General features: G+C 36.5%; 2 protein-coding genes across 5 annotated transcripts; both read right to left on the bottom strand.

Moving 5' to 3' along the window:
• Positions 1–24,181: 24,181 nt before the first annotated feature.
• Positions 24,182–101,643, bottom strand: TfIIB (transcription factor IIB). The gene is made up of 7 exons (XM_071692641.1): positions 101,515–101,643; positions 92,261–92,371; positions 88,932–89,118; positions 84,423–84,536; positions 80,809–80,910; positions 40,170–40,424; positions 24,182–26,101 (listed from the first exon to the last, which is right to left on the bottom strand). The coding sequence occupies exons 1-7, from the start codon at positions 101,523–101,525 to the stop codon at positions 25,940–25,942; spliced, it is 942 nt and encodes a 313-aa protein (XP_071548742.1). The 5' UTR covers positions 101,526–101,643; the 3' UTR covers positions 24,182–25,939.
• A 10,474-nt stretch (positions 101,644–112,117) lies between these two features.
• Stt3A (catalytic subunit 3A of the oligosaccharyltransferase complex) lies at positions 112,118–138,966 on the bottom strand. Of its 4 annotated transcripts, none has more exons than XM_071692271.1 (13): positions 138,889–138,966; positions 135,347–135,459; positions 133,888–134,055; positions 133,538–133,698; positions 133,111–133,201; positions 129,973–130,079; positions 127,950–128,141; positions 126,623–127,015; positions 125,754–125,915; positions 125,287–125,475; positions 124,153–124,372; positions 116,662–116,850; positions 112,118–113,178 (listed from the first exon to the last, which is right to left on the bottom strand). In XM_071692271.1, exons 2-13 carry the CDS (start codon positions 135,453–135,455, stop codon positions 113,033–113,035), a joined length of 2,127 nt encoding a protein of 708 aa, XP_071548372.1. In that variant the 5' UTR covers positions 135,456–135,459; positions 138,889–138,966; the 3' UTR covers positions 112,118–113,032. The 4 variants fall into 4 exon arrangements, with proteins under 4 accessions (XP_071548372.1, XP_071548624.1, XP_071548448.1 ...); XM_071692523.1 differs by having other exon boundaries at positions 138,878–138,938; XM_071692347.1 differs by lacking the exon at positions 138,889–138,966 and adding an exon at positions 138,598–138,737.
• Positions 138,967–144,179: the final 5,213 nt, after the last annotated feature.

Below are 144,179 nucleotides of genomic sequence, written 5' to 3'. Positions count from 1 at the left end.
CTAATACATTCAACAAACCTTCAAAATACTCACTCCATCTCCTCACATCACCCCTACTTGTGATTACATTCCCATTAGCTCCCTTCACCGATATTCCTGTTTGTTCTCTTTTCTTATGCACTTTATTTACCTCCTTCCAAAACATCTTTTTATGCTCCCTAAGATTTAATTCTACTCTCTCACCCCAACTCTCATTTGCCCTCTTTTTTACCTCTTGCACCTTTCTCTTGACCTCCTGCCTTTCTTTTATACATCTCCCAGTCATTTGCACTATTTCCTGGCAAAAATTGTCCAAATGCCTCTCTCTTCTCTTTCACTAACAATCTTACTTCTTCATCCCACCACTTACTACCCTTTCTAATCTGCCCAACTCCCACACTTCTTATGCCACAAGCATCTTTTGCACAAGCCATCACTGCTTCCCTAAATACATCCCATTCCTCCCCCAATCCCCTTATGTCCTTTGCTGTCACCTTTTCCCATTCTGCATTCAGTCTCTCCTGGTACTTCCTCACACAAGTCTCCTTCCCAAGTTCACTCTCACCCCTCTCTTCACCCTAACATTCTCTCTTCTTTTCTGAAAACCTCTACAAATCTTCACTTTCGGCTCCACAAGATTTATTTTATATTTATTTATTTTGCTTTGTCGCTGTCTCCCGTGTTAGCGAGGTAGCGCAAGGAAACAGACGAAAGAATGGCCCAACCCACCAACATACACATATATACATACATACACGTCCACACATGCAAATATACATACCTATACATCTCAACGTATACATACATATACACACACAGACGTATACATATATACACATTTACATAATTTTTTAACTTTCTAACAGGGGAAACAAGAAGGAGTCACGCGGGGAGCGCTCATCCTCCTCGAAGGCTCAGAATGGGGTGTCTAAATGTGTGTGGATGTAACCAAGATGAGAAAAAAGGAGAGATAGGTAGTATGTTTGAGGAAAGGAACCTGGATATTTTTTTCTCTTAGTAAAATGAAGCTCAAGGGTAAAGGGGAAGAGTGGTTTGGGAATGTCTTGTGAGTAAAGCTAGGGGTTAGTGAGAAGACAAGAGCAAGGGAAGGAGCAGCACTACTCCTGAAACAGTAGTGGTGGGAGTATGTGATAGAGTGTAAGAAAGTAAACTCTAGATTGGTATGGGTAAAACTGAAAGTTGATGGAGAGAGATGGGTGATTATTGGTGCATATGCACCTGGGCATGAGAAGAGAGATCCTGAGAGGCAAGTGTTTTGGAAGCAGCTGAATGAGTGTGTTAGTGGCTTTGATCCACGAGACCAGGTTATAGTGATGGGTGATTTGAATGAAAAGGTGAGTAATGTGGCAGTTGAGGGAATAATTGATATACATGGGGTGTTCAGTGTTGTAAATGGAAATGATGAAGAGCTTGTAGATTTATGTGCTGAAAAAGAACTGGTGATTGGGAATACCTGGTTTAAAAAGAGAGATATACATAAGTATACATATGTAAGTAGGAGAGATGGCCAGAGAGCATTATTGGATTACGTGTTAATTGACAGGCATGCAAATGAGAGACTTTTGGATGTTAATGTGCTGAGAGGTGCAACTGGAGGGATGTCTGATCATTATCTTGTGGAGGCGAAGGTGAAGATTTGTAGAGGTTTTCAGAAAAGAAGAGAGATTGTTGGGGTGAAGAGAGTGGTGAGAGTAAGTGAGCTTGGGAAGGAGACTTGTGTGAGGAAGTACCAGGAGAGACTGAGTACAGAATGGAAAAAGGTGAGAACAAAGGACGTAAGGGGAGTGGGGGAGAAATGGGATGTATTTAGGGAAGCAGTGATGGGTTGCGCAAAAGAAGCTTGTGGCATGAGAAGCGTGGGAGGTGGGCAGATTAGAAAGGGTAGTGAGTGGTGGGGAGAAGAAGTAAGATTATTAGTGAACGAGAAGAGAGAGGTCTTTGGACGATTTTTGCAGGGAAATAATGCAAATGAGTGGGAGATGTATAAAAGAAAGAGGCAGGAGGTCAAGAGAAAGGTGCAAGAGGTTAAAAAGAGGGCAAATGAGAGTTGGGGTGAGAGAGTATCATTAAAATTTAGAGAGAATAAAAAGATGTTTTGGAAGGAGGTAAATAAAGTGCGTAAGACAAGGGAACAAATGGGAACTTCAGTGAAGGGGGCTAATGGAGACGTGATAACAAGTAGTGGTGATGTGAGGATATGGAGTGAGTATTTTGAAGGTTTGTTGAATGTGTTTGATGATAGAGTGGCAGATATAGGGTGTTTTGGTCGAGGTGGTATGCAAAGTGAGAGGGTTAGGGAAAATGATTTGGTAAACAGAGAAGAGTTAGTAAAAGCTTGGCGGAAGATGACAGCTGGCAAGGCAGCAGGTTTGGATGGTATTGCAGTGGAATTTATTAAAAAAGGGGGTGACTGTATTGTTGACTGGTTGGTAAGGTTATTAAATGTATGTATGATTCATGGTGAGGTGCCTGAGGATTGGCAGAATGCTTACATCGTGCCATTGTACAAAGGCAAAGGGGATAAGAGTGAGTGCTCAAATTACAGAGGTAGTTTGTTGAGTATTCCTGGGAAATTATGTGGAAGGGTATTGATTTTGAGAGGGTGCAGGCATGTACAGAGCATCAGATTGGGGAAGAGCAGTGTGGTTTCATAAGTGGTAGAGGATGTGTGGATCAGGTGTTTGCTTTGAAGAATGTATGTGAGAAATACTTAGAAAAGCAAATGGATTTGTATGTAGCATTTATGGATCTGGAGAAGGCATGTGATAGAGTTGATAGAGATGCTCTGTGGAAGGTATTAAGGATATATGGCGTGGGAGGCAAGTTGTTAGCAGTGAAAAGTTTTTATCGAGGATGTGAGGCATGTGTATGTGTGGGAAGAGAGGAAAGTGATTGGTTCTCAGTGAATATAGGTTTGTGGCAGGGGTGTGTGATGTCTCCATGGTTGTTTAATTTGTTTATGGATGGGGTTGTTAGGGAGATGAATACAAGAGTTTTGGAAAGATGGGCAAGTATGCAGTCTGTTGTGGATGAGAGAGCTTGGGAAGTGAATCAGTTGTTGTTCGCTGATGATACAGTGCTGGTGGCTGATTCGGGTGAGAAACTGCAGAAGCTGGTGACTGAGTTTGGTAAAGTGTGTGAAAGAAGAAAGTTGAGAGTAAATGTGAATAAGAGTAAGGTTATTAGGTACAGTAGGGTTGAGGGTCAAGTAAATTGGGAGGTAAGTCTGAATAGAGAAAAACTGGAGGAAGTGAAGTGTTTTAGATATCTGGGAGTGGCTTTGGCAGCGGAGGGAACCATGGAAGCGGAAGTGAATCATAGGGTGGGGGAGGGGGCAAAAATTCTGGGAGCCTTGAAGAATGTGTGGAAGTTGAGAACATTATCTCAGAAAGCAAAAATGGGTATGTTTGAAGGAATAGTGGTTCCAACAATGTTGTATGGTTGCAACGCGTGGGCTATGGATAGAGTTGCACACAGGAGGGTAAATGTGCTGGAAATGAGATGTTTGAGGACAATATGTGGTGTGAGGTGGTTTGATCGAGTAAGCAATAATAGGGTAAGAGAGATGTGTGGTAATAAAAAGAGTGTGCTTGAGGGAGAAGAAGAGGGTGTTTTAAAATGGTTTGGTCACATGGAGAGAATGAGTGAGGAAAGATTGACCAAGAGGATATATGTGTCAAAGGTGGAGGGAACAAGGAGAAGTGGGAGACCAAATTGGAGGTGGAAAGATGGAGTGAAAAAGATTTTGAGTGATTGGGACCTAAACATGCAGGAGGGTGAAAGGCGTGCAAGGTATAGAGTGAATTGGAACAATGTGCTATACCGGGATGACGTGCTGTCAATGGATTGAACCAGGGCATGTGAAGCGTCTGGGGTAAACCATGGAAAGTTCTGAAGGGCCTGGATGTGGAAAGGGAGCTGTGGTTTCAGTGCATTATTACATGACAGCTAGATAGTGAGTGTGAACGAATGGGGCCTTTGTTGTCTTTTCCTAGTGCTACCCCGCACACATGAGGGGGGAGGGTGTTGTTATTCTATGTGTTGCGGGGTGCCAATGGGGATGAATAAAGGCAGACAGTATGAATTATGTACATGGGTATATATGTATATGTCTTAATGGGTATATATATGTATACATTGAGATGTATAGGTATGTATATTTGCGTGTGTGGACGTGTATTTATATACATGTGTATGTGGGTGGGTTGGGCCATTCCTTCGTCTGTTTCCTTGCGCTACCTCACTAACGCGGGAGATAGCGAAAAAGCATAACATAATTCATACTGTCTGCCTTTATTCATACCCATCGCCACCCCGCCACACATGAAATAACAACCCCCTCCCCCCTAATGTGCGCGAGGTAGCGCTAAGAAAAGACAACAAAGGCCACATTCGTTCACACTCAGTCTCTAGCTGTCATGTAATAATGCACCGAAACCACAGCTCCCTTTCCACATCCAGGCCCCACAGAACTTTCCATGGTTTACCCTAGACACATCACCTGCCCTGGTTCAATCCATTGAAAGCACGTCGACCCCAGTTTACCACATCGTTCCAATTCACTCTGTTCCTTGCACGCCTTTCACCCTCACTCTCACTCTGTCTTTCCACCTCCAATTTGGTATCCCACTTCTCCTCGTTCCCTCCACCTCTGACACATGTATCCTCTTGGTCAATCTTTCCGCACTCATTTTCTCCATGTGACCAAACCATTTCAAAACACCCTCTTCTGCTCTCTCAACCACACACTTTTTATTACCACTTATCTCTCTTACCCTATTATTACTAACTCGATCAAACCACCTCACACCACATATTGTACTCAAACATCTCATTTCCAGCACATCCACACTCCTCTGCACAACTCTATCTATAGCCCACGCTTCGCAACCATACAACATCGTTGGAACCACTATTCCTTCATGCATACCCATTTTTCCTTTCCGAGATAATGTTCTCGACTTCCACAAATTCTTCAACTCTCCCAGAACTTTCGCCCCCTCCCCCACCCTATGATTCTATCCCGTTTCCATGGTTCCATCCGCTGCCAAATCCACTCCCAGATATCTAAAACACTTCACTTCCTCCAGTTTTTCTCCATTCAAACTTACCTCCCAATTGACTTGTCCCTCAACCCCACTGTACCTAATAACCTTGCATTTATTCACATTTACTCAGCTTTCTTCTTTCACACACTTTACCAAACTCAGTCACCAGATTCTGCAGTTTCTCACACGAATCAGCCACCAGCGCTGTATCATCAGCAAACAACAACTGACTCACTTCCCAAGGTCTCTCATCCACAACAGACTTCATACTTGCCCCTCTTTCCAAAACTCTTCCATTCACCTCCTTAACAACCCCATCCATAAACTAATTAAACAACCACGGAGACATCACACACCCCTGCCGTAAACCTACATTCACTGAGAACCAATCACTTTCCTCTCTTCCTACCCATACACATGCCTTACATCCTTGATAAAGACTTTTCACTGCTTCTAACAGCTTGCCTCCCACACCATATATTCTTAATACCTTCCACAGAGCATCTCTATCAACTCTATCATATGCCTTCTCCAGATCCATAAATGCTACATACAAATCCATTTGCTTTTGTGTTTCTCACATACATTCTTCAAAGCATACACCTGATTCACACATCCTCTACCACTTCTGAAACCACACTGCTCTTCCCCAGTCTGATGCTCTGTACATGCCTTCACCCTCTCAATCAATACCCTCCCATATAATTTACCAGGAATACTCAACAAACCTATAACTCTGTAATTTGAGCACTCACTTCTATCCCCTTTGCCTTTGTATAATGGCACCATGCAAACATTCTGCCAATCCTCAGGCACCTCACCATGAGTCATATATACATTAAATAACCTTACCAACCGGTCAACAATACAGTCACCCCCTTTTTTAATAAATTCCACTGCAATACCATCCAAACCCACTGCCTTGCCGGCTTTCATCTTCTGCAAAGCTTTTACTACCTCTTCTCTGTTTACCAAATCATTCGCCCTAACCCTCTCACTTTCCACACCACCTCGACCAAAACACCCTACATCTGCCACTCTATCATCAAACAAATTTAACAAGCCTTCAAAATACTCTCTCCATCTCCTTCTCACATCACCACTACTTGTTATCACCTCACCATTAGCCCCTTTCACATGATATATATATATATATATTTTTTTTTGCTTTGTCGCTGTCTCCCGCATTTGCAAGGTAGCACAGGGAAACAGACGAAAGAAATGGCCCAACCCACCCCCATACACATGTATATACATACGTCCACACACGCAAATATACACACCTACATAGCTTTCCATGGTTTACCCCAGACGCTTCACATGCCCTGATTCAATCCACTGACAGCACGTCAACCCCAGTATACCACATCGATCCAATTCACTCTATTCCTTGCCCTCCTTTCACCCTCCTGCATGTTCAGGCCCTGATCACACAAAATCTTTTTCACTCCATCTTTCCACCTCCAATTTGGTCTCCCACTTCTCCTCGTTCCCTCCACCTCCAACACATATATCCTCTTGGTCAATCTTTCCTCACTCATTTTCTCCATGTGCCCAAACCATTTCAAAACACCCTCTTCTGCTCTCTCAACCACGCTCTTTTTATTTCCACACATCTCTTTTACCCTTACGTTACTTACTCGATCAAACCACCTCACAGCACACATTGTCCTCAAACATCTCATTTCCAAAACATCCATCCTCCTGCGCACAACTCTGTCCATAGCCCACGCCTCACAACCATACAACATTGTTGGAACCACTATTCCTTCAAATATACCCATTTTTGCTTTCTGAGATAATGTTCTCGACTTCCACACATTCTTCAAGGCTCCCAGGATTTTCGCCCCCTCCCCCACCCTATGATCCACTTCCGCTTCCATGGTTCCATCCGCTGCCAGATCCACTCCCATATATCTAAAACACTTTACTTCCTCCAGTTTTTCTCCATTCAAACTTACCTCCCAATTGACTTGACCCTCAACCCTACTGTACCTAATAACCTTGCTCTTATTCACATTTACTCTTAACTTTCTTCTTTCACACACTTTACCAAACTCAGTCACCAGCTTCTGCAGTTTCTCACATGAATCAGCCACCAGCGCTGTATCATCAGCGAACAACAACTGACTCACTTCCCAAGCTCTCTCATCCACAACAGACTTCATACTTGCCCCTCTTTCCAAAACTCTTGCATTCACCTCCCTAACAACCCCATCCATAAACAAATTAAACAACCATGGAGACATCACACACCCCTGCCGCAAACCTACATTCACTGAGAACCAATCACTTTCCTCTCTTCCTACACGTACACATGCCTTACATCCTCGATAAAAACTTTTCACTGCTTCTAACAACTTGCCTCCCACACCATATATTCTTAATACCTTCCACAGAGCATCTCTATCAACTCTATCACATGCCTTCTCCAGATCCATAAATGCTACATACAAATCCATTTGCTTTTCTAAGTATTTCTCACATACATTCTTCAAAGCAAACACCTGATCCACACATCCTCTACCACTTCTGAAACCACACTGCTCTTCCCCAATCTGATGCTCTGTACATGCCTTCACCCTCTCAATCAATACCCTCCCATATAATTTACCAGGAATACTCAACAAACTTATACCTCTGAAATTTGAGCACTCACTCTTATCCCCTTTGCCTTTATACAATGGCACTATGCACGCATTCCGCCAGTCCTCAGGCACCTCACCATGAGTCATACATACATTAAATAACCTTACCAACCTGTCAATAATACAGTCACCCCCTTTTTTAATAAATTCCACAGCAATACCATCCAAACCTGCTGCCTTGCCGGCTGTCATCTTCCGCAAAGCTTTTACTACCTCTTCTCTGTTTACTAAATCATTTTCCCTAACCCTCTCACTTTGCACACCACCTCGACCAAAACACCCTATATCTGCCACTCTATCATCAAACACATTCAACAAACCTTCAAAATACTCACTCCATCTCCTCACATCACCACTACTTGTTATCACCTCCCCATTTGCGCCCTTCACTGAAGTTCCCATTTGCTCCCTTGTCTTACGCACTTTATTTACCTCCTTCCAGAACATCTTTTTATTCTCCCTAAAATTTAATGATACTCTCTCACCCCAACTCTCATTTGCCCTCTTTTTCACCTCTTGCACCTTTCTCTTGACCTCCTGTCTCATTCTTTTATACATCGCCCACTCAATTGCATTTTTTCCCTGCAAAAATCGTCCAAATGCCTCTCTCTTCTCTTTCACTAATAATCTTACTTCTTCATCCCACCACTCACTACCCTTTCTAATCAATCCAACTCCCACTCTTCTCATGCCACAAGCATCTTTTGTGCACTCCATCACTGATTCCCTAAATACATCCCATTCCTCCCACACTCCCCTGACTTCCATTGTTCTCACCTTTTTCCATTCTGTACTCAGTCTCTCCTTGTACATCCTCACACAAGTCTCCTTCCCAAGCTCACTTACTCTCACCACCCTCTTCACCCCAACATATATATATATGTATATATATATATATATCTTTTTTTTCATACTATTCGCCATTTCCCGCGTTAGCAAGGTAGCATTAAGAACAGAGGACTGGACCTTTGAGGGAACATCCTCACCTGGCCCCCTTCTCTGTTCCTTCTTTTGGAAAATTAAAAAAAAAAAAACTGAGAGGGGAGGATTTCCAGCCCCCCGCTCCCTTCCCTTTTAGTCGCCTTCTACGACACGCAGGGAATACGTGGGAAGTATTCTTTCTCCCCTATCCCCAGGGATATATATATGTATATATATATATATATATATATATATATATATATATATATATATATATATATATATATATATATATATATATATATACGCTACCTCGCTAATGCGGGAAATGGCGAATAGTTTGAAAGAAAAGAAAAGATATATATATATATATATATATATATATATATATATATATATATATATATATATATATATATATATATATATACATATATATATGTATATATATATATATATATATATATATATATATATATATATATATATATATATATATATATATATTTCTTTCTTTTCTTTCAAACTATTCGCCATTTCCCGCATTAGCGAGGTAGCATTAAGAACAGAGAACTGGGCCTTTGAGGGAATATCCTCACCTGGCCCCCTTCTCTGTTCCTTCTTTTGGAAAATTAAAAAAAAAGACAAGAGGAGAGGATTTCCAGCCCCCCGCTCCCTCCCCTTTTAGTCGCCTTCTACGACTCGCAGGGAATACGTGGGAAGTATTCTTTCTCCCCTATCCCCAGGGATGATATATATATATATATATATATATATATATATATATATATATATATATATATATACATATATTTTTTAATATATGGGGTTGTTAGGGAGGTAAATGCAAGAGTTTTGGAAAGAGGGGCAAGTATGAAGTCTATTGGGGATGAGAGAGCTTGGGAAGTGAGTCAGTTGTTGTTCGCTGATGATACAGCGCTGGTGGCTGATTCATGTGAGAAACTGCAGAAGCTGGTGACTGAGTTTGGTAAAGTGTGTGAAAGAAGAAAGTTAAGAGTAAATATGAATAAGAGCAAGGTTATTAGGTACAGTAGGGTTGAGGGTCAAGTCAATTGGGAGGTAAGTTTGAATGGAGAAAAACTGGAGGAAGTAAAGTGTTTTAGATATCTGGGAGTGGATCTGGCAGCGGATGGAACCATGGAAGCGGAAGTGGATCATAGGGTGGGGGAGGGGGCGAAAATTCTGGGAGCCTTGAAGAATGTGTGGAAGTCGAGAACATTATCTCGGAAAGCAAAAATGGGTATGATTGAAGGAATAGTGGTTCCAACAATGTTGTATAGTTGCGAGGCGTGGGCTATGGATAGAGTTGCGCGCAGGAGGATGGATGTGCTTGAAATGAGATGTTTGAGGACAATGTGTGGTGTGAGGTGGTTTGATCGAGTAAGTAACGTAAGGGTAAGACAGATGTGTGGAAATAAAAAGAACGTGGTTGAGAGAGCAGAAGAGGGTGTTTTGAAATGGTTTGGGCACATGGAGAGAATGAGTGAGGAAAGATTGACCAAGAGGATATATGTGTCGGAGGTGGAGGGAACGAGGAGAAGTGGGAGACCAAATTGGAGGTGGAAAGATGGAGTGAAAAAGATTTTGTGTGATCGGGGCCTGAACATGCAGGAGGGTGAAAGGAGGGCAAGGAATAGAGTGAATTGGATCGATGTGGTATACCGGGGTTGACGTGCTGTCATTGGATTGAATCAGGGCATGTGAAGTGTCTGGGGTAAACCATGGAAAGCTGTGTAGGTATGTATATTTGCGTGTGTGGACGTATGTACATACATGTGTATGGGGGTGGGTTGGGCCATTTCTTTCGTCTGTTTCCTTGCACTACCTCGCAAACGCAGGAGACAGCGGCAAAAAAAAAAAAAAATATTATGGGGTGAGAGAGTATCATTAAATTTTAGGGAGAATAAAAAGATGTTCTGGAAGGAGGTATATAAAGTGCGTAAGACAAGGGAGCAAATGGGAACTTCAGTGAAGGGCGCAAATGGGGAGGTGATAACAAGTAGTGGTGATGTGAGAAGGAGATGGAGTGAGTATTTCGAAGGTTCGTTGAATGTGTTTGATGATAGAGTGGCAGATATAGGGTGTTTTGGTCGAGGTGGTGTGCAAAGTGAGAGGGTTAGGGAAAATGATTTGGTAAACAGAGAAGAGGTAGTGAAAGCTTTGCAGAAGATGAAAGCCTTGCCGCAGCAGGTTTGGATGGTATTGCAGTGGAATTTATTAAAAAAGGGGGTGACTGTATTATTGACTGGTTGGTAAGGTTATTTAATGTATGTATGACTCATGGTGAGGTGCCTGAGGATTGGCGGAATGCGTGCATAGTGCCATTGTACAAAGGCAAAGGGGATAAGAGTGAGTGCTCAAATTACAGAGGTATAAGTTTGTTGAGTATTCCTGGTAAATTATATGGGAGGGTATTAATTGAGAGGGTGAAGGCATGTACAGAGCATCAGATTGGGGAAGAGCAGTGTGGTTTCAGAAGTGGTAGAGGATGTGTGGATCAGGTGTTTGCTTTGAAGAATGTATGTGAAAAATACTTAGAAAAGCAAATGGATTTGTATGTAGCATTTATGGATCTGGAGAAGGCATATGATAGAGTTGATAGAGATGCTCTGTGGAAGGTATTAAGAATATATGGTGTGGGAGGCAAGTTGTTAGAAGCAGTGAAAAGTTTTTATCGAGGATGTAAGGCATGTGTGCGTGTAGGAAGAGAGGAAAGTGATTGGTTCTCAGTGAATGTAGGTTTGCGGCAGGGGTGTGTGATGTCTCCATGGTTGTTTAATTTGTTTATGGATGGGGTTGTTAGGGAGGTAAATGCAAGAGTTTTGGAAAGAGGGGCAAGTATGAAGTCTGTTGGGGATGAGAGAGCTTGGGAAGTGAGTCAGTTGTTGTTCGCTGATAACACAGCGCTGGTGGCTGATTCATGTGTGAAACTGCAGAAGCTGGTGACTGAGTTTGGTAAAGTGTGTGGAAGAAGAAAGTTAAGAGTAAATGTGAATAAGAGCAAGGTTATTAGGTACAGTAGGGTTGAGGGTCAAGTCAATTGGGAAGTGAGTTTGAATGGAGAAAAACTGGAAGTGAAGTGTTTTAGATATCTAGGAGTGGATCTGGCAGCGGATGGAACCATGGAAGCGGAAGTGGATCATAGGGTGGGGGAGGGGGCGAAAATTCTGGGGGCCTTGAAGAATGTGTGGAAGTCGAGAACATTATCTCGGAAAGCAAAAATGGGTATGTTTGAAGGAATAGTGGTTCCAACAATGTTGTATGGTTGCGAGGCGTGGGCTATCGATAGAGTTGTGCGCAGGAGGATGGATGTGCTTGAAATGAGATGTTTGAGGACAATGTGTGGTGTGAGGTGGTTTGATCGAGTGAGTAACGTAAGGGTAAGACAGATGTGTGGAAATAAAAAGAACGTGGTTGAGAGAGCAGAAGAGGGTGTTTTGAAATGGTTTGGGCACATGGAGAGAATGAGTGAGGAAAGATTGACCAAGAGGATATATGTGTCGGAGGTGGAGGGAACGAGGAGAAGTGGGAGACCAAATTGGAGGTGGAAAGATGGAGTGAAAAAGATTTTGTGTGATCGGGGCCTGAACATGCAGGAGGGTGAAAGGAGGGCAAGGAATAGAGTGAATTGGATCGATGTGGTATACCGGGGTTGACGTGCTGTCATTGGATTGAATCAGGGCATGTGAAGTGTCTGGGGTAAACCATGGAAAGCTGTGTAGGTATGTATATTTGCGTGTGTGGACGTATGTACATACATGTGTATGGGGGTGGGTTGGGCCATTTCTTTCGTCTGTTTCCTTGCACTACCTCGCAAACGCAGGAGACAGCGGCAAAAAAAAAAAAAAATATATATGGGGTGAGAGAGTATCATTAAATTTTAGGGAGAATAAAAAGATGTTCTGGAAGGAGGTAAATAAAGTGCGTAAGACAAGGGAGCAAATGGGAACTTCAGTGAAGGGCGCAAATGGGGAGGTGATAACAAGTAGTGGTGATGTGAGAAGGAGATGGAGTGAGTATTTCGAAGGTTTGTTGAATGTGTTTGATGATAGAGTGGCAGATATAGGGTGTTTTGGTCGAGGTGGTGTGCAAAGTGAGAGGGTTAGGGAAAATGATTTGGTAAACAGAGAAGAGGTAGTGAAAGCTTTGCGGAAGATGAAAGCCGGCAAGGCAGCAGGTTTGGATGGTATTGCAGTGGAATTTATTAAAAAAGGGGGTGACTGTATTATTGACTGGTTGGTAAGGTTATTTAATGTATGTATGACTCATGGTGAGGTGCCTGAGGATTGGCGGAATGCGTGCATAGTGCCATTGTACAAAGGCAAAGGGGATAAGAGTGAGTGCTCAAATTACAGAGGTATAAGTTTGTTGAGTATTCCTGGTAAATTATATGGGAGGGTATTAATTGAGAGGGTGAAGGCATGTACAGAGCATCAGATTGGGGAAGAGCAGTGTGGTTTCAGAAGTGGTAGAGGATGTGTGGATCAGGTGTTTGCTTTGAAGAATGTATGTGAAAAATACTTAGAAAAGCAAATGGATTTGTATGTAGCATTTATGGATCTGGAGAAGGCATATGATAGAGTTGATAGAGATGCTCTGTGGAAGGTATTAAGAATATATGGTGTGGGAGGAAAGTTGTTAGAAGCAGTGAAAAGTTTTTATCGAGGATGTAAGGCATGTGTACGTGTAGGAAGAGAGGAAAGTGATTGGTTCTCAGTGAATGTAGGTTTGCGGCAGGGGTGTGTGATGTCTCCATGGTTGTTTAATTTGTTTATGGATGGGGTTGTTAGGGAGGTAAATGCAAGAGTTTTGGAAAGAGGGGCAAGTATGAAGTCTGTTGGGGATGAGAGAGCTTGGGAAGTGAGTCAGTTGTTGTTCGCTGATAACACAGCGCTGGTGGCTGATTCATGTGTGAAACTGCAGAAGCTGGTGACTGAGTTTGGTAAAGTGTGTGGAAGAAGAAAGTTAAGAGTAAATGTGAATAAGAGCAAGGTTATTAGGTACAGTAGGGTTGAGGGTCAAGTCAATTGGGAAGTGAGTTTGAATGGAGAAAAACTGGAGGAAGTGAAGTGTTTTAGATATCTAGGAGTGGATCTGGCAGCGGATGGAACCATGGAAGCGGAAGTGGATCATAGGGTGGGGGAGGGGGCGAAAGTTCTGGGGGCCTTGAAGAATGTGTGGAAGTCGAGAACATTATCTCGGAAAGCAAAAATGGGTATGTTTGAAGGAATAGTGGTTCCAACAATGTTGTATGGTTGCGAGGCGTGGGCTATCGATAGAGTTGTGCGCAGGAGGATGGATGTGCTGGAAATGAGATGTTTGAGGACAATGTGTGGTGTGAGGTGGTTTGATCGAGTGAGTAACGTAAGGGTAAGAGAGATGTGTGGAAATAAAAAGAGCGTGGTTGAGAGAGCAGAAGAGGGTGTTTTGAAGTGGTTTGGGCACATGGAGAGGATGAGTGAGGAAAGATTGACCAAGAGGATATATGTGTCGGAGGTGGAGGGAACAAGGAGAAGAGGGAGACCAAATTGGAGGTGGAAAGATGGAGTGAAAAAGATTTTGTGTGATCGGGGCCTGAGCATGCAGGAGGGTGAAAGGAGGGCAAGGAATAGAGTGAATTGGAGCGATGTGGTATACCGGGGCTGACGTGCTGTCAGTGGATTGAATCAAGGCATGTGAAGCGTCTGGGGTAAACCATGGAAAGCTGTGTAGGTATGTATATTTGCGTGTGTGGACGTATGTATATACATGTGTCTGGGGGGGGGTTGGGCCATTTCTTTCGTCTGTTTCCTTGCGCTACCTCGCAAACGCGGGAGACAGCGACAAAGTATAAAAAAAAAAAAAAAAAAAAAAAAATATACACGCTTGCCTTCATCCATTCCTGGTACTACCCTGCCTCACAGGAAATAGCATTGATAACCCCCATTTCACCAAGGTAGCACTAGGAAAACAGACAAAATAGGCCACATTCGTTCACACTCGGTCTCTAGCTGTCATGTGTAATGAACTGAATCCACAGCCCCCTCTCTACATTCAGGCCTTTCCACGGTTTACCTCAGATGCTTCACATACCCTGGTTCAATCCATTGACAGCACATCAAACCATGTACACCACATTGTTCCAAATCACTTTATTCCTTGCATGCCTCTCACCCTCATGTATGTTCAGGCCCTGATCACTCAAAATTTTTTTTCATTCCATCCTTCCATTTCCAGTTCAGTTTCCTGCTTCTCCTTGTTCCTGCCACCTCTGACACATATATCCTTTGTCACTCTTTCCTTACTCACTCTCTCCATATGTCCAAACCATTTCAACACACCTACTTTCTCATCCACACACTTTTTATTTCCACACATATCTCTTACTCTTTCATTACTTAATCAAAGATTTCATTTCCAACACATCCACCCTCCTCCGCACAACCTTATTTATAGGCCATGCCTCACAATCATATAATATTGTTGGAACTACTATTCCTTCAAACATACCAATTTTGCTCTCCAAGATAATGTTCCCAAACACGTTCTTCATTGCTCCCAGAACCTTTGCCCCATGCTGCAACCTGTGACTCACTTCCTCCAATTTTTCTCCACTCAATCTTACCTCCCAGTTAACTTGTCCCTCAAGCCTACTGAACCTAATAACCTTGTTCTTATTCACATTTACTCTCAACTTTCTCCTCTTCTCTATAGGCCATGCCTCGCAGACATATAACATTGTTGGAACTACTGTTCCTTCAAACATACCAATTTTGCTCTCTGAGATAATGTTCTCTACTTAAACACATTCTTCATTGCTCCCAGATCCTTCACCCCTTCCCCAACCCTGTGACTCACTTCCATCAATCTTTCTCCACTCAAACTTTCCACCCAGTTAACTTGTCCCTCAAACCTACTGAACCTAATAACCTTGCTCTTATTCACATTTACTCTCAACTTTCTTGTTTCACAAACTTTACCAAACTCGGTCACCAACTTCTGCAGTTTCTCACCCAAATCAGCCACCAGAACTGTATCATCAGCAAACAACAACTGGCTCACTTCCCAGGCCCTCTCATCCACAACAGACTGCATACTTGCTCATCTGTCCAAAACTCTTGCATTTACCTCCCTAGCCATCTAATCTGTAAACAAATTATACAACCATAGGAACATCACATATCCATGCCGCAAACCGAAATTCACAGGGAACCAATCACTCTCCTCTCTTCCTACTCATACACATGCCTTACATCCTTGATAAAAACTTTTCACTGCTTCTAGCAACTTACCTCCTACAAAGCATCTCTATCAATCCTATCATGTGCCTACTCCAGATCCATAAATGCTATAAACAAATCCATCTGTATTTCTAAGTATTTCTCACATACATTCTTCAAAGCAAACATCTGATCCACACATCCTCTACCACTTCTGGAAGCACACAACTCTTCCCCTATCTGATGCTCTGTACATGCCTTAACCCTCTCAATAAATACCCTCCCATGTAATTTCCCAGAAATACTCAACAAACTTATGCCTCCGTAGCTTGAACACTCACCTTAGTCGCTTTACCTTTGTACAATGGTACTAGGCATGCACTTCTGCCAATCCTCAGGCACTTCTCCATGATCCATACATACACTGATTATCCTTACCAACCAATCAACAACATATATATTTCTACTTTTCCTGGGGAAACAAAAAAAATAATTATATTTCACTTTCCATTTTATTTGAATACAAAATAACAAAATAAATACAGCAGATTTGTAACTCTCAAATTTGACCCATTTATTGTAGATAAAGGGTAAATTTCTCTGTAGTGATGTACAAAGGTGAAGTTTTGTTAAAACATATGTTCCTAAGAATAATAGTAATAAAAAAGCAATATGCATTCAAATAGTAACTCTAGTGAGTGAGACATATGGATTAACATATTCCTCAAAATTTCAGTTAAACAGAGATGATATCATTATAAACCTAACTTTACAAGGGAAAAATTACATCAACGTAAAAATAAAGTGGTTATACAAGACAAGATCTTGCCTGTCACAGAACATAAAAGATTCAAATAGTCTCTTTCAATATTAAGCAAATACTCGTGCTTTGTGAAATTATTTCCATATTGTTTCGCAAATAAAGTCATACTATTAAAAACAATGAAATAATGTTTGCCCTAAAAAACACTAAACACACTACAGAGATCTTTTGAGAAGGATATAGTAAAGGCATACCAAATTAATGTTTGAAATCAAGGAAATACATCAATGTTTTACATTATTATGTGGGGTATAAAAATAAATCTTGAATTCATTTTCACTGCTTTCAAAATGGCACTTCAGGTTTTTCTTCCATAATGGAATGGATCTTACTCGTTGAAATTTTCAGATTTAATCACATTACATAACCCTAAGAATTCTTTTATGGGGTTCCTACAACATTTAAGTATGAGCTAATGTCAGTAGCAGGGAAATGATGGACTCCTGTGGAGTGAAAAGTCCCTTGATGATATTGTACTCCCTTCTGTCCACTAACAATCATTTAAACTCATAAAAGGTGACTTTTCATTCTTGGTTTAACCCCATACAGGTCAAGTCTGGTATCACCTATCTTAAAGTTATTATACCTTCAACAGTAAACTGGCAACTGTCACAAAAACTTGCCATTTCCATTCCATATGAGTTTTAACCCTTTCACTGCAGAAATGGGAAAAAGCCCCCTTCCCTCAGGGGAGACAAAACTTTTAAATAAAAAAAAATATATTTCTCTTAATTTTACTGTGGCAGTGAACAGAGTACTTCTCCCTGATTACGGAAATGTAGAACTTGTTTAAATACCCTTGGTTATACCGCCACTGCAGGGCATCATAGGGAATGATGTCGTCCCCTCAGTGCATTTTTCTAGTTTCTATTAAATCAATGCAATACTGTTTTTGTTAACACTTTCAAGTGCCTGTGTTAGCATACACTAATTAATAGAAATATCTATTCTGCATAAATTAATTAAATTTTGAATGACAAACTCCATGTAAACTCTATTGGAGTTTACTCCCCTGCTGCAGGAGACTGACATCATATTCCTCACCTCCGACGTCTTGAGGCTAGCTAAGCCCTTCATTTTCCTTTCTAAAAGGTGAGGCTTATGGCTTCTGGCAATTGTGTTACCAAGCACAATCTAAAAGGTGCCAGGTTTAAAATGCTAAGATTCGACAAAATTCAAGATCCACAGCAAAATGCAAGTGGACACAAGTCAGAGACTGCAGTGAAAGGGTTAATGGGTATTCATCATTAACTTCCTTTAGTTATTACTATAAAAAAAAGTTATTGCTATGAAATTCACTTCTCATGCATGTGTGCCAAAGCAAGGAGTCAACTGTTCCTACATGCTAAAATAGGGTACCCAGAACAACAATGCATCACTCATTCAATTAATGGTGAATACTATGACAGTTTTCAAGTGAATGTAACTGGAACTATCCCAAACAAATCCTCCTGATCATATGGGTACATAAAACTTTCCTCCCTTTTTTGCCAAAGGGTATAATGGCATATACAGGCAAACTTAAATATCAATCTTAACCTGTTGAAAGAAATGGAGAGCTGACAATCATAAAAGAAAATTGGTGAAGTGGGTATGGGTTAGTTTTCAGTATATATAAAGAAATGTTATCTCAAAATGTATTTTTAAAATAAGGAAAACTAACCAAATTTTAAAAAGAATTCAAGTGATTTCCATGGCACAGAGAGAAAAATGGATATCATAACTGAAACATTACAGAAAAGTTGTGCTAGAATAGTAAAGTTGGTACATAATCTCATTTCAAATATTAGGGCAGACACAATCACTGAATATTATATCAACCGTAATGCATATATAACTTGTGACTATCACTCTTGGACCCTGATTAGAAAACTATTATACATTCCAGATAATGATACCTGTCTTGATATGCAATACTGGAACATGCAATACTTAAAGTGGAGCCCCAACCTTGCTACAGATACTTAACATTCAATTACAAACATGTATTTTAATCCCAAAACTTAGAATAACATAGAATTATTTTGTATCACTGTAAATCAGTTATCAAGTAATATATCAAATCACTTTCTCAACACATGATTACCATATGAAGTTTTAAGTAGTTGTCTTCAGATTCCCACTGACCATGATTCCTCAAACATTTTTCTGTATGTGTATTATGCATAATCAATACTTTACTAACGGCAGAGTAACAATGAGTACCCTGTTCAAATGTTGTTAACAATGTTTATCAGGACCTTCAAAAGAATCTTTTATCATATGACTGTGATTTCTTGCCTACCAGATAAACAACTGTAAACTAAAATAAATATTTCCACTTAAAAAAAGACCACTTAATGTCTGCATCTGCACCTTTGTGTATGCTGTCTTCATGGATGAAATTGTATAATAATTATCAAGCATAAAAATCATGACAGCATTCCTAGACTTTGCTTTGCAAAGGTAAAGCTAATCTTTGGTATCAATATACTATTAAACCAAAAGGCTGCCTTCTTTACAAGTTCCTAATTTTTCAAACTTCTGTCTTCCTCATTTAACTGAAGTTCAATAACTTGTCATTTCCTGCAACTTTGAAGTAGTGCCAAAAACATATAAAGAACATCCTCATTTGCTTGCATCCACTTTCCATCTGTCACGTATAATGCATTGAAACCAGAGCCCTGTATCTACAGACAAGCCCAAAAAAATCTTTCCATGGTTTCACCTGAACAGCATGTCAGCCCATGTATCAAATCACTGATTTTCTCTCTGGCAAATACAGGCCCCAATAACTCAAAGCCACTTTACTCCATTTCCTCCACCTTTCCTTGCTCCTTTTACTTTCAACCCATATATCCTCTAAATCAGTCTCTCTTCACTCATCCTCTCCATGTGTCCAAACAATTTTGGTATACCCTGTTCAGCTCTCAAATGCATGCTCACTATCACACCTCTTCTTACACTCATTCCTAATGCAGTCAACCTTCCTTACATCACAGATAATCCACAGGCATTGCATTTCCGAAACATCCCCTCTCTTCTATTCTTTTGAATTTTCTTGGGACCCATGACTCGCACTGCAAAGCATTATCTGGAATACTATTATCTTTATTTTTTCATTACACTTGATCACCTTGTCCCACGTCAGAGAGGTAAGCACCAAGAAACAACGAAGAAAGACCCATTCACTCACATACATACACACCCATATACACATGTACATATTCACTCACTTGCCTCCATACATTCTGGGCACCACCCCACCCAACAGGAAACACCATCGCCACCCCCTGCATCAGTGAGGTAACATCAGGAAAACAGACAAAAAAGACCACATTCATTCACACAGTGTCAAGCTGTCATGTGTAATGCACCAAAACCACAGCGCTTTATCCACATCCAGGCCCCAGAGACCTATCTATGGTTTACCCAAGACATTGCACAAGCCCTGATTCAGTCCATTGACAGCACATTGACACTGGTATACCACACTTCCAATTCACTATTCCTTGCACACCTCTGCATGTTCAGGCCCCGATTACCCAAAATTTTCACTTCATCCTTCCACCTCCAATTTGGTCTCCCACTTCTCCTTGTTCCATCTACCTCTACATCCTCTATGTCAACTTTTCCTCACTCATTCTCTACATATGCCCAAACCATTTCAATACACCCTCTTCTACTCTCTCAACCACACTCTTTTTATTACCATACACCTCTCTTATCCTTTCATTACTTAATCAAACCACCTCACACCACATACTGTCCTGAAACATTTCATTTCCACCAAATATACCTATCTTTGCCCTCGCAGACAATGACCTGCCTTTCCATGCCCTCCTATGCATGATAACTACATAAAAACAATGAACTAAGAAAATCTAATTCTCAATGTCCATCATCTTCCTAGATGTAAACATTTGTAAAAACAGAAATCTTTCTTCTATCTCCAACTGTACTTCAGAACTGGAAAGATATGGCAGTTATTCTAGATACTTCATTCTCATGAATCCTTCTGTCATCAGTCTATTGAAGAATCAAAATTACAGAGTAAAATGTCTATTTCTATAATATGCTTACTCTATTATGAAAAATCAAGTTATTTTCATATTTCCCCAAATTAATAAGAAATCTTGCTTTCTATACCAGAGTTGCCAATCCATTTAGTCTGTCATTCAGTTTGCTACACACAGCAAAAAAACCTTAACAAGCACAGGCAACAAAATGTCTTGAACCTTAATGTACCATTGGAAGATACAAAGAAGAATAATGTTAGCTTTTACGACAATCATGGTAAACATACATAGACACCTCATCCAGTGAGATTAATATGGCAGAAGCATCATTATATTAGCAACTACACTTGATTTAAGGCTCAGTGAAATAAAAGAAAAAGTAAAAAGAAATTTAATTTTAAAACCATGGTTATTTTCTATCTTAAAACTTTGCTTACAAAAAAAATCACTGTATCACTATAAATTTTACACTATAAGAGGAAATTGTTATGAAGAGTGGAGGATGAGTAGTTACAAGTAAAGGGTGTGTGACGTCACCAAGGCTCTGTAACCTATTTCTGGGTGGGATGGTAAGAAAAGTAAATGTGAGGGTTTTGGAGAGAGAAGTGAGCCAGAAGTCTGTTGGGGTAGGGGGCCTCAGAAGTTAGTCAGATGTTGTTTACAAATGACAAAGCTCTAGAGTTAGACCTTAATGAGAAACTGCAGAAGCTGGTGTCTGACTCTGGGAGTGTGAAATGCGGAAGTTGAGAATTAATGTGATAAAAAGTAAGGTAATGAGGTTTAGCATGGGAGAGAGCAAGAGAGAGAAAGCTTGACAGTGACTTTGTATGGAGTGAACCTGGAGGAAGTGGGTGTTTTATATACCTGGGAGTGAATATGGTGGATAAATCTATGGAACCTGAAGTGAACCAATGGGCGAGTGAGGGGGCAAAAGTCCAAAGTATGTGTGTCAAGAGAGGTAAATGTCTATGAGGGCAAAAAATGGACATACCTGATCTTATGGTAATCATAATGCTGCTGTACGTATGTGAGTTGTGGGGTCTAAATGCAAAAGTTCTGAGGCAGCAGAGCAAGGTACAGTGAAACGGAAGGAGCATTTGGAGAAGATGAGCAAGGAACGACTGACTGAGAAGATGTGTGTTAATAGTGGAGACACAAGTACAAGACGGAGACCAAAGATGACATGGAAGGATGGAGTGAAAGATGCTTTAAGTTATCAAGGCCTAAATATGTAGGAGGACCTAATGCATGTTTGAGTTGAATCTGAGAATATGAAGCAGTCAAGGGAAGTCAGAGAGAGGGCTGCACGGCTTGGCTGTAGTTAAGGGGTCTCTAGTTTTGGTGAATTATGTTTGAAAGCTAGAAAGTGGATGCATTCAAACAAGGACACCCAATACCAATTAAATCCATACTGCACCACCATGACGTGGCATGCATAAAGGTTTAGCGATACTTTACGAGCAAGCAAAAACATTCTACACTAAAGCCAAATCTACTTTATATCAAAAATCTATTACTAAAACGTCAATACAAAGTTAAATCTCTAAAACCATAAAAGCCAAATTTACATCAAAAGTCTACGGCTAAAATCATCACTAAAGCCAAATTCATGGTAACTTTCATATTTGTCATTCTTATTTTTTGTTTATACCCAATAGCTTGTCTCACCTTAATGAGATGGTTAAGATCGTCATTTGCAAACATCCATTCTCTAGCTGCGATGTACATACATAATATACCAAAAACTGAGCCTACCATCCACAGATAAGCCCCGGTAAATATTCCATAGTTTACCTTAACTGCTTCATATGCTCTGGCATAAGAAGCCTCCTGTATACCACAATGATCCCATTTATACTAACCTTTCTATGCCTCTCACTCTCCTGAATGTTCACAGCCTATTGCCCCAGAACCCCAAATCCTCTTTCACTCCATCCTCCATCTTCTTGCTCTCCCTCTTCTCCCTATCTCCACTTATGACAGGTAGATCCAGTTTGTATTGCTACGCTCATCCTCTATTAAGTGTCCCATCATTTCAGCACACCCTGGTCATATCTGTCAATCAATACTGCACTTACTATCATATTTCTCTCTTACACAATGTCAAACCTTACACCATCAAACAGCCTCACACATATTCAGGGCCCAGGAGTCACATACATCCAACATTGCTGAGACTGTTACATTCAAACATACCCATCTTTTCACCTAAATGTTATCAGTGAGGTAAGAAAAAATACTAATGACTACAAACATTCCTTCTTACATACAAGCCTCCTGCAAACAACCAGTTCCTTAATGCTCAAATGAAAAAACAACTCCGACTGATGTGCCTCCATGGAACAGTCGCTCACATCGACTGATGTGCTAAATTTTCCCTATGTTTAAATATCTAGCTAACTTTTCAAGCCATTAAAGCCTACAGAGACCTCTTCCATTCTGAGGAAGGGGCAGGAAAAATTATGCTCTCCTCAGTAACCCCAAAACTACCATTACAAATGCAAAGCTGTTGACCTGCAGGTTGGAGCGAGATGGTAACCTTAAGGAAAACACAAAGATTGTTGGATGTATCAGCTGGTGATATATGTACAGAAAATGACATGAAAACTGTGAAGAAATAAGTGATTTTAACAGGATGGCATGAGGTGGGTAACCTACCTGGAAGGTGTCCTCACTACCCTCATGCTTGTGGAAGATAATATGTAACTATGCCAAATTTCCTCTTTATACAATTCTGGGATGAAAAAGGACACTGATAACAAGTGATAGGTAAAACATTAGAATATTTCCATCTGAAGAAAAAGTCCTCTGGAATCCTTTCCATGTGTCCTCACTTTTAGCAAGAATGGGGTAATAATTCTGAATGTAATCATATTCTCACGATCAGCACTGTGCCTGTGTATGAAATAAGAGCAGTGTAAAACTAAGTTCAAGATTTAGTTAGAAATGAATCCCTCAAGATCCTTCCTACACCTTCCAGCCAATTCCCCTCACTCTAAATTCTAATGCAAAATGTGAAATATATTCAAGTTATTAATCAGCAATACTGTGCCTGTACAAGTAAAAAGATTAGAGAGGGTGAAAAAAAGAGTTCAACAGAAAGAAAGAAACTTCATATCCTTGCCTCTTAAAACAGCTATCAGACTTGTCATCTACACCCTTCACTTAGCAGTGGACTATGCCAAAACAAGGGAATTAATAAACTTTTTGTGTACAGTGATTCCCTTACTTTTGAATTCTAATCTAACATTATATAATGAAAAATTTTGTTTGTCCTTTTCACAAAATATAATGGACTTTCCAACCATGCCCAGGTCTAAAGGGTTAAAGCACTTGAGAAAATATAAAGGACCTATATCTCTATTGCCTTCAGCCTTGTACAAATTAAGATAGTCACGAGTGAAAACTTATGTTTAGTACTGACAAACTTCAATTCTTTTATGATTTTTCATATTTGATCATTGTTTCCCATTAGAGGTAGCACCAGAAACAAGAGAAGGTCCACATTCACTTACATTCATTCTTTAGCTGTCATGCGCAATGCAGTCAAACCACAGCCTCCTATCAATAACCAGGCCTCACAGACTTTTCCATTGTTTCCCCAAACCATTTCACATGCACTGATAAAGTCCTCTGACAGCATGGTGACTCCTGTAAACCACACTCCCCATTCATTCCATCCATTCACACTCCTGCATGTTCTGGCCTCAATCACTCAAAATCTTTTTCACTCTATCCCTCCATCTTCAACTTGATCTCCCTCTTCTCCTTGTCCCCTTAATTTCTCCATTTGTCCAAACTATTTCATTACACCCTCTTTAGCTCTCTCAACCACACTCATTATATTACTACAAAACTCTCTTACACTTTTCTTACTCCACATACTGTCCTCAAATACTTCATTTCCAACATATCCACCCTCCTCTGCACATCCTCAGCTATAGTCCATGCCTCTTATCCATACAACATTGCTGGGATGGCTAAACTTTCAATCATACCCATTTCCACCCTCCCAGACAAAGAACTCTCTTTCCACACATTTGTCAATGCTCCTAGAACCTTCACCTTCTCACAAACCCTATGAATAATTTCTGCTTCCATGGTTCCAAACGCCACCATGTCCACTCCCAGGTATTTAATTCAATTCGCTTCCTCCAAAGTTTTGTCACCTATTTTCTCAGCTACAACACGCAGTGAGTACAGAGGTAGAATTCTTTCTCCCCAGGAACTTCTGGTTATAACAATATTCATAAACATATTCACTAAGGTCTGTGGGGCTTGGGTTGTGGAAAAGGGACTCTGGTTTTGGTGCACTATACATACCAGCTAGAGAGCAGATGTATGTGAATAAGGCCATTTCTTCATCTGTTCCTAGCATTACCTTGCCAACATGGCAAAAGGCGAACAAGTATAAAAAAATATATATTCATTAAACTGTGGTGCTTAACTGTGGATTTTATCTCCAGTTTCAGTACATTATACATGGTATCTAGAGAATGGATGTGTGTCAATGAGATCATTGCTTCTCTCTTCCTGACACTACCTCAATACAGCAAAAAAAAAATCTTACTCAAGATGATTCCAAATCCTACAATGGGGATCATTTTCACATGACTCAGGTAATATATTCAGCTGGCAACGAACATCACTACATGTGAATATTTTTCTCATGACAAATTTTTCCACGACAATAATATAAAAAATCTCTCATGTAAAGTTCTGTAAAAATCTTTTAATATCCACTAAAGTCACCACGCTAACAAGGGCTGCAGAAACATGGGGTATGGTCTACTGACTTCAGCTATACTAATAAACAAGAGAGTATAAGATGAAAATATACACTGAATCAACTAACATTTCATGAATGCTACCTTTTCTCCAATATACTAAAATTATACATACAAAAAGGGTCAGAAAATGTTAGGTTGACGTATTTCATTCAAGCTGTGGTGAAATCGATAGTAAAGTGTTCATTTGCTCAGCCAAAGAAAGGAAAAAATATATATACATATACACATTTACAAGAATTCTTAAGTTAGCCTTAATATCTCCAACTAGGAAACCACATCCAAAGACACTAAGAATTCTACACCTTCATGGCAAACAAATGCCTATAAAAGGTCTTATGAAAAGCCTTCAAATCTGAAATCGCATAAAATAAAATAAAACTTCACACTAATTCACTATATAAAAGGTGGAGCCCACCATATCTGCCACAAATGTTTTATGCACATTCACAGGTAACATTTGATTAACAATTTCAAAAACACCTCTAGGAACCTTATAACTGTGGCAGAAGTTCAATTGGAGTAGAGAACTTAAAATCATCAGGGAAAAGTTCCTTTGCATGAGGGTACATGAGTTTGTAAGACTGTCTGATTGTGACATCTGCTACACCTGCAATATCACCAATTTCCTTTTGAGTCCGCTTATCTTCTGAGGCCTGTTAAAGATGAAAGCATTAAATTAAGTATGGTTACTACATAGAAGCAAATATTATTTTTTTTTTTTTAATTATACTTTGTCGCTGTCTCCCGCGTTTGCGAGGTAGCGCAAGGAAACAGACGAAAGAAATGCCCCCCCCCCCAATACACATGCATATACATACGTCCACACACGCAAATATACATACCTACACAGCTTTCCATGGTTTACCCCAGACGCTTCACATGCCTTGCTTCAATCCACTGACAGCACGTCAACCCCGGTATACCACATCGCTCCAATTCACTCTATTCCTTGTCCTCCTTTCACCCTCCTGCATATTCAGGCCCCGATCACACAAAATCTTTTTCACTCCATCTTTCCACCTCCAATTTGGTCTCCATCTTCTCCTTGTTCCCTCCACCTCCGACACATATATCCTCTTGGTCAATCTTTCCTCACTCATCCTCTCCATGTGCCCAAACCACTTCAAAACACCCTCTTCTGCTCTCTCAACCACGCTCTTTTTATTTCCACACATCTCTCTCACCCTTACATTACTCACTCGATCAAACCACCTCACACCACACATTGTCCTCAAACATCTCATTTCCAGCACATCCATCCTCCTGCGCACAACTCTATCCATAGCCCACGCCTCGCAACCATACAACATTGTTGGAACCACTATTCCTTCAAACATACCCATTTTTGCTTTCCGAGATAATGTTCTCGACTTCCACACATTCTTCAAGGCCCCCAGGATTTTCGCCCCCTCCCCCACCCTATGATCCACTTCCGCTTCCATGGTTCCATCCGCTGCCAGATCCACTCCCAGATATCTAAAACACTTCACTTCCTCCAGTTTTTCTCCATTCAAACTCACCTCCCAATTGACTTGACCCTCAACCCTACTGTACCTAATAACCTTGCTCTTATTCACATTTACTCTTAACTTTCTTCTTCCACACACTTTTCCAAACTCAGTCACCAGCTTCTGCAGTTTCTCACATGAATCAGCCACCAGTGCTGTATCATCAGCGAACAACAACTGACTCACTTCCCAAGCTCTCTCATCCCCAACAGACTTCATACTTGCCCCTCTTTCCAAAACTCTTGCATTTACCTCCCTAACAACCCCATCCATAAACAAATTAAACAACCATGGAGACATCACACACCCCTGCCGCAAACCTACATTCACTGAGAACCAATCACTTTCCTCTCTTCCTACACGTACACATGCCTTACATCCTCGATAAAAACTTTTCACTGCTTCTAACAACTTGCCTCCCACACCATATATTCTTAATACCTTCCACAGAGCATCTCTATCAACTCTATCATATGCCTTCTCCAGATCCATAAATGCTACATACAAATCCTTTTGCTTTTCTAAGTATTTCTCACATACATTCTTCAAAGCAAACACCTGATCCACACATCCTCTACCACTTCTGAAACCACACTGCTCTTCCCCAATCTGATGCTCTGTACATGCCTTCACCCTCTCAATCAATACCCTCCCATATAATTTACCAGGAATACTCAACAAACTTATACCTCTGTAATTCGAGCACTCACTCTTATCCCCTTTGCCTTTGTACAATGGCACTATGCACGCATTCCGCCAATCCTCAGGCACCTCACCATTAGTCATACATACATTAAATAACCTTACCAACCAGTCAACAATACAGTCACCCCCTTTTTTAATAAATTCCACCGCAATACCATCCAAACCTGCTGCCTTGCCGGCTTTCATCTTCCGCAAAGCTTTCACTACCTCTTCTCTGTTTACCAAATCATTTTCCCTAACCCTCTCACTTTGCACACCACCTCGACCAAAACACCCTATATCTGCCACTCTATCATCAAACACATTCAACAAACCTTCAAAATACTCACTCCATCTCCTTCTCACATCACCACTACTTGTTATCACCTCCCCATTTGCGCCCTTCACTGAAGTTCCCATTTGCTCCCTTGTCTTACGCACTTTATTTACCTCCTTCCAGAACATCTTTTTATTCTCCCTAAAATTTAATGATACTCTCTCACCCCAACTCTCATTTGCCCTTTTTTTCACCTCTTGCACCTTTCTCTTGACCTCCTGTCTCTTTCTTTTATACATCTCCCACTCAATTGCATTTTTTCCCTGCAAAAATCGTCCAAAAGCCTCTCTCTTCTCTTTCACTAATACTCTTACTTCTTCATCCCACCACTCACTACCCTTTCTAATCAACCCACCTCCCACTCTTCTCATGCCACAAGCATCTTTTGCGCAATCCATCACTGATTCCCTAAATACATCCCATTCCTCCCCCACTCCCCTTACTTCCATTGTTCTCACCTTTTTCCATTCTGTACTCAGTCTCTCCTGGTACTTCCTCACACAGGTCTCCTTCTCAAGCTCACTTACTCTCACCACCCTCTTCACCCCAACATTCACTCTTCTTTTCTGAAAACCCATACAAATCTTCACCTTAGCCTCCACAAGATAATGATCAGACATCCCTCCAGTTGCACCTCTCAGCACATTAACATCCAAAAGTCTCTCTTTCGCACGCCTGTCAATTAACACGTAATCCAATAACGCTCTCTGGCCATCTCTCCTACTTACATAAGTATACTTATGTATATCTCGCTTTTTAAACCAGGTATTCCCAATCATCAGTCCTTTTTCAGCACATAAATCTACAAGCTCTTCACCATTTCCATTTACAACACTGAACACCCCATGTATACCAATTATTCCCTCAACTGCCACATTACTCACCTTTGCATTCAAATCACCCATCACTATGACCCGGTCTCGTGCATCAAAACCACTAACACACTCATTCAGCTGCTCCTAAAACACTTGCCTCTCTTGATCTTTCTTCTCATGCCCAGGTGCATATGCACCAATAATCACCCACCTCTCTCCATCAACTTTCAGTTTTACCCATATTAATCGAGAATTTACTTTCTTACACTCTATCACATACTCCCACAACTCCTGTTTCAGGAGTATTGCTACTCCTTCCCTTGCTCTTGTCCTCTCACTAACCCCTGACTTTACTCCCCAGACATTCCCAAACCACTCTTCCCCTTTACCCTTGGGCTTCGTTTCACTCAGAGCCAAAACATCCAGGTTCCTTTCCTCAAACATACTACCTATCTCTCCTTTTTTCACATCCTGGTTACATCCACACACATTTAGGCACCCCACTCTGAGCCTTCGAGGAGGATGAGCACTCCCCGCGTGACTCCTTCTTCTGTTTCCCATTTTAGAAAGTTAATACAAATATCATCCAATATGATGGCTTCCTGAAGATATGTCTACCTAAAATTTTTATCTTCACATACATCTTATAAGGATAATTTTTCAAAATGGGTTCCTACCCCTAAACCTGTAAGGAAGCATAAGGTACAGATAACAAATTCTCTGATGTAAATTGGAGATGTAAAAATGTAATTGGTACAAATTCTTGTGTCTGTATCAATTCACAAGATATTTAACAGTTATTTCATTGGGATCTACGACTGCTCTCCAATTATCCTAATACTTTCCAAATTAAATTTTTCCCAATATGCTTATATGTTAACTCTCTGTTAAGTAAGTGTAGACCCAACATTTGTAATATTTTTTCTAAATATTTCACCAGATGGGTAAGTCAAAATACTCCACAGCACACCATAATGGCAAAAAAAATTCTCTGCAATGCTACCTTTAAAACAAAATTTCCAAATGTACTCAGACACAAACCTGTTAAAGTTCATCTTAGGCTAATGCTCACAAAAAAATAATGGCTTTGGTGTCTCACACTTCTGACACCAATATTCCATACATGTCAACATGCTACATGTCTTAAAAGATACAGTATAAGCACTAAGAAGTGTTGGCAAATTGAATATCAGCTTCCTTTCTTCCAGAGCTAGGCAGTAAAATTCTGTTACTTTAAGACTGGATGAAGCTTTATCCATTGTCTCTCATCACACCCTTTCCTTGATTTTGGCACTTATACCAATTACTGGCATATTACCTAGTTCTTATACTGAACATGACATGGGCAAAACATATCCCAATCATGGCCATGTCAAGTGAAAGGAATATCAGAGAGGAAAGAATAAAGAAATTAATCGTCTCCTCATGTCTGCAGACCTGAATCTTAAATGAAGAAAAATTAAAGGATGAGGGCAAGATAAAAGAAGGAAGAGATTTCTACTGCTTCACTGTTCAAGCATAGAAGGATGTATCATAAATCAATCCTTGTGTGGTTGGTGTCCGCACAAAAATTAAAGCAGCAACCAAACACGAATTATGGGTCTAAGCTTTCATCCTTGTATGGAGTACTGATCTCACATCTGAGATGTTTCTAGCTCTACATCCTTATTTGAAAGAGTTGAGGTGAAAGTGGTCCAACTTATAAACTGTCCCAGGCAAACTCCCAGACTTGACCCTCTTGCCCTAAGTAACAAAGTTGGTTCACTTTCCCACTTCTATAGGTATTACTTTAGTTTTTGCTCTTGAGAAATGACTGCTTGTATGTCTCCCACCACTAGCGAGACCATACAATACTCAGCAAACTGCCGCGTCATGATTATTGTGAGGCCATCACCAGCTCAAGGGTAAGCTGCTTTGATTACTGCTTCTTTTCCTACTAGTCGAAGCTTTGGAACTCCTACCTTTCCATGTCTTTCCCATTAACTATGACCTGGCACATTTCAAAAGACATGATTTTCATTTCCTCCAAATTTTGTAAATACTTTCCCTTGCCTCCTCGTTTTTCCTTTCATAACTCTCTCTATATTTCAATTACCGCCCGGCCTTGATGTGGATTTCTGTATATGACTGGAGCCTTCAACATAGAAGTAAAAATCAAATAATAATAACAATAATACTTTTATATTATACTTAATTCTTGTCTCCCATGTTAGAGAGGTAGCACAAGGAAACAGATGAAAGAATGGCCTAACCCACCCACATACACATGTATATACATAAACGCCCACACCCGCATATATACATACTTATACATTTCAACGTATACATACATATACATATACAGACATATATTTACATATTCATACTCACTGCCTTCATCCATTCCCGTCGCCACCCCACCACACATGAAATAGTATCCCCCCTCTCCCTCGCGAGGTAGTGCAAGGAAGAGACAAAAAAAAAAAGGCCACATTCGTTCATACTCAGTCTCTAGCTGTCATGTCTAGTGCACCGAAACCACAGCTCCCTTTCCACTTCCAGGCCCCACAAAACTTTCCATGGTTTACCCCAGATGCTTCACATGCCCTGGTTCAATCCATTAACAGCACGTCGACCCCAGTATACCCCATTGTTCCAATTCACTCTATTCCTTGCACACTCAAAATCTTTTTCACTCCATCCTTCCACCTCCAATTTGGTCTCCCACTTCTTCTTCCCTCTACTTGACACATATATCCTCTTTGTCAATCTTTCCTCACTCATTCTCTCCATGTGACCAAACCATTTCAACACACTCTCCTCTGCTCTCTCTACCACACTCTCTCTACCACACTCTCCATCAACTTTCAGTTTTACCCATATTAATCGAGAATTTACTTTCTTACATTCTATCACATACTTCCACAACTCCTGTTTCAGGAGTACTGCTACTCCTTCCCTTGCTCTTGTCCTCTCACTAACCCCTGACTTTACTCCCAAGACATTCCCAAACCACTCTTCCCCTTTACCCTTGAGCTTCGTTTCACTCAGAGCCAAAACATCCAGGTTCCTTTCCTCAAACATACTACCTATCTCTCCTTTTTTCACATCTTGGTTACATCCACACACATTACCAGGAGAGACTGAGTACAGAATGGAAAAAGGTGAGAACAATGGAAGTAAGGGGAGTGGGGGAGGAATGGGATGTATTTAGGGAATCAGTGATGGATTGCGCAAAAGAGGCTTGTGGCATGAGAAGAGTGGGAGGTGGGTTGATTAGAAAGGGTAGTGAGTGGTGGGATGAAGAAGTAAGAGTATTAGTGAAAGAGAAGAGAGAGGCATTTGGACGATTTTTGCAGGGAAAAAATGAAATTGAGTGAGAGACGTATAAAAGAAAGAGACAGGAGGTCAAGAGAAAGGTGCAAGAGGTGAAAAAAAGGGCAAATGAGAGTTGGGGTGAGAGAGTATCATTAAATTTTAGGGAGAACAAAAAGATGTTCTGGAAGGAGGTAAATAAAGTGCGTAAGACAAGGGAGCAAATGGGAACTTCAGTGAAGGGCGCAAATGGGGAGGTGATAACAAGTAGTGGTGATGTGAGAAGGAGATGGAGTGAGTATTTCGAAGGTTTGTTGAATGTGTTTGATGATAGAGTGGCAGATATAGGGTGTTTTGGTCGAGGTGGTGTGCAAAGTGCGAGGGTTAGGGAAAATGATTTGGTAAACAGAGACGAGGTAGTAAAAGCTTTGCGGAAGATGAAAGCCGGCAAGGCAGCAGGTTTGGATGGTATTGCAGTGGAATTTATTAAAAAAGGGGGTGACTGTATTGTTGACTGGTTGGTAAGGTTATTTAATGTATGTATGACTCATGGTGAGGTGCCTGAGGATTGGCGGAATGCGTGCATAGTGCCATTGTACAAAGGCAAAGGGGATAAGAGTGAGTGCTCAAATTACAGAGGTATAAGTTTGTTGAGTATTCCTGGCAAATTGTATGGGAGGGTATTGATTGAGAGGGTGAAGGCATGTACAGAGCATCAGCTTGGGGAAGAGCAGTGTGGTTTCAGAAGTGGTAGAGGATGTGTGGATCAGGTGTTTGCTTTGAAGAATGTATGTGAGAAATACTTAGAAAAGCAAATGGATTTGTATGTAGCATTTATGGATCTGGAGAAGGCATATGATAGAGTTGATAGAGATGCTCTGTGGAAGGTATTAAGAATATATGTTGTGGGAGGCAAGTTGTTAGAAGCAGTGAAAAGTTTTTATCGAGGATGTAAGGCATGTGTACGTGTAGGAAGAGAGGAAAGTGATTGGTTCTCAGTGAATGTAGGTTTGTGGCAGGGGTGTGTGATGTCTCCATGGTTGTTTAATTTGTTTATGGATGGGGTTGTTAGGGAGGTGAATGCAAGAGTTTTGGAAAGAGGGGCAAGGATGAAGTCTGTTGGGGATGAGAGAGCTTGGGAAGTGAGTCAGTTGTTGTTCGCTGATGATACAGCGCTGGTGGCTGATTCATGTGAGAAACTGCAGAAGCTGGTGACTGAGTTTGGTAAAGTGTGTTAAAGAAGAAAGTTAAGAGTAAATGTGAATAAGAGCAAGGTTATTAGGTACAGTAGGGTTGAGGGTCAAGTCAATTGGGAGGTGAGTTTGAATGGAGAAAAACTGGAGGAAGTGAAGTGTTTTAGATATCTGGGAGTGGATCTGGCAGCGGATGGAAACATGGAAGCGGAATTGGATCATAGGGTGGGGGAGGGGGCGAAAATTCTGGGAGCCTTGAAGAATGTGTGGAAGTCGAGAACATTATCTCGGAAAGCAAAAATGGGTATGTTTGAAGGAATAGTGGTTCCAACAATGTTGTATGGTTGCGAGGCGTGGACTATGGATAGAGTTGTGCGCAGGAGGATGGATGTGCTGGAAATGAGATGTTTGAGGACAATGTGTGGTGTGAGGTGGTTTGATCGAGTAAGTAACGTAAGGGTAAGAGAGATGTGTGGAAATAAAAAGAGCGTGGTTGAGAGAGCAGAAGAGGGTGTTTTGAAATGGTTTGGTCACATGGAGAGGATGAGTGAGGAAAGATTGACCAAGAGGATATATGTGTCGGAGGTGGAGGGAACGAGGAGAAGAGGGAGACCAAATTGGAGGTGGAAAGATGGAGTGAAAAAGATTTTGTGTGATCGGGGCCTGAACATGCAGGAGGGTGAAAGGAGGGCAAGGAATAGAGTGAATTGGAGCGATGTGGTATACCGGGGTTGACGTGCTGTCAGTGGATTGAATCAAGGCATGTGAAGCGTCTGGGGTAAACCATGGAAAGCTGTGTAGGTATGTATATTTGCGTGTGTGGACGTATGTATATACATGTGTATGGGGGTGGGTTGGGCCATTTCTTTCGTCTGTTTCCTTGCGCTACCTCGCAAACGCGGGAGACAGCGACAAAGAAAAAAAAAAAATGAATTATGTACATGTGTATATATGTATATGTCTGTGTGTATATATATGTATACGTTGAGATGTATAGGTATGTATATTTGCGTGTGTGGACGTATATGTATATACATGTGTATGTGGGCGGGTTGGGCCATTCTTTCATCTGTTTCCTTGCGCTACCTCTCTGACGTTGGAGACGGCATCAAAGCAAAATAAATAAATGGAGAGAGATGGGTGATTATTGGTGAAATATTTAGAAAAAATATTACAAATGTTGGGTCTACACTTACTTAACAGAGTTAACATATAAGCATATTGGGAAAAATTTAATTTGGAAAGTATTAGGATAATTGGAGAGCAGTCGTAGATCCCAATGAAATAACTGTTAAATATCTTGTGAATTGATACAGACACAAGAATTTGTACCAATTACATTTTTACATCTCCAATTTACATCAGAGAATTTGTTATCTGTACCTTATGCTTCCTTACAGGTTTAGGGGTAGGAACCCATTTTGAAAAATTATCCTTATAAGATGTATGTGAAGATAAAAATTTTAGGTAGACATATCTTCAGGAAGCCATCATATTGGATGATATTTGTATTAACTTTCTAAAATGGGAAACAGAAGAAGGAGTCACGCGGGGAGTGCTCATCCTCCTCGAAGGCTCAGAGTGGGGTGCCTAAATGTGTGTGGATGTAACCAGGATGTGAAAAAAGGAGAGATAGGTAGTATGTTTGAGGAAAGGAACCTGGATGTTTTGGCTCTGAGTGAAACGAAGCTCAAGGGTAAAGGGGAAGAGTGGTTTGGGAATGTCTGGGGAGTAAAGTCAGGGGTTAGTGAGAGGACAAGAGCAAGGGAAGGAGTAGCAATACTCCTGAAACAGGAGTTGTGGGAGTATGTGATAGAGTGTAAGAAAGTAAATTCTCGATTAATATGGGTAAAACTGAAAGTTGATGGAGAGAGGTGGGTGATTATTGGTGCATATGCACCTGGGCATGAGAAGAAAGATCAAGAGAGGCAAGTGTTTTGGGAGCAGCTGAATGAGTGTGTTAGTGGTTTTGATGCACGAGACCGGGTCATAGTGATGGGTGATTTGAATGCAAAGGTGAGTAATGTGGCAGTTGAGGGAATAATTGGTATACATGGGGTGTTCAGTGTTGTAAATGGAAATGGTGAAGAGCTTGTAGATTTATGTGCTGAAAAAGGACTGATGATTGGGAATACCTGGTTTAAAAAGCGAGATATACATAAGTATACTTATGTAAGTAGGAGAGATGGCCAGAGAGCGTTATTGGATTACGTGTTAATTGACAGGCGCGCGAAAGAGAGACTTTTGGATGTTAATGTGCTGAGAGGTGCAACTGGAGGGATGTCTGATCATTATCTTGTGGAGGCTAAGGTGAAGATTTGTATGGGTTTCCAGAAAAGAAGAGTGAATGTTGGGGTGAAGAGGGTGGTGACATAATTCATAGTCTGCCTTTATTCATTCCCATCGCCACCCAGCCACACATGAAATAACAACCCCCTCCCCCCTCATGTGCATGAGGCAGCGCTAGGAAAAGACAACAAAGGCCACTTTCGTTCACACTCAGTCTCTAGCTGTCATGTAATAATGTACCGAAACCATAGCTCCCTTTCCACATCCAGGCCCCACAGAACTTTCCATGGTTCACCCCAGATGCTTCACATGCCCTGGTTCAATCCATTGACAGCACATCGACCCAGGTATACCACATTGTTCCAATTCACTCTATTCCTTGCACGCCTTTCACCCTCCTGCATGTTCAGGCCCCGATCACTCAAAATCTTTTTCACTCCATCTTTCCATCTCCAATTTGGTCTCCCACTTCTCCTCGTTCCCTCCACCTCTGACACATATATCCTCTTGGTCAATCTTTCCTCACTCATTCTCTCCAAGTGACCAAACCATTTCAAAACACCCTCTTCTGCTCTCTCAACCACACTCTTTTTATTACCACACATCTCTCTTACCCTATTACTACTTACTCGATCAAACCACCTCACACCACACATTATCCTCAAACATCTCATTTCCACCACATCCACCCTCCTCTGCAAAACTCTATCCATAGCCCATGCCTCGCAACCATATAACATTGTTGGAACCTCTATTCCTTCAAACATACCCATTTTTGCTTTCCCAGATAATGTTCTCGACTTCCACATCTTCTTCAACGCTCCCAGAACTTTCGCCCCCTCCCCCACCCTATGATTCACTTCCGCTTCCATGGTTCCATACACTGTCAAATCCACTCCCAGATATCTAAAACACTTCACTTCCTCCAGTTTTTCTCCATTCAAACTTACCTCCCAATCAACTTGTCCCTCAACCCTACTGTACCTAATAACCTTGCTCTTATTCACATTTACTCTCAGCTTTCTTCTTTCACACTTTATCAAACTCAGTCACCAGCTTCTGCAGTTTCTCACACGAATCAGCCACCAGCGCTGCATCATCAGCGAACAACAACTGACTCAACAAGCTCTCTCATCCACAACAGGCTGCATACTTGCCCCTCTTTCCAAAACTCTTGCATTTACCTTCCTAACAACCCCATCCATAAACAAATTAAACAACCATGGAGACATCACATCCCTGCCACAAACCTACATTCACTGAGAACAAATCACTTTCCTCTCTTCCTACACGTACACATGCCTTAAATCCTCGATAAAAACCTTTCAGTGCTTCTAACAACTTGCCTCCCACACCATATATTCTTAAATACCTTCCAAAGAGCATCTCTATCAACTCTATCATATGTCTTCTTCAGATCCATAAATGCTACATACAAATCCATTTGCTTTTCTAAGTATTTCTCACATACATCCTTCAAAGCAAACACCTGACCCACACACGTCTTCTACCAATTCTGAAACCACACTGCTCTTCCCCAATCTGATGCTCTGTACATGCCTTCACCCTCTCAATCAATACCCTCCCATTTAATTTACCAGGAATACTCAACAAACTTATACCTTTGTAATTTGAGCACTCATTTTTATCCCCTTTGCCTTTGTACAATGGCACTATGCAAGCATTCCGCCAATCCTCAGTCACCTCACCATGAGTCATTCTTTTTATTTTTTTTTTTTTTATACTTTGTCGCTGTCTCCCGCGTTTGCGAGGCAGCGCAAGGAAACAGACGAAAGAAATGGCCCAACCCCCCCCCCATACACATGTATATACATACGTCCACACACGCAAATATACATACCTACACAGCTTTCCATGGTTTACCCCAGACGCTTCACATGCCTTGATTCAATCCACTGACAGCACGTCAACCCCGGTATACCACATCGCTCCAATTCACTCTATTCCTTGCCCTCCTTTCACCCTCCTGCATGTTCAGGCCCCGATCACACAAAATCTTTTTCACTCCATCTTTCCACCTCCAATTTGGTCTCCCTCTTCTCCTTGCTCCCTCCACCTCCGACCATGAGTCATACATACATTAAATAACCTTACCACCCAATCAACAATACAGCCACCCCCTTTTTTAGTAAATTCCACAGCAATACCATCCAAACCTGCCGCCTTGCCGGCTTTCATCTTCCGCAAAGCTTTTACTACCTCTTCTCTGTGTACCAAATCATTTTCCCTAACCCTCTCACTTTGCACACCACTTTGACCAAAACACCCTATATCTGCCACTCTATCATCTAACACATTCAACAAACGTTCAAAATATTCACTCCAACTCCTTCTCACATCACCACTACAACACCCTATATCTGCCACTCTATCATCTAACACATTCAACAAACGTTCAAAATATTCACTCTATCTCCTTCTCACATCACCACTACTTGTTATTACCTCCCCTTTAGCCCCTTCACTGAAGTTCCCATTTGTTCCCTTGTCTTATGCACTTTATTTAACTCCTTCCAAAACATCTTTGTATTCTCCCTAAAATTTAATGATACTCTCTCACCCCAACTCTCATTTGCCCTCTTTTTCACCTCTTGCACCTTTCTCTTGACCTCCTGCCTCTTTCTTTTATACATCTCCCACTCATTTGCATTATTTCCCTGCAAAAATCGTCCAAATGCCTCTCTCTTCTCTTTCACTAATAATCTCACTTCTTCATCCCACCACTCACTACCCTTTCTAATCTGCCCACCTCCCACGTTTCTCATGCCACAAGCATCTTTTGCGCAAGCCATCACTGCTTCCCTAAATACATCTCATTCCTCCCCCACTCCCCTTATGTCCTTTGTTCTCACCTTTTGCCATTCTGTACTGTCTCTCCTGGTACTCCCTCACACAAGTCTCCTTCCCAAGCTTACTTACTCTCACCTTTCTTTTCACCCCAACATTCTCTCTTCTTTTCTGAAAACCTCTACAAATCTTTACCTTCGCCTCCACAAGATAATGATCAGACATCCCTCCAGTTGCACCTCTCAGCACATTAACATCCAAAAGTCTCTCTTTCGCGCCCCTATCAATTAACACATAATCCAATAATGCTCTCTGGCCATCTCTCCTACTTACATACGTATACTTATGTATATCTCGCTTTTTTAAACCAGGTATTCCCAATCACCAGTCCTTTTTCAGCACATAAATCTACAAGCTCTTCACCATTTCCATTTACAATACTGAACACCCCATGTACACCAATTATTCCCTCAACTGCCACATTACTCACCTTTGCATTCAAATCACCCATCACTATAACCCAGTCTCGTGCATCAAAACTACTAACACACTCACTCAGCTGCTCCCAAAACACTAGCCTCCCATGATCTTTCTTCTCATGGCTAAGTGCATATGCACCAATAATCACCCATCTCTCTCCATCAACTTTCAGTTTTACCCATATCAATCTAGAGTTTACTTTCTTACACTCTATCACATACTCCCACCACTCCTGTTTCAGGAGTAGTGCTACTCCTTCCCTTGCTCTTGTCCTCTCACTAACCCCTAACTTTACTCCCAAGACATTCCCAAACCACTCTTCCCCTTTACTCTTGAGCTTCATTTTACTCAATGCCAAAACATCCAGATTCCTTTCCTCAAACATACGACCTATCTCTCCTTTTTTCTCATCTTGGTTACATCCACACACACTTAAACACCCCAATCTGAGCCTTCGATAGGATGAGCACTCCCCGCGTGACTCCTTCTGTTTCCCCTTTTAGAAAGTTAAAATACAAGGAGGGGAGGGTTTCCAGACCCCCGCTCCCGTCCCCTTTAGTCGCCTTCTACGACACGTGAGGAATGCATGGGAAGTATTCTTTCTCCCCAATCCTCAGGGATGATAATAATAATAATAATAATAATAATAATAATAATAATAATAATAATAATAATAATGAGTGTGGTTGAAATAGCAGAAGAGGGGGTGTTGAAATAGTTTGGACTTATAGAGAAAAGATTGACAAAGAGGATATATGTGTCAGAAGTGGAGGAAACAAGGAGAATCAGGATACCAAACTGGAGATGGAAGAATAGAGTGAAAAAGATTTTGAGTGACTGGGGCCTGAACAACCAGGAGTGAAAGCCATGCACAGAATTGAGTGAATTGGAATGATGTGGTATACTGGGGTCAACATGCCATCAATGGAATGAATCAAGGCATGTGAAATGTCCAGGTTAAACCATGGAAAGGTCTGTAGGGCCTGGATGTGGATAGGGAGCCGTGGTTTTGGTGTATTACAAGACAGACAGAGAATGACTGCAGGCGTATGCAGCCTCTCTCCTTCATGCTTTTGTGCTGTTTACTGTGAGGCAGGGTGGCATCAGGAATGAATGAAGGCGAACAAGTATGAATGACTTATAAATAGTCTTTCATCAAACTTTTTAAACTCTCTGGCATGACTTATATAAAAAGTGACAACCAGGATGTCAGAGATGTTCGTTTCATATGTCGTATACGTATAATGGAAAAAATCTGCATCTGCAGAGGCACAGTGATTAATATTTCTAAAGATCAATCTTGTGATACATACTTGTGAGGCCATGTATATGGCAGCAGCAGCAACTGAAATTGGCGATCTTCCCGGTACAATATCCAGATCAACAGCTTTTCGAGCTATATGAGTGGCAGCCTTTTGTGCAGAGGTGGGGAGCCCAAGATTTGAGCAGAACCTTGACATGAAGTCCCCTGTGGTAATGAGATCTACCTGTGTTTCTAAAGCTTTTAAGATGAGTTTGAAGCACCGCCCAATTTCTTTCTTACTTATCTTGCTCACAGCACAAATTTCCTGAAAGTTCAAAAAATATCAGTAACTAAATAGTCCAATTTTGATAAACATTTTTCAGTATTACACCCTAAAACCAAGTACAAATAATGTTTCAGAAATAAACACAACCATTGAGCATTTTACATTCTGTACTCTGTTTTTTCCAAACTGCATTCTATGCCTCAGCAAGGTAGCATCAGGAACAAATAAAAAATGGCCTCCTTAGCACATATACCTATCACAAGTAATGTTCCAAAACTAGACCTTATCATCCACAGCAAAACCCCATGCAGTATACCTTGCCCAGTTCACAAGCCCAGGTGCAGACCATTTAAAGCATATATCACTTAAATTGCATAACTCACCCTGATTGACATTCAAGAGTGCAGAAAGAAAAAAAAGCCCTAAGAATACATTAATGCATAAAAATATGTATAATGTCTAACAGTAAAGAAAAAACTAAAAACTACTATATTTTCCTCTATATTAGTGTGACACTTTTCAATGGACCACTTTCAGGCAGCCATGCAAATTTTTTCTGTGTGACCACACATATACATAACCTATACATATAAACAATAACCTCCTGACAACATGATATGAAATGTTAGCATCTGTCTGGGAGCTAAGGATTCAAATTATTAGGCTATGGAGACCTCTAATAGAGAAACAACTATTATATTACTTGTTATTGATGCTGACTGTGAATCATTTACATGCCACCCAGGGTCAAGCCTGCATAGGTTCAAACCCTGGTCACTGCAGCTGGGTCATACTTAACCCAGCTGTTCATCCTATAATACAGACTAATTGACAGGTTGGATACATGGCTTAGGCAAGGGTATGAATGTATACAGTACATGAGAAGGCCTTTATTAGGGCATTCAGTTGCCCATCCACTCATATACACATATACATATATACATATACATATACATATATATACGCTTCTATACTTGAAATAATCATGGAAAATATGTCAAAGTGGTCTTTATCATTGATACATACCCAGTAAATAGGATGCAAAGGTGCACATAATATTTCAAAATTGTCTTCATTTAACATCTTAAATGAATGTCATAAGAGAAACTAAACATATTTTAACAACAGATTTGTATTCAGCATGGAAAATACTTCTTATAATGAGTTTTTAGAGGAAATCTATTTTTCTGAGTAAAATGGCAAAAATTGAATCCTATTTACTTGGTATGTATCAATAATAAAGAGCACTATCATATATTTTCCATGACTATTTCAAGTACAGAAGTGTTTGAATATCTTATCTTTCAATTCTAAAGCAAAAAGTTTTTTGAGCTAAATAATACCCTGAACCTTCAATTTTTGCCATTTTTCTCAGAAAAACAGATTTTCTCTAGAAACTCATTATAAGATGTATTTTTCATGCTGAATACAAATCTGTTCTTAAAATATCGTTTAGTTGCTCTTATGACATCCATTTAAGATGTTAAATGAAGACAAATATGAAATATTATCTGCACCTTTGCATCCTATTTACTGGGTATGTATCAATGATAAAGAGCACTATGATATATTTTCCAGGATTATTTCAAGTACAGAAATGTTTGAATATCTTATCTTTCAATTTTAAAACAAAAAATAGATTTTCTCTAAAAACTCATTATAGGAAGTATTTTTCATGCTGAATACAAACCTGGTGTTAAAATATCGTTTAGTTGCTTTTATGACATTCATTTAAGATGTTATACTTAGACAATTTCATAATATTATCTGCACCTTTGCATCCTATTTACTGGGTATGTATCAATGATAAAGAGCACTATCATATATTTTCCATGACTATTTCAAGTATAAAAGTGTTTCAATAGCTTATCCTTCAATTTTAAAGCAAAAAGTTTTTTGAGCTAAAAAATACATTGAACTATTATATTACCTTCAATTTTTGGCATTTTACTCAGAAAAATTAGATTTTCTCTAAAAACTCATTATAAGTATTTTTCATGCTAAATACAAATCTGTTGTTAAAATATCGATTAGTTGCTTTTATGACATCCATTTAAGATGTTAAACGAAGATAATTTTGAAAATATTATCTGCACCTTTGCATCCTATTTACTAGGTATATATCAATGATAAAGAGCACTATCATATATTTTCCAGGATTATTTCAAGTAAAGAATATTTGAATATCTTATCTTTCAATTTTAAAACAAAAAGTTTTTTGAGCAAAAAATTCCCCGAACTATTACCTTCATTTTTGGCATTTTATTCAGAAAAATAGATTTTCTCTAAAAACTCATTATAGGAAGTATTTTTCATGCTGAATACAAATCTGGTGTTAAAATATCGTTTAGTTGCTTTTATGACATTAATTTAAGATGTTATACTAAGACAATTTCGAAATATTATCTGCAACTTTGCATCCTATTTACTGGTTATGTATCAATGATAAAGAGCACTATCATATATTTTCCAAGACTATTTCAAGAATAGAAGTGTTTGAATATCTTATCTTTCAATTTTAAAGCAAAAAGTTTTATGACCTAAAAAATACCCTTCAATTTTTGGCATTTTACTCAGAAAAATAGATTTTCTCTAAAAACTCATTATAAGAAGTATTTATCATGCTGAATACAAATCTGTTGTTGAAATATCGTTTAGTTGCTTTTATGACATTCATTTAACATGTTAAATGAAGACAATTTCGAAATATTATCTGGATATTTGCATCCTATTTATTGGGTATGTATCAATGATAAAGAGCACTATCATATATTTTCCATGACTATTTCAAGAATAGAAGTGTTTGAATATCTTATCTTTCAATTTTAAAGCAAAAAGTTTTTTGACCTAAAAATACCCTTCAATTTTTGGTAATTTACTCAGAAAAATAGATTATCTCTAAAAACTCATTATAAGAAGTATTTTTCATGCTGAATACAAATCTGTTGTTAAAATATCGTTTAGTTGCTTCTATGACATCCATTTAAGGTGTTAAATGAAGACAAATATGAAATATTATCTGCACCTTTGCATCCTAATTACTGTGTATGTATCAATGATAAAGTGCACTATGATATATTTTCCATGATTATTTCAAGGATAGAAGTGTTTGAATATCTTATCTTTCAATTTAAAAGCAAAAATATTTTATTCAGAAAAATAGATTTTCTCTAAAAACTCATTATAGGAAGTATTTTTCATGCTGAATACAAATCTGGTGTTAAAATATCGTTTAGTTGCTTTTATGACATTCATTTAAGATGTTTTACTAAGACAATTTCGAAATATTATCTGCACCTTTCCATCCTATTTACTGGGTATGTATCAGTGATAAAAAGCACTATCATATATTTACCATGACTATTTCAAGTATAGAAGTATTTGAATATCTTATCCTTCAATTTTAAAGCAAAAAGTTTTTTACTCTGAGTTTTACTCAGAAAAATAAATTTTCTCTAAAAACTCATTATAAGAAGTATTTTTCATGCTGAATGCAAATCTGTTGTTAAAATATCGTTTAGTTGCTTTTATGACATCCATTTAAGATGTTAAATGAAGATAATTTTCAAAATATTATCTGCACCTTTGCATCCTATTTACTAGGTATGTATCAATGATAAAGAGCACTATCATATATTTTCCAGGATTATTTCAAGTATAGAAATGTTTGAATATCTTATCTTTCAATTTTAATACAAAGAGTTTTTTGAGCTAAAAAATACCCTGAACCTTCAATTTTTGGCATTTTATTCAGAAAAATAGATTTTCTCTAAAAACTCATTATAGGAAGTATTTTTCATGCTGAATACAAATCTGGAGTTAAAATATAGTTTAGTTGCTTTTATGACATTCATTTAAGATGTTAAATTAAGACAATTTCGAAATATTATCTGCACCTTTGCATCCTATTTAATGGGTATGTATCAATGATAAAGAGCACTATCATATACTTTCCATGACTATTTCAAGTATAAAAGTGTTTGAATATCTTATCTTTAAATTTTAAAGCAAAAAGTTTTTTGAGCTAAAAAATACCCTGAACTATTACCTTCAATTTTTGGCATTTTACTCAGAAAAATAGATTTTCTCTAAAAACTCATTATAAGAAGTATTTTTCGTGCTGAATACAAATCTGTTGATAAAATATCGTTTAGTTGCTTTTATGACATCCATTTAAGATGTTAAATGAAGACAACTATGAAATATCATCTACACCTTTACATCCTATGTACTGGGTATGTATCAATGATAAACTGTACTATGATATATTTTCCATGATTATTTCAAGTATAGAAATGTTTGAATATCTTATCTTTCAATTTAAAAGCAAAAAGATTTTTGAGCTAAAAAATACCCGGAACTATTACCTTCAATTTTTGGCATTTTATTGAGAAAAATAGATTTTCTCTAAAAACTCATTATAAGAAGTATTTTTCATGCTGAAAACAAATCTTGTCTTAAAATACCGTTTAGTTGCTTTTATGGCATTCATTTAAGATGTTAAATGAAGACAATTTTGAAATATCATGTGCACCTTTGCATCCTATTTACTGGGTATGTATCAATGATAAAGAGCACTATGATATATTTTCCATGACTATTTCAAGTATATATATGTTGAATATCTTATCTTTTAATTTTAAAGCAAAAAGCTTTTTGAGCTAAAAAAATACCCTGAACCTTCAATTTTTGGCGTTTAACTCAGAAAATAGATTCCTTCTAAAAAAAAGTATTTTTCATGCTGAGTACAAACCTGTTGTTAAAACATCGTTTAGTTGCTTTTATGACATCCATTTAAGATGTTAAATGACGACAAATATGAAATACTATCTGCACCTTTGCATCCTATTTACTGGGTATGTATAAATAAAAAGGGCACTATGATATATTTTCCATGATTATTTCAAGTATAGAAGTGTTGGAATATCTTATCTTTTAATTTTAAAACAAAAAGTTTTTGAGCTAAAAAACACCCTGAAATATTACCTTCAAATTTTGGCATTTTCGCTCAAAAAACTTATTACTTTAAAACTGAAAGATAAGATATTCAAAGGCTTCTATACTTGAAATAGTCATGGAAAATATATCATAGTGGTCTTCATCATTGATACATACCCAGTAAATAGGATGCAAAGATGCAGATAATATTTCAAAATTGTCTTCATTTGACATCTTAAATGAATGTCATAAAAGCTACTAGACATATTTTAACAGCAGATTTGTATTCAGCATGTAAAATACTTCTTATAATTCAGGGTATTTATTAGCTCAAAAAACTTTTTGTTTTAAAACTGAAAGATAAGATATTCAAACACTTCTATGCTTGAAATAATCATGGAAAATATATCATAGTCCTCTTTACCACTGAAACATACCCAGTAAATATGATGCAAATGTTCAGATAATATTTCAAAATTATCTTCATTTAACATCTTAAATGAATGTCATAAAAGCAACTAAACGATATTTTAACACCAGATTTGTATTCAGCATGAAAAATACTTCTTATAATGAGTTTTTAAAGGAAATCTATTTTTCTGAATAAAATGCAAAAGAATGCTTTTATGACAATTTTTAGCATTTTACTTAAAAATATAGACTTCAATTTTTGGCATTTTCACTCGAAAAACATTTTGCTTTAAAATTGAAAGATAAGATATTCAAACGCTTCTATACTTGAAATAATCATGGAAAATATGTCAAAGTGGTCTTTATCATTGATACATACCCAGTAAATAGGATGCAAAGGTGCACATAATACTTCAAAATTGTCTTCATTTAACATCTTAAATGAATGTCATAAGAGCAACTAAACATATTTTAACAACAGATTTGTATTCAGCATGGAAAATACTTCTTATAATGAGTTTTTTAGAGGAAATCTATTTTTCTGATTAAAATGCCAAAAATTGAAGGTAATAGTTCAGGGTATTTTTTAACTCAAAAAACTTTTTGTTTTAAAATTGAAAGATAAGATATTCAAACACTTCTATACTTGAAATAATCATGGAAAATATATCATAGTCCTCTTTTTCACTGATACATACCCAGTAAATAGGATGCAAAGGTGCAGATAATATTTCAAAATTGTCTTCATTTAACATCTTAAATGAATATCATAAAAGAAACTGAACGATATTTTAACACCAGATTTGTATTCAGCATGAAAAATACTTCTTATAATGAGTTTTTAAAGGAAATCTATTTTCTGAATAAAATGCAAAAAATTGCTTTTATGGCAATATTTGGCATTTTACTTCAATTCACCTTCAATTTTTGGCATTTTATTCAGAAAAATAGATTTTTTCTAAAAACTCATTATAGGAAGTATTTTTCATGATGAATACACATCTGGTGTTAAAATATCGTTTAGTTGCTTTTATGACATTCATTTAACATGTTAAATGAAGACAATTTTGAAATATTATGTGCACCTTTGCATCCTATTTACTGGGTATGTATCAATGATAAAGAGCACTATGAAATATTTTCCATGATTATTTCAAGTATAGATATGTTGAATATCTTATCTTTTAATTTTAAATCAAAAAGCTTTTTGAGCTAAAAAATACCCTGAACTATTACCTTCAATTTTTGGCATTTAACTCAGAAAAATAGATTCTCTCTAAAAACTTATTATACCAAGTATTTTTCATGCTGAATACAAACGTGTTCTTAAAAAATCGTTTAGTTGCTTTTATGACATCCATTTAAGATGTTAAATGACGACAAATATGAAATACTATCTGCACCTTTGCATCCTATTTACTGGGTATGTATCAATAATAAAGTGCACTATGATATATTTTCCATGATTATTTCAAGTATAGAAGTGTTTGAATATCTTATCTTTTAATTTTAAAACAAAAAGTTTTTTGAGCTAAAAAATACCCTGAACTATTACCTTCATATTTTGGCATTTTCGCTCAAAAAACTTTTTACTTTAAAATTGAAAGATAAGATATTCAAAGGCTTCTATACTTGAAATAGTCATGGAAAATATATCATAGTGGTCTTCATCATTGATACATACCCAGTAAAAAGGATGCAAAGGTGCAGATAATATTTCAAAATTGTCTTCATTTAACATCTTAAATGGATGTCATAAAAGCAACTAAACGTATTTTAACAGCAGATTTGTATTCAGCATGGAAAATACTTCTTATAATGAGCTATTAGAGGAAATCTATTTTTCTGAATAAAATGGCAAAAATTGAAGGTAATAGTTCAGGGTACTTTTTAACTCAAAAAACTTTTTGCTTTAAAACTGAAAGATAAGATATTCAAACACTTATATGCTTGAAATAATCATGGAAAATATATCATAGTCCTCTTTACCACTGAAACATACCCAGTAAATAGGATGCAAATGTGCAGATAATATTTCAAAATTATCTTCATTTAACATCTTAAATGAATGTCATAAAAACAACTAAACGATATTTTAACACCAGATTTGTATTCAGCATGAAAAATACTTCTTATAATGAGTTTTTAAAGGAAATCTATTTTTCTGAATAAAATGCAAAAGAATACTTTTATGACAATTTTTGGCATTTTACTCAAAAATATAGACTTCAATTTTTGGCATTTTCACTCGGAAAACATTTTGCTTTAAAATTGAAAGATAAGATATTCAAACACTTCTATACTTGAAATAATCATGAAAAATATGTCAAAGTGGGCTTTATCATTGATACATACCCAGTAAATAGGATGCAAAGGTGCACATAATATTTCAAAATTGTCTTCATTTAACATCTTAAATGAATGTCATAAGAGCAACTAAACATATTTTAACAACAGATTTGTATTCAGCACGGAAAATACTTCTTATAATGAGTTTTTAGAGGAAATCTATTTTTCTGAGTAAAATGCCAAAAATTGAAGGTAATAGTTCAGAGTATTTTTTAGCTCAAAAAACCATTCATTTTAAAATTAAAAGATAAAATATTCAATCACTTCTATACTTACAATAATCATGGAAAATATATCATAGTCCTCTTTATCATTGATACATATCCAATAAATAGGATACAAAGATGCAGATAATATTTCAAAATTGTCTTCATTTAACATCTTAAATGAATGTCATAAAAGAAACTAAACGATATTTTAACACCAGATTTGTATTCAGCATGAAAAATACTTCTTATAATGAGTTTTTAAAGGAAATCTATTTTTCTGAATAAAATGCAAAAGAATGCTTTTATGACAATTTTTAGCATTTTACTTAAAAATATAGACTTCAATTTTTGGCATTTTCACTCGAAAAACATTTTGCTTTAAAATTGAAAGATAAGATATTCAAACGCTTCTATACTTGAAATAATCATGGAAAATATGTCAAAGTGGTCTTTATCATTGATACATACCCAGTAAATAGGATGCAAAGGTGCACATAATACTTCAAAATTGTCTTCATTTAACATCTTAAATGAATGTCATAAGAGCAACTAAACATATTTTAACAACAGATTTGTATTCAGCATGGAAAATACTTCTTATAATGAGTTTTTTAGAGGAAATCTATTTTTCTGATTAAAATGCCAAAAATTGAAGGTAATAGTTCAGGGTATTTTTTAACTCAAAAAACTTTTTGTTTTAAAATTGAAAGATAAGATATTCAAACACTTCTATACTTGAAATAATCATGGAAAATATATCATAGTCCTCTTTTTCACTGATACATACCCAGTAAATAGGATGCAAAGGTGCAGATATTTCAAAATTGTCTTCATTTAACATCTTAAATGAATATCATAAAAGAAACTGAACGATATTTTAACACCAGATTTGTATTCAGCATGAAAAATACTTCTTATAATGAGTTTTTAAAGGAAATCTATTTTCTGAATAAAATGCAAAAAATTGCTTTTATGGCAATATTTGGCATTTTACTTCAATTCACCTTCAATTTTTGGCATTTTATTCAGAAAAATAGATTTTTTCTAAAAACTCATTATAGGAAGTATTTTTCATGATGAATACACATCTGGTGTTAAAATATCGTTTAGTTGCTTTTATGACATTCATTTAACATGTTAAATGAAGACAATTTTGAAATATTATGTGCACCTTTGCATCCTATTTACTGGGTATGTATCAATGATAAAGAGCACTATGAAATATTTTCCATGATTATTTCAAGTATAGATATGTTGAATATCTTATCTTTTAATTTTAAATCAAAAAGCTTTTTGAGCTAAAAAAAATACCCTGAACTATTACCTTCAATTTTTGGCATTTAACTCAGAAAAATAGATTCTCTCTAAAAACTTATTATACCAAGTATTTTTCATGCTGAATACAAACGTGTTGTTAAAACATCGTTTAGTTGCTTTTATGACATCCATTTAAGATGTTAAATGACGACAAATATGAAATACTATCTGCACCTTTGCATCCTATTTACTGGGTATGTATCAATAATAAAGTGCACTATGATATATTTTCCATGATTATTTCAAGTATAGAAGTGTTTGAATATCTTATCTTTTAATTTTAAAACAAAAAGTTTTTTGAGCTAAAAAATACCCTGAACTATTACCTTCATATTTTGGCATTTTCGCTCAAAAAACTTTTTACTTTAAAATTGAAAGATAAGATATTCAAAGGCTTCTATACTTGAAATAGTCATGGAAAATATATCATAGTGGGCTTCATCATTGATACATACCCAGTAAAAAGGATGCAAAGGTGCAGATAATATTTCAAAATTGTCTTCATTTAACATCTTAAATGGATGTCATAAAAGCAACTAAACGTATTTTAACAGCAGATTTGTATTCAGCATGGAAAATACTTCTTATAATGAGCTATTAGAGGAAATCTATTTTTCTGAATAAAATGCCAAAAATTGAAGGTAATAGTTCAGGGTACTTTTTAACTCAAAAAACTTTTTGCTTTAAAACTGAAAGATAAGATATTCAAACACTTATATGCTTGAAATAATCATGGAAAATATATCATAGTCCTCTTTACCACTGAAACATACCCAGTAAATAGGATGCAAATGTGCAGATAATATTTCAAAATTATCTTCATTTAACATCTTAAATGAATGTCATAAAAGCAACTAAACGATATTTTAACACCAGATTTGTATTCAGCATGAAAAATACTTCTTATAATGAGTTTTTAAAGGAAATCTATTTTTCTGAATAAAATGCAAAAGAATACTTTTATGACAATTTTTGGCATTTTACTCAAAAATATAGACTTCAATTTTTGGCATTTTCACTCGGAAAACATTTTGCTTTAAAATTGAAAGATATGATATTCAAACACTTCTATACTTGAAATAATCATGGAAAATATGTCAAAGTGGGCTTTATCATTGATACATACCCAGTAAATAGGATGCAAAGGTGCACATAATATTTCAAAATTGTCTTCATTTAACATCTTAAATGAATGTCATAAGAGCAACTAAACATATTTTAACAACAGATTTGTATTCAGCACGGAAAATACTTCTTATAATGAGTTTTTAGAGGAAATCAATTTTTCTGAGTAAAATGCCAAAAATTGAAGGTAATAGTTCAGAGTATTTTTTAGCTCAAAAAACCTTTCATTTTAAAATTAAAAGATAAAATATTCAATCACTTCTATACTTGCAATAATCATGGAAAATATATCATAGTCCTCTTTATCATTGATACATATCCAAAAAATAGGATACAAAGATGCAGATAATATTTCAAAATTGTCTTCATTTAACATCTTAAATGAATGTCATAAAAGAAACTAAACGATATTTTAACACCAGATTTGTATTCAGCATGAAAAACACTTCTTATAATGAGTTTTAAAAAGAAATCTATTTTTCTGAATAAAATGCAAAAATTTACTTTTATGGCAATATTTGGCATTTTACCTCAATTTACCTTCAATTTTTGGCATTTTATTCAGAAAAATATTTTCTCTAAAAACTCATTATAGGAAGTATTTTTCACGCTGAATACACATCTGGTGTTAAAATATCGTTTAGCTGCTTTTATGACATTCATGTAAGATGTTAAATTAAGATAATTTCGAAATATTATCTCCACCTTTCATCCTATTTACTTGGTATATATCAATAATAAAGAGCACTATCATATATTTTCCATGACTATTTCAAGTATAGAAGTGTTTGAATACCTCATCTTTCAATTTTAAAGCAAAAAGTTTTTTGAGCTAAAAAATACCCTGAACTATTCCCTTTAACATCAGATTTGGATTCAGCATGAAAAATATTTCTTATAATGAGTTTTTAGAGGAAATTTATTTTTCTGAGTAAAATGCCAAAATTTGAAGGTAATAGTTAAGGATATTTTTTAGCTCAAAACACTTTATGTTTTAAAATTGAACGATAAGATATTCAAACATTTCTACACTTGAAATAATCATGGAAAATATATCATAGTGCTCTTTATCATTGATACATACCCAGTAAAAAGGACGCAAAGGTGCAAATCATATTTCATATTTGTCTTCATTTAACATCTTAAATGGATGTTAAAAAGGAACTAATCGATATTTTAACACCATATTTGTATTCAACATCAAAAATACTTCTTATAATGAGTTTTTAAAGGAAATATATTTTTCTGAATGAAATGCAAAAAATTGTTTTTATTACAATTTTTGGCATTTTACTAAAAAAAAATAGAATTCCTCTAAAAACTCATTATAAGAAGTATTTTTCATGCTGAATACAAATCTGTTGTTAAAATATCGTTTAGTTGCTTTCATGACATCCATTTAAGATGTTAAATGAAAATAATTTTCAAAATATTATCTGCACCGTTGCATCCTATTTACTAGGTACGTATCAATGATAAAGAGCACTATCATATATTTTCCAGACTTATTTCAAGTACATAAATGTTTGAATATCTTATCTTTCAATTTTAAAACAAAGAGTTTTTTGAGCTAAAAAATACCTTCAATTTTTGGCATTTTATTCAGAAATATAGATTTTCTCTAAAAACTCATTATAGGAAGTATTTTTCATGCTGAATACAAATCTGGTGTTAAAATATCGTTTAGTTGCTTTTATGACATTCATTTAAGATGTTCAATTAAGACAATTTCGAAATATTATACGCGCCTTTGCATCCTATTTACTGGGTATGTATCAATGATAAAGAGCACTATCATATACTTTCCATGACTATTTCAAGTATAAAAAGGTTTGAATATCTTATATTTCAATTTTAAAACAAAAACTTTTTGAGCTAAAAAATACCCTGAACTATTACCTTCAATTTTTGGAATTTTACTCAGAAAAATAGATTTTCTCTAAAAACTCATTACAAGAAGTATTTTTCATGCTGAATACAAATCTGTTGTTAAAATATCGTTTAGTTGCTTTTATGACATCCATTTAAGATGTTAAATGAAGACAAATATGAAATATTATCTGCACCTTTGCATCCTATATACTAGGTATGTATCAATGATAAACTGCACTATGATATATTTTCCATAATTATTTCAAGTATAGAAATGTTTGAATATCTTATCTTTCAAATTAAAAGCAAAAAGATTTTTGAGCTAAAAAATACCCGGAACTATTACCTTCAATTTTTGGCATTTTATTCAGAAAAATAGATTTTCTCTAAAACCTCATTATAAGAAGTATTTTTCATGCTGAAAACAAATCTTGTCTTAAAATACCGTTTAGTTGCTTTCATGGCATTCATTTAAGATGTTAAATGAAGACTATTTTGAAATATTATGTGCACCTTTGCATCCAATTTACTAGTTATGTATCAATGATAAAGAGCACTATCATATATTTTCCATGACTATTTCAAGTATAGATATGTTGAATATCTTATCTTTTAATTTTAAAGCAAAAAGCTTTTTGAGCTAAAAAATACCCTGAACTATTACCTTCAATTTTTGGCAATTTACTCAGAAAAATAAATTGAATACAAACCTATTGTTAAAACATCGTTTAGTTGCTTTTATGACATCCATTTAAGATGTTAAATGACGACAAATATGAAATACTATCTGCACCGTTGCATCCTATTTACTGGGTATGTGTAAATATTAAATTGCACTATGATATATTTTCCATGATTATTTCAAGTACAGAGGTGTTTGAATATTTTATCTTTTGATTTAAAAAAAAAATTTTTGGAGCTAAAAAATACCCTAAAAAATACCTTCAAATTTTGCCATTTTCGCTCAAAAAACTTTTTACTTTAAAATTGAAAGATAAGATATTCAAAGGCTTCTATACTTGAAATAGTCATGGAAAATATATCATAGTGGTCTTTATCATTCATATATACCCAGTAAATAGGATGCAAAGGTGCAGATAATATTTCAAAATAGTCTTCATTTAACATCTTAAATGAATGTCATAAAAGCAACTAGACATATTTTAACAGCAGATTTGTATTCAGTATGGAAAATACTTCTTATAATGAGATTTTAGAGGAAATCTATTTTTCTGAATAAAATGCCAAAAATTGAAGGTAATAGTTCAGGGTATTTTTTAGCTCAAAAAACTTTTTGTTTTAAAACGGAAAGATAAGATATTCAAACACTTCTATGCTTGAAATAATCATGGAAAATATATCATAGTCCTCTTTACCACTGAAACATACCCAGTAAATAGGATGCAAATGTGCAGATAATATTTGAAAATTATCTTCATTTAAAATCTTAAATGAATGTCATAAAAGCAACTAAACGATATTTTAACACCAGATTTGTATTCACTATGACAAATACTTCTTATAATGAGTTTTTAAAGGAAATCTATTTTTCTGAATAAAATGCAAAAGAATGCTTTTATGACAATTTTTGGCATTTTACTCAAAAATATAGAATTCAATTTTTGCCATTTTCACTCGAAAAACATTTTGCTTTAAAATTGAAAGATAAGATATTCAAACGCTTCTATACTTGAAATAATCATGGAAAATATGTCAAAGTGGTCTTTATCATTGATACATACCCAGTAAATAGGATGCAAAGGTGCACATAATATTTCAAAATTGTCTTCATTTAACATCTTAAATGAATGTCATAAGAGCAACTGAACATATTTTAACAAGAGATTTGTATTCAACATGGAAAATACTTCTTATAATGAGTTTTTATAGGAATTCTATTTTTCTGAGAAAAATGCCAAAAATTGAAGGTAATAGTTCAATGTATTTTTTACCTCAAAAACCCTTACATTTTAAAATTGAAAGATAAAATATTCAATCACTTCTATACTTGCAATAATCATGGAAAATATATCATAGTCCACTTTATCATTGATACATACCCAGTAAATAGGATGCAAAGACGCAGATAATATTTCAAAATTGTCTTCATTTAACATCTTAAATTAATGTCTTAAAAGCAACTAAACGATATTTTAACACCAGATTTCTATTCATCATGAAAAATACTTCTTATATTCAGTTTTTAGATGAAACCTATTTTTCTCATTAAAATGCCAAAAATTGAAGGTAATAATAGTTCATGGTATTTTTTAACTCAAAAAACTTTTTGTTTTAAGATTGAAAGATAAAATATTCAAACACTTCTATACTTGAAATAATCATGGAAAATATATCATGGTCCTCTTTTTCAATGATACATACCCAGTAAATAGGATGCAAAGGTGCAGATAATATTTCAAAATTGTCTTCATTTCACATCTTAAATGAATGTCATAAAAGAAACTAAACGATATTTTAACACCAGATTTGTATTCAGCATGAAAAATCCTTCTTATAATGAGTTTTTAACGGAAATCTATTTTTCGGAATAAAATGCAAAAAAATTGCTTTTGTGGCAATATTTGGCATTTACTTCAATTTACCTTCAATTTTTGGCATTTTATTCAGAAAAATTGATTTTCTCTAAAAACTTATCATAGGAAGTATTTTTCATGCTGAATACACATCTTGTGTTAAAATATCGTTTAGTTACTTTTATGACATTCATGTAAGATGTTAAATTAAGATAATTTCGAAATATTATCTGCACCTTTGCATCCTATTTACTTGGTATGTATCAATAATAAAGAGCACTATCATATATTTTCCATGACTATTTCAAGTATAGAAGTGTTTGAATATCTTATCTTTCAATTTTAAAGCAAAAAGTTTTTTGAGCTAAAAAATACCCTGAACTATTACCTTCAATTTTTGCCATTTTTCTCAGAAAAACAGATTTTCTCTAGAAACTCATTATAAGATGTATTTATCATCCTGAATAAAAATATGTTCTTAAAATATCGTTTAGTTGCTTTTTGACATCCATTTAAGATGCTAAATTAAGACAAATATGAAATATTATCTGCACCTTTGCATCCTATTTACTAGGTATGTATCAATGATAAAGAGCACTATGATATATTTTCCAGGATTATTTCAAGTAAAGAAATGTCTGAATATCTTATCTTTCAATTTTAAAACAAAAAGTTTTTTGAGCTAAAAAATACCCTGAACTATTACCTTCAATTTTTGGCATTTTATTCAGAAAAATAGATTTTCTCTAAAAACTCATTATAGGAAGTATTTTTCATGCTGACTACAAATCTGGTGTTAAAATATCTTTTAATTGCTTTTATAACATTCATTTAAGATGTTATACTAAGACAATTTCATAATATTATCTTCACCTTTGCATCCTATTTACTGGGTATGTATCAATGATAAAGAGCACTATCACATATTTTCCATGACTATTTCAAGTATAAAAGTGTTTCAATAGCTTATCCTTCAATTTTAAAGCAAAAAGTTTTTTGAGCTAAAAAATACATTGAACTATTACCTTCAATTTTTGGCATTTTACTCAGAAAAAATAGATTTTCTCTAAAAACTCATTATAAAAAGTATTTTTCATGCTGAATACAAATCTGTTGTTAAAATATCGTTTAGTTGCTTTTATGACATCCATTTAAGATGTTAAATGAAGATAATTTTGAAAATATTATCTGCACTTTTCCATCCTATTTACTAGGTATGTATCAATGATAAAGAGCACTATCATATATTTTCCAGGATTATTTCAAGTAAAGAAATGTTTGAATATCTTATCTTTCAATTTCACAACAAAAAGTTTTTTGAGCTAAAAAATTCCCCAAACTATTACCTTCATTTTTGGCATTTTATTCAGAAAAATAGATTTTCTCTAAAAACTCATTACAGGAAGTATTTTTCATGCTGAATACAAATCTGGTGTTAAAATATCGTTTAGTTGCTTTTATGACATTAATTTAAGATGTTATACTAAGACAATTTCGAAATACTATCTGCACCTTTGCATCCTATTTACTTGGTATATATCAATAATAAAGAGAACTAACATATATTTTCCATGATTATTTCAAGTATAGAAGTGTTTGAATATCTTATCTTTCAATTTTAAAGCAAAAAGTTTTTTGAGCTAAAAAATACCCTGAACTATTACCTTCAATTTTTGCCATTTTTCTCAGAAAAACAGATTTTCTCTAGAAACTCATTGTAAGATGTATTTTTCATGCTGAATACAAATCTGTTCTTAAAATATCGTTTAGTTGCGTTTATGACATCCATTTAAGATGCAAAATTAAGACAAATAAGAAATATTATCTGCACCTTTGCATCCTATTTATTAGGTATGTATCAATGATAAAGAGCACTATGATATATTTTCAAGGATTTGAAATTTCAAGTAAAGAAATGTCAGAATATCTTATCTTTCAATTTTAAAACAAAAAGTTTTTTGAGCTAAAAAATACCCTGAACTATTACCTTCAATTTTTGGCATTCTATTCAGAAAAATAGATTTTCTCTAAAAACTCATTATAGGAAGTATTTTTCATGCTGAATACAAATCTGTTGTTAAAATATCGTTTAGTTGCTTTTATGACATTCATTTAACATGTTAAATGAAGACAATTTCGAAATATTATCTGGACATTTGCATCCTATTTATTGGGTATGTATCAATGATAAAGAGCACTAGCTTATATTTTCCATGATTATTTCAAGAATAGAAGTGTTTGAATATCTTGTCTTTCAATTTTAAAGCAAAAACTTTTTTGACCTAAAAAATACCCTGAACTATTACCTTCAATTTTTGGTATTTTACTCAGAAAATAGATTTTCTCTAAAAACTCATTATAAGAAGTATTTTTCATGCTAAAAAATACCCTGAACTATTACTTTCAATTTTTGGCATTTTATTCAGAAAAATAGATTTTCTCTAAAACTCATTATAAGAATTATTTTTCATGCTGAAAACAAATCTTGTCTTAAAATATCGTTTAGTTGCTTTTATAGCATTCATTTAAGATGTTAAATGAAGACAATTTTAAAATATTATGTGCACCTTTGCATCCTATTTACTGGTTATGTATCAATGATAAAGAGCACTATGATATATTTTCCATGACTATCTCAAGTATAGATATGTTGAATATCTTATCTTTTAATTTTAAAGCAAAAGGCTTTTTGAGCTAAAAAAAAAAAATACCCTGAACTATTACCTTCAATTTTTGGCATTTAACTCAGATAAATAGATTCTCTCTAAAAACTTATCATACCAAGTATTTTTCATCCTGAATACAAACCTGTTGTTAAAACATCGTTTAGTTCCTTTTATGACATCCATTTAAGATGTTAAATGACGACAAATATGAAATACTATCTGCACCTTTGCATCCTATTTACTGGGTATGTATCAATAATAAAGTGCACTATGATATATTTTCCATGATTATTTCAAGTATAGAAGTTTTTGAATATCTTATCTTTTAATTTTAAAACAAAAAGTTTTTTGAGCTAAAAAATACCCTGAACTATATTACCTTCAAATTTTGGCATTTTCGCTCAAAAAACTTTTTACTTTAAAATTGAAAGATAAGATATTCAAAGGCTTCTATACTTGAAATAGTCATGGAAAATATATCATAGTGGTCTTCATCATTGATACATACCCAGTAAATAGGATGCAAAGGTGCAGATATTTCAAAATTGTCTTCATTTAACATCTTAAATGGATGTCATGAAATCAACTAGACTTATTTTAACAGCAGATTTGTATTCAGCATGGAAAATACTTCTTATAATGAGCTTTTAGAGGAAATCTATTTTTCTGAATCAAATGCCAAAAATTGAAGTGTATTTTTTAGCTCAAAAAACTTTTTGCTTTAAAACTGAAAGATAAGATATTCAAACACTTCTATGCTTGAAATAATCATGGAAAATATATCATAGTCCTCTTTACCACTGAAACATACCCAGTAAATAGGATGCAAATGTGCAGATAATATTTCAAAATTATCTTCATTTAACATCTTAAATGAATGTCATAAAAGCAACTAAACGATATTTTAACACCAGATTTGTATTCAGCATGAAAAATACTTCTTATAATGAGTTTTTAGAGGAAATCTATTTTTCTGAATAAAATGAAAAAGAATGCTATTATGACAATTTTTGGCATTTTACTCAAAAATATAGACTTCAATTTTTGGCATTTTCACTCGAAAAACATTTTCCTTTAAAATTGAAAGATAAGATATTCAAACGCTTCTATACTTCAAATAATCATGGAAAATATGTCAAAGTGGTCTTTATCATTGATACATACCCAGTAAATAGGATGCAAAGGTGCACATAATTTTTCAAAATTGTTTTCATTTAACATCTTAAATGAATGTCATAAGAGCAACTAAACATATTTTAACAACAGATTTGTATTCAGCATGGAAAATACTTCTTATATTGAGTTTTTAGAGGAAACCTATTTTTCTGATTAAAATGCCAAAAATTGAAGGTAATACTATGCTCAGAGTATTTTTTAGCTCAAAAAACCTGTCGTTTTAAAATTGAAAGATAAAATATTCAATCACTTCTATACTTGCAATAATCATGGAAAATATATCATAGTCCTCTTTATCATTGATACATACCCAGTAAATAGGATGCAAAGATGCAGATAACATTTCAAAATTGTCTTCATTTAAAATCTTAAAATAATGTCTTAAAAGCAACTAAACGATATTTTAACACCAGATTTGTATTCACCATGAAAAATACTTCTTATATTGAGTTTTTAGAGGAAACCTATTTTTCTGATTACAATGCCAAAAATTGAAAGATAAGATATTCAAACACTTCTATACTTGAAATAATCATGGAAAATATATGATAGTGCACTTTATTATTGATATATACCAAGTAAATAGGATACAAAGGTGCAGATAATATTTCGAAATTATCTTAATTTAACATCTTACATGAATGTCATACAAGCAACTTAACGATATTTTAACACCAGATGTGTATTCAGCATGAAAAATACTTCCTATAATGAGTTTTTAGAGAAAATCAGTTTTTCTGAATAAAATGCCAAAAATTGAAAGTAAATTGAAGTAAAATGCCAAATATTGCCATAAAAGCAATTTTTTGCTTTTATTCAGAAAAATAGATTTCCTTTCAAATCTCATTATAAGAAGTATTTTTCATGCTGAATACAAACCTGGTGTTAAAATATCGTTTAGTTTCTTTTATGACATTCATTTAAGATGTTAAATGAAGACAATTTTGAAATATTATCTGCACCTTTGCATCCTATTTACTGGGTATGTATCAGTGAAAAAGAGGTCTATGATATATTTTCCATGATTATTTCAAGTATAGAAGTGTTTGAATATCTTATCTTTCAATTTTAAAACAAAAAGTTTTTTCAGTTAAAAAATACCCTGGCATTTTGGCATTTTATTCAGAAAAATAGATTTTCTCTAACAACTCATTATAGGAAGTATTTTTCATGCTGAATACAAATCTGGTGTTAAAATATCGTTTAGTTGCTTTTACGACATTCATTTAAGATATCATACTAAGATAATTTCATAATATTATCTGCACCTTTGCATCCTATTTACTGAGTATGTATCAATGATAAAGAGCACTACCATATATTTTCCATGACTATTTCAAGTATAAAAGTGTTTCAATAGCTTATCCTTCAATTTTAAAGTAAAAAGTTTTTTCAGCTAAAAAATACCTTGAAATATTACCTTCAATTTTTGGCATTTTACTCATGAAAAAATAGATTTTCTCAAAAACTCATTATAAGATGTATTTTTCATGCTGAATACAAATCTGTTGTTAAAATATCATTTAGTTGCTTTTATGACATCCATTTAAGATGTTAAATGAAGATAATTTTGAAAATATTATCTGCACCTTTGCATCCTATTTACTAGGTATGTATCAATGATAAAGAGCACTATCATATATTTTCCAAGATTATTTCAAGTAAGGAAATGTTTGAATATCTTATCTTTCAATTTCAAAACAAAAAGTTTTTTGAGCTAAAAAATTCCCCGAACTATTACCTTCATTTTTGGCATTTTATTCAAAAAATAGATTTTCTCTAAAAACTCATTATAGGAAGTATTTTTCATGTTGAATTCAAATCTGGTGTTAAAATATCGTTTAGTTGCTTTTATAACATCAATTCAAGATGTTATATTAAGACAATTTCGAAATAGTATCTGCACTTTTGCATCCTATTTACTGGGTATGTATCAGTGATAAAGAGCACTATCATATATTTTCCAAGACTATTTCAAGAATAGAAGTGTTTGAATATCTTATCTTTCAATTTTAAAACAAAAAGTTTTATGACCTAAAAAATACCCTGAACTATTACCTTCAATTTTTGGCATTTTACTCAGAAAATAGATTTTCTCTAAAAACTCATTATAAGAAGGATTTTTCATGCTGAATACAAATCTGTTGTTAAAATATCGTTTAGTTGCTTTTATGACATTCATTTGACATGTTAAATGAAGACAATTTCGAAATATTATTTGGATATTTGCATCCTATTTATTGGGTATGTATCAATGATAAAGAGCACTATCATATATTTTCCATGACTATTTCAAGAATAGAAGTGTTTGAATACCTTATCTTTCAATTTTAAAGCAAAAATTTTTTTGACCTAATACCTTCAATTTTTGGTATTTTTCTCAGAAAAATAGATTTTCTCTAAAAACTCATTATAAGAAGTATTTTTCATACTGAATACAAACCTGTTGTTAAAATATCGTTTAGTTGCTTTTATGACACACATTTAAGGTGTTAAATAAAGCCAAATATGAAATATTATCTGCACATTTGCATCCTAATTACTGGGTAATGATAAAGTGCACTATGATATATTTTCCATGATTATTTCAAGGATAGAAGTGTTTGAATATCATATCTTTCATTTTAAAAGCAAAAAATACCCTGAACTTCAATTTTTGGCATTTTATTCAGAAAAATAGATTTTCTCTAAAAACTCATTATAGGAAGTATTTTTCATGCTGAATACAAATCTGATGTTAAAATATTGTTTAGTTCCTTTTATGACATTCATTTAAGATGTTATACTAAGACAATTTCGAAATATTATCTGCACCTTTCCATCCTCTTTACTAGGTATGTATCAGTGATAGAGAGCACTATCGTATATTTTCCATGACTATATCAAGTATAGAAGTGTCTGAATATCTTATCCTTCAATTTTAAAGCAAAAAGTTTTTTGAGATGAAAAATACCTTGAACTATTACCTTCAATTTTTGGCATTTTACTCAGAAAAATAAATTTTCTCTAAAAACTCATTATAGGAAGTATTTTTCATACTGAATGCAAATCTGTTGTTAAAATATCGTTTAGTTACTTTTATGACATTCATTTAAGATGTTAAATTAAGACAATTTCGAAATATTACCTGCACCTTTGCATCCTATTTACTGGGTATGTATCAATGATTAAGAGCACTATCATATACTTTCCATGACTATTTCAAGTATAAAAGTGTTTGAATATCTTATCTTTCAATTTTAAAGCAAAAAGTTTTTTGTGCTAAAAAATACCCTGAACTATTACCTTCAATTTTTGGCATTTTACTCAGAAAAATAGATTTTCTCTAAAAACTCATTATAAGAAGTATTTTTCGTGCTGAATACAAATCTGTTGTTAAAATATCGTTTAGTTGCTTTTATGACATCCATTTAAGATGTTAAATGAAGACAAATATGAAATATTATCTGCACCTTTGCATCCTATGCACTGGGTATGTATCAATGATAAACTGCACTATGATATATTTTACATGATTATTTCAAATATAGAAATGTTTGAATATCTTATCTTTCAATTCAAAAGCAAAAAGATTTTTGAGCTAAAAAATACCCTGAACTATTACCTTCAATTTTTGGCATTTTATTCAGAAAAATAGATTTTCTCTAAAAACTCATTATAGGAAGTATTTTTCATGCTGAAAACAAATCTTGTCTTAAAATACCGTTTAGTTGCTTTTATGGCATTCATTTAAGATGTTAAATGAAGACAATTTTGAAATATTATGTGCACCTTCGCATCCTATTTACTGGGTATGTATCAATGATAAAGAGCACTATGATATATTTTCCATGACTATTTCATGTATAGATATGTTGAATATCTTATCTTTTAATTTTAGAGCAAAAAGCTTTTTGAGCTAAAAAAAAATACCCTGAACTATTACCTTCAATTTTTGGCATTTAACTCAGAAAAATAGATTCTCTCTAAAAACTTATTATACCAAGTATTTTTCATGCTGAATACAAACCTGTTGTTAAAACATCATTTAGTTGCTTTTATGACATCCATTTAAGATGTTAAATGACGACAAATATGAAATACTATCTGAACCTTTGCATCCTATTTACTGGGTATGTATCAATAATAAAGTGCACTATGATATATTTTCCATGATTATTTCAAGTATAGAAGTGTTTGAATATCTTATCTTTTAATTTTAAAAAAAAAAGTTTTTTGAGCTAAAAAAAACTTTTTAATTTAAAATTGGAAGATAAGATATTCAAAGGCTTCTATACTTGAAATAGTCATGGAAAATATATCATAGTGGTCTTCATCATTGATACATACCCAGTAAATAGGATGCAAAGGTGCAGATAATATTTCAAAATTGTCTTCATTTAACATCTTAAATGAATGTCAAAAAAGCAACTAGACATATTTTAACAGCAGATTTGTATTCAGCATGGAAAATACTTCTTATAATGAGCTTTTAGAGGAAATCTATTTTTCTGAATAAAATGCCAAAAATTGAAGGTAATAGTTCACGGTATTTTTTAGCTCAAAAAACTTTTTGTTTTAAAACTGAAAGATAAGATATTCAAACACTTCTATGCTTGAAATAATCATGGAAAATATATCATAGTCCTCTTTACCACTGAAACATACCCAGTAAATAGGATGCAAATGTGCAGATAATATTTCAAAATTATCTTCATTTAACATCTTAAATGAATGTCATAAAAGCAACTAAACGATATTTTAACACCAGATTTGTATTCAGCATGAAAAATACTTCTTATAATGAGTTTTTAAAGGAAATCTATTTTTCTGAATAAAATGCAAAAGAATTCTTTTATGACAATTTTTGGCATTTTCCTCAAAAATATAGACTTCAATTTTTGGCATTTTCACTCGAAAAACATTTTGCTTCAAAATTGAAAGATAAGATATTCAAACGCTTCTATACTTGATATAATCATGGAAAATATGTCAAAGTGGTCTTTAACCATACCCAGTAAATAGGATGCAAAGGTGCACATAATATTTCAAAATTGTTTTCATCTAACATCTTAAATGAATGTCATAAGAGCAACTAAACATATTTTAACAACAGATTTGTATTCAGCATGGAAAATACTTCTTATAATGAGTTTTTAGAGGAAATCTATTTTTCTGATTAAAATGCCAAAAATTGAAGGTAATAGTTCAGAGTATTTTTTAGCTCAAAAAACCTTTCGTTTCAAAATTGAAAGATGAAATATTCAATCACTTCTATACTTGCAATAATCATGGAAAATATATCATAGTCCTCTTTATCATTGATACATACCCAGTAAATAGGATACAAAGATGCAGATATTTCAAAATTGTCTTCATTTAACATCTTAAATTAATGTCTTAAAAGCAACTAAACGATATTTTAACACCAGATTTGTATTCACCATGAAAAATACTTCTTATATTGAGTTTTTAGAGGAAACCTATTTTTCTGATTAAAATGCCAAAAATTGAAGGCAATAGTTCAGGGTATTTTTTAACTCAAAAAACTTTTTGTTTTAAAATTGAAAGATAAGATATTCAAACACTTCTATACTTGAAATAATCATGGAAAATATATCATAGGCCTCTTTTTAACTGACACATACCCAGTAAATAGGATGCAAAGGTGCAGATAATATTTCAAAATTGTCTTCATTTAACATCTTAAATGAATGTCATAAAAGAAACTAAACGATATTTTAACACCAGATTTGTATTCAGCATGAAAAATAATTCTTATAATGAGTTTTTAAAGGAAATCTATTTTTCTGAATAAAATGCAAAAAATTGCTTTTATGGCAATATTTGGCATTTTAATTCAATTTACCTTCAATTTTTGGCATTTTATTCAGAAAAATAGATTTTCTCTAAAAACTCATTAAGGAAGTATTTTTCATGCTGAATACACATCCGGTGTTAAAATATCGTTTAGTTCCTTTTATGACATTCATGTAAGATGTTAAATTAAGATAATTTCGAAATATTATCTGCACCTTTGCATCCTATTTACTTGGTTTTTTTTTTTTTTTTTTTTATACCTCGTCGCTGTCTCCCGCGGTTGCGAGGTAGCGCAAGGAAACAGACGAAAGAAATGGCCCAACCCCCCCACACACATGTACATACACACGTCCACACACGCAAATAAACATACCTACACAGCTTTCCATGGTTTACCCCGTACGCTTCACATGCCCTGATTCAATCCACTGACAGCACGTCAACCCCTGTATACCACATCGCTCCAATTCACTCTATTCCTTGCCCTCCTTTCACCCTCCTGCATGTTCAGGCCCCGATCACACAAAATCCTTTTCACTCCATCTTTCCACCTCCAATTTGGTCTCCCTCTTCTCCTCGTTCCCTCCACCTCCGACACATATATCCTCTTGGTCAATCTTTCCTCACTCATTCTCTCCATGTGCCCAAACCATTTCAAAACACCCTCTTCTGCTCTCTCAACCACGCTCTTTTTATTTCCACACATCTCTCTTACCCTTACGTTACTTACTCGATCAAACCACCTCACACCACACATTGTCCTCAAACATCTCATTTCCAGCACATCCATCCTCCTGCGCACAACTCTATCCATAGCCCACGCCTCGCAACCATACAACATTGTTGGAACCACTATTCCTTCGAACATACCCATTTTTGCTTTCCGAGATAATGTTCTCGACTTCCACACATTTTTCAAGGCTCCCAAAATTTTTGCCCCCTCCCCCACCCTATGATCCACTTCCGCTTCCATGGTTCCATCCGCTGACAGATCCACTCCCAGATATCTAAAACACTTCACTTCCTCCAGTTTTTCTCCATTCAAACTCACCTCCCAATTGACTTGACCCTCAACCCTACTGTACCTAATAACCTTGCTCTTATTCACATTTACTCTTAACTTTCTTCTTCCACACACTTTACCAAACTCCGTCACCAGCTTCTGCAGTTTCTCACTTGAATCAGCCACCAGCGCTGTATCATCAGCGAACAACAACTGACTCACTTCCCAAGCTCTCTCATCCCCAACAGACTTCATACTTGCCCCTCTTTCCAAGACTCTTGCATTTACCTCCCTAACAACCCCATCCATAAACAAATTAAACAACCATGGAGACATCACACACCCCTGCCGCAAACCTACATTCACTGAGAACCAATCACTTTCCTCTCTTCCTACACGTACACATGCCTTACATCCTCGATAAAAACTTTTCACTGCTTCTAACAACTTGCCTCCCACACCATATATTCTTAATACCTTCCACAGGGCATCTCTATCAACTCTATCATATGCCTTCTCCAGATCCATAAATGCTACATACAAATCCATTTGCTTTTCTAAGTATTTCTCACATACATTCTTCAAAGCAAACACCTGATCCACACATCCTCTACCACTTCTGAAACCACACTGCTCTTCCCCAATCTGATGCTCTGTACCTGCCTTCACCCTCTCAATCAATACCCTCCCATATAATTTACCAGGAATACTCAACAAACTTATACCTCTGTAATTTGAGCACTCACTCTTATCCCCTTTGCCTTTGTACAATGGCACTATGCACGCATTCCGCCAATCCTCAGGCACCTCACCATGAGTCATACATACATTAAATAACCTTACCAACCAGTCAACAATACAGTCACCCCCTTTCTTAATAAATTCCACTGCAATACCATCCAAACCTGCTGCCTTGCCGGCTTTCATCTTCCGCAAAGCTTTTACTACCTCTTCTCTGTTTACCAAATCATTTTCCCTAACCCTCTCACTTTGCACACCACCTCGACCCAAACACCCTATATCTGCCACTCTGTCATCAGACACATTCAACAAACCTTCAAAATACTCATTCCATCTCCTTCTCACATCACCACTACTTGTTATCACCTCCCCATTTACGCTCTTCACTGAAGTTCCCATTTGCTCCCTTGTCTTACGCACCCTATTTACCTCCTTCCACAACATCTTTTTATTCTCCCTAAAATTTACTGATAGTCTCTCACCCCAACTCTCATTTGCCCTTTTTTTCACCTCTTGCACCTTTCTCTTGACCTCCTGTCTCTTTCTTTTATACTTCTCCCACTCAATTGCATTTTTTCCCTGCAAAAATCGTCCAAATGCCTCTCTCTTCTCTTTCACTAATACTCTTACTTCTTCATCCCACCACTCACTACCCTTTCTAAACAGCCCACCTCCCACTCTTCTCATGCCACAAGCATCTTTCGCGCAATCCATCACTGATTCCCTAAATACATCCCATTCCTCCCCCACTCCCCTTACTTCCATTGTTCTCACCTTTTTCCATTCTGTACACAGTCTCTCCTGATACTTCCTCACACAGGTCTCCTTCCCAAGCTCACTTACTCTCACCACCTTCTTTACTTGGTATGTATCAATAATAAAGAGCACTATCATATATTTTCCATGACTATTTCAAGTATAGAAGTGTTTGAATATCTTATCTTTCAATTTTAAAGCAAAAAGTTTTTTGAGCTAAAATATACCCTGAACGTAATATATTACCTTTAATTTTTGCCATTTTACTTAGAAAAACAGATTTTCTCTAGAAACTCATTATAAGATGTATTTTTCATGCTGAATACAAATCTGTTCTTAAAATATAGTTTAGTTCCTCTTATGACATCCATTTAAGATGTTAAATGAAGACAAATATGAAATATTATCTGCACCTTTGCATCCTACTTACTGGCTATGTATCAATGATAAAGAGCACTATGATATATTTTCCAGGATTATTTCAAGTACAGAAATGTTTGAATATCTTATCTTTCAATTTCTAAATCAAAAAGTTTTTTGAGCTAAAAAATACCCTGGCATTTTGGCATTTTATTCAAAAAATAGATTTTCTCTAAAAATTCATTATAGGAAGTATTTTTCATGCTGAATACAAATCTGGTGTTAAAATATCGTTTAGTTGCTTTTATGACATTCATTTAAGATGTTATACTAAGACAATTTCATAATACTATCTGCACCTTTGCATCCTATTTACTGGGTATGTATCAATGATAAAGAGCACTATCATATATTTTCCATGACTATTTCAAGTATAAAAGTGTTTCAATAGCTTATCCTTCAATTTTAAAGCAAAAAGTTTTTTGAGCTAAAAAATACCTGGAACTATTACCTTCAATTTTTGGCATTTTACTCAAAAAAATAGATTTTCTCTAAAAACTCATTATAAGAAGCATTTTTCATGCTGAATACAAATCTGTTGTTAAAATATCGTTTAGTTGCTTTTATGACATCCATTTAAGATGTTAAATGAAGATAATTTTGAAAATATTATCTGCACCTTTGTATCCTATTTACTAGGTATGTACCAATGATAAAGAGCACTATCATATATTCTCCAGGATTATTTCAAGTAAAGAAATGTTTGAATATCTTATCTTTCAATTTCAAAACAAAAAGTTCTTTGAGCTAAAAAATTCCCCAAACTATTACCTTCATTTTTGGCATTTTATTCAGAAAATAGATTTTCTCTAAAAACTCATTATAGGAAGTATTTTTCATGCTGAATACAAATCTGCTGTTAAATATCGTTTAGTTGCTTTTATGACATTAATTTAAGATGTTATACTAAGACAATTTCGAAATATTATCTGCACCTTTGCATCCTATTTACTGGGTATGTATCAATGATAAAGAGCACTATCATATATTTTCCAAGACTATTTCAAGAATAGACGTGTTTGAATATCTTATCTTTCAATTTTAAAGCAAAAAGTTTTATGACCTAAAAAATACCCTGAACTATTACCTTCAATTTTTGGCATTTCACTCAGAAAAATAAATTTTCTCTAAAAACTCATTATAAGAAGTATTTTTCATGCTGAATACAAATCTGTTGTTAAAATATCGTTTAGTTGCTTTTATGACATTCATTTAACATGTTAAATGAAGACAATTTCGAAATATTATCTGGACATTTGCATCCTATTTATTGGGTATGTATCAATGATGAAGAGCGCTATCATATATTTTCCATGACTATTTCAAGAATAGAAGTGTTTGAATATCTTATCTTTCAATTTTAAAGCAAAAAGTTTTTTGACCTAAAAAATACCCTGAACTATTACCTTCAATTTTTGGTATTTTACTCAGAAAAATAGATTTTCTCTAAAAACTCATTATAAGAAGTATTTTTCATGCTGAATACAAATCTGTTGTTAAAATATCGTTTAGTTGCTTTTATGATATCCATTTAAGGTGTTAAATGAAGACAAATATGAAATATTATCTGCCCCTTTGCATCCTAATTACTGGGTATGTATCAATGATAAAGTGCACTATCATATATTTTCCATGATTATTTCAAGGATAGAAGTGCTTGAATATCTTATCTTTCAATTTAAAAGGAAAAATATTATTGAGCTAAAAAATACCCTGAACTATTACCTTCAATTTTTGGCATTTTATTCAGAAAAAAAGATTTTCTCTAAAAACTCATTATAGGAAGTATTTTTCATGCTGAATACAAATCTGGTGTTACAATATCGTTTAGTTGCTTTTATGACATTCATTTATGATGTTATACTAAGACAATTTCGAAATATTATCTGCACCTTTGCATCCTATTTACTGGGTATGTATCAGTGATAAAGAGCACTATCATATATTTTCCATGACTATTTCAAGTATAGAAGTGTTTGAATATCTTATCCTTCAATTTTAAAGCAAAAAGTTTTTGAGCTAAAAAATACCTCTAAGTATTACCTTCAATTTTTGGCATTTTACTCAGAAAAATAAATTTTCTCTAAAAACTCATTATAAGAAGTATTTTTCATGCTGAATGCAAATCTGTTGTTAAAATATCGTTTAGTTGCTTTTATGACATCCATTTAAGATGTTAAATGAAGATAATTTTGAAAATATTATCTGCACATTTGCATCCTATTTACTAGGTATGTATCAAAGATAAAGGGCACTATCATATATTTTCCAGGATTATTTCAAGTAAAGAAATGTTTGAATATCTTATCTTTCAATTTTAAAACAAAAAGTTTTCTGAGCTAAAAAATACCCTGAACTATTACCTTCAATTTTTTGCATTTTATTCAGAAAAATAGATTTTCTCTAAAAACTCATTATACGAAGTATTTTTCATGCTGAATACAAATCTGGTGTTAAAATATCGTTTAGTTGTTTTTATGATATTCATTTAAGATGATAAATGAAGACAATTTCGAAATATTATCTGCACATTTGCATCCTATTTATTGGGTATGTATCAATGATAAAGAGCACTATCATATATTTTCCATGACTCTTTCAAGAATAGAAATGTTTGAATATCTTATCTTTCAATTTCAAAACAAAAAGTTCTTTGAGCTAAAAAATTCCCCAAACTATTACCTTCATTTTTGGCATTTTATTCAGAAAATAGATTTTCTCTAAAAACTCATTATAGGAAGTATTTTTCATGCTGAATACAAATCTGCTGTTAAATATCGTTTAGTTGCTTTTATGACATTAATTTAAGATGTTATACTAAGACAATTTCGAAATATTATCTGCACCTTTGCATCCTATTTACTGGGTATGTATCAATGATAAAGAGCACTATCATATATTTTCCAAGACTATTTCAAGAATAGACGTGTTTGAATATCTTATCTTTCAATTTTAAAGCAAAAAGTTTTATGACCTAAAAAATACCATGAACTATTACCTTCAATTTTTGGCATTTTACTCAGAAAAATAAATTTTCTCTAAAAACTCATTATAAGAAGTATTTTTCATGCTGAATACAAATCTGTTGTTAAAATATCGTTTAGTTGCTTTTATGACATTCATTTAACATGTTAAATGAAGACAATTTCGAAATATTATCTGGACATTTGCATCCTATTTATTGGGTATGTATCAATGATGAAGAGCGCTATCATATATTTTCCATGACTATTTCAAGAATAGAAGTGTTTGAATATCTTATCTTTCAATTTTAAAGCAAAAAGTTTTTTGACCTAAAAAATACCCTGAACTATTACCTTCAATTTTTGGTATTTTACTCAGAAAAATAGATTTTCTCTAAAAACTCATTATAAGTATTTTTCATGCTGAATACAAATCTGTTGTTAAAATATCGTTTAGTTGCTTTTATGATATCCATTTAAGGTGTTAAATGAAGACAAATATGAAATATTATCTGCCCCTTTGCATCCTAATTACTGGGTATGTATCAGTGATAAAGTGCACTATCATATATTTTCCATTATTATTTCAAGGATGGAAGTGCTTGAATATCTTATCTTTCAATTTAAAAGCAAAAATATTTTTGAGCTAAAAAATACCCTGAAATATTACCTTCAATTTTTGGCATTTTATTCAGAAAAAAAGATTTTCTCTAAAAACTCATTATAGGAAGTATTTTTCATGCTGAATACAAATCTGGTGTTACAATATCGTTTAGTTGCTTTTATGACATCCATTTAAGGTGTTAAATGAAGACAAATATAAAATATTATCTGCACCTTTGCATCCTATTTACTGGGTATGTATCAATGATAAAGTGCACTATGATATATTTTCCATGATTATTTCAAGGATAGAATTGTTTGAATATCTTATCTTTCAATTCAAAAGCAAAAAGATTTTTGAGCTAAAAAATACCCTGAACTATTACCTTCAATTTTTGCCATTTTCACTCAAAAGACTTTTTGCTTTAAAATTGAAAGATAAGATATTCAAACGCTTCTATACTTCAAATAGTCATGGAAAATATATCATGGTGGTCTTTATCATTGATACATACCCAGTAAATAGGATTCAAAGGTGCACATAATATTCAAAATTGGCTTCATTTAACATCTTAAATGAATGTCATAAAAGCAACTGAACATATTTTAACACCAGATTTGTATCCAGCATGGAAAATACTTCTTATAATGAGGGTTTAGAAGAAATCTATTTTTCTGAGTAAAATGCCAAAAATTGAAGGCAATACTTCAGGGTACTTTTTAGCTCAAAAAACTTTTTGTTTTAAAAGTGAAAGATAAGACATTCACACTTCTATGCTTGAAATAATCATGGAAAATATATCATAGCCCTCTTTATCACTGATGCATACCCAGTAAATAGGATGCAAATGTGCAGATAATATTTAAAAATTTTCTTCATTTAACATCTTAAATGAATGCCATAAAAGCAACTAAACGATATCTTAACACCAGATTTGTATTCAGCATGAAAAATACTTCTTATAATGAGTTTTTACAGGAAATCTATTTTTCTGAATAAAATGCAAAAAATTACTTTTATGACAATTTTTGGCATTTTACTCAAAAATATAGACTTCCTCTAAAAACTCGTTACAAGAAGTATTTTTCATGTTGAATACAAATCTGGTGTTTATATATCTTTTAGTTGCTTTTATGGCATTCATTTAAGATGTTAAATGAAGATAATTTTGAAATATTACCTGCACCTTTGCATCCTATTTACTGGGTATGTATCAATGATAAGGAGCACACTGATATATTTTCCATGATTATTTAAAGTATAGAAATATTTGAATATTTTATCTTTCAACTTTAAAGCAAAATGTTTTTTGAGCTAAAAAATACCCTGAACTATTACCTTGAATTTTTAACATTTTATTCAGAAAAATAAATTTTCTCTATAAACTCATTATAAGAATCATTTTTCAAGCTGAATACAAATCTGGTGTTAAAATATCGTTTAGTTTCTTTTATGACATCCATTTAAGATGTTAAATGAAGACAAATATGAAATATGATCCACAAATTTGCATCCTATTTACTGGGTATGTATCAATGATAAAGAGCACTATGATATATTTTCCATGATTACTATAAATACAGAAGTGTTTGAATATCATATCTTTCAATTTTAAAACAAAATGTTTTTTGTGCTAAAAAATATCCTGGCATTTTCGCAACTAAACATATTTTAACACCAGATTTATATTCAGCATGGGAAATACTTCTTATAATGAGTTTTTAGAGGAAATCTATTTTTCTGAGTAAAATGCCAAAAATTGAAGGTAAAAGTTCACGGTATTTTTTAGCACAAAAAAACACTTTGTTTTAGAATTGAAAGATAAGATATTCAAACACTTCTATATTTGAAATAATCATGGAAAATATATCATTGTCCTCTTTATAATTGATACATACCCAGTAAATAGGATGAAGAGATTGAGATAATATTTCGAAATTGTCATCATTTCACATCTTAAATTAATGTCATAAAATCAACTAAACGATATCTTAACACTAGATTTGCATTCACCATGAAAAATACTTCTTATATTGAGTTTTTAGAGGATACCTATTTTTCTGAGTAAAATGCCAAAAACTGAAGGTAATAGTTGTGTATTTTTTAGCTCAAAAAACTTTTTGTTTTAAAATTGAATGATAATATATTCAAACATTTCCATACTTGAAATAATCATGGAAAATATATCACAGTCCTCTTTATCAATGATACATACCCAGTAAATAGGATGCAAAGGTGCAGGTAACATTTCAAAATTGTCTTCATTTAACATCTTAAATGAATGTCATAAAAGCAACTAAACCATATTTTAACACCAGATTTGTATTCAGCATGAAAAATACTTCTTATAATGAGTTTTTAGAGAGAATCTATTTTTCTGAGTAAAATCCCAAAAATTGAAGTAAAATGCCAAAAATTAAATGAATGTCATAAAAGAAACTAAACGATATTTTAACACCAGATTTGTATTCAGCATGAAAAATACTTCTTATGATGAGTTTTTAGAGAGAATCTATTTTTCTGAGCAAAATGCCAAAAATCTAAGGTTCAGGGTATTTTTTAGCTTAAAAAACTTTTTGCTTTAGAATTGAAAGATAATATATTCAAACACTTCTATACTTGAAATAGTCATGGAAAATATATGATAGTGCTCTTTATCATTCATACATACCCAGTAAATAGGATGCAAAGGTGCAGATAATATTTCGAAATTGTCTTAATGTAACATCTTAAATGATTGTCATAAAAGCAACTAAATGATATTTTAACATCAGATTTGTATTCACCATAAAAAATACTTCTTATATTGAGTTTTTAGAGGAAACCTATTTTTCTGAGTAAAATGCCAAGTTTTTTACCTCAAAAAACTTTTTGTTTTAAATTTGAAAGATAAGATATTCAAACACTTCTATACTTAAAATAATCATGGGAAATATATCATACTCCTCTTTATCACTGATACATACCCAGTAAATAGGATGCAAATGTGCAGATACTTCAAAATTGTCTTAAATGAATGTCATAAATGCAACTAAACGATATTTTAACACCAGATTTCTATTCAACATGAAAAACACTTCTTATAATGAGTTTTTAAAGGAAATCTATTTTTCTGAATAAAATGCAAAAAATTGCTTTTATGGCAATTTTTGGCATTTTACTCAAAAAAATAGAATTCCTCTAAAAACTCATTATAAGAAGTATTTTTTATGCTGAATACAAATCTGGTGTTAAAATATCGTTTACTTTCTTTTATGGTATTCATTCAAGATGTTAAATGAAGATAATTTTAAAATATTATCTGCACCTTTGCATCCTATTTACTGGGTATGTATCAGTGATAAAGAGCACTATATTTTCCAGGATTATTTCCAGTATAGAAATATTTGAATATCTTATCTTTCAATTTTAAAGCAAAAAGTTTTTTGAACTAAAAAATACCCTGAACCTTCAATTTTTGGCATTTTATTCAGAAAAATAGATTTTCTCTAAAAACTCATTATAAGAAGTATTTTTCATGCTGAATACAAATCTGGTGTTAAAATATCGTTTAGTTGCTTTTATGACATCCATTTAAGATGTTAAATGAAGACAAATACGAAATATTATCTGCACATTTGCATCCTATTTACTGGGTATGTATCAATGAAAAAGAGCACTATGATATATTTTCCATGATAATTTCATGTATAGAAGTGTTTGAATATCATATCTTTCAATTTTAAAAAAAAGTTTTTTGAGCTAAAAAATACCATGAACTATTTACCTTCAATTTTTGGCATTTTCGCTCAAAAAACTTTTTGCTTTAAAATTGAAAGATAAGATATTCAAACTCTTCTAAACTTGAAATAATCATGGAAAATATATCATAGTGGTCTTTATCATTGATACATACCCAGTAAATAGGATGCAAAGGTGCAGATAATATTTCAAAATTGTCTTCATTAACATCTTAAATGAATGTCATAAAAGCAACTAAACATATTTTAACACCAGATTCGTACTCAGCATTGAAAATACTTCTTATAATGAGGTTTTAGAGGAAATCTAATCTTCTGAGTAAAATGCCAAAAATTGAAGGTAATACTTCAGGGTATTTTTTACCTCAAAAAACTTTTTGCTTTAAAATTGAAAGAAAGATATTCAAACACTTCTATACTTGAAATAATCATGGAAAATATATCATAGTCCTCTTTATCATTGATATATGCCCAGTAAATAGGATGCAAAGATGCAGATAATATTTCAAAATTATCTTCATTTAACATCTTATATGAATGTCATAAAAGCAACTAAACGATATTTTAACACCAGATTTGTATTTACCTGGAAAAATATTTCTTATAATGAGTGTTTAGAGGAAACCTATTTTTCTGATTAAAATGCCAAAAATTGAAGGTAATACTTCAGGGTATTTTTTACCTCAAAAAACTTTTTGTTTTTAAAATTGAAAGATAAGATATTCAATCACTTCTATACTTGAAATAATCACTGAAAATATATCATTCCTCTTTATCACTGATACATACCCAGTAAATAGGATGCAAAGGTGCAGATAATATTTCAAAATTGTCTTCATTTAACATGTTAAATGAATGTCATAAAAGCAACTAAACGATATTTTAACACCAGATTTGTATTCAGTATGAAAAATACTTCTTATAATGAGTCTTTAAAGGAAATCTATTTTTCTGACAAAAATAGCAAAAATTGAAGGTATTCTTTTCTCCATAAACATTGTGTTTTAAAATCGAAAGATACAATATTCAAACACTTCTATACTTGAAATAATCATGAGAAATATATCATAATTCTGTTACCAATACATACCCAGTAAATACAATGCAAACGACCAAAAATATTTTGAAATTGCCTTCACTTAAAAGCTTAAATGAATGTCAAAAATGTGAGTAAATGATATTTTAAAACAAAGGAAATCTATTCTTCTAACAAAAATGTCAAAAACTGAAGATAACAGCAGAAGGTATTTTTTAGCTCACAAATTTTCTTTTTCAAAATTGAAAGATAAAATATCTAAATACTTCTAGACTTGATATAATTATGGAAAACATATCATGATGCTCTAAGTCACCGATACATACCCAGTAAATAAGATGCAAAGAAACAGAAACATTTTAAAACTGACTTCATTTAACAGCTTAACTGAGTTTCACTAAGAGGACTAAATGTTATTTTAACACCATATTTGTATTCAGAATGAAAAATACTTCTTTTAATGAGTTATTAAAGGAAATCTATTTTTCTGAGAAAAATACCAAAAATTGAAGGTAATAGTTCAGGTTATTTTTAGGTTCCAAGAACTTTTTGTTTAAAAATTAAAAGGCAAGATATTCAAACATTTCTATACTTGAAATAGTAATGGAAAATATAACATAATTCTCTTAATTACCAATAACGCCTATCAAATACAATGCAAAGGAGCATAAAATTCTTAAAAATTATCTTCATTAAAAGCTTAAATGAACGTCATATATGCGACTATACAATATTTTAACACCAGATTTGTATTCAGCATGAAAAACACTTCTTATAATGAGATTTTAAAGAAAATCTATTTTTCTGAGTAAAATGCTAAAATTCAGTGTATTCTTTAGCTCAAAAATCTTTTTGTTTTAAAACTTAAAGACAAGATATTCAAACTCTTCTATACTTGAAATAATCTTGGAAAATATATGATAATGCTCTTAGTCATCAATACATACCCAGTAAATAGGATGCAAAGGAGCAGAAAATATTTCAAAATTGTCTTCATTTAACATCTTAAATGTATGTCATAAAGGCGACTGGACGATATTTTAACAGATTTGTATTCAGCATGAAAAATTCTTCCCATAATAAGTTTTTAAAGGAAATCTATTCTTATGACAAAAATGAAAAAAATTGAAGGCAATACTTCAGGGTATCTTTTTCTCCAAAAACATTTTGTTTCATAATTAAAAGACAAAATATTCAAACACTTCTATACTTGAAATAATCATGAAAAATATATCATAATTCTCTCAGTTACCGATACATACCCAGGAAATACAATGCAAACGAGCAGAAAATATTTTGAAATTGACATCATTTAACAGCTTAAATGAATGTCAAAAAGGTGACTAAACAATATTCTAACACCAGATTTGTATTAAGCATGAAAATTACTTGTAATATCGAGTTTTTAGAGCAAATCTATTTTTCCGGCAAAAATGCCAAAAACTTAAGGTAACAGTTGAGGGTATTTTTTAGCTCAAAATTTTTTTTTCAAATTGAAAGATAAAATATTCAAACACTTCTATACTTGATATAATTATGGAAAACATATCATAATCCTGTAAGTCACCGATACATACCCAGGAAATACGATGCAAACAGAAACATATCTTAATTGACTTCATTTAGCATCTTAATTGAGTTCCATTAAGAGGACTACACATTATTTTAACACCATATATGTATTCAAAATGAAAAATACTTCTTACAATGAGTTATTAAACGAAGTTTATTTTTCTGAGAAAAATTACAAAACTTAAATGTTCATGGTATTTTTTTGGCTCCAAAAATTTATTGTTTCAAAATTGAAAGATAAGATATTCGAACATTTCTATACTTGAAATAATCATGGAAAATATAACATAATGCTCTTAGTTACCATTACATACCCATTAAATACGATGCAAAGGAGCACAAAATATTTAAAAATTCTCTTCATTAAACAGCATAAATGAATGTCATATATGCGACTATACAATATTTTAATACCAGATTTGTATTCAGCATGAAAAATACTTCTTATAATGAGATTTCAAAGGAAATCTATTTTTCTGAGTAAAATGCCAAAAATTGAAGGATATTTTTTGGCTCAAAAAACTTTTCGTTTTACAACTGAAAGATAAGATATTCAAACTCTTCTATACTTGAATTAAACTTGGAAAATATATCATAATGCTCTTAGTCATCAATAAAATCCCAGTGAATAGGATGCAAAGGAGCAGAAAATATTTCAATACTGTCTTCATTTAACATCTTAAATGTATGTTATCAAGGCGACCAAACAATATTTTAACACCAGGTTTGTATTCAGCATGAAAAATTCTTCTCATAATGAGTTCTTAAGGGAAATCTTTTTTTCTGACAAAAATAGCAAAAATTGAAGGTGATATTTCACGTTTTTTCTCCGAAAGCTTTTTTTCAAAACTGAAAAATAAAATATTGAAACACTTCTGTACTTGAAATAATCATGAAAAATATATCATAATTCTCTCAGTTACCGACACATACCCAGTAAACACAATGCAAACGAGAAGATATTTTGAAATTGACTTCATTCAACAGCTTAAATGAATGTCAAAAAGGCATATAAACAATATTTTAACACCAGATTTGTATTAAGCATGAAAAATACTTCTAATAATGAGTTTTTAAAGGAAATCTATTTTTCTGACAAAACTGCCAAAAACTAAAGGTAAACATCTCAGGGTATTTTCTAGCTCAATTTTTTTTTTTTCAAAATTAAAAGATAAAATATTTAAACACTTTTATACTTGATGTAATTATGGAAAACATATCATGACACTGTAAGTCACCGATACATACTCAGTAACTACGATGGAAACAGAAACATTTTAAAATCTACTTCATTTAACAGCTTAATTGAGTTTCATTAAGAGGATTAAATGTTATTTTAACACCATATTTGTATTCAGAATGAAAAATACTTCTTATAATGAGTTATTAAAGGAAATCTATTTTTTGAAAAAAATACCAAAAATTGAAGGATATTTTTTGGCTCCAAAAACTTTTTGTTTCAAAATTAAAAGATAAGATATTCAAACACTTCTTTTCTTCTTTTTCTTTCAAACTAATCGCCATTTCCCGCATTAGCGAGGTAGTGTTAAGAACAGAGGACTGGGCCTTTGAGGGAATACCCTCACCTGGCCCAATTCTCTGTTCCTTCTTTTGAAAAAAAAAAAAAAAAAATTCTATAATTGAAATAATAATGAAAAATTTATCACAGTACTCTTATTTACCAAAGATGCAAAGGAGCAGAAAATATTTAAAAATTCTCTTCATTAAACAGCTTAAGTGAATGTCATATAAATCTAAGTTTGGCCTAGCTCTTCAACAGTTTATAATTACACTGTATATATTTTTATATACATCCAATGTACGTAGATTTTAATCAAGCCAGGGGCGCAATTTCAGTGCTTGCCATATGAATTATTTCCCCTAGATACACCCCTGATTGGTGGGGAGCAGTGTTCTTATAGAAGTGGTTGGGAATGTGTGGATCATGTGTCTGCGAATACTTAGAAAAACTGATGGATTTGTCCATGGCATTTATGGATCTGGAGAGGTTATAGGATAGGGTTGATAGAGATACTTTGTGGAAGGTCTTAAGAATATATGGTGTGGGAGGTAAGCTGCTAGAAGCAGTGAGAAGTTTTTATCAAGGGTGTAAGGCAAATGTACAAGTAGGAAGAGAGAAGAGTGATTGGTTCACAGTGAAGGTCGGTCTGTAGCAAGGGTGTGTGATGTTTAATTTCTTTATGGATGGCGTGGTAAGGGAGGTAAATGCAAGAATTCTGAAAAGAAGGGTGAGTATGCAGTGAGTTGGGAAGCGAGTCACTTGATGTTCGCCAATGATACAGCACTGGTGGCTGATTCGAGTGAGAAACTGCAGAAGCTGAAGTTGATGACTAAGTTTGGAAGTGTGTGAAAGGAGAAAGTTGAGGGTAAATGTAAATAAAAGCAAAGTTATTAAGTTCAGCAGGTTTGGGAGACAAGTTAGTTGGGATGTAAGTTTGAATGGAGAAAATTGGAGGAAGTGAAGTGCTTTAAGTTCAGCTGGGTTGGGGGACAAGTTAGTTGGGATGTAAGTTTGAATGGAGAAAAATTGGAGGAAGTGAAATGCTTTAGATATCTGCACTCTTCTCATCACATGAAAATGATGTAGCCCTGACCATTCTCCCATATCATACCCTCAACAGCCACATTACCCTCATTTCAGTTCATATCTCCAAGTGCCACAATATTATCACCTACATGAAAACTGACATAGCACTCTTTCAGTTCCTCCCAAAAAACAGCACCAATTTCTTCACTCCTCTTTCCATCTGGTCATAAGCACTAACAATAATTAACATCTCGTTTACTATCATTCCACCCAGCTTTATAAACTTTTTCTTTCCTTCATACATAAATTCACCATATCCCGCATCAGCAAGGTAGCGTTAAGAACAGAGGACTGAGCCTTAGAGCGAAATTCCTCACTTGGTGCCCTTCTCTGTTCCTTCTTTTGGAAAAGTAATAACTGGAAGGGAGGATTTCCAGCCCCCCATTCCCACCCCTTTTAGTTGCCTTCTACGACATGCAGGGAATATGTGGGAAGTATTCTTTCTCCCCTATCCCCAGTTCTGTCCCACTTTTCAAACTATTGGTATAAGACCAACAAATTTATTGATAAAAACAACAAAAATAACATTGTGTCAGATTACATTCAATAATACTTTCTAAGACAAAAGACTAGGGTAAACTTACCTTGAAAGTTCGTGGTACACCCTCCTGTCTGCAAGCAATATAGAGAGATGCAGAAGCAATGGCATCATTACTGCGGCCCTTCAGGTTCTTACCATCATGTACCTAAAGGACAAATGTTGATTAAGCAATGTTAAAGGCAAGATATTCTAGCAAGCAGATTACTACAGTTAAGAAACAGGAATGTTTTCAATTATTCACTGTAACAGTCAGCACTAAAGTCAAAAGTTAATTCCCTCTTCACACATAATAATACAAAGCCATATCCTCAGATTCCTTCTCTCACTGCCATCTGAAGTAAATGAATGCAACCTGAACAGCTGTTATCTGATCTACGAAACCCCTCAAATGAGGGACCATGCCCTGCATGCAACGGCATGCATTTACATACAGACGACAAAAACTAGCATCACTATACTTGCCATGGTGTCATGATAAGTGTGTGATAGCACCATGGTTTTGACCTATACATGACAAGATGATGAGGAGGATACAGTTAAATGCAGGTCTACAGTATGCTAACCTAACTAAACCAAAAATTAGGTGTATATACCCTACAAATACAATGAATTACAAAATGAAACACATAAAGGAAAACAGTTATCAACAGTGAATATGCTCTAACAAAAGATGAAATATTATACCATTATCATTTACAAATCAACAAAAACTAAAGTAGATCAGTGCTGTAACCTGCTTAGAAATGGAATTACACAACTTATGATACATGAAAAGGAAAGAAAAGGTGTCAAATCTATAATTAAGCAACTATGACATAATTGCTAAAACAATTTAAATTGTGCAGAACTTTAAGGATATCTATTCTGTAAGTATGAAGCAGCTCACAAACCTGCCAAAAGCTCTAAAAATACCATAATAACCGCAGTAATCTTTGATAACTGCTACTAGTATCAGTGTGGGGGATTATTTAAGACCTCTAATACTGTCTGGACCATAAACCAATCACTCATAGCAAGATCAGCAAACACAAGATGAGGTAAAGAAAAAAAAGGCAAGAAAACGAAAACCCCAGAAACCTAATATCTACGTAAGTGATGGAACTTGCGAAGGACCCAAATCATAGGATAACACAATTAAAGCTACAGTTAGGAAAACTAAAGAAGCATTTCAAGGGCCATGAAGGGAGTCACAAGACTAAAGAGAAACAGAAACAAAATTTAGGGGATGGTCCCACGGAGATACTAAATCAAAGGAAAGAAGATGGAGTCTGAAGGTGAAGTCTGATGTGTCTTCCCCATATGTACTAGAGGCTGTACTAGAGGGAAAATTTGTTGGCAATACTGGTTAAGGAATTGCAGGAGCAACACAAGGACACTTTCAAACAGAAGACAGGACAAAGGAGCACAATGAATCGATTGGAATAATATCAAAAGATGTTCAGGTAGAAAAAAGGACAAAAACAAACACAGAGACTGATGAAAGTTGAGGCCTGGGAAGTTAAGGAGCATAATCAGAAGCAGATCAACAGACTGTAATGAGTGAGGGAAAGGAACATTGACTCGGAGTGACAAAAACAGAGGTACACAGGAAATTGAGCAAAGTTGAAAAAGTAATGTATATTGTTAGAGATGAAACACTCCTAGAGATATATGGACTAGTTGACAGTCAGCTAGCATTTGCAACATATGAGAGCACGGAACAAGTATAGCAGATATCAAAAAGGAGGAAAAAAAACCTTGAAAAGAATATTGTGTACAAGGTAGCTAGAAATCCAAAACTAACCCTCAGGAGCCAGTTGTCAATTTAGGAGCAACTAATCAGGCAATGGGATTCAGAGGGGAAATATTGTATAGGATGATGGAAGGATATATGAGGAACTGAATGGCAAGTTCACAAGTGTTTTCACAGTGGAAGACACTATAGCCCTTACAACAGTGAGATGGAATGTGAAGTCTCGAAAAGATATAAAAAGAATATTAAAAGTACTTGACCCGTACAAGGATCACACACCAGATGAAATTTCATTGCATGTGCTAAAGACATGTGCAGATAGGCTTGATACACCACTTTAATTACTGTTCAAAGTGTCACTGGAGAGAGGTATAGTGCTAAGGGAATGAAAACAGGCAAACTTCATACATATATTCAAGAAGAGACTGAGAACAGGCACTAAACTACTGAAAGGTCTAACTAACTAGAAAGCAAGTGGATGACTTTCTGCAGAGGAGAAATTTCCTAAGTGAGAGCCAACAAGGTTTTAAGGAGCAGAGGTCATGTGCAACTGACCTCTTAAAAGTTTTACGAGAGACTGAGGTCAGTCCTGGACAAAAGAGAAAGCTGGGTGGACGGTCTGTATCTGGACTGCCAGATAATAGGCTGATTATGAAGCTAGGTCTCCAAGCAGAAATAAGGAGAAAACTCCTTCATTGAATAAAAGATTATCTTGGGTGAGAACAAAGGAAACATGTCAGAGGAGCCTTTTCCATATGGGCTGAGGTGACCAGCGGAGTGCACAGGATTCAGTTCTAAAACCATTACTCTTCTTTATCATTGGCTTGCCTGAAGATATGGAATCCTACCTGAATGTTTGCAGGTCATGAAGGAAGTGGAAAGCAAAGATAAAAGGGGACCTTACAAAGGTTCCAAAGCTGGCCTGAAATGAGGATGATGAAATTCAACCCTAACACATGTAATGAGGATGGGACAATGCAAAAGATTGTTTCAATATGATTATTACCTAGCAGGAAGTACACTTCAACATTCTGATTGTGAGAGGGACTTGGGAGCAGATATCATCCCTAACCTGGACATCATCCCTAACCTGTCACCGGAGTCCCATATTAGAAAAATGGCTAAGAAAACAAACTGTTTGAAGGCAAATATCAAAACAACTTTCAAGTATATGGATAAAGAAATATTTAACAAGTTATTTATCTGCTACATAAGGCCAAAACTTGAATACACTTCTCACATTTGGTCACTACAACTGAAGCAGCAAAAAAACTTACACACAAGGTCCAGAAGAAGGCAGAGGGTAACCAACTTATGGAAACTTAGCTACAGAGAGAGGCTGGAAGGCAGAATACTGAAGGATGACCTGATCACAACCTTCAAGTTTTTAAAAGAGTTTAACAAAGTGGGCAGTGCTTTGAGAGATGTAAGGTTAGAGCAACCAGAGAATATAACTTGAAATTAAGTAGATATATGTAAGAAACTTGTAAATAAGGATGTACAGAAATACTTTTATAATATAAGGGATAGACGATTACAAAAGACTGATGAAGGGCATGACTAATGCAGACAGCATATATAAATTCAGGAGGTTGCGTGACACCAGAAAGTGTTCCAGAGATGGGGCCTCGAGTGTAAAAGTCCCTTCCTATAACGTACATATATGTAGTTAGTATGTGAAGTGTCCTAAAGTGACAAAATAACATAGTAAATAAGAAATTAATGCATGTTCTTTGATTTACATTTCCTTGTCCTTTTTCATACATGTACCTTTTGAAAACATTACATAGCATTTTGTTTGTATGAATATGCACTTGGTAAAGGATGTCAAAAAATATAATTATACATTCTAAGGCATATTTACTATGGTTATCCCATAAACAGAACTGTAGAAAACTTGATTAATTTGGTCATATTCAACTCACCTGCTTAAATAAAACATTTGCCCTATCAACAATAGTCTTAGGAAGGTTGATCTTATCGGCCATGTTGCTAATTTCACGGAAGGCATTAATGAGAGCTCTGTCTGAACTGCTCATCTGAAACAAACAAGATAAAAATAAGAAGCACAGTAGTGTAGCAAATTGGAAATCTGCCCACTTTCCATCAATAACAAAAATTCGATTCCTTTGTGATGATTGGAGCAAACCATTACAAGAGGAAATTTTGCAAAAAGAGAAGTAAGTCCCCTCTGACCCTGCTAGCCACTAAAAATTCAGGAAGAGGATCTCCAACCTGAATGCTTTAGGAACAAGCAGTGTCTGAATTATGAATTCTTTGGAATATAAATGGAGATAGCAATAGAGTGCATTAAGTATGGTGGCTAGTGACAAACCTGTTTGAGGATTCATCAAGTATGGTGGCAAGTGACAAACCTGCTTGAGGATGATACCGTGCTGTTCGTTGAGAGTGAAGAGGAGTTGCAGAAGGTTGTAAGAATTTTATGATGTGTGTGAGCACAGGCAACTGAAGATAATTGTAAGTAAAAGTAATGGTGTCTGAAAGGAAACAGAGTGAAAGTATAGATTATGCAAAGCCCTATACAGTGAGAGAAGAAAGTGTACTAAACTGTGTTACATATATGGGGGGATAAAGAATGGAAGAGTTTAAGTATTTGGGAGCTGTCATTGGTAAGGTTGGTGATTTGAAAGGAGAGATAGGGGAGAGAGCAGTTCTGGGCAGAAGTCACTGGGTCCCTTAACAGAATAATGAAGGGCACACTTAAGTATCGAAATGAAGAAAGGTCTAAGGGACAGCACAATCCTCCAGATTGAGACCCGTGCAACCAAAATATGGATGTGGGATGAGTCAGAGAGGTCAAGAATCCAGGCTTAGGAAATGAGGTATTTGAGAGGAACAGCATGACTAGATGCAATGAAGGAATAAGAGGGGAGGGGTGTATAAGAGATTCGGTATGGCAGGAAATGGAAAGGTAATGAGTTATGGAGTGGTAGAGTGCATGAAACACTGCGTGGGTTTAGGCATGTGGAAAGAATGCAAGATGGATTCGGAGTTTACAGGGAAAGTGTGTGATAGTATGATTAAACGGGTTGTACGACAGGAAGACCACCTGTGACATGGGTAAATAGAGCGGAAGATGACCGGAGGGAAAGAGGAGGGGGAAGAATGCATGGAATGGTGTAAGGGAGAGAGTAGTAAGAGCAGGGATCAGTGGAGACTCTTCTGCCATAGCCATTCCCTTAATGGGTGTTCCAAGGTGGAATGGGCATCTTTATGGTGTAATCATACTGATGTCCAAACATTTTATGACTTTAACTGCAGTACTAATTACACAATGTAGTTTTTAAATATCTGGGTGTAATGTGCATACGTATACACAATATGAAATATCAAAAAAACATATTCATAGCACTTTCCCTAAAGTCTTCCTTCTATCTTTACAAAAAAAATGCAATATAACCAAAAGTATAGTTGATGATTACAAAGATGAAGTGCTACGAGTGGCTTCTTTCATGCCAGCCACTACATGTGCATCCTTGTCCACCTGTGATAGGCCATTATTCACTTCCACATTAAAAAACTCGTACACAAGCTTATCGAGACTGGCTAGTCTAGCTCCATGCATTGTTCAACACTCAGCAATGCCCTTACTCATGTCCCTCTCAGATTAAATCTTTAACAGATTTTCACAGATTCCAGATACCACATTTGGTCTTGCTACCAACAGTATAACATTATTTCAGATTGCTTAGTGACCCACCCATAAGTTCTTTTGGTTGAATTTCACCTTTCCGCATAATGGGAAGAAAAATGTTTCCTCTTCACAACACTACACACAGCAACATCACATGGACATTTGTTGGATACCACTTTATGAGCAAAATAAGGCCATGAACCAAAGAGATCTGAGAAAAGCACAAAACAACACCACCTCAAATTCAGTACAGGAGAACAATGACACTACTGTGATGTGTGTTACAGCAGCACAAGAAAAACAAATTTGTAACCTCTGAAACTCAAGCACAAATTTGGAAGGAATCTTAAATGCACAGGTATCCGAATTTTTGATGTTCTCTGAAAAAGATACTCAGACTGAATATCTTTCTTTCTTTCTTTTTCTTTTAAACTATTCGCCATTTCCCGCGTTAGCGAGGTAGAGTTAGGAACAGAGGACTGGGCCTTTTTTGGAATAACCTCACCTGGCCCCCTCTGTTCCTTCTTTTGGAAAATTAAAAAAAAAAAAAAAAAAAATATCTCCTACCATATATTTAACCCACCTGAGTGTTGGGAGGGTAACGGCTGCATAATGAACCAGCACTTCAGTGGTTGTCAATTTGCACTCCTCTGATCTAAATAGCTGTCTTTTCTTTCTGCCTCACCCACATGTGGACTACTGGCATTCTGTTCACAAATATACAATCTCTCCTCATCATATAACAACACACCTCATTCTTCACAACTCCATATTTTCCTGCAGTGAGCACTATGTGCAAACCCTGCCTTTTAGCAAAATGGTAGGAGTAATAAACAGTAGGAGTAGGTATGAAAATTTAGGCAGTAGCATTAGGTATAAGTAATAGGCAGGAATCTTAAGGACCATTAGGTAGAAGTAGTAGGCAAGAATATCAAGGAGCATTAGGTAGAAGTAGTCAGTAGGAACATTAAGTTAGAGCCTCTGCCAGTGGCCTGTTAAGGGTGAGGCACTAAAGGCAACAAAGCAGCACTGGAGTTCACAAGTTATGGAGACTAATGCCACAGCCACCCCCTTGAGGGGGTTCCAGTTGGGAAGAGGCATCAGAAATATACATATATACATAGATATTTAAATATGTGTACATTGAGATGTATAGGTATGTATATTTGCGTGTGTGGGCGTGTATGTATATACATGTGTATGGGGGTGGGTTGGGCCATTTCTTTCATCTGTTTCCTTGTGCTACCTCGCAAACGCGGGAGACAGCGACGAAGCAAAAAAAAAAAAAAAAAATAGATATATAAATATATTGATGTCAAAACCATCATACCTTACCTGACCTTACTTATACCTCCTATTGATCTCAGAGGCCCCCTACCCTACAAATTAAGGGAAGTAGTACCCATCACCCTATGCAGCTTTCAAACTGACCTACTTGTAGGTACTTGTGTAGGCTCTTTGTATGTTCCTCCACTTTTTTTAAAAGTCCAGTGTTTCTAAGTGCTGCATCTCTTACTGCACATATAACACCTTATGATTTCAGTGATATTACTCCAGTTTTCCACTATCTGTAATTACCCCACGATAAATTTCCATGAAAGAGTCCTGGTGTTATTCATAGCCATTCTAAAGACTCCTACAGCTTAAGGCTGCACTACTTCCAGTAGCAGGGGAAATGTAAACTCCTCTGGAGTGAAAAGTTCTTTCACCAGACTGTATTCTCAATGATACAGCCTTGCTAAACGTGACTTTTCGCTCACAGTATAACCTCAAACAGGTAAATTCCAGAAGTCTCTCTAGTCTTCCATGCCTATCATATACATACAGATCAGTTATGAAGTGCAGACTGGGAACTATGTCTTCCAGAATTTTCTAAAATTAAGATGCATATCCCACCTGTGCTGGAGATAAGAACAGCCTCAGTGTTTTCAGTTGCTACCCATTTCTTAGGTTTTCAACAGCAGCAGTGTGTACTGTCGAAGATCTATGCAAACTGTTCAATAATGCAATTTCACCCAAACTGAAAAGTCATGGGCAACCATCATTATTCTATTTGGGAGAGTATTAGTGACATGAAGCTCATCATCACTAGTTTTACCACTCTCATCTTAGGGGTCCATTAAATTTAGCCCCATACATTTTTGGAAGATACAACTGTTATATCTGAAGACAAAATCTTCAAACATTATTACTTTGAAGTCTTTGCATCATTCTCATGGTGTTCATTTGACCAGTATTTCATGCTCTTCTGTATTTCCTCACTTCTCTCATATCAGGCCCATAAATCCTTCTCTTTATACTGATGCCTCATTTATAGAGGATTGCTCCATCTTTGTATAAAGTACTGCTCTCACATCTGAGGAGGTTCTGGCCCTACATACTTACGATACAGAGTTGAATCTAAAGCAATGAAACCCATCAATTCTCTCAGTCTTTCCTTACAACTTGACCCACTTCCCTTATGCTGCTATATTGGTTCGTTTTACCTTTTCTATAGGCATCATTTTGGTTTTTGCTCCCAAGATTTGGCTGCTTGTGTGCTCCTTCCACTTGTGAGATCACATATTAGAAGTAACGCTGAGGCACATTACAGTTTAGCCACACACAAGCTTTCATGAGAAAATGGTACAATTACCCTTGAGCCTTAATAAGGTGATTGCTAACTCTGCGGCAAGCAGAAACCTATCAGTCTTGACTGACCACAAAATCTACGCCCATATCTGTCTGACAATGGATTCACTTAAAATACAATAAGAAACAGATTAAACCCTGAACTTACAGATCTTCGATTCTGGTATCTTGATCCACCAAAACCATCAAAAGCTGCACCGCCAGTTCCAGGTCCAATGATGGTTGAAAGATCTGAACCATTGAGAAGAGGATTTTCTGGCCCACCAACACGAGAGGGATCGTTGTTGGCTTTCTCATTGCTGAAAGTACGCCATTCTGATCCTACATCAATTACCCTGCGAATTAAAAACCTAAATCAAAACAAATTTGAAATTCCAAACTATGCCTTTGGAATTTCATTCACTTACAAAATTTCTGTTTTTGCAATACTTAAAATAAACATACCAAAAGAGAGTTTCCCCTTTTAGAAAGTTAAAATACAAGGAGGGGAGGGTTTCTAGCCCCGCACTCCCATCCCCTTTAGTGGCCTTCTATGACACATGAGGAATACATGGGAAGTATTCTTTCTCCCCTATCCCTAGGGATACAAGTAGGAAGACAGGAAAGTGATTGATTCTCAGTGAATGTTGGTTTGCGGCAGGGGTGTGTGATGTCTCCATGGTTGTTTAATTTGTTTATGGATGGGGTTGTTAGGGAGGTGAATGCAAGAGTTTTGGAGAGAGAGGCAAGTATGCAGTCTGTTGAGAGAGCTTGGGAAGTGAGTCAGTTGTTGTTCACTGATGATACAGCACTGGTGGCTGATTCGGGTGAGAAACTGCAGAAGCTGGTGACTGAGTTTGGTAAAGTGTGTGAAAGAAGAAAGCGGAGAGTTAATGTGAATAAGAGCAAGTTTATTAGGTACAATAGGGTTGAGGGACAAGTCAACTGGGAGGTAAGTTTGAATGGAAAAAACTGGAGGAAGTGAAGTGTTTTAGATATCTGGGAGTGAATTTGGCAGCGGATGGAAGTATGGAAGTGGAAGTGAGTCACAGGGTGGGGGGGGGGAGTGAAAATTCTGGGAGCGTTGAAGAATGTGTGGAAGGCGAGAACATTATCTCGGAAAGCAAAAATGGGTATGTTTGAAGGAATAGTGGTTCCAACAATGTTATATGGTTGCAAGGCATGGGCTATGGATAGAGTTGTAAAGACGAAGGTGGATGTGTTGGAAATGAGATGTTTGAGGACAATATGTGGTGTGAGGTGGTTTGATCGAGTAAGTAATGAAAGGGTAAGAGAGATGTGTGGTAATAAAAAGAGTGTGGTTGAGAGAGCAGAAGAGGGTGTTTTGAAATGGTTCGGTCACAGGGAGAGAATGAGAGAGGAAAGATTGACAAAGAGGATATATGTGTCAGAGGTGGAGGGAACGAGGAGAAGTGGGAGACCAAATTGGAGGTGGAAAGAAGGAGTGAAAAAAATTTTGAGCAATAGGGGCCTGAACATACAGGAGGGTGAAAGGCGTGCAAGGAATAGAGTGAATTGGAATGATGTGGTATACCAGGGTCAACATGCTGTCAGTGGATTGAAACAGGGCATGTGAAGTGTCTGAGGTAAACCATGGAAAGTTTTGTGGGGCCTGGATGTGGAAAGAGAGCTGTGGTTTCAGTGCATTATACATGACAGCTAGAGACAGTGTGAACGAATGTGGCCTTTGTTGTCTTTTCCTAGTGCACATGCGGGGGGAGGGGGTTGTCACTTCATGTGTGGCGGGGTGGCGACGGGAATGAATAAAGGCAGCAAGTATGAATTATGTACATGTGCATGTATGTATATGTCTGTGTATGTATATATATATGTATACGTGTATGGACGTGTATGTATATACACGTGTATGTGGGTGGGTTGGGCCATTCTTTCATCTGTTTCCTTGTGCTACCTCGCTAATGCAGGAGACAGCGACAAAGTATAATAATAATCAAAAGAGAGATGCAGGGGTTGAAAAGAGGGCAAATGAGAGTTGGGGGAGTTGGAGTAAGTAAGTATCAGTAAACTTTGAGTGGAATACAATGCTTTGGAGGGACTTTAATAATGTGCAAAACACTGGAGAACAAATGGGAACATCAGTGAAAAGGGCAAAGCAAGAAGTGGTAGCAGGTAGTGATGAAGTGAGGAGATGGATATGGGGTGAGTATTTTGAGGGACTGTTGAGTATGTTTGATGATAGGGTAGCAGATGTTGTGAGTTTGGATCACAGCAGTATTCAAAACGAGAGTCATGGAGAGTGGTTTGGTGAAGAGAGAAGACATGGCGAAAGCTTTATATAAGATGAAATAAGGCAAGGCAGCTGAAGTGGTAATAATGCAGATGAATTTCTTAAGAAAGGGGGTAACTGTGCTGTTGACTGGTGGAATGCATGCATAGTGCCACTGTATAATGGCCAGGAGGTCACATTACAAAAGTATAAGTATGCTGAGAGTAAATGGTACATTGTATGGGATAGTAGTAATTGATAAATTGAAGGAATGTACAGAGCATCAGATTTAGGAAGGAAAGTGGTAGAGAATATGTGGATAAGATGTTTGCTTTCAAGAATGTGAGAAATACTTAAAGAAACAGAGAATCCCATATATGATATTAATGGACCTGGAGAAAGCATATGACAAGAGCTGATAGAGATGCCTTGTGATAGGTCTTAAAAAGATATGGTAAGAGAGGGAAGCTGCTAGAAGTAGTGAGAAGTTTCTATCAAGGATGTAAGGCATGTGCATGAGTGGAAAGAGAGGAGAGTGAGTGGTTCCAAATGAAGACTAGTCTGCAGTGGGGGAGGTGTGATGTCACCATGGTTGTTTAATCTGTTTATGGATGGGGTGGTGAGGGAGGTAAATGCAAGAGTCTTTGGAGTGAGGGAGGAGTATGCAGTCCGTAGGGGATAAGAGGGCCTAGGGAGTGAATTAGTTGTTGTTTGCTGATAATACAACACTGGTGGCCGATTCAAAGGAGAAACTGCAGAAGATGGTAATTGAGTTTGGAAAAGTGTGTGAAATGAGGAAGTAGAGTAAATGTGAGTAAATGCAAAGTTATTAAGTTTAGCTGGGTTGAGTGATATATTAGTTTGGGTGTTAGCTTGAATGGAGAAATAAAGGAGGATGTGAAGTGTTGTATATACCTGGGAGTGGATATGGCAACAAATGGAACCATGAAGCAAAAGTGAGTCATAGAGTGGGTGAGAGAGAAAAAGGTTTCAGGAGCACTGAAGAATATGTACAAGAGAAATTGCTATCTGGGAGGGCAAAAATGGATATGTTTGAAAGTATAGTAGTTTCAGCAAAAATAATTTTACATGGATACAAGGCATGGGCTATAGATGATTTCAGTTGACATTTATGGGTTTGTTTAAATTTGGAGGAGTACAAATCAACCTAATATTTCAATACCACTAGCCCTATTTTTTTCATATCAATCTACAAAATGGATGCATTTGAAAAGTCAGCTATATCCCACCTGTCACCAACCACCAGGCCACACTCTGAGCATATCTGGTCTCCTGCTCGATAATCTTCAATGAGATGAGCTTCAGGATGTTGTGGGCAGCACACTTCATTGAATCGTCCTCTGAAAATAAGTTTCTAAGATAGAGATTTTGACATTAACTGTACCCACTTACATGAATTTCCCTGATGAACCAAAACTAAATGTGCATGCAAAATCTGTTCCTATTAAACATAATTGCCCTTCCTGCCTTTGCAAGGTAGCATTAGGAACGAATAAAAAAATGGCCTCATATAAACATACTGTGTACATTCACCAGGTATCATGTACAAAGCACCAAAACCACAATGGAGCTCCACAGACTAACACCATTGTTTACCTTGTCCACTTCAAATGCCCTTGTTTAGACCATTAAGAGCAAACTGTCACTCCTTGTACACTGCAATGATCAATTCATCCCATCCAATGCAAGCCATTTACCCTCCTGAATGTTAAGGGCTGATACCACAAAACCTACTTGGTTCCATCCTCAGTCTCCCCCTCCCCCTTTTTCCTTCCACTTATGACTGACAAATACTCTGAATTAGTCTTACTTCACCTATCCTCTTCAAATGTCCCAACGTTTTCCATATAACCTGGTCAGCCTTCTTAATCTAACTGTACTCACAACAACAACTCTTTCTCAAAGTTCTATTCCATCCACCATCACCCACCTAATAACTCATATTTTTGTCATGCATTTCCTTTCCAACAAGTCCACTGTCTTCCTTTCTTCTCCATTCAAAACCCAAGATTCACATCTATACAACACAGTCAGATGTTGAGTCCTATACCTTCATATAAGTCCATCTTTGTTCCAAAAGACACAACTTTCATTACACACATTTCACAGTGCACCAAGAACCTTAGTACCATTTTTCCACCTTACAACTCACTTCAGCCCCAAATGTTCCACTTCCATCTGCTTTCTCCAGGTTATCACCATTCAAATTTACACTCACACCATCCTGTCTCACCTCCTAGCTTCACCTCACTCATCTCTTATTTTTGTTAACATACTCTCATCTTTCTCTAATACTCCATCAACAGCTTCTGCAGTTTCTCTCTGAACTCTACCACCATTGCCATGTCATCTTCATCTAGTAAAAATATTACATTATGCATCCATCTATCAACTACCTGTAAGGCTATTCCCATTTAAATGGGATGGATCACAGGCATAAAAACTTTTCATTCAATCACACATATCCTAAACTCATTGTTAGTGTGCTAATGCAAACAAAGGCTGCCACATTAATATCAAACCATCTTAATTTTCACCATGAACAACATTCTAATTCATCATGCAAGACTAATGCCTCAATTCACAAATCCATCTTCAGTCATCCTCATCTGAAACACCTCCAGTCTAAAATAATTCAGAGCATTAGTCCAACCCTTGCAAGATCTAACTCTTCTCATAACATAAACCACAAACTCACTGATCTTTTTCACCAAGCAAATTCATCATACCACTTCAGAATGGTTTTTCAAGTCTTTCTAACAATTTCCACAATAATGAAGTTAACATTCTCAATGGCCACAACATTTTTTTACAACAGAATTTAAATGAGTTTTAACAAAGAGCAAGAAACCATAACCTACTATGTTTTCCCTATCCCTATCAAACAGGATGTATTCTGGAATTGGGTATTCAGTTAGGAAATATCTAATGTTGATATCTAACCAAGAATCCAAAACAGCAATCACGTCATAATTTCCTTCTAATGTTGTTGTCTTGAGACTGGTGAGGAACTGAATAGCAAGTTTAAAAGAGTTTTCCAGTGAGATGGAATGAAGGGGAGTTGGTCCTGGAAATAGTTGATATCTGGGAAAGATACTAACAGAATATTACAAGAACTTGACCCAAACAAGAGTCATGGTCCTGATAAAATTTCATCATGTGTGCGAAAGAGCTGTGCAAATATGTTTGATAGACCACTTGAATTACTGTTCAAGATGTCACTGAAGAAAGGCTGCCACGGGAATGGAAAAGGGCAAATGTTGCACCTATATATATATATATATATATATATATATATATATATATATATATATATATATATATATATATATATTTTTTTCAAACTATTCACCATTTCCCGCGTTAGCGAGGTAGCATTAAGAACAGAGGACTGGGCCTTTGAGGGAATATCCTCACCTGGCCACCTTCTCTGTTCCTTCTTTTGGAAAATTAAAAAAAAAATACGAGAGGGGAGGATTTCCAGCCCCCCGCTCCCTCCCCTTTTAGTCGCCTCCCACGACATGCAAGGAACACGTGGGAAGTACTCTTTCTCCCCTATCCCCAGGGATAAGAAGAGACTAACTTTGGTACATTATACACAACAGCTATTGACTAGATGCATGCAATGAGACACTTGTTTGTTCCTGATGCTAAATAATGAAAGTGGGAAAGGCAAATAGGTGTAAAAATAAGAAAAAAAATTTTGTTTTTACTTACTTACGTGAGTAAAAACAATATACATACATATATACATATATATATATATATATATATATATATATATATATATATATACATATAATCTATCTATTTATTTATTTTGCTTTGTTGCTGTCTCCCGCGTTAGCGAGGTAGCACAAGGAAACAGATGAAAGAATGGCCCAACCCACCCACATACACATGTATATACATACATGTCCACACACGCATATATACATACCTATACATTTCAACATATACATATATATATACACACACAGACATATACATATATACACATGTACATAATTCATATTGTCTGCCTTTATTAATTCCCATCGCCACCTCGCCACACGAAATAACAACCCCCTTCCCCCCTCATGTGTGCGAGGTAGCGCTAGGAAAAGACAACAAAGGCCCCATTCGTTCACACTCAGTCTCTAGCCGTCATGTAATAATGCACCGAAACCACAGCTCCCCTTCCACATCCAGGCCCCACAGAACTTTCAATGGTTTACCCCAGACACTTCACATACATATATGAACTAAGCCCAGGAATAGGGGCTGAACCATGGAACAGTCTCATTAAGGAGCATGGTATGTTAAGGTTCTAGAAAAGATTATCATAAAAGCAAGTGTATGGTTCTCTGTGGAGAAGAAATTTCCTAAGTGAGTAACAGCATGGTTTTAAGGAAAAAAGGTCATGTGTAACTCATCTCTTTAGAATTTTACGAGATAGTAAGCTTAGTCCTAGACAAAAAAAGAAGAGAGAGTGGACTAGCTGTATCTGGACAGCCAGAAGGCACTTGACAATGTACCACATAAGAGGCTGATTATGGAGCTAAATCATAATGCAGGAAAAAGGGAAACTCCTTCATTAAACATTATTCCAGTTAGATGAAACAAAGGATGCAAGTCAGAGGAGCCTTTTCTGGTATGATTTTTAATAACATAAAATAGCTGATAGCAATAATCAAGGAAGTGTTGTTCAGTGAAACAAATTATAGTAATACATTTTTGCAGGTAGAAAAAATTTCATCATTGTAAATTTAAGTCAGTGCTTTAGCAAGGAGGTAAACCTAAAAAGGTAGTTTCATCAACTAGTGAATACCCCTGATGAATTTAAATATACACAGATGACGACAAAAGGCGACGGGAGCGGGGGGCTAGAAACCCTCCCCTCCTTGTATTTTAACTTTCTAAAAGGGGAAACAGAAGATGGAGTCACGTAGGGAGTGCTCATCCTCCTCGAAGGCTCAGATTGGGGTGTCTAAATGTGTGTGGATGTAACCATGATGAGAAAAATGGAGAGAGGTAGTATGTTTGAGGGAAGTAACTTGGATGTTTTGGCTCTGAAATGAAATGAATCTCAAGGGTAAAGGGGAAGAGTGGTTTGGAAATGTTTTCGGAGTAAAGTCAGGGGTTGGTGAGAGGACAAAAGCAAGGGAAGCAGTAGCACTACTCATGAAACAGGAGTGGTGGGAGTATGTGATAGAGTGTAAGAAAGTAAACTTTAGATTGATATGGGTAAAACTGAAAGTGGATGGAGAGAGATGGGTGATTATTGGTGCCTATGCACCTGGGCATGAGAAGAAAGATAACGAGAGGCAAGTGTTTTGGGAGCAGCTGAGTGAGTGTGTTAGTAGTTTTGATGCACGAGACCGGGTTATAGTGATGGGTGATTTGAATGCAAAGGTGAGTAATGTGGCAGTTTAGGGAATAATTGGTGTACATGGGGTGTTCAGTGTTGTAAATGGAAGTGGTGAAGAGAGCTTGTACATTTGTGTGCTGAAAAAGGACTGGTGATTAGGAATACCTGGTTTAAAAAGAAAGATATACATAAGTATACATATGTAAGTAGGAGAGATAGCCTGAGAGCGTTATTGGATTATGTGTTAATTGACAGGCATGCAAATGAGAGACTTTTGGATGTTAATGTGCTGTGAGGTGTAACTGGAGGGATGTCTGATCATTATCTTATGGAGGCGAAGGTGAAGATTTATAGGGGTTTTCAGAAAAGAAGAGAGAATGTTGGGGTGAAGAAAGTGGTGAGAGCAAGTGAGCTTGGGAAGGAGACTTGTGTGAGGAAGTACCAGGAGAGACTGAGTGCAGAATGCAAAAAGATGAGAGCAAAGGACGTAAGGGGAGTGGGGGAGGAATGGGATGTATCTAAGGAAGCAGTGATGGGTTGCACAAAAGATGCTTGTGGCATGAGAAGCATGGGAGGTGGGCAGATTAGAAAGGGTAGTGAGTGGTGTGATGAAGAAGTAAGATTATTATGCAAATGACTGGGAGATGTATAAAAGAAAGAGGCAGGAGGTCAAGAGAAAGGTGCAAGAGGTGAAAAAGAGGGCAAATGAGAGTTGGGGTGAGAGCATATTAAATTTTAGGAAGAATTAAAAGATATTTTGGAAGGAGGTAAATAAAGTGCGTAAGACAAGAGAACAAATGGGAACATCGGTGAAGGGGGCTAATGGCGAGGTAATAACAAGTAGTGGTGATGTAAGAAGGAGATGGAGTGAGTATTTTGAAGGTCTGTTGAATGAGCTAGATGATAGAGTGTCAGATATAGGGCGTTTTGGTTGAGTTAGTGTACAAAGTGAGAGGGTTAGGGAGAATGATTTGGTAAACAGAGAAGAGGTAGTAAAAGCTTTGCAGAAGACGAAAGCCAGCAAGGCAGCAGGTTTGGATGGTATTGTAGTGGAATTTATTAAAAAAGGGGGTGACTGTGTTGTTGATTGGTTGGTAAGGATATTTAATGTATGTATGACTCATGGTGAGGTGCCTGAGGATTGGCACAATGCATGTATAGTGCCATTGTGCAAAGGTAAAGGGGATAAAGGGGAATGCTCAAATTACAGAGGTATATGTTTGTTGAGTATTCCTGGGAAATTATATGGGAGGGTATTGATTGAGAGGGTGAAAGCATGTACAGAGCATCAGATTGGGGAAGAGCAGAGTGATTTCAGAAATGGTAGAGGATGTGTGGATCAGGAGTTAACTTTGAAGAATGTATGTGAGAAATACTTAGAAAAGCAAATGGATTTGTATGTTGCATTTATGGATCTGGAGAAGGCATGTGATAGAGTTGATAGAGATGCTCTGTGGAAGGTATTAAGGATATATGGTGTGGGAGGCAAGTTGTTAGAAGCAGTGAAAAGTTTTTATCGAGGATGTAATGCATGTGTACGAGTAGGAAGAGAGGAAAGTGATTGGTTCCCAGTGAATGACAGTTTGCGGCAGGGGTGCGTGAAGTCTCCATGGTTGTTTAATTTGTTTATGGATGGGGTTGTTAGGGAGGTGAATGCAAGAGTTTTGGAGAGAGGGGCAAGTATGCAGTCTGTTGAGAGAGCTTGGGAAGTGAGTCAGTTGTTGTTCACTGATGATACAGTGCTGGTGGCTGATTCGGGTGAGAAACTGCAGAAGTCGGTGACTGAGTTTGGTAAAGTGTGTGAAAGAAGAAAGCTGAGAGTAAATGTGAATAAGAGCAAGGATATTAGGTACAGTAGGGTTGATAGACAAGTCAATTGGGAGGTAAGTTTGAATGGAGAAAAACTGGAAGAAGTGAAGTGTTTTAGATATCACTTCCCATGGGACCAAACCATTTCAAAACACCCTCTTCTGCTCTCTCAACCACACTCTTTTTATTACCACACATCTCACTTACCCTTTCATTACTTACTCGATCAAACCACCTCACACCACATATTGTTCTCCAACATCTTAGTTCCAGCACATCTACCCTCCTCCGCACAACTCTATCTATGGCCCACACCTCGCAACCATATAAAATTGTTGGAACCACTATTCCTTCAAACATACCCATTTTTGCTTTCCAAGATAACGTTCTCGACTTCCACACGTTTTTCAATGCTTCCAGAACTTTTGCCCCCTCCCCCACCCTATGATTCACTTCCGCTTCCATGGTCCCATTCGCTGCCAGATCCACTCCCAGATATCTAAAACACTTCATTTTCTCATGTATTTTTCCATTCAAACTTATCTCCCATTTGACTTGACCCTCAACCCTACCGTACCTAATAGCCTTGCTGTTATTCACATTTACACTCAGCTTTCTTCTTTCACATACTTTACCAAATTGTCACAAGCTTCTGCAGTTTCTCACCGAATCAGCCACCAGTGCTGTATCATCAGCAAACAACAACTGACTCACTTCCTAAGCCCTCTCATCCACAACAGAGTGCATACTTGCCCCTCTTTCCAAAACTCTTCCATTCACCTCCCTAACAACCCCATCCATAAACAAATTAAACAACCATGGAGACACCACGCACCCCTGCCACAAACCAACATTCACTAAAAACCAATCACTTTCCTCTCTTCCTACATGTACATATGCCTTACATCCTCGATAAAAACTTTTCACTGCTCTAGCAACTTGCCTCCCACACCATATATTCTTAATACCTTCCACAGAGCATCTCTATCAACTCTATCATATGACTTCTCCAGATCCATAAAGCTACATACAAATCCATTTGCTTTTCTAAGTATTTCTCACATACATTCTTCAAAGCAAACACCTGATCCACACATCCTCTACCACTTCTGAAACCACACTGCTCTTTCCCAATCTGATGCTGTGTATATGCCTTCACCCTCTCAGTCAATACCCTCCCATGTAACTTCCCAAGAATACTCGACAAACTTATACCTATGTAATTTGAGCACTCACTTTTTTCCCCTTTGCCTTTGTACAATGGCACTATGCAAGCATTCCGCCAATCCTCAGGCACCTCACCATGAGTCATATATACATTAAATAACCTTACCAACCAGTCAACAATGCAGTCACCCCCTTTTTTAAAAATTCCACTGCAATACCATCCAAACCTGCTGCCTTGCCGGCTTTCATCTTCCGCAAAGCTTTTACTACCTCTTTTCTGTTTACCAAATCATTCTCCCTCACCTTCTCACTTTGCACAAGACCTCGACCAAAACACCCTATATCTGCACATTCAACAAACCTTCAAAATACTCACTCCATCTCCTCACATCACCACTACTTGTTATCACCTCCCCATTAGCCCCCTTCACTGATGTTCCCATTTGTTCCCTTGTCTTATGTGTAAAATAAAGAAATATGAAATTACACAGAGCTAAGGTGTTTATATACCTGATTCTTAATACAGAATGGTTATGCAATAGTTAGAGGGGAAAATGTGTAAAAAGGAGGAGAGTTCTGCAACTTTGTCATGCAAACGATGGAGGACCCAAACTGATCAAGCCCCTTTTGGCTGGCCTCCTCACAGAAAACATGATTAATCTCTACATACATTACTGTAGTCAAAATGTACCAATCATACCTATGACTGAGCAACCTACTTGCCAAAGAATGTTAAAAAGATGACAAACCAACTAGCCATTTGTATGACCATCAGCCTCTTATACACTGACAGTGCATGCGATCCACTTCAGCAGACCAATTTAACAGGGTAAATCTTTAATCTACTTCAGCAGATCATTTTAACATTGGTAAATCTTTACATCTCTGATACTACAGGAGACTAGGTGAGGTTTTCATAGGTTTAGCTGATTTTTCTATAGTGTTTTACCTATAAAATCCTGTATTTTTTCCCTAATAAGCATAGACCTTACCTAATACTGCAGGATAAAATATACTGCTCCAAATCATCCTTTGAATACCTTGCTGTATTCCCTACACACTACTTTAGTCATGAACAAAATCCCAAAAGATCCAAAGCTTCTTTTGATTATATGGTTACATATGTAATTACCAAGTTCTTAAAACTCAACCTTTCACATAACTCACATCAACATGGGAGAGTTAATACCAACCCCTCAGAAAGTTCTATATTCAATCTAGATTTTGCAATGCAGTCATAATGTACCTTGTAAAGGCATTGTCTATATTACCAACATATCACCACTGGTAGATCAAGCAGTATTATGCTGAAATTTTCTTTATCCTTACTTTATTACCAGACAGTTCGATTATTCTTTGATGAAAAAGTTTCTGAAAACTCCAATTCATGATAATATCAGTTATCATGAGCTTTAAATTTCCATTTCATTAATTCTACCACAGTCAAGGAGATCTAATCCATTAATTCTTGAAGCACAGAAAGAACGTTGGATTAAAACTATCAATTATCCTTTCCTTACCTAACTCCTAACCAAAGGGCTCTACCCTAAGCCCTCCCCGACCCCAACATACCTATAGGAAATCATACCATATAAAACAGGACAATATTATAAATCCAGAAATAAAAGTGACAGGGGAAAATAAACAATGTCGGGATAATGGGGTTCAACCCGCTGGTGACGAAATATATGTCTAATTTACTCACAAAATAACCACTGTATACCTTGAAACTACTCCAGCATCTGATAAATCACGCAACTTGCCCAGTCAACTAGATCTTTCCATCCATCTTGTGCTTTGTATCACAACCCCAATGAAATCTACAATTGAATTCTTATGGCTTATATTACGTCGGATCTATTTTTCTTCTTTCACTCTCAGTATAGGTATTTTCTGTGCACGTGTTCAGTCAACGAACAGCTGCAAACATGTCTGTATAGGAATCGGCGTCTATGTGACTAACAAATGGGACTGGGTTGAGCCAGACGCTGGCTGCAGAATAACGGATGTGGGTGTCTTTTCTTTGTGCCACAGCGCGACAGGAGCTTCACTATATTATAGATTTGTACTTTAGTACCTCGTGGATCACATTATCAAACAGATGAAGACCCCATTCTAAATCAACAGGAAGACAACTTATCAGAATGGTAAACATACCTGTTCGCCATGTTTACGTCAAACGAAACTGACTCCAGTCCAAGGACGATTTGACGAAATCCAAATGCATACGTTTCTTTAATGCTTGTATGCTTATTCAAGAATGATGCAGACTTGCCGAGTGCTATTTTTTTTTCAATATCTTGATTGATAGAATTGGAGTGAAAAACAATCTTAGACCGTTAAATAGCAACAAAATGATTTACATTAAATAACAACCGACAACTCAACATTTCAAGTGAAAGATTCATTCTTTTACGGCGCCAATGTTTCGAGCTTTAAGATATATATAATGAAAAAGAAAACAAAAAGCAGACTAAATGATACAATCAAATATTTCTATTTTTAGAAAATCGTTTACACATACAGAATCAAATAAAAAAAACTTTTTTGTATGACAAACTGTGTTTATCACTTGAGATCATTTCACTTCAGTCCAAGTTATATTTTGGGAGGTGTATACCTTGGCAGGGCACTTCCATTTTTCTGTTAATGTATCAAATTTAGTGTATTCTGGCCTGTTATGTATAGGTATTTTGAAAGTTTATTCTTTTCATTGTCGTCTTTCCTCCTGTCCTTTTTCGCTTAATTTCCAACATTTATAGATTAATTCTTTCTCATCTCCCACATTCTTATTCCTAAATACGAGTTGTCCAATCAATATATTTTGTTCTTTGCAAGGTTGTTACAATTCTGGCTTCCGTCTTGTTTCATTGAATGATAGGTCATTTGTTCTAAATTTATACTGTATTACAGATGGTGGCCCATTATCATATAATTTTTCTTTAATATATTCCTTCCATTTCCGATAGACTTTCATTTTCTTTTTGTCTCCCATCTCCCCGCTCTATTTTTCTGTATCATATTTTATTTTTGTTTACATTGTTTGTATCATTTTGTGAAGCTTACAATATCATATCTATGTTTCCTGAAGTTACGTTTCTGTCCTTTTTTTTTATCCATTTCCCTTTCCTTTCCGCTCCCATTTCCTATCCCATTCTTGTAAGTAGTGCATTACCATTTTCTCTCATTATATACTGAATGTACGTTATATGTGCTGCAAGTTGTTAGCTGAGGCACCTATTTCTCTTACTGTGGCCTCATGAGTATATTTTGATGTTCCTGGGATTTGTCTATTTATAGCACTTTTTTACTTTCTGTGGAGCATCTATTTCTATATGTTTTGTCATTTGTTTCTTGCACGTGAGGAATTTTACTTCTCATATGATTTCTTTATATATTCAATTTTATTTGTATTACAGTATTTTGTTCCTTGTTTCGCTTTCAAGTTAACAGTATGTTTCTGTTCAGCTGGAAAATACATTCCAGTATTACTTTCATTTTTTACCTTGAGATTCCTTACATCTTTATTTTCTGTTTCCTCATTCCACATTATATCTACATCATTCAATTTTTTTGGGGGTAAATACCACTCCAACAATTAATTTACTCACATTCAGCCTCATATGTCATCATTTCTCCACTTTCTTTAAAGAGTTTTATCATAGTCTGTTTCATATCGTTTTTTCTCAGTTCGTTTATGTATTTCCATTTTGTGCCATTGGAACTTTCCCTCTCATTTACTTCACTTGCTATTTTATCTTCATTTTTAAATATTTCCTCATGTTTATTTGTACCAATTTCTTTTGTTTTACTCATGGTACTTTAAGTCTTTATTTTTTTCCTCTTCATTTGGTGCATTGCTCATTTGCCTTTTTAATTGGTTTCTAAATTTCACGACTTTTCTAAATGTGTGATTCATCCCTGGTTACTCTTTGTCAATTCTTCAGTTTTCATCTTTCTCCTCTTATATACACTTGTTAGTTTTTCATCTGTTGTTTCATCTATAATATTACTAAACTACTCTATTGTGCATATTTCATTTCTCTTTGATTTATATCTACTGTTTCTTGAAGCAACACATAATTCTTCTCCCTTTGAAAAATGATTGATAGAAATAATAACAATTCATGTAGGCAACCCTGTTGCCTACATGTGTATTTTCCATATCTAGTTTTGCCTGCCCATATCTAAATGATTGTAGGCTATTGTCATATTTTTGTGCTTAAGAAAGATCTTACACTGTTTACCCTTATCTATTTACTCATTTTCATCATAGTCTTGGGTCCACAGGGATAAGCATATTGCTGCTTTAACCAGAAATGACTCAGGCTGATTCCTTGCGAGATTTTTGAAGAGACTGAAATGGGTGAAGGAACGTAGATAATACGATAATGATTTACTTGTATGCACAAGTAGGGCGTCGATTGCGACATGTAAGAAATAGCCAAAGAGCAAGAACTGTGAAATGGTAAACCTTTTTATTCAAACAAAAGGTGCGGTGCAATTCACGTAAACTCTGTTAGGTTTATGAAGAGGTAGTACAATTTCAAACATTCTTTGAGTAATCTTTAGGTGCTTAGGTCTGGCTGTACAACCCAATGCAGGGAGAAAGGTTTTGTCATTAGAACTATTAAGCCATAACGAAGTGCCGTAATGCATCATGAAAAAACTGTTTGATGTGATTCATCACATCTATGGAATCAGAATATGAAATACAATGAATACTGAGGCAAAACCCCCCCCCAGTACATTCACTTTCTCAGCTATACCATTTTAGAAGTCAATGGGGACGGAAGGCAGCTTTCCTTTCAGTTAGGATTTTCATTTTCACTATAATTTACCTGCATTTGTTATTCAAAATACAGAGTTTCAAGATAAGGGATTGGGAGGTAGATGTTGCAACTGACCAGGACAGGGCTGTATGCAGACGCTCATGACAGTTAAAGTTTCAGCTAGCGAGGAATAACACTGATAAAACATTTGGTTATCAGCATCTATCTAACATGCTTTTCAATCTGCTGCGTTGTGACGTCAATATTAGATTACCAGTATCTAACATATTTTCCCACCGGCTACTTTGTGATGCCAGTCAGAGGCATATATTTAATCTTTTTTCGAGCATTGCTCTGTCCCCAGGAAAGGTGTAGAGACAATTGCACTGAGACCACATCAATTATAAAGATATTCCTTAAAGCGTTCTCTAATGCATATACGTCCAGTGATTACTAGACTCCGGTTGCACCACTTGTAGAAAGGAAAACAATATGTCGAAATAATGATAGTCTGTAGTACAAGACATCACTACATCCTGTAGTTCCCGTTTTCTACACCGGGGTAACACAGAAAATGCAATTCTTTTAATTTGAGGGGTGCCTATAATATCAGGCCAAAAGCACTGGCACAACTGCAGATTTTTTTTGCTCTATTATTTCCTCTGTGGAATGTACTATATGTGCAGATCCATGTACCTATCTTGGGAAAATTTATTACGTCTTACTCTCTGGAAGTGCGGTGAAACAAAGCTTTAACATGTGAGGCTCGTAACCATGCATGGCTAACTATTGCATAACCCTTGCACAAAGCAACTTACTCTATCACCTCTCCAACTGTGACCTTAAAACTTGACCCACATTCACTACAGTGCGTTGTTACTTTTCGCATTCTCTTCTGTAGATATTTTAGCTTTCATCTAAAACTTACTAAACCCTTTACGGCAGCGTTGCGTAATTATAGCATAGGCTTTTATAACCTGAAAGCAGTCATTGTTTTTGTCTGTTTCCACACCAATGAGATCTGATGCTCTTTATTTACTATTTTTTTTTCATTGGAACTACTATCTGCCTCACCTCAAACATCGTTAAAATTTATTAGAACATTGTTTCCCTTTTGATATATTTTTCGTTCATGTTTCAGCTCATAACGAGGGCTGACTTCAGTGACTAACATTAAGAAATATATTTTTTCAGTTTTTATTTACCTTTTAATTACTAACTTCTATATTTTCTCTCTAGTACTCTTGTAATTTTATTAGTCTGTGAAACCACTTACCATGCAACACACACCTCTTTGATCTCTGCTCGCTCTCTCGCCTCCATCTATTTAAGATGTCCATGTAATACCCGTCTCTGTAAAGACCTTACGAAACTTCCCAGTGGCCGTAGTTCTACTTTTAGCTTGTGGAAGTGAGCAGTCATATATATTTTTCCTTGAAAAACAATTATTCAGTTCAACACACTATCCTTCGATAATCCTTTTGATGTCTGGTTTTCGTGTCCTTCCTTTGGTTTCTCCACATCAACACCGACACAGACTAGGCTCCTTATGACCACTTTCCCCAAGCGATGTCTGTTGATTATGAAAATGGGATTCAATATCAGTAACTTGCCAGTGCCTTGTGTGTGTTAACTAGCATGAAGGAACACGGTCTTTTTGTTTAGTTTCCTTTATGAACATATCAGAATACTTGACCGATATCTTTATGGTTAAATTCCCCATTATGGGACCCTTCCACCATACTGCAGAGGAATGTTGTTGGTTTTAGGCACCATGTTAAGTGTAACTTACTCTTGGTTTAACCTGTTACACAGTCCACGACTCTAATGTGGGAGAAATGCTTCCTAACTTCCCCTTGTATACTTTTCTTGTTTAACTTCCCACTGTGGTATCTTGTTCGGGAGTCTTTTAATATCAGAGTTCTTTTTCAACTTCACCATGGCATTAAAAATGAAACTATTTCTATGTCTCCCATCAATTTTTTCTAACCAGGTGGACAGATTCAGGACTTTTTTTTCTCTCTCTCTCTTTGTAGCACAGTTAGGTACATTGTTACCATTCTTCCTGCATTCCTTTGGAACCACTTTTGCCACCGTGTGCTCTTAAATTATGCTGCTGCACCATATTCCAGGACAGATGTACATCCTGTGAACCTTCCTGAATATCTCATTGACCATATACTTAAACGTGATTTCAACCATGACCTTCAAAGCCTTGTACAACACTCCATGTCGCAGCAACGACATCAGCAGCTTCATGGAGCCATTGGCTGGTAGATTAATTGTCAGGCCTCCCACCACCGGCAAAGTAATCAGAACACAGGAAGTTTGACGTTTTCTTCAGAAAATTCGACATCATAAGGAAGCAGCATACTCTGATGATAGCTTCAGACATAAATCATACATCTTAAAAATAAGTTGCCCCAAGTAAGTCGTGCATACTTTTGGTGCTGCAGTGACTGAGGAGTGGAAAGGAGAGGAGACAATATACCATTCAGCCTACTTAAATATGTGGCATTTATAGATCTGGAGTAGGCATATGTGATGAGGTTGATTGAGATGCTTTGTGGAAGGTCTTAAGAATATATGGTGTGGGAGGAATGGTGCTGGAAACAGAGAAGTATTTAATAAAGCATGTATGGCTTGTGTTCAAGTAAGAACAGTGAGTCACTGGGTGAGGGAGGAGGCAAGGTTCTGGGGTTGCTAAAGAATGTGGAAAGAGAGAACATTATCTGGGAGGGCAAAATGGGTATATTTGTAGGAATAATAGTATAAACATTACATGGATGTGAGGCATAAGCTATAGATGGGGCTGTGCATTGGCAGGTGGATATGTTGGAAATTACATGTTTGAGGACAATATGCGGGGTGAGGTGGTTTGATCAATTAAGTAATGAAAGGGTAGGAGAGATTGTGTGGTATAAGAAGAGGTAGGGGTTGAGAGAGCAGAAGAGTGTGTTTTGAAATGGTTTGGAAATATGGAGAGAATGAGTGAGGAAAGGTTGACAAAGAGGATATATGTCAAAAGTGGAGGGAACAAGAACAGGGAAACCAAATTGAAGATGGGAGTGAAAAAGATTTTGAGTGATCGGGGCCTGAACATGCAAGAAGGTGAAAGGTTTGCACAGGATAGAGAATGGGAACATTGTGTTGTATACTTGGATTGACATGTGCTGTCAATGGACAGGGCATTGAAGCGGCTGGGGTAAACCATGGAAAGTTCTGTGGGGTTTGGTTGTGGATCCAGAGCTGTGGTTTGAGTGCATTACATATGACAACTAGATAATGGATATTAACAGATGAGGCCTTTCTTTGTCTGTTCCTAGCACTACCTCACTAATGTGGGAAATGGCAATCAAGTATACAAAACAAATTTTTTTTTCTTTTTTTTTTTTTTTTTTGCTTTGTCGCTGTCTCCCGCGTTTGCGAGGTAGCTATGTAAAATATCATTATCATCAATGTTCATTGTACCTGGGCATGTTAAGAAAAATCATGAGAGGCAAGTGTTTTGGAAGCAGCTGTGTCTCAGTAGCTTTGATGTAAGAGACCAGATATTAATGATGGGTGATTTAAGTGCGAAGTCAAGTAATGTGGTGATTGAGGGTATAATTGAAGGGGCATGGGGTATTCACTATCATGAATGGATATGGTGAACAGCTTGTAGAATTGTGCTGAAAAAAGACTGGTGATTGGAAATACAGTACCTGGTTTAAAATGATGGAAATACGCAACCAAATAACCTTACTTTTATTCTCATTTACTCTCCTGTTTTCACACACCCTTCCAAACCCAGTCACCAACTTCTGCAGTTTCTCACTCTAATCTGCCAAAAGTGCTTTATCATCAACAAGTAACAACTGACTCACTTCCCAGCCCCTTTCATCTCCCATGGACTGCATACTTGCCCTTCTCTCCAAGACCTGCATTCATCTCCCTCACCACCCCATCCATACACAAATTGAACAACCATGGTGATATCGCACACTCCTACAACTCAGAACCATTCACTCTCCTATTTCTAGTTGTACACAAGTCTTACACTCTTTGCAGAAACCTCTCATTTTTTCTAACAGCTTTTCTTCCACATTGCATACTCTTAAGACCCTATCATATGCCTTATTCAGATCCAAAAATGCCATGTACAAAGCAGTCCTTTTTTCTAAGTATTTTTCAAATGCATTCTTTAAAGTAAATACCTGATCCATACATCCTCTACCAAACCACAATGTTCTTCCCCATTCTAACATGTTCTGTACATACCTTCATCCTCAAAATCATTACCCTCTCATACAACTAACCAGGTATACTTAACAAACTTATACCTCAGTAGTTTGAACACTCACCTGTATCCCCTTGCCTTTGTACAACAGCATCATGCATGAATTCTGCCAGTCCTCAGGCACCTCACCACGATCCACATATACACTGAAAATCTTTGCCAACCAATCAACAACACAGTCATCCCCTTTTTTTAATAAATTCAACTGCAGTTCCATCCTCTCTACTTGTCTTGCCATATTTCATTTTACATAAGGCTTTCACAGCCTCTGCTCTTATCTCCAAACCACTCTCCGTGACTCGCTTCACATATCACCCTAACCCATATACCCTACATCTGCCACTTTATCATCACACACATTTAACAGTCCTTCAAATTATTATCTCCATCTCCTCCTCACTCCATCATCACACCTTTTGCCCCCTTCACCTATGTCCCCAATTGTTCTCATGTCTTTCACATATTACTGAACTCCTAAATGTTTTCCCATCTCCCTAAAGTTTACCAATACTTGCCCACCCTAACACTCATTTGCCCTCATTTTCAACCCCTGTACCTTCCTCTTGACCTTGTGGTGCTTTCTCTTATACATCTGCCAATCATTTACTCCCCTTCCCTGTAAGTATTGCCTAATGCCTCTCTTTTTTCTTTCACTAGACTTTTCTTCATCCCACCATTTACTACGCTTTTTAATGTCCGCTTCCCTGTACTACTTACAAAAAAAAAAAAAAAAAAAAAAGTGCATGGTATTTCCTTATGAATCAATGAATCAAGAGGTATGTATTTGCATTAACACATTAAAAGCAGTGAGTAGTTTTTATCAAGGGAGTAAGGCATGTGAGTGAGTAGGTAGGAAAGAGCGTTCGAGGTTCCAGATGATGGTGGGTCTATGTCAGGGGTCGTGTGATGTCGCCATTGTTGATAAATTTGTTCAGGATTGGGTGGTGAGGGAAGCAGATTCCAAAGTCTTGGAGACAGGGGGAGCATATGCAATCTGTAGGGGGTGAAAGGGCCTGAAGGCAAGTTGCTGGTGGTGAGTGAGAAACTGCAAAAATTGATGTCTGAGTTTGGAAAAAAAGTGTGAGAGGAGAAATTTTTAGAGAAAATTTGACTTAAAGCAAGGTTAACAGTAAATAAAAGCAAGGATATTAGGTTTATCAGCACAAAGAGACAGGTTATTTGAGAAGCAAGATTGAATAGAGAAAGCATAAAGGACATGAAGTGTTACAGATACCTGGGAGTGGACATGGTAGCAAATGGAACCATGCATGCAGAGGCGAGTTATAGGGTGAGTGAGGAATGTGTGCTGAGGTCACCATCTGAGGGGGCAAAAATGAGTATGTTTGAAAGTATAAATGAAGTCTCAATGATGTGTCAAAAGGAGAGGGGAGAAGATGGGAGAGACCAAACTGAAGGTGGAAGGATGGGGGTGAAAAAGATTTTGAGTGCTCAAGGCCTGAATATGCAGGAAAGTGAGAGGTGAATTGGAGGGATGTGGTATAGAAGGGGTGATATGATATCACTGGTTTGAACCAGAGCATATGAAGCTCCTTGGGAAAGCCATGAAAAACGGTCTGTGGGGCCTAGTTGTTGGTAGGGGGCAGTGGTTTTGGTGTATTACACATAACTAGAGAATAGACATAAGCAAGAGAGGCCTTTGTTCCTGTTGCTACCTTGCTAGAGTGAGAGATGGTGAATGAGTGTGAAAGAAAAGAAAGAACATCATTTAACAGATTGGCCAGTCATATGTAAGGGCAGTGTGTGCATGGATGATATGATACAAGCAACAATGGGTACTACAGGAATAAAGAATCCCTAAGAAAGGTGCACTCTGTCCACTGTGGTCACTAGCAGGTTAAAGGCCCCAAGGCATCTCCTATGACAAATCCTTTGTTTGGGTTGTCATCTATGAACAGCCAATACAACCTTCAGTTTGTGTGTAATTCAACTCATTTCAGGAAAGCATGTCTCAGTCAAGGTCAGTACTACCCTAATAAGTTTGCCTCAACCTTGGACAAAGTAACTGAAAGTGTTGAAGATAGTATGGCAACACAAAAATCTTAAACGATACATATGAAAGGCGTACATGGGATTGAGAGAACTGGAATGATGTGGTATACTGGGTTGATGTGCAGTCGATGGACTGAACAGGGCATGTGAAACATCTGGGGTAAACCACGGAAAGGTCAGTGGGGCTTGGGTGCGGATAGGGAGCTGTGGTTTCACTGCATTATGGATGAGAGCTAGACAATGGATGTGAGCAGATGTGGCCTTTCTATAATGTTCCTGTTGCTATCTCACTAATGCAAAAAATGACAATCAAGTATGAAAAACAAAATATATACATATACACAGCAGTGCTGGTGACTGATTAGGGTAAGAAACTGCAGAAGTTGGTGACTGAGTTTGGTAAAGTGTGTGAAAGAAGAAAGCTGAGAGTAAATGTGAATAAGAGCAAAGTTATCAGGTTCAGTAGGGTTGAGGGACAAGTTAATTGGAAGGTAAGTTTGAATGGAGGAAAACTGGAGGAAGTGAAGAACACTTCACTTCCAGTTTTTCTGGGAGTGGACTTTGCAGTGGATGGAACCATGGAAGGGGAAGTGAGACACAGGGTGGGGGAGGGGGCGAAGGTTCTGGGAGCAATGAAGAATGTATGGAAGGCGGGAACGTTATCTCGAAGAGCAAAAATGGGTATGTTTGAGGGAATAGTGGTTCCAAAAATGTTATATGGGTGCAAGGCATTGGCTATAGATAGGGTTGTGCAGAGGAGGGTGGAAGTGTTGGAAATGAAATGTTTGAGGACAATAATATGTGGTGTGAGGTGGTTTGATCGATTAGGTAATGAAAGGGTAAGAGAGATGTGTGACAAAAAGGAGGAATGTGGTTGAGAGAGCAGAAGAGGGTATTTGAAATGGTTTGGTCATATAGAGAGAATGAGCGAGGAAAGATTGACAAAGAGGATATATAAGCAGAGGCAGAGGGAACGAGGAGAAGTGGGAGACCAAATTGGAGGTGGAGGGATGGAGTGTAAAAGATTTTGAGCAATCAGAGTCTGAACATGCAGGAGGGTGAAAGGTGTGCAAGGAAGAGTGAATTAGAACGATGTGGTATACCAAATTCAATGTGCTGTCAATAGACTGAACCAGGACATGCGAAGCATCTGGGGTAAACCATGGAAAGTTTGTGGGGCCTGGATGTGGAAAGGGAGCTCTGTGCTTTCAGTGCATTACACATGACAGCTAGAGACTGAGGATGTTTATGAGTAAACTGAGTCAGCTTGCATTTACATGGAAATGGTAAAAAGTTAAATAAAAGATATCACTCTTCCTTTCTCTAAATTGGTATCATGAATTAACTCAACCAGGTGGACTGATGATATTTCTTTCCATACATAGCATTACAATTCTCTCACCATCACATTCTCATGGAAACTTAAAATATGGACTCAAAGAGTTTTGCGACAGAAAACCAGATTTTAATTCATTCATTTCTCAGTATATTACATATCAATACCATTATCCTTTTTTTTGCTATATACTTATGTAAAAGAGACAAATTACACTACTGCAGTCACGGAAGATTTGAAGTTTTCCATTTTTTCGTGATGACATCAAAGCACAACAGTGTGTAAAACATGACCGATAAAAGGCAAATTTTAATGTTGTTACACATAATTATTCCTGATAACCATGAGGATTAAAAATTACTATGTGTAAAACCTTTTATTATGTGCACTAAGTCAGTGCAATCCGGAATGCTCATACACACACTTCACAAAAATTGTTACCCATATCAAAAAATGGATTGAGCACATGGCAATCAAAGAAAAAGTAATCTTTTCAAAGGAGTTTGTGCCCTGCTTTGAACTTCAACAGCATCATCATGCTTACAAAAGAATTACAGATACAAAATTCTATGAAACTTAGCATATGCTTTTTTTTGCCATGAACAGAGAACTTCTGGGATGAAAGTACAATAATTACTGCAGAGACTATCAACACCTTATCTTTAGATATGTTCAACAAAATTTAACCCACACTTAACCTAAGCACTTGATGTAACCTATGCAAATCTAGGTCTTTATAAAACAATCCTCCATAACAAAAGACTATCACATTCACAGCTTTTGCAATGACAATATTCTTGTCAAAATACAACTGGTTTATCTGCAGTTTGATCAAAGTACTGTAGCTTTGCAAAAGCATTGCAGGAGCTATGTACAAAAATACACCTTGAAATATAGTTTTTATATACAAGACCATTGTGACGAAGGCAATATAAATAACCCTTAAGAGAGCAAAGAAAAGTGAAGGTTTTCCAGATGAAGGCCTGAATTGTGGTGCCCATTAAGATTTACCAAACAACTAAAACTGGGCTGCTGGGCTATTCACATAGATTAACAAAATTGGCTAGATCTTATGAAAGTCAGATAATACCAGTTATCTTGCATATAATTAACAATACCTTGTAATAATCCAAAACAAAGAGCAGAGCACCTTCAACATATACATAATGTCTGAACACAATTTCCAAGAAATTTATCCAAATACTGCATTGGACTTGGTATCAAAATTGACCTACTTAGTCATTTTACTATACACTAATTTATTTGTAAAACATGGCTCTAAGCCCCTCTGTTTGGCAAGTCTTTAACTTTGTAGATCCTAACTATCCAATGCTCTGTAGTGTATGCTTCTTCAAGCACATCGAGTTCAAAATCTTTGTTACCAATTTCAACATTGCGAACCCTATCATATCCTGGAGGTTTTCCTGTAAGAAAACATTAATGATTATCAAATTTTACTGTACTATATTCTTATATATGTTATTAGTATATGCATTAGTACATAACTTGAAGAAGTTACAAAAGATTAAGCATTCTTTGGTAGAAAGACTGCATGGGAAGGTATGTGTAGAAAGGGTGTGTTAGCATGATCATGCTATGTACACCAAGTACATTCATAAGGGGGAAAGCAATTCAGCATTCAAAATTTCTAAGAAAAATGACAAAACATCATAAAAAGACTAAATATTCATAAATGATTAGAGAGCATATCATAGCTCATTAAATGAATTTCCTTCCAGTATATCTCATAGAATGAGTACATAAATTCTCAAATGCTTAGAGTAACAAACAATGAGAAGCAAATCACTGGACCACATACAACATACAGCCAGCACTCTCAAACCAAAAAACAAACATATTACACTTGGGAAAAAAAGAGTGCTTTGAACATATGGTGTGAATTTTCTGTATTAGTTATATTCATAATCTGTGTGAGTTTGCATTCATTTATCTGGAAAAAATCAATTTCAAAAATGACTTTTTGGGCGAGAAGGAGCTTCAACTTGTAAAATACAAAATATATATTTGCTTACATTCTCTTATCATCATCAGCAGCAAAGACCTTAAAAATGGCTAAATAAAACTACCTGAACTTATCACATTCTCCTCAGTAAACTGCAACCAAGTGATTTCTAACCATGAGCAGAGAAAACACAAATCCACTAATCCAGTCAAGCCCATGCTTGGCTGACTAACGATTAACTACATTCCTAAAGGATATCACATGTTCAGTTGCAATGAATACACCAGCTAGCATTTCATCTATACATGTTTACAAAGGACCTAACTTCATATCAAAGTCTGTTATGTGAAAGACAGGTTTCATTCCCCACCACAGAGTAGGGGTAAATGATTACATCCTCCTCATAAAACTAAAGTCATGACAGCAGCAAGTCTTCCACTTGTCATTTCACATAATAATTGTGTAATAAAACTGTTTTGAATGCAATTGTAAACAAGTGGAGTGATAAAGTATGCCTGAGTTTAATGCCTTTCAAGTCATTACTGTGTGTATATGTTTCTCAATGTACAGGAAGGGCAGCCCTCTAAACCTGGTATTGCAAGGTTTTAATTATTTTTTCCTTACCATAAGCCTTGAAGAATGTAGATTAAATGAGAAAACTAAAATTGAAGTGCACTCTGCACAAGCTTTTCAGACAACTTAATCTGTTTCTGTCCTTAACTAAAACGATCACATGAAAAATCTAACCCTATAGCATTTTTCATTCAATATCCACCCACTACAGTCCTGGAAAACAGCCAAAAACACTTGAAATATATCTCTATATAAATGAAAGGGTAAGAGAGATGTGTGGTTATAAAAAGAGTGTGGTTGAGGAAGCGGAAGGGGATGCATTGAAATGGTTTGGTCACATGGAAAGAATGAGTGAAGAAAGATTGACAAAGAGGATATATGTGTCAAGAGGTGAAGGGAACGATGAGAAGTGGGAGACCAAATTGGAGGTGGAAGGATGGAGTGAAAAAGATTTTGACCGATTGGGGCCTGAACATACAGGAAGGTGAAAGGCGTGCAAGGAATAGAATGAATTAGAATGATGTGGTACACCGGGGTCGACGTGCTGTCAATGGATTGAACCAGGGCATGTGAAGCATCTGGGGTAAACCATGGAAAGTTTTGTGGGGCCTGGATGTGGGAAGGGAGCTGTAGTTTTGGTACATTACACATGACAGCTAGAGTCTGAGTGTGGACGAATGTGGCCTTTGTTGTCCTTTTCTAGCATAGCAATACCCCGCATGCACGCAGGGGGAGAGGGGTGTCATTTGATGTGTGGCGGGGTGGCGGCAGGAATGGATGAAGGCAGCATGTATGAATATGCACATGTGTATATATATATATATATATATATATATATATATATATATATATATATATATATATCATCCCTGGGGATAGGGGACAAAGAATACTTCCCACGTATTCCCTGCGTGTCGTAAAAGGCGACTAAAAGGGGAGGGAGCGGGGGGCTGGAAATCCTCCCCTCTCGTTTTTTTTTTTTTTTTTTTTTTTTTTTTTTTTAATTTTCCAAAAGAAGGAACAGAGAATTGGGCCAGGTGAGGGTATTCCCTCAAAGGCCCAGTCCTCTGTTCTTAACGCTACCTCGCTAATGCGGGAAATGGCGAACAGTTTGAAAGAAAAGAAAAGATATATATCTATGTATATTATCCCTGGGGATAGAGGAGAAAAAATACTTCCCACGTATTCCCTGCGTGTCGTAGAAGGCGACTAAAAGGGGAGGGAGCGGGGGGCTGGAAATCCTCCCCTCTCATTATTTTTTTTTAATTTTCCAAAAGACGGAATAGAGAAGGGGGCCAGGTGAGGATATTCCCTTAAAGGCCCAGTTCTCTGTTCTTAACGCTACCTCGCTAACACGGGAAATGGCGAATAGTTTGAAAGAAAAGAAAGATCTGTGTATGTATATGTATGTATGCGTTGAAATGTCTAGGTATGTATATGTGTGTGTGCGTGGGCATTTATGTATATACATGTATATGTGGGTGAGTTGGGCTATTCTTTCATCTGTTTCCTTGCGCTACCTCGCTAATGTGGGAGACAGCAACAAAGTATAATAATAATGAAAAAAAAAAGAATTACTGAAATGCTAAAGCAAAATTTTCTTTCTGTACATAAAATGTTTTCCTGCCTTGGCAAGGAAGCAACAGTAACAGAAAAATGATGGCCTCCTTTGCACACACCAACTCACATGTCATCTTGAAGAAATATAAGTAAATGAGTGAGGAAAGATTGAAAAGGAGGATATATGTGTCAGGTGGAGGGAAGATGAAGAAGCAGGAGACCAAATTGGAGGTGGAAGGATGGGGTGAAAAAGATTATGAGCAATCGGGGCCTGAGCATACAGGAGGGTGAAAGGCGTGCAAGGAATAGAGTGAATTGGAACGATGTGGTATACTGAGGTCGATGTGCTGTCAATGGATTGAACCCAGGCATGTGAAGCATCTGGGGTAAACCATGGAAAGGTCTGTGGGGCCTGGATATGGAAAGGGAGCTGTGGTTTTCGGTGCATTACACATGACAGCTAGAGACTGAGTGTGAACGATGTGGCCTTTTTTGTCTGTTCCTGGCACTGCCTCGCTGGAAGGGGAAGGGGGGATGCTATTTCGTGTGTGGCGGGGTGGCAACGGGAATGGATGAGGGCAGTAAGTATGGATATGTACATGTGTATATATGTATATGTCTGCATATGTACACAATGAAATGTATATATATGTATTTGTGCACGTGTGGGTGTTTATGTGTGTACACGTGTTTGTGGGTGGGTTGGGCAATTCCTAGCCTGTTTCCCTGAGCTACTTCACAAACGTGGAAGACGGTGGATAAGTATATTAAATAGATGAACAATAAATTTCTACAGCACATCCTTACTTACCCCCTTCTGTGTAGACTTGCCCGAACCGATAGTAGCACATCTTGTACATGAGACAGTTCAGCAATGTTGGGGATCCTTCTTTATCCACACGGAATTCCCCAGCTGGTGTATAATAGTCATGTTCTTTAATGTGACCCCCCTTCTCAGTGCTTCCTCCAATACGCACCATCCATAAGAACTTATTGATATCTGGAAATTACAAAAGAGAACAATTACAAAATGTGTAAATATCCTATGTAATATACTCTAAATAAACAACGGAATATCTCTTGTATTTTCTTTATACTTCATATGTTAACTCTGAGTTAACATGACATTCACCCACATTATTCGGTATTCAATAAAAATCACTGTGCTTGAATCTTCCTTCACTCAGATGTCATAATACACTACAAAAGCTATTTTCTACAGGATGCATTATGTATGAATTTATATGTGTAGACAAATCCTTGAAGCTTAACCAAGTTTTCCTTCGCAACCATCATAATTCACATTTTTCGAATTTAAAAAATGTCTTTAACCTTAATATTTTAAAGCTATCCACATAATGATAAAAATAACTTCAGAAGTAGGTTTTGTTAACTACTTTCACTAATAATGTGCTGAAGTTCTGTAAATGCTTCAGGACGAAAGAGTGCAGGAGTAAGGCCTGAATACTGACTTGCCATTGTGCATCTTTCATAGTTTATTTTAACCTACATCAAAAAATTTATTACTGATGATTACTATTTCAAAAAATTTTATCCAATAAAATAACTTTTTCTCATTACAGGCAATGTGATTCAAGGACAATTTTTCAAAACAGTAAGTCAGATGCTCTGTCTCAGGCAAGAGCTGGCAACACTCCCTCCAATTTTGCAAAAGCTTCTCCTGCCTTATCTTGGTAAACTTTCAGTGTTGAAAGAGGCAATGTCCATAAAATCATCTCCATGAACAAAAAACATAAGCGTTTTCATGTTATTTAGGATTATCCTTTGCCTAATCCTCTAAAAATAAGTAACAGCTACTCAATTTTCTTTCTATGCTCATGAAATGTGCTCTCATTGGCATGGCTAGAGGATAAATGACTGCTGGAAGAAATTATCACACAAAAGAATCTCAGCCATCACCAAGGGTCATCACATAGCCTTGAACCAGAGGCATGAAACTCAATGATTAAATACTGCATCAGTCTAGAGGCATTGCTCAGCTCATGTAAATATTTGTATAAAGACATTAAATGGTTAAATTTGTACTATATTAGTGTACTTTAAGGAGGCATCAAATGCAAATATATAATTTACTGTATCATTTTACATTGTAAAGTACACAGTATATATAATCAATGAGAGGTGCACATTTTAATTGGTAAGTACTGACATTTCTATAAAGCATGTTCTCAACAGTCCTAAGGATAGCTAAAACATATCATTACAAAGTGGTGAAATATTAAAACTAAATTGCACGAGAGCATTCTTAACTTATCATAAGTTTGTATTACTGATTTTCAATTTTTTTTTCTTCACACAGCTCAGTCCAGCATCAAGATGTCATAATGCTCCTTTACTTAGTAATGCTGTTGGAAGCCACATTCCAGCAGCCCAAGAAGCCTTCAAATCCATGCTGGTCTTGGACATTTCATTAGTGCAGTATCTGTCCCAGACCTTTTTAGATATTCATAAAATATTCATAACAGCTCCAAGGCATTTCAAAAGGCTGCAGGCAATGAAGCAGGCAATAGGTGGTAAGCAGCTAACAAACAGGGAGGTATATTACCAGGGCAACCCCTCTGGTTACTGGTAGGGTTAGCAATGGCTGTGTAGTGAGCCAGCACTTCAGTGGTTGACCCAGGTAGCTGTCTTTTCTATCTGCCTCACCCACATGTGGACAACTGGCATTCTGTCCATGAACATACAATCTCTCCTTGTCATACATAACACCTGACAACACTTAACTCATACAGCAAATGCATTCTTTGTAACTCTGGATTTTCCTGTAGTGAGCACTGTGCACTAACCCTACCTTATGGCAGAATGGTAGGAGCAGTAGATAAAAGTAATAGGTAGGAACATTAGGTAGCAGTAGTAAGTAGGAACATTAGGCAGTAGCAGTCAGTATGAACATTAGGTAGGAGCCTCTGCAAACACTGTGCCAGAACTGCCTTCTAACAGTGACCTGTTAAGGATGAGGCAATAAAGGCTAAGAAGCTGATACTGGAGTCTACTAGTTATGGAGACAATTGCTGTGGCCACACCCTTGAAAGAGTTCCAGTTGGAAAAAAGCATCAGAGACATAATATACAGATAGCAGGCAATTAATTATACAATTTTTGACCTTAAATATTTAAAATTTTTCTTAATATAATTTTGCACCCATGGTAATGTCTACTCTGCTTTAAATTTTCTATTAGCTGCATATATTCTTTTGTACATCTCTTTGTCAATGTACTTAAGACAATTTTAAAAATGACATGGAAACACGTTATTTTATTAAATACTTGTTTGCTGTTTCTTGCACTAAAAAATTAGAGCCAGGACCCCTCCACAACCAGGCCCTACAGACCTTTCCATGGTTTCCCCAGGCATCTTCATATGCCAAGGTTCAGTCCAATGACAGTACGTCACCCCCTCTACACCACATAACTCCAATTCACTCACGTGCATTACTTTCACTTTCCTGCATGTTTAGGCTAAAAGCATTTGAATTTTTTTTCTCTTCATCTTTCCATCTCCAATTTGATCTCAGTTCTCCTTGTCCCCTCCACTTTTGATACATATCTTTCTCAACCCCACAGTCATTCTTTTACATATTTCCAAACTATTTCAGGACACCCTCTTCAGCTTTCTTAATCATACTCCTATGCACCTATCTTTTACCTTATCAATTTTCACTCAATCAACCCTCCTCATACCACATAATGTCCTGAAACATTTAATTTCCAACACAATGAACCTCTTCTTACATTCTCATTTATAGATCATTCTTTGCATCTATACAACACCATCAAGGCTAGTGTGCCTTCAAACATACCCATCTTTGCCTTATCAGATAAAGACCTCACTTTACACACACTACTCAATAATAACAGGACCTTCAACCATTCACTCACCCAGTGACTCACCTCAGCTTCAAAGGTTCCATTTGTTGCCCTATCCCCTCCCATTTATCTACAGCACTTCACTTACTCTAAATGTTCTACACTCATATGCACTACCCACCAAACCTGTCTCTGCACTGCTACACCTTGTTTTTTCTCATATTTACTCTCAGCTTTCTCCTTCTACACATATTTTTCTAAACTTAGACATCAACTCCTGCAGTTTGTCACTTAAATATGCCACCAGCAACATGTCCTCAGTAAACAACAAGTGACTCATCTACCACATAACCCTGCAACAGACTGCAAACCTGCCTTGCATTCATCATTCTCACCACCCTATCCACGAACAAATCAAATAACCCTTTTGACGACAAACACCCCTGGTGCAGACCTACCTTCTTAGCACCATTCACTCTCTTCTCCACCTATTGGCATACACATCTTACTCTCTTGATAAAAACTTCTTACAGCTAACAGCTTTCCTCCCAACCAAATATTAATTACAGCTTCCACAAAGCATATGTATCAACCCTATCACTGCTTTCTCCAGATCCACAAATACCACATACAAATCCTTCTTTTTCTCTTAGTGTTTTTCTACAAATCCTTCTGTTTTTCTCAGTATTTTTCTCAAAAATTCTTCAAAGCAAACACAGGAGCCACACAACCTCTACAAATCCTGAAGACCACTTCACGCCTCACAAGTCTGATGCTCTGTGCATGCTACCACCCTCTCCATCATAACTTTCCATATAACTTAGCAAAACACTCAACAAACTATTAATTACCTTTGTAATTTGAACAATCACCTTTGTTCTTCTTGCCTTTTCACAGTGGCACAATATATGTATTCCACCAATCCTCAGACACCTCACAACCATCTATATATACAATGAAAATTCTGACCAACCAATCAACAACACATGCAACATAAAAAATAATATATTCTATATTTTTATACTTAACTTATTATACTTAACCGCTGTTTCCCGCATCAACAAGGCAGTGTAAGAACACCACTCATATACACACATATATACATAAGCACGCACACACACACATATACATAAATATACATACAAAGACACATACATATATACAAATGTATATATTCATACTTGTTGCCTTCATCCATTCCCATCACCACCCCACCATACAGGAAATATCTCCCCCATCCTACAGCAAGGTAGTGCCATAAAAAGAAAGAAAGAAAGAAAAAAAAAAAAGGCCACATTTGCTCACACTCAATCTCTGGCTGTCATGTGTAATGCATCAAAACAACAGCTCCCTTTCCACATCCAGGCCCCACAAAACTTTCTGTGGTTTACCCCAGATGCTTCACATGCCCTTGTTCAATCCACTGACAGCACATTGACCCTGATATACCACATTGTTCCAATTCACTATTCCTTGCAGGCTTTTCACCCTCCTGTATGGTCAGGCACCGGTCGCTCAAAATCTTTTTCACTCCATCCTTCCACCTCCAATTTGGTCTCCTGCTTCTCCTTGTTCCCTCCACCTCTGACACAAACATCCTCTTTGTCAATCTTTCCTCACTCATTCTTTCCATGTGTCCAAACCATTTCAATACACCCTCTTCGGCTCTCTCAACCATTCTTTTTATTACCACACAAACACTTCATTTCCAACACATCCACCCTCCTCCATACAACCCTATCTATAGCCCATGCCTCACAACCATATAACGTTGTTGGAACCACTACTCCTTCAAACATTACTATTTTTGCTCTCCGAGATAACATTCTCACCTTCCATACATTCTTCAACACGACCAGAACCTTCGCCCTCTCCCCCACCCTGTGACTCACTTCCGCTTCCATGGTTCCATCTGCTGCTAAGTCCACTTCCAGCTATCTAAAACACTTCACTTCCACCAGTTTCTCTACATTTAGACTTATTTTTTTTTTTATTATACTTTGTCGCTGTCTCCCGCGTTTGAGAGGTAGCGCAAGGAAACAGACAAAAGAAATGGCCCAACCCCCCCCCCTACACATGTATATACATACGTCCACACACGCAAATATACATACCTACACAGCTTTCCATGGTTTACCCCAGACACTTCACATGCCTTGATTCAATCCACTGACAGCACGACAACCCCGGTATACCACATCGCTCCAATTCACTCTATTCCTTGCCCTCCTTTCACCCTCCTGCATGTTCAGGCCCCGATCACACAAAATCTTTTTCACTCCATCTTTCCACCTCCAATTTGGTCTCCCTCTTCTCCTCGTTCCCTCCACCTCCAACACATATATCCTCTTGGCCAATCTTTCCTCACTCATTCTCTCCATGTGCCCAAACCACTTCAAAACACCCTCTTCTGCTCTCTCAACCACGCTCTTTTTATTTCCACACATCTCTCTTACCCTTACGTTACTCACTCGATCAAACCACCTCACACCACACATTGTCCTCAAACATCTCATTTCCAGCACATCCATCCTCCTGCGCACAACTCTATCCATAGCCCACGCCTCGCAACCATACAACATTGTTGGAACCACTATTCCTTCAAACATACCCATTTTTGCTTTCCGAGATAATGTTCTCGACTTCCACACATTCTTCAAGGCCCCCAGAATTTTCGCCCCCTCCCCCACCCTATGATCCACTTCCGCTTCCATGGTTCCATCCGCTGCCAGATCCACTCCCAGATATCTAAAACACCACTTCCTCCAGTTTTTCTCCATTCAAACTCACCTCCCAATTGACTTGACCCTCAACCCTACTGTACCTAATAACCTTGCTCTTATTCACATTTACTCTTAACTTTCTTCTTCCACACACTTTACCAAACTCAGTCACCAGCTTCTGCAGTTTCTCACATGAATCAGCCACCAGCGCTGTATCATCAGCGAACAACAACTGACTCACTTCCCAAGCTCTCTCATCCCCAACAGACTTCATACTTGCCCCTCTTTCCAAAACTCTTGCATTTACCTCCCTAACAACCCCATCCATAAACAAATTAAACAACCATGGAGACATCACACACCCCTGCCGCAAACCTACATTCACTGAGAACCAATCACTTTCCTCTCTTCCTACACGTACACATGCCTTACATCCTCGATAAAAACTTTTCACTGCTTCTAACAACTTTCCTCCCACACCATATATTCTTAATACCTTCCACAGAGCATCTCTATCAACTCTATCATATGCCTTCTCCAGATCCATAAATGCTACATACAAATCCTGCCAATTAACTTGTCCCTTAACCCTGCTGAACCTAATAATCTTGCTCTTATTCACATTTACTCCCAACTTTCTCCTTTTAAACACTTTACCAAACTCAGTCACCAACCTCTGCAGTTTCTCACCCGAATCAGCCACCAGCGCTGTATCATCAGCAAACAACAACTGACCCACTTTCCAGGCCCTCTCATCCACAACAGACTTCATACTTGCCCCTCTCTCCAAAACTCTTGCATTCACCTCCCTAACAAACCTATCCATAAACAAATTAAACAACTATGGGGACATCACACACCCCTGCCACAAACCGACATTCACTGGGAACCAATCATTCTCCTCTCTTCCTACTAATACACATGCCTTACATCCTCGATAAAAACTTTTCACGGCTTCTAGCAACTTACCTCCCACACCAAATACTCTTAAAACCTTCCACAAAGCATCTCTATCAACCTATCATATGCCTTTTCCAGATCCATAAATGCTACATACAAATCCATCTATTTTTCCAAGTATTTCTCACATACATTCTTCAAAGCAAACACCTGATCCACACATCCTCTACCACTTCTGCAACCACACTGCTCTTCCCCAGTCTGACAGGAAATAAATCATCTTAAAAATTCTCCTAATGTGGCATTCTGATGCCAAGCTGGATATTACATTTAACCTTAAGTCCCAATTCTATGTCTTTCTATTATTTGCCTTCTGTGAGAAGATAGTCATAACCAGGATTCCATTTAATGTCTAACATCTTTATCCTGCTTTCAGCTGATTTGAATTTCATCAAACATGAATCCAATCAGAGTTGGAGCTTGTTTAATTTCCTTTGTATAACAATACACAAACCTCAGTCAAATTACAACTATTTTCATTCAACTCATGTTCCAGTTATTCACACACCGATTCTATTTTCTCAAAACACACTCCTACATATATCCTTTGCCATATAAAGGCATAATAATTTCCTTTTTTTCCTTCCTTACTTTACCTTTTGGTTTCACAGAACTCTGCTGCATCCATTGCTCCAATTCATACATAATATATAAATCATACTAGCCCTATAAAAATTCAATGTATAAATCAGCCTTGTTAGGCTGCAATTACAAAAGGGTTGCCTATGCATGAGTTTCTTTAATACTATGGTTTTTGGAAAAGCAGAATAAAGAAGAGCATGTGTGACTTACCATCTGAAGAATAACCAGTCAGTCCTCCAAAGATAACTAACACATAATCCACATCAAGTTCTCTCATGATCTCGTAAGCTTTGTCCTCTGTGCTGGCCATTGCCTGACCAACTCGGGATATATGAGTGTTATTCCATGTATTGTTATCCACCAGGATGGTTCGATTGGCCATGGCAGTTATCTGGTACCCATAATCCCACCAAGACATCACTTTTGCATCCTGTAAATCAAATGCTAGATGACAATCACTTTCTTTTACACAATATATCTTTTTTCTTCTTTCTTTTAAACTATTCGCCATTTCCCGTGTTAGTGAGGTAGCGTTAAGAACAGAGGACTGGGCCTTTTTTGGAATATCTTCACCTGGCCCCCTCTGTTCCTTCTTTTGGAAAATTAAAAAAAAAAAACGAGAGGGGAGGATTTCCAGCCCCCCACTCCCTCCCCTTTTAGTCGCCTTCTACGACACGCAGGGAATACGTGGGAAGTATTCTTAATCCCCTATCCCCAGGGATAAACTATTGTGCCTTAATCATATTGGAAAAATCATCATTTCTCATCCACATAATGCAACCTTTTTTAGAATTATACAGAATCTTTCATGAAAATTTAGTTACTGATCATCTGCAAACCTTAAAGTTTTACAGACCCAAAAGCAATACTTTTGCAAAGAAGTTGTTTAAGATATACAAAAGGTGGCTTAGTTATCAAGAAGAAATTGTGCAGAAACAGTGGGGAAGGCCTCAAGTCCTGAATTGTGAATGAAGGATGCATAAAAAGAGATAAGAAAATGTATGGGGAATGATAAACAGCAAATAAGTGGATATAAAGACATATCTAAAAGATCAAATGGAGTGCCAAACCATCAGCGCTTGTGGTGCAAATGAGAGTATGACCCAAAAGCTGTCAAAGTTAGAAGGAACAGCCCTGAACATCAACCAAGCAAGGGTTTCAGTGTGCAACAGATGCCAATGACTGAAAATCAGTGCAGACACGTTCTTTCAGAGTAAAAAATATATAATACTTTTTGTACTGAGCACAATGGACAAGGAAAATAACATTATATACAAACACTTAAGGCAAAAAACACGATCTGACAACCAAGTTTCAAAAAACCTAAAATCAAAATCTACAAACCTCAGGGGTGTTGTGACGTAGCCAGTAATATGCCTCCCTGAAATCATCAAATATGATTCTAGATCCATCATGGCCACGTGCTGAGAGGACAATTGATGGGGAACTATATGCTTCAGATGTGACCCAAGTGCAATGTAGTGTGTACATCACCAAGAATGCAGACATCAAACATACAAAAAATGTGGCAATCTGTTGAAAATACAATAAAACTATCTTATAAAAGGCTCTCTCATAGAAATTTGCTTTGTAAAAGCTCCAACAAAACCCTAACAATCAAGTTTCTTTTAGAAACCTATAATTTATCAGGAAATATATACCAACTGTCCTTTGAAAAAATTTTCACCTAGCAATTTAGGTAAACTCAAATTCATTAAAAATCTTGTGAATTCCATAGATTTTCAAATTTGCCCACCACATTACTACCAACACACACAAGATTTTATTTTACTCTTTAATTTCAATCTTACCTCACTTCTCATAAAGAAATTGCCCTCAAACTTGGCCTTCTTTTTCTCTGTCTTTACTTCATCAATCTGTTTCATGTAGGTGTTTAGCATAGAAGATACTGCTATGCCTGAAAGGATACACATCACTGGAGCCAGCACCAACATCAAACGCACCATCACCCCCTGTCAAGAAAATTACCACTACATAGTCTCTTATCCAAGAGTGTGAGATACAAAACTACAAAAAATCATGATCAATAAGTGCTTTGTGTCAAAGGAAACTATAATGTAAAGGAAAGTTCACAAATAAAGAAGCAGCAATCTTGAAAGTCAGTAAAACAAACAACTGTCATATATACTAACACTATTAACAATAAAACATCTGTCATATGTACTAACACTGAAGACAGTCTGCTAAAAAAATTTCATAAAAGAAAGGAGGCTTCAATATCCACTATCATACTTCTTACTTATGGCATATCTGAGAGCTACTATTGGTGAAAGAGTTAACTTTATGACTATAAAACAATCTTTTTGCACATCATTTACTATCTAATCTTATACAGTACTGTATCTATGAGAAAATTATGCATTTTCTATTTTTTCTTCCTCTTCATATCACCACTTTACATACAAAGAGCAGATAAGTACTAAGAGAGTGGTGAAACACACTTCCAGAATATTATCCCACAGTCAGTATAAAAGTACCATTAGTGAGGATTCTTCATCAGCAACAGAATCTGTGCCTCTTACTCCACCTCATTTCATGCCTCTGTAATATGCAAAATATAAGAGGGACATATCTTTTTATTAGCCAATCGCATATGACCTTAAGAGTCCATCACTGACAAAAATGCAGCATTATACACAATCTTATACAATCAACTTACTGCAAAATAGATACTGAGGACACCATAGAGAATGATGAAGATGTTCTCATCTGTAAGTTTGGAAAAGCAGAAGTACAGGCCCACAGGAAACATGAATGTTAACATTTGCAGATCAAAGTAAAAGGATGACCAAGCTGTAGGCTGATGTTCTGACACAGAGGCAATGATGGGGATGTTGTTCTTGGCATATGAAGGATCCAAGAGTGAGTAGAATCTTCCTGTCCAAGGTGCAATTTTACCCATGGCTGTTAAAATCACCAACACCAGTACTCCTGCAACTGCAACAGTTGAGATGACAGCCCGGAATAACACTTCAAACTGAGTTTTATCCAGGCGAGAACGCACGTAGTCTACAAAAGCATGTATCTGGCACAGTCCAAACACACCGAATGCCTGCAAATAACCAGTAAAAATTAAAATCAAACATCAACAACTACCTAATTGAACTTTATGAAATAACATTTTGATTAAAGAAATGTACTGTCATGTACTATATATTGAAAATTTGATAAATCACATAATTTTGATCTTAAATTTCAACATGTAAGAAAAAGCAGGATTAGACAAAATAACGGAACAGCCAAAGAATTAAGATAGTACTGACATTCCTTATTACATAAGCTGCTTCCTTCAATTACATCTAACTTCAAAATGTCCTTAATGATACTATCCCAGAAGGCTTCATACACAAGGCTTTTAATATTACAAACATATTATCAATCTTTACTATTACTCATCCCACCATCCATCCCCCTGCAATGACTCAGGGTTTCAAAACTTCTAATGTGACTGTACTTACATGGTACAATAGCTAGCTGGTGTATCAAAGTATACTATGTAGTTTCAAAAATATTTTGCAATGCTGCAGGCAAACTGATAGCTAAGGATCAACAAGTAAGGTACTGTGCTAAAATCTTGAATCAATAACTTGCTGAAGTTTTGGTTTTATTCAAAACTTAGAGGGAATTACAAATAACTAAATGTTGGCAGTGATAAAAGGAATGTTTTAACTTGAAACAATTCATCCAACAAGTCCAAGACAAGGCCTTTAAACAAGTGCATCCTCAGTCTGCTTTCACATTCATAATAAATTGCAATATCTAAAAAATAAAAGGCATGGACAGTGCTGGATTTGTCCTTGCACTAACTATACACTATTCTGAGAGTCTGCTTTGCTGGACAGGCTAGTATGCACTCACATTCCATCTTGTTTTAGACTAATCATTAGTTCACTGTGCTTGGATCTCACCTAATACATATAAGTTACCAAAGAATATTTCCAAAATCAAAATGTTAATTAATGTATTCCAATAAAAGGTTATCATACCCCCATATGTTCAGATGTGGAGACAGGCTGGAACCCAACAAAAGATATCTGCATGGAGAGGATAGTACCAATAACATAAAGTGTGGAGTAGGCCACATACACCCTATGTGAGAAACGGCCTGTGATCATAAGTGTCAGCACATGGAGAGGTATGATATTTATCAGGAACACATAACCACCCCAGGATGAGACCTGCAAGAAACAAGAGAAAGTACCATATAATTTAAATATCATCATCATTATTATACTTGTCAATGTCTCCCGCATTAGCGAGGTAGCACAAGGAAACAGATGAAAGAATGGCCCAACCTGCCCACATACACATGTATATACATACACATCCACACATGCAAATATACAAACCTATACATCTCAATGTACACATAGATACATATACAGACATATACATATATACACATGTACATAATTCATACTTTCTGCCTTCATTTATTCCAATCGCCACCTCGCCACACATGGAATAACAACCCCCTCCCCCCTCATGTGTGCGAGGTAGCGTCAGGAAAAGACAACAAAGGCCACATTCGTTCATACTCAGTCTCTACCTGTCATGTGTAATGCACCAAAACCACAGCTCCCTTTCCACATCCAGGCCCCACAAAACTGTCCATGGTTTACCCCAGACGCTTCACATGCCCTGGTTCAATCCATTGACAGCACATCGACCCCAGTATACCACATCATTCCAATTTACTCTATTCCTTGCACGCCTTTCACCCTCCTTATGTTCAGGCCCCTATCGCTCAAAATCTTTTTCAACCCATCCTTCCACCTCCAATTTGGTCTCCCACTTCTCCTCGTTCCCTCCAACTCTGACACATATATCCTCTTTGTCAATCTTTTCTCACTCATTCTCTCTATGTGACCATACCATTTCAATACACCCTCATTTGTTCTCTCAACCACACTCTTTTTATTACCACATATCTCTCTTACCCTTTCATTACTTAATCAAACCACCTCACACCGCATATTGTCCTCAAACATCTCATTTCCAACACATCCACTCTCCTCCACACAACCCTATCTATAGCCCATGCCTCACAACCATATAACATTGTTGGAACCACTATTCCTTCAAACATACCCATTTTTACTCTCCGAGATAGCGATCTCGCCTACCACACATTCTTCAACGCTCCCAGAACCATCGCCCCCTCCCCCACCCTGTGACTCACTTCCGCTTCCACGGTTCCATCCGCTGCCAAATCCACTCCCAGGTATCTAAAACGCTTCATATCTAATATCTAATAATTTAGATAATAAAAATGTCCTCGTAAAAATTTTTCATACTATTAGTGGAGTTAAACAAACAAGAATAGTATACCTGCAACCCCCTATGCTAAGCCTAGGCATTTAATTCAAATGTAGATGGGAAACAAGACCCTCAAATTAAAGCTGTCTAAGCAATCTAATTACAGTCCAACAAAAGCTCTACAGAAAAAGAAAAAAAGGAAATAGAATCTATGGATTTAAAGAAAGCATGTGATAGTGAATGAAAAACAACTTCAAAATTTCTGTGGGACCTTGAAAACTTGGAAAATTCTCATATTCTTTATTAGCAATAAAAACAACATATCACTAAATGCAATAAAGAGTTATCTGTTCACTTGAAACCATTATCAGTACAACATTAACAAAAGAAAAAAAAAATTCTAGCTGTATTAAGTAGAATTAAGTTATCTTTTTTCTCACTCTTGATTGCCATATCCTGTGATAGTTAAGAGAGACTATAAAAGACAATATCATACAGGGAAAATTAAATCAAAGTACCCTATGGTTCATCAGTAGGACTCAACACAAAGACAGTGATTAGTTCCAAACCACTGACAGAAGTGACATATGCCATATCCTATGGTCAATACACTATAGGCTTAGCTGGCAACTCAAACCTCCTGTCAGGGAGGTAGGCAGAATATTACTAGAGAAACAATACATCAAAACTAATGACTAGTTATCAAATCTAAAACCTGATTACATTACGATGTTCAACACAAAAACTTACCATGTAAAAGTAAGCAAGAGAAGCCATAGTTGACCAGAACAGAGTGCCAGTCTTCACAGCCTTGATCCACATGTAATATGTCAGCAGCATGCAGAAGATTGCAATACCTGTAAATAACAATCATCACATACATGAGAGCCAGTGGTAATAAGTTCAGAATGCAGAAAATAGCAAATACATATCAAAAACAATTTATAAACTTTTGTAAAAGGAAACAGATACAGAGAGACCTCCATAATTTAGTGTTTGTGAGGGAGCTCTACCCTTGCCAAATTATGCTATATGTAGAATTATGATAAAAAACATTTTGAAATATGGGTACAAGAGAAAAAAAAGGAAAGAAAAACTTACTTGTAAGTGATTATCTACCACAAGAACATGATGCATTATGTAGTATGCAGTCATGAAGTGTTCAAAATGCTTACAGAAAGACTGGTAAGGGTTGCAGAATTAACAGTTGGATAAAAGGTCATGAAATATAAGAATAAAAGGGGAAATGCTAAGTGGAGAGATAGTGCTGGAAAGACTGTGGAAGAGGAGAAAAAGGCATAGACATATTGCTTGAAAGTAATGCACCAATGAAAGACCAGCAAAAGAGGGAAGAATATCATAAGATATGTAAGCAGAATATTAAAAAGCTGACTGAGAAAAGCAAAGAAAGAGTACATGAAGATTTTGCAAGAAAATAAGAAATTGTTCTTGAAGGAGGTGAAAAAAAGGAAAAAGGTAGATGTAATAGTGGAAATGTTAATGTGAGAAGTAGAGAAGGGGAGTTGCTGAATCAAAAGGAGGGAAATAAAGGAAGATGGAAAAAGTATTTTGAAGAACTGAAGAGTGCACATGAACCAGCAATTCCTATATGCATGGGTATGGAGAATAGAAAGAAAAGGATACAGGTACAGGGGCACATAGCAAAAAGGGAGGTAAAAAGGGGCAATAATGAGGTTGAAGTTAAGAAAAGCATCTGGAGTGGATGGGATTATGGCTGAAATTTTGAAGTATGGAGGAGATAGTGTGCCAGAGAGGATGCATTTGATATGTAATTTTGAATGGGAACAGAAGGTTGTACCTGGGATTGGGAAAAAGCTATTATCCTTCCTTTATTCAAAGGAAAAGGTGCTATGGAAATATGTAGCAATTACTGGGGAATATGTAATGTTAAGTATACTAGGAAAAAGTTTGCAATTGATGCAAGTGACTGAATGCAGAACAAGTGAGTAGCAAGGGGGTTTAAGGACAGGAAGGGGATGAATGGATCAGCTCTTTGCGGTTACACGACTGTGGAAAAGTATCTAACAAAAGGTATGAAGCTGTATGCAGCTTTAATGGATCTGGAGAAAGCTTATGACAGTCAAGTCAAATGCTTTGAGGGATATGTTAAGGATTTATGGAGTAGGAGAATAACTGCAGGATAGTGTGAAAGCCTTTTACAGAGCAGTAAAAGCATATGTAAGAGTGGATGGAGAGTTGAGAGAAAGTTTCGGTATACATGTGGGTGTGAGGTAGGGCTGTGAGATGTCACCATGACTTCTTAAAATGTATGTGGATGGAGTGATGAGAGAGATGAAAGCAAAACTAGGGAAAGGGGTCTGGAGATTGTGGTAGTGAGGTATGGTGGCTGAAGACAAGCCTGTTTGCAAATGATACTGTGCTGTTTGCTGAGAGTGAGGAAGAGTTGTAGAAGGTCACAAGCGAGTTTCATGATGAATAAGAGTAAGCGACTGAAAGTAAAGGCAAGTAAAAGTGCAGTAACAGTGTCTGAAAGGAAACAGGTTGAAAGTACAGATTTGGCAAAGCCCTATAAAGTGAAAGAAATTGTACTAAACTGTGTTATAGCTATGGAGGAAGAAAGGCTGGAAGAGATGATAGAATTTAAGTATTTGGGAGCTATCTTGGATTAATTTTGGTGAGATGGATGGTGAGATAAAGGAGAAAGAAGTACAGGGTAGATATGTATGTATGAAAGTGACAAAAGGATTAAGGGGCATCATAGTCCTTAGTCCTCCCAACCCTGACCTATGCAGCCAAAACATGGACAGAGTATGAGTCACAAAGGTAAAGAATCCAGGCTGTGGAACTAAGCTACTTGAGAGGAACATATGGTATGACAAGATGGAATGCTGAAAGAAATGAGAGTGAGTGTGAAAGAGTTGGTATGGCAGGGAATGCAAAGGGAATAAATTGTGGAGTGGTAGAGTGGATGAAACGTATTACTTTTAGGTGGCTTGGGCATATGAAAAGAATGCAAGATGGGGAGTTTACAAGAAGAGTGTCACAGTACGATTAAAGGGAGTGGTGTGAGAGAAAGACTACCTGTAACATATGGAAATACAATGGAAGAATGTGTGCAATGGTTTATATGAGAGAGATATGTACAGACAGGGATAAATGGAAACTCTTTTGCAGAGGCAACCCCCTTGATGGGAGTTCTTGAGGCAATGAGCATCAGAGATGATAGATGGACAGATACTACATGATCCTGGGACTTTTCTTAATGGGATGACAATGGTTCTGGAGTACAAGGGAGTTTAATAAAGTAGTCTGAGCATTGTGTATGAATACTCATGTAGCATAATGTACAACTAATATCGTATGAGACTTGCACTAAAACTGTACACTTCACATTTAGGGATGGATTATTTAATCACAGTCTTGTGAGAATAGCCACTAAAGGATGTCTGATATGAATGGTGTGGACTGCCTTGGATTGAGCACTGTCAGAAGTGGAAGGCTCAGCAAATGCCTTCCTGCAGTAGCCACTAGTGTGAGGCTATGTGTTTCATGGGATAGGCTCGAAAAATTAATGAATTTTGGGCTGAATGACACTTCCATATTCTTTTAATGATTTTGCCGTAAAGTTCTATTGAATTTTCATATTTCATATGTGGCACCTACACAATAAATTCATCCCAGGTTAATGCCAATACATTCTGTAATATCTGAGTTTCACTTGGTCCTCATGGATTCCAGAAAATGGAATGTGCAATATAAGTAGAGTATTAACAACTGGTCATGTTAGGCATTCCTTTTCTTTTCTATTATCTTTTTCCAACAGAACTGAAAGTGGAGAACAATATGCATTTCATAAAATGTTAGGAAAATAAATATGTAAACTGGATAACAAAGAAACTCCCCTACCTTCATTATCATAAGAGCCAGCTACAGAACGAGATATATATCCTGGTACGATGGCGATCATGACAGCAGCAACTAAACCTGCACCAGGACCCTACAGGAAGAGCAATTCAGATTCAGTAGCCTTACCATATACTTACAGATGAGGATGAAGGCAACAACATTCTGATTTATATCATTTAGAAAAAGCTCTGATGATAAAGGCATTGGCATTCTGATTTCTTTCATACCATTCAAAAAAGCTATCTATCAATCAAATTCATTGAATCAAATGAATTTTGGGTGAATGTCAGAAGGTTTATATTTCACTGACAGATCAGGACTGATTATATCAAAGACTTATAATATTGTAAGATTAAGACCGATTGCAGTCAGATATTATTTCATGGCAAAAAAGGCATAAAGGAAAATACTCTTGTCCAAAGTCTACCTTAAGTTCCTTGGCAAGATGATAGGTAACGAGTGTTGTGAGTGAAGAGAAAAGTGGTGCCAAAAACACACACACATTGCGCACATCTATGGTTATGTGAAACCAATTCAAGATGTGGTAGATGGCTGCTGAAGTCACCATTAATCCTGGATATATGGTGCCTAAAGAAAGGAGGAAATCATTATACACACAAATTAATCATGATAACCATTATCACTGATAAAAAATCTAACTCAAAACCTGGTTTTGTTCAAGTGTATTCAATAGCAATAACAACAAGGAGCATATACTAATAAAAATTCAGATAGTAATGACATTATCTTATATCAAGGCTTAGAAAGGCTACTGACCTCCAATGATTCTGCCAAGAGGATACCATGCTCGGTCATCAAACCAGTTGTGGAAATTGTAGAAGCCTTCCTCAGCTAAAAATTTTGTGGTCCGGTAATTAAAATAAGGATCAAATTCATGGATCACTGACTCGAAGCGAAGGACTGAGAAGAGTCTGCATGAGAAGGCTGTGGAATAAATCACAAATAACTCAAATTGACATAGTAACTAAACATATTATCACTAATGTCTTTGAGTGACTGTGACCTTGCATACAATCACAAAGCATCACATTGCAGAGGTTTACCTGAAGGGGAATAGGTTCCCTTGCCACAGAGAAAGACTCATGTTTAACTCCTGCCCAGTTCTTTTTCATCAAAACAGAGGGTAGTGAAAATAAGATGCAACTTTACAAAAAAGGTATGTATAGTAATTATGCACATAGTTAGAAAACACAACTTTCAGTTATTACTGTGATGGTATAAACAAAATATATTAATTTCATACTGGTATTCAACTCTGTTCTTTTCATAATAACTCCATCTCAATGTCCACGGGTGATCCAATAATAATGAATCATACATACTTCAGCCACTCAGTTCACTCATACACATCCACAACCTTTGTCTTGTATTTTAGATCAATATGTGGAATTTGGCTATAAACCCTTGAAAGTCACAAAAATCTGAAAAAAAATATGGCATGTTTGAAACATAAAAGTTTTCAAATCTAGCCACTCCCTCCGCCTGACAGGCAGAGACAGACAACTGATGCATACAAATGCTCACCCTTTGTTCTAGGACTGCATGAAGTTATGGACTAACTGCACCCGATACTAATCCACCAACACCTCAACCCCTCTCAAAACACTTTCTGGTAAGTTTTTAATACATCACATAAATTTCCAGATGAGACTGTGGTATACCGTTCTTCAGCTTCTGTACGTTACAAAAAATTTTTGTGCAAAAATGTAACCCTACTTAGTGGTCATGCATGAGAGACATAATCTATACATGAGGATGTGCAGAAGAGGGTGGACGAGTTGGAAATGCTTGAAGACAATGTGTGGGGTGAGAAGTGTGGTTGAGAAGGCTGTTGCAAACAACCTAACCTCAACCTCTAACATATCCTTAGTTTCTCCTAGTCACCTCTAGCAACCAATGGAAGGTCTTCCATGACAACTAATGACTCTTATATCTCTAGTTCTAAGACCCAACTAAATGCCTGCTTGGTTGTCTGACATACATCAAAATCTTTACATTTGTAAATAACTACGTCAATACCTCTCACATACATGTCACATTTATTTGGTAAAACAGGTCAATTTTCTGAGAAAAGATATGAAACTACAGCAATACCATACAAAGTGAGGAACACATATATGAACTTTTTCCATAATCTCAACAGTTATGAATCTGTAGAACAAACAAATCATTATGAAATACATAAATTTCCTGAAAATGTTGGACTACTACTTACAAAGAATAGCTGCAAGAGATAAAACTGCCATTTTCAGAAGTGTGTCTTGCTTTTCCACAGACATACGAAGCCATCCTCGTGTTCGATAATTTAACACCGAGCTGGACATGTTGCTAAAAAGAAAAAAGGAATCATTTGAGGTAACTTTCTCAATGAAAACATAATTTGTTTCTGTATATCAAACTTAAAAGTCTAGCCAGTTATGAATAGCATTCTGCACCAGTTCTGTTTAATGAGTTTCTGAATTATCAATACCACCATGGTATCCTAAAGAAGGGGGTTGGAGAAGTCTGAACCCTGAGATCCTAAATTTTTTTTTTATAACAATAATAATTCAAATTTCAAATCATTATTCATTTATTTTGCTTTGTCGCTGTCTCCTGCGTTAGCAAGGTAGTGCAAAGAAATAGACGAAAGAATGGCCTAACCCACCCACATACACATGTATATACATACATGCCCACACACGCATATATACATACCTATACATCTCAATGTATACATATATATACACACAGACATATACATATATACACATGTACATAATTCATACTGTCTGCCTTTATTCATTCCCATCGCCACCTCGCCACACATGGAATAACAACCCCCTCCCCCCTCAGGTGTGCGAGGTAGCGCTAGGAAAAGACAACAAAGGCCCCATTCGTTCACACTCAGTCTCTAGCTGTCATGTAATAATGCACCAAAACCACAGCTCCCTTTCCACATCCAGGCCCCACAGAACTTTCCATGGTTTACCCCAGACACTTCACATGCCTTGGTTCAATCCATTGACAGCACGTCGACCCCGGTATACCACATCGTTCCAATTCACTCTATTCCTTGCATGCCTTTCACCCTCCTGCAAGTTCAGGCCCCGATCACTCAAAATCTTTTTCACTCCATCTTTCCACCTTCAATTTGGTCTCCCAAATAGAGTTGATAGAGATGCTCTGTGGAAGGTATTAAGAATATATGGTGTGGGAGGCAAGCTGTTAGAAGCAGTGAAAAGTCTTTATCGAGGGTGTAAGGCATGTGTACGTGTAGGAAGAGAGGAAGGTGATTGGTTCTCAGTGAATGTAGGTTTGTGGCATGGGTGTGTGATGTCTCCATGGTTGTTTAATTTGTTTATGGATGGGGTTGTTAGGGAGGTGAATGCAAGAGTTTTGGAAAGAGGGGCAAGTATGCAGTCTGTTGTGGATGAGAGAGCTTGGGAAGTGAGTCAGTTTTTGTTTGCTGATGATACAGCGCTGGTGGCTGATTCATGTGAGAAACTGAAAAAGCTGGTGACTGAGTTTGGTAAAGTGTGTGAAAGAAGAAAGTTGAGAGTAAATGTGAATAAGAGTAAGGTTATTAGGTACAGCAGGGTTAAGGGTCAAGTCAATTGGGAGGTACGTTTGAATGGAGAAAAACTGGAGGAAGTGAAGTGTTTTAGATATCTGGGAGTGGATTTGGCAGCGGATGGAACCATGGAAGTGGAAGTGAATCCTAGGGTGGGGGAGGGGGCGAAAATTTTGGGAGCCTTGAAGAATGTGTGGAAGTCGAGAACATTATCTAGGAAAGCAAAAATGGGTATGTTTGACAGAATAGTGGTTCCAACAATGTTATATGGTTGCACGGCGTTGGCTATTTATAGGGTTGTGCGGAGGAAGGCAGATGTGTTGGAAATGAGATGTTTGAGGACAATATGTGGTGTGAGGTGGTTTGATCGAGTAAGTAATGAAAAGGTAAGAGATGTGTGGTAATAAAAAGAGTGTGGTTGAGAGAGCAGTTGAGGGTGTATTGAAATGGTTTGGTCACATGGAGAGAATGAGTGAGGAAAGTTTGACAAAGAGGATATATGTGTCAGAGGTGGAGGGAACGAGGAGAAGTGGGAGACCAAATTGGAGGAGGAAGGATGGAGCGAAAATCTGGTCCACTGAGAGGGTGGGGATACAGGGTAAAATATTCCTAAAGCTCAAGCCCCTGGGTGCCCAAAGAAAGGGAGATGAATTAATAATACTGATAAATTGACTGAATTACAGAAGATATGACTAATAATGCCATCTTCCCTTTCATATGGCCTCCATCCCCCTCTAATAGGCCCTAAAGGACAAAATGTCAATCCTTCCCCATGGCTCATGTCACCTCTTGGCTGTCCTGCCTTAAGCACTACACCAATGCAGAACAAAATCACTCAATATTCAAAACTAACAGCAATGCAGAACTAAACTAGACTTTTACCATAGTCATTTCCAAAGGATTGTTTCACTACAGGTAAAAGTCCAGTTTGACTCAGCATTGCTATTAGCTTTAAACACTGAATGATTTTGTTCTACAGTGATAGAGTAGCACTTATCAAACACAATATCAGTTGCAAAGCATGCTTTGGAGCAATACGTTCAGTTAGATGATACAGTATCTATCAGTATACCAGGGGAAATCGGATTAATCAATATAACTGTATAAAAGTAACAAATCATCAAGACCTATGAATACCTCCCCTAGCATCTTACTATAGCAGAAATAAACCAGTTGATTTGCTGCCTGGGATTGCATGGCTGCTCGGAATGTTGTCTGTTGATATTTGCTGGCATTTGCACAGTAATCAGATGTATACTTCAGCTGGGAAACTAAACATTGTTAATCTCGACAGAAGTGAGATTTTCAAAGATTCTGTTGACTTTGTTAAAGTACCTACTTATATATAAAGCCCATATCTTCCCATGCATACATCTGTATAATCATTACTTTCTCCATATCTGATATAGTTCGATTATGTACAATACTCACAATCAAGCTACACTATTTCTATATTCCTAAACACTTCACTAGTGTTCCAAAATAATGTGACAGTACCAAAATCTCATTTTGATTCAGATTAATGGATATTTAACCTCACTGTGGAGTTGAACTTTTATCACAAGAAATCCACAAATACAATTTTCGTCAGCAATGATCCATCAGTTACTGTACCTCCTGAGTAAACCATCTAAATCTCAAAACGCGAAGTAATGAGCATGTAAACGATCTTAACACTTTCAAAAGTCCCATGGTTCACATGAAACTCTTCTTACATTGAAAACATTGTAATGTTACTATGGAGAACACCTCATGTAAATCTGCAAAAAAAATTAAACTGTTCTAATACTAAATCATACCACTTGGAGCCGCAAATAGGTTTTGTATTGCACCGCCCACTGCTATGGGTTTACAAGTCCGCCCAAACTATGTACGATTCTACCATGTTCCTTATACTGCCAGAAACTACTTGCCTTTCTTTTCAATCAGATCTCTTTAAATCCTGCTCTTATCATCAACGACGATACTTTAATCTCAATTTACAAGAGACGAGCACGATACTATCTTCCGCAGGTGTCGGCTGCTCATTGGTCAGGGGCCGGTTCGCGGCGTCCTCCCAGAAAAATGTAAACAAACAACCTTTACATTCAATATAGAACTGTCAAAAAATAATATTGCTTTAAAAAGAATATATAAGGCTTGAAAATGATAACTATTATCTTTTAACCCTCATATTACTGCATGTTAACATACTTGCCACTTACTGAACTTGTGATTATCAGCTGGTTCTTGACAGCTGAGTCCAAGTTGTCGGTGCGTGGCTGGCTTAAGAAACAAATGATATTCATGAAGCGCCGCTGTCTCGTTCATCCCAGCTATTTCCAGTAATCTATATATATATATATATATATATATATATATATATATATATATATATATATATATATATATATATATATCATTTTGCTGCTTTCAGTTAGCGTTGTAGCGCCAGGAACAGACAATGAACAGCTTTAATTCCTCACAGCCACTCTCCATTTGAATGCCATATTTAATGCACCAAAATCAAAGCTCCCTGTGTACAGCTCAGGTTATTATCGACTCTTCCGTGCTGTCTTTTGAACGCTTCATATCCCCTTGTTCATGTCAGTGACTGTATGTTAGATCTAGTTCCCCCAAACACCATGCCATATCGCTCGGAATCTGCATACACACCTTTCTGTTTATTCAGGCTACTGGTTGGGGTAAAAGTCGGAACAGCACAATATATCACAAATCAGCACTTATACGCCATAAAAAGGGGGGGGGGGAAACGCAAGAAATATTGCATAGCGTGAGGAAGCTCCTGATGGCAGATTATATCTTTTTTCATTATGATTATTTTCAAGCCGTTATAACAAAAAAATATCCTTCGTTATATTGATAAAAGGCTCTGGGACGCATAGCTCTGATTTTAGTCAACCCAAAATAATATGCACTACATAAATGAAAGCAATTTACGCAATCAGGAAAAACTATCATGACCTACTTTCTAAATTCCGCTCGGGGCTTCAAGTAACATTACTGTCAAATCGTCCTGGACAATCAACTTCGATGAATGTGATCTACCCAATCATGAAAGACTCGCCAATTATATCTCTAGAACTACGATCGGGGCGCTGAATACCATTACTGACAAATTTGCTCGGAACACCGGGTTCCGTAGGTCTAAGATCAACGAAAATGACACACGCTACTTGAGTGAATGCAATTTTGACAAGGCTATAGGGTAAACTTACCTTTAAAACTCTGCTCCGGGCTCTAAATAGGGCTTTTAACAAATCGGCCTGGAACACCTAGTTTCGCAAGACACTGCTTCTCGTAAGTAATACATGTCAGTTAGATGTGGTTTACATTTAGGAAAAAAAAAAAATCTGAGCTCAAATAACGTTTAATAAATCGACCAAGAGCACCCAGCTCGGGAAATTTTCAGTCACCCAAAATTACATTAATTCTTTTCTATGTGTTGGCTGGGAAGTTACGGGCAACTGAACGTCCTAATCAAGGCCATTTCATTAACTTTATATATATATATATATATATATATATATATATATATATATATATATATATACACATCCTAAGTCAGGTACCCATAATATTGTTTTGACAAAACACTTAGAGGGGGTGGGACTGGGTGTACCGGGTCGATATGAAGTTCGGTGTGGTTTTAAAGGTATCTTTCCTTCCCTATAATTGCGTGTAGGACATTCAGTGATGTGCGTCATTCTTGGTAAGCTGAGACTTTCGCAAATCGTGTGTCCCGGGACGATATCTCAATAATTCTGATGATGTTAGTCGTCAGGAGGTAGGTGGGTCGTGTAGCCTAGGGTGGATGTCATGAGGAAGGAGTGTGGAGATTATTAGGACGTAGGTTGCGAAGTCTGACATTAGCAAGGTGGTGATCGTGGGAAAAGTAGGACGTTTGTAGATGTCAGGAGGTGGTTGTCATGCTGGGGTATGGTGGTGATTGCTACACGATAAGAGGGTGGTGGCTATCAGGAAATAGGATGGTGTTGGTTGTCAGCAGGTTGATGATGAGTGGTGGTAGTCTGGAAGTACGATGGTAGTGGACGTCATATGGTAGGAGGGTAGTGATTTCCAGGTGGTAAGAGGCTGGTTGTTCTGAGGAGCTCAGAGGGTGGTGGTTGTAAGGAGGAAGGAGGGTGGTAAGTTATCAGAAGATTGGAGAGTGGAGGTTGTCAGGAGGGAGGAGGGAGGTGGGTGTTAGGAGGCTGGAGGATGGTGATGGTTGTCAGGAAGGCGGTTATCAGGTAGGAGAGTGGTGGTATTCAGGAGGTAGGAGGTTTGTTCCCCCACATTGTTATCACAGCTCGTTCCATTGTCTCTTCATACCAATATTTCTGGTCATTGAATCTTCCTAAAGCGAAGAAATTTTCGTGTCATATCGTCAAAATTATTTTAGTTCTTTGAAAATTGTCAAATGTAGTTGTGAAATGCGTTTTGTAAACAGATTACTTTTAGGTCCTTGAATCTTCCTTCCTAGGCTCATATCTGAGTAAAATGATAAGGTTGATAATTGTCAGGAGATATGAGGATAGTGTTCGTCAGGAGGAGAGTTGTGGTTGCCAGGAGGTAAGAATGTGGTGGTGGTCGAGACGTAGGATGGTGGTTGCTGTGAGGATGCGGGATAGATAGCATGAAGGATAGATAGCAGGAGGGAGACATGATGGTCTAGAACGAGAATATTTGTGGTGGTATTCGAGACGTAGGACGGTGGTTGCTGTGAGGATGCGGGATAGATAACATGAAGGATAGATAGCAGGAGGGAGACATGATGGTCTAGAACGAGAATATGCGTTGTGGTGGTCTAAAATGATGACAGAAACAGGATTGCGAAGCAGAAGGGGTTGTATCCTATGTGCGTACAAGGACGGCGCAGGGTGGATACATGAACAGAAGGGGGGGGAGTGGGGAGGGGCAGACGATGATCGAGCATCAGTGGGCGAGTGTTGGGAGAGGTGGGTTGAGCCTGGTACCCGCCTGACAACAGCCAGGCAACACAAGGGTCTAGAGAAACTGTACTGGATGTTACTAGTTCTGTCACAATCATAATGTCGATTCCCTTGTAGTCTCTCTATGGCGGTTCTTCCATTAGTCTTCTGGCCATGCGATCCTTCAACGCTTGAAACCACTCCTGACTTATAATGTACTTACGGCCTCTCAAACAACGCAGACATCATCCCTTGTGGCTTTGAAAGCTGTGACGTTGAATATTCATTTCTAGCTTGTTTGAGACCGCTTGTCATGTTGGCCTGTGTTTTTGGGAAATGTCTCACTGAAAGTCTTCACCTTATGGAATATATATATATATATATATATATATATATATATATATATATATATATATATATATTCATATATATATTCATATATATATATATATATATATATATATATATATATATATATATATATATATTCATATATATATATATTCATATATATATATATATATATATATATATATATATATATATATATATATATATATATATATATATATATCATAAGAAGATTGAATGTCCTCTATAACCACTGGATTGTACTCAATCAAATGTGCTTCATAGTAGTTGCATATAAAGAGGGCGACGGGGGAGTCAGGCCCAAATGCCCGACGATTTTCGTTTTGAACACAGAAAAATCTGTTTCTCTTCAAATTATCGGGGGGGGGGGGGGGGATGAGAAAATCCGACTCTTCTTAAATCATCATTTGCACTGATTGTTTCCAATCCGGACGCGTTCTTGAGTTGTCATCCAGCCCGTGTGATCGTGTTAAGACTATGTTGTCGAGAAACTGAATTACCATTCTCGGGATGGGTAAAAAAAAAAGGGATGGGTAAAAAAAAGGGATGGGTGGGTAGAACATTTTTGCCCCATGGCTGCATATCCTTGATAATACCACTCCCTGATTAAGTCTAGTTACACTAGTATCTACTGAGGAACGGGGATGTGAGCATTGTTCCTGAGAAAATGAGTATTTTCTCCGTAGAGATTCTTCAGAACAATGTAAGGTGTATATAGCCAAGGCCACGGGGGAGGTATCAAGGGGGTACAGGAGGAAGGAGAGCCCGTCTGTGGCGCATACCTGCAACCGGGTAATACACGCTGCTGCGCACAACACCACGGTGGGCAGTGACAACACTGTCGCTGCATGTGATGAGCAGAGTGGGAGAATCAGCTGATCTTCTGATTGAATATGTCGGTCGAATATACTGTGTTGTCATGTTCGGTCGAATATACTGTGTTGTCATGTTAAAAGCACATGATCTGTGTATTCACAAGTACATGCACGTAACGAGATGCATTCGTGTATATCTATCTATCTATGTATCTATCTATCTACCTATCTCTCTATCTACTGTCTCTGCTGCGTGTAGTAGAGAATGGCAGAGGAAAGACAGATCTTTTGTGTGGTGATATTGGGATTTAAAACCTTTATGAATTGTTTGCACCTGATGAGGCGGACTGTCTCCATGAAACATGTAATGATGCACGTATAGAAAAATTACATGTTAAATGAAATGATCTTAACAAATGAACTACGATTTCATCCCTCTATAACTAACCACTAACACCCAAAGATAAATGAAAAGCTTATCCCTACCTCACACTTCAGTAACCTCTACACATAGATCCTCTTACTCTCCAACAAATGTAACGATAACGAAAAGAAAAAAATACCTCGAAATAACCTGATGATCACTGAACAATCGACCCAAATATAGTCCTCGGTTCCAAGTCACCAGACATACACCCATCCGTGACCACCCACACTCCCCAAACAAACGAGTCGCACACATCACAATACTACGACACCGTTCTGCACATCCCTAGACTCTTCACGCCCACTATACAACCACAATAACGGAGATACTGTACAGTTTCTACTAAATTGTTCTGCATTCTCTGCACATATACGCACACACACACACACACAGCATCACAACTCATTCTGACCTGTGGTCCCAACCGGTAGATGTGGCAAGCTTCCTCAGTGCTGCAGGTGTCTCATAGAAGACCTCTGGGGCCTGGAAACAAGTATGCCATGTATTTATTCCCATGTGTGTATGAGGTTTCGATCCCAGGTTGGCCCTTGGTGACTGACTCATGGTCAGTAACACTTAACAACTACACCACAGAAGTGTGTGGGTGTGTGTGTGTGGGTGTGTGTGTGAGGAACAATCAGTTGTTGTTTGTCGGGTTTTACGGCCAGTGACCTATGAGGAAGGTCATTATGCCTTCCCCTGTGGCTGCGGCCTTTGCCTTGTCCACTCTATACATTCCTGCCTCATATCTCTAATTCACCTCACTGCCTTTACTTTTGTTCACATTTACTCTCGCCTTCCTCCTGCAGCTTGCTCTAAAAATTCTGTCGCCAGTTTCTGCTGACAAAGCCTCATAGTCTGACACAAAACTTTAATCATCTACAAACAGCAACTGATTCGCCCTCCACCCATCGCTCCAAGACTACATTATGTACCTCCCTCACCCG

The sequence above is a fragment of the Panulirus ornatus genome, chromosome 1, assembly GCF_036320965.1.
Source record: "Panulirus ornatus isolate Po-2019 chromosome 1, ASM3632096v1, whole genome shotgun sequence".
NCBI lineage: Eukaryota > Metazoa > Arthropoda > Malacostraca > Decapoda > Palinuridae > Panulirus > Panulirus ornatus.
This window is presented reverse-complemented; position numbering and strand designations above follow the sequence as displayed.

What these genes read in the sequence shown, in the direction of transcription:
- TfIIB (XM_071692641.1), bottom strand. An exon ending in GATACCAGAATCGAAGATCT is followed by an intron (nt 84,537 to 88,931) that starts GTAAGTTCAGGG and finishes TGTTTGTTTCAG; the next exon opens with ATGAGCAGTTCAGACAGAGC. An exon ending in CAAATGTTTTATTTAAGCAG is followed by an intron (nt 80,911 to 84,422) that starts GTGAGTTGAATA and finishes TTTGTCCTTTAG; the next exon opens with GTACATGATGGTAAGAACCT.
- Stt3A (XM_071692271.1), bottom strand. Translation starts at nt 135,455, where the DNA reads ATGTCCAGCTCGGTGTTAAATTATCGAACACGAGGATGGCTTCGTATG. An exon ending in ATCTCTTGCAGCTATTCTTT is followed by an intron (nt 134,056 to 135,346) that starts GTAAGTAGTAGT and finishes TTTATTCCACAG; the next exon opens with CCTTCTCATGCAGACTCTTC. An exon ending in CCACATCTGAACATATGGGG is followed by an intron (nt 127,016 to 127,949) that starts GTATGATAACCT and finishes GGTTATTTGCAG; the next exon opens with GCATTCGGTGTGTTTGGACT.